The following is a 144179-nucleotide window of genomic DNA, read 5'->3' on the forward strand; positions in this document are numbered from 1 at the left end:
CAGCTAAATTAAGATTGTGTATCTAGGAAGTAGTGAAGCCAGATTGTAAACCAGGGATCCTGACTGCAGAGGGGCGCTCTGACCCATTCTGTCCTCCAGCAAGAGTGGTGGTACATGAATCACTAGTTGAATTTTTCCCAAGCGGTGATTTCATAAAGCAACCACAACCCCACAGAGCAGTGAGGATGGCAGTGTGATCAGGGAGAGGCATCCCACTGGCTTTCCCCATGTGTTGAGCGAGGACAATACTTTTCAAACTCTAGTGCATAAAAATCATGCAAGGTGTTTGCTAAAAATGCAGGTGTCTAGGCCTCACCACTAGAGTTTTGGATTTACTCTCGTTCAGGTGAGTGGAAATGACTTGTGACAATTCTATGAAACTCATATTTCATTCTCAGGCCACCCTATCCCTTTTTGGGGACAAGTGGCATTGAAAAATTTCATGGTGGAGCCTTTTTCAGTTGAGTCCATTCATTTTAATAAATTGCCCCCAAATTATTCTGGTGTACTTGTTCTTTTGACCTCACTTAGAGACTGACATCCCAAATTTGATGATGTCTAAATTTCCCTCCAGCTTGCCCTCTTTGAATTTATTCTGATATAGAATGTCTTAGCCTTATTCTCTGTAATTATCATAATAATGGGTTTGACTATATCCTGTAAGTATAGTGCTTCTGTACAAACTGACAAGAATAAGAAGATATAACTAGCTCTCATCTCTCTCATTCATTTATTCATTCCTCATTCATCCTATGTATTACTCACCACTGCTATGTGCCAACTAGTGAGCTAGATGCTGAGGATTTAATAGTGAACAAAACAGATGTCATTTTTACCCTCATGGTCTAAAAGGAAAGACTGCATTTAAGAGTCACGAAACATCTCACAAGGGTTACAAAGATGAAATAAAGTCTGCAATGGGAGCACTTAACAGGAGGCTATGTCTGAATTAGTCAGGTTAAGTTAGGATAAGCTGCAGTAACAAAGTAACCACCAAGTTAGGATAAGCTGCAGTAACAAAGTAACCACCAAAATTCAAATGAACAAAAATGTCTTTCTCTTCTGTGCTACACATTCAGCATAAGCTCCTGTACACACCTGGGCAGACAGTGGCTCAGACCAGCGCCAACCATCTACAAATGCCACTTACCCCCACAGGGCAGGAGAATCAAACATACGCTTTCACTGATCATGGAATCACCTTGTGCCATTTCCACTATCCATTTATTGTCCTTAAAAAGTCATATGGCATGGCATAACTGCAAGAAGACTAGGAAAGGATTGATTAGCAAGTATTATTGTGAGTCTTTACCAATAATCTAGCCTGAGGCAGAGAAGTCTCCCCTGAAGAAGTGAAGTTTAAAATAGGACTTAAAGGTCAGTTGATGGGGAAGAGCAAGGAGGTGTTAAGAGAAATAAACTCTCCAGACAGAGAAGTATACATATAAAGACCCTGAAGCAAGAGGATTACAGGTTTAATGAATTGGAAACACATAATATAGGTAGAAGATAAAGATTAAAGCAAAGGCTAAGGAGAATGATGGAGGGGGTGAATTCAACTATGACATATTGTAAGAACTTTTATAAATGTCACAATGTACCCCCAGCACAACAATCATTAAAAAAATTATGCATTAAAAAAAAAAAAGCAAAGGCTAAAGATGGTGTGTGATTTTCTGCCTTATCCCTAGAAGGAAAGGAAGTTATTGGAAAGGTTTTTAAATTGAAATTCACCTGTTTTAATAATAATTTGGGATAATTGAGTCATATATTATTTTCTGACCATCTCTTAGTTAATCTAACTATAAATGGTATACATTTTAAAAATCAGATTAGAGGCAAGTCACTATGAGATGTTCCTGAAAGTAAATACGACTCCTTATTCATAATTTCCAAATAGGATCAACCAAGTACTAATCTGTTAATTATAAAATATGAATCCCGAAAAGAGTGAATTTCCCATTTCAGCTGCCCACTAGAACTTCATGGCAAACTTTATGTAATCCCAATGCCCCATAAAGAAAAATTGCTGAGCCTGGGACCTAGTTAGCCGTCAGTAGTTTTTAAAGCCACCAGGAGCTGTCATTGGCAGGCACTCAGGAACAGCGATTCCCAAGGGAGCCTCTGGTGGGAGAATGCATAGGAGAGCACTCCTGGGAGGTTTGGGTACTATCACTCGCTCGGCTCTGTGAAGTCTCTCACCTTTGAGGAGAAGAAAGACCTCCCCGTGAGCAAAGCACAGCAGGGGCACTGCTTTTAGTGGGATATCATTATATGCCTCAGATGTGCTGGAAGTATGGACAAAGTTGAGAACAACTGCTCTAGAGTAGTAAGAGAACTTTCTTTCACTAGTCGCCATCCTTACGTTTTATTTTTAGTGGTCAAGTGAAGCAGTGGGAATGAAGGAACCAACCCTGCTGGACAGAACTTTCTGTGATGATGGGAGTTCCTTATACTCATCTGCCCAACATGGCTACTCTTAGCCATATGTGGTAGCTGAGTGCTTGACATGTGACTGATGTAATTGAGGAGCTGAATTTTAAATTCTTAGTTTATTTTAACTAATTTCAATTAACCTGGATCTAGACAATGTGTCTAGAAGTCAGTGTATTGGATAGCAGATACCTTGAGCTCTGAGCTGAAATGGGTGTCCTAGTTCCACCTCACAGCTGCCACAAATGAATGCATAAATAGGTATTTTGAATAGTGTGTTCCTAATATTAGGCAGAAATTCCTGCCCAAGTGATAGCCAAAGGTTACTGAGGTATCCAGAAGTTTCAAGGTTATCTAGTCTAGGATTCCAAACTCAAAAGCTTAGTGAAGCCAAGCAGGTAAAATAGATGAGTGAAACATGTTATTTGTATATGAGATTCATAGAAATAGTATTCCCTTCTACAAAGGCTTGCCCAATAGTTTTCTTGAAACATGGTGTTGCAGGAATCTCAAGCTGAGATGTAGGACACTGAGGCAGTTTAGCAGGAAGCAACGTTTTATTGTGCCAGCACAGACTCAGGAGACTTATGTCCAAAGGCTGAGCCCCAAGAACAAAAAGGTCTTCCCTTATATCCCTTGTAAGCAGGTTACACAAGCAAAAAGCAAAGCTCAACCCACATATGGCTGCATGTGACTTAATTGGCTATTTCATTCCCCCAGTGCTATGTGACCTTTTTTATGTTTTAATTTTTTAAGTTTTGTCTCCCTGTTTTGTCATCCTTTCTCCCTGCCTCATTATCAGAACACAGCCTGTCTCTCTTTTGGTGCTCCTCTCTGCTATAATGGGACCTCTTTTCTCATCTCTTCTTCTAAGATAATTATCTCCTTGTGCTACAGCCTTACGGCTTCCTCTCTAGAATCTCAGAGGAAAATTTGATGATATCTGAGAACAACAAAATAGGAATGGCAGGTATGAGGCTGAGGTCCAAAACATAGTAGTATGGTAGTGTTTTAAGTTTGGTAGAGACTTTTGGACTCAAAATATCTAAGGGCCTTCATCATGCTCCAGTTTTCTCCTCTACAAAATGGGAATATTTACCACAGTCAGCTGAGGCCAAAAGACTATCCAGTGCCAGTCCCAAAGCTAGAAGCCATATGCGGCGTTCTATGAATTTCCTGTCCATGAAGCCCTTACTAAAACTCATTGCAATGATCTAATAAAATCAGATCTGTGGATGTGCTCTGCAAACTATAAATCTCCACACTAATATTCATTGTTAGTATTACTACTTATCTAAAATACCACACTCACATGTTCCTAAGAAAACTTTTTTTAAAATTATTTCAGAATATTTATAACTTGGATGTCCCAAACTCTGCCAGCTTGTAAGTACCATATAAATATCCTACATCCGTTAGGAATTATTTTTAGCTACTAATAACAGAAACTGGATCTAAGATGGCTTCAATAAGAGAGAGGATTATTTTTTGCTCACAGAAATGAAATCTAGAGGTATAGGGTCCAGGATTGTCGTGGAGGCCACCAACATATTGTTAATTCAATCAAAAACTGAATAATCCCCCAAAGCAAATTTGGATTTTCTATTTTAAAATGCAAAAACTGCTTGGGATTTTTAGACATCGATTTTTCTAATTTCTAAAAAACCATAAGCTCCTGTCTCTGCCCGGAATGCTATTATGGGAACATTTGCTTTCTGGACACAGCTCTGCAAAATGGTGCATAAGAGTGACAAAGAAGGACTCTACCATATCCCATAAACAGTCCAACCATCATCCAACTATTTCTATACAATCCAACACCATGGCATAGAATTTCTGGTTACTAATGATAGATTACTAGAAATGGAGATATAGGATCTTGACAAGTATTGAAAAATGTCCCTCTGAAAGGTTGAAACAATTTTCATTCTCAACAGTAAGGAATGAGAGCTTCTCTCATCACGAAGTCACCAGAGATGAGAATATTCTACTTTATTTTTCCCTCATAAGGAGGGGGTAAGGAGGAATGTCATTGAAATGTTCCATTTTGCACCCTTCCAATTACGACTGGGCAGTCATGAGATGCAGTCAGTGAGTGTGATCACATTATTTTGGAGGTTGCTGGAGGAATGAATAGTTCCATCTGGGAAGCCATAAAAACAAACCCCATAAAATGGTCATTGTCGATAACACAAGAAAATCACTAAAATAAAAAAGATTTATCAAAGGACAATCTAAAAGGTAAAAAGGGGGCTGAAATATGTGCTTTCTTAATCATCTTGCCTAGATCTTTTCCTGTCCCCAACCTCTTCCAACACACACAGACACACACACACAGAGTTGTTGGATAAACATTAAGTTGTTCCTATCCAGTTATTTTTAGTAGTTTCAGATTTGCTACAAAAAGCAACAATTTACTAACCAAGTTATTACAAGTCATTAGAGTTCATCTGTTTTTTGAAACCAAATGGCAGGTGAGCTGACTGCAGTAGATAAAATTGCTCCACATTCCCAGTTGCTTTGGTACTTTGGGGATCAATACACATAGCTCAAATGAATACAAATATTTCCAACGTGGAGGTATGATTTTCAACAAATATTTGCATTTTAACATTATTCCATGAATATATTTGAGAGAAGCATAGGCTCGACACTATCATTTGTGATTGGGCAAAGTTGCTTAAGTAAAAATTTTAGGAGACTTTTATCAGTAATTTAAAGATACAGAGAAATGAGATTTGAAGGATGCTGGCAAAATGTTAAAAATACATTTGAGATTACTGAAGGTAGGGATAAATAAGTGAAGGGCCAAATCTAGCAGGTAAAACATATGATCACTTCAAACAGGAAGTCCAGTTCAAGTTGCTGGAGGCCCTCAAATACAACATAGAAGGATTTATTTGATTAGAGCCACGAAAAGTCCCCTGAGGTTTAAGACACTGAGTATCTCAATCCTACCGCCAACAAATTATTTTGGCACTCACATGCAGATTAACAGAGTAGACAGAGATAGTGTATTGAAGGTAGTAAAGAATGTTCTGGTAATACAAGAAACAAATCAGAAACTGGGTACAGTAAAGACATAAGAAAGAACTGAAAAAAATCAAGGAGGGTCAAAAAAGGGCACAGGAAATATAGCAGCAGTTTACAAAACAGGTCCCCTGGGAGCAGTGTTCATTTCTGCCAATGGTGCCAACATGGTGGAGGCCTTCTTTGACCATGGCTATTGCTTCCTTGAGTCCAAAAAAACTAGCAATTTCTGCCCCTTTGTGATTTCCTGAGGGTTCTCTCATGTCTGAATGTCTACAAATACTTTTGCAGTCTTTATATCTTGAGCAGGCACGATTTCTCAGTGTAAGCAGTTCCCTTTTGCAAGGTGACTATTTGTGACTAAGGACTGATAGTAAGGAGCTGAAGATAGCCCTGGAGTTTAGGGTTTAATGATCTTTTAGATAATAAAGAAGGTGTGAGGAGAAAAAGCAATAGAAGAAAATTCCAGCACTGAAGAATGGGAAATGGAACTGTAGATCCAGAGCCAAAGAACCCAGGTCAACAATTAACTGCATTATAATGGAGGGGCTGGAGGGGAGTCTCCATTTGGAATGCAGAGAGCAGTCCTATAAGACGGATCGCATTAATATGAAAAGAATATTATTGAAATCAAGAAGGTACAGCAGAGGGCAACCAGAATGATACAAAGACTCGGGATCTTAATTATTTACAAAGGTTGGAAACACAGTTGCTCTCCTTCCTTTAAAGAAAGAAAATGTAAAGGGAATTCACTAAGAATGTCCTCATTAACAAGGTAGCAGAATAGGGAGATTTGCAAAGACCAAATGTCAAACGAAGAGAGAAAGGGGGGGAGGGGCAGAAAGTCCAGAAAAAACATGGTATTAAGTAAGTTTTAGTGAGATTTCTTTACAAAGATGGGAAAATTTACAGTGCAAACTACTTATGATGCAGGTTCAGCTTGCTAATATAAGAGTAGTGCGCATATGTGTATGTGTATTTATACAAATGCTATATATTGTAAGGAGCATTACAAAGGAAAATAATTATGGGGCAGAACAAGTGCAGACTCAACTAGATTTACAGAGATTTCCTGTTTTAAAATATCCTGTATTCCTTCATCCTTCCATATAATTTTCCATGTTTTGAGTGAGCGCCCATTGGCAATAGAGATTAAACATTAAAACACCCTAAAATGATATTCAAGTGAAACTCACAGCAAAGTAAACATAATATCAGTCAAAATACCATCTTAAAAAACAGGATATTGACAGTTCAGATAAATTATGGGACCTCTGAAGAATACCTTCTGAGAAAGAAACCAGAGACACTGAAAACCCATTTTTACCTTGGCCACCAGATACCAAACTCACAATGGACTCTGATATTTTTAATCTACATTTTGACCGTATTGTTACCCAAACAACAAGTGTCTATAAAATGTTTACCACTAACTTTGAGATCTGTTTTGTTACCTAAAACAAAGCAGAAATACAAGATACGGTCCTGTTCCTTGTACACCCAGGACTGAGCTCTGTACCAGGCATTAAATAGGTGCTCAATAATCCAGGATGAATATCAGCTATCATTTATAGAGCACCTACAATAAATTAGGCTTTGGGGATGCATCCTTTCATCTAATCTTCATGCAAAACTATAAAATACATACCATGAGCCTGATTTTATAGAGGCACAGAGAGGTTAAGTATGTCACCTAAAGGCACCAAAGTTGTAAGCAGCAGGGACAAGACATAAGCCCAGGTGCAAGTATTCACCTCTTAGTCACAATAGTCATATAACGTAGTGGTGAGGACTAGAGGTATGGCTCAAGCACTAAAGCGCCTGCCTAGCAAGCATGAAGTACAAACCCTAGTACCAGCAAAAAAAACCCAAAAAAACCAAAAAAGAACAATCTAGTTGTGAAAATAACTATAAGTGCATAAGAAATAACGGTGGTATAAAATGCAAAATAGATAAAAGCTAGGTTATAAACCAGACTCTACATATTAGAGAGGTTCAAAACAGATGAAGATTGGAGTGCTCAGAACTTCTTAGGAATGGAACCTTGAATGTGCCTTGAATGATGACAGAACCAGAGGAAAAGTTTACCAAAAACCAACCATGTGACTATGATACAGGGTAGGCATGTGAAAAGGGAATAATAAAACACAAAGAAGTCAGAATGAGTATATCTGGGTACATTTTGCCAAACATCCTTCTCCACTTTGTCTTCGTTTAATATTGACTACAGGAGGCTACTTCTTGGTACAGCAGCCAACAACCCAGATAGGGACTTTCCTAACTAAAAATTAGCCAGAGGCCTCATTTACATCTCATTATAGCTGTAGTTTCATGTGCACACCTCCCTTCAAATCATCTTGGCTCTGAGGACACCTCATTATGTAAACCATTCCCCATTCCCCAGTTTTGGGAAATGCCCTCCCATTTCTTGGGAAAATCCACAATTATGCACTTATCCTGGCATTATCATCAAACTCTACCTATAAAAGTAGGTAAGACAGGGGGCTTGAGACACTTGACTGCTTAGTCAAGCTGCCCACCCTCAGTTTCTTTTGGGGTTTATTATTGTTTTATAATCATGTCTGCTTTAATAAAATCTAGCTTCTATTTAAATAAATCTGCCCTTTAAAAACTCTTCTGTGTGTCCCCCCCTGAATTCTTTCTTTGGCAAACCCAAGGAATTTCCATTCATCTCTCCTGACAGTCACTGGGAAAAGGTAGTGGTCCTAAACATAGCTGGGAAAGTCCTACTGAGAACCATTAATATAGAAAACTGTATGCATATGTTCCTAATGATAACATCTTGTGATGGATGTTCCCTTTTAGATTTGGGAGGGAAAAATTGGTATAACTCACAGTAAGCAAAAGGCAAAGTTTTATATTACTCCTTCCTACTTCTACTAAGATTTCAACTGCCCAATACTAAAGAAGGAGTGGTAATATCAAAATTTATAGCAGTGCTTTATGGGGCTTACCTACCCCATCCAAGGTGGTAGCCACTGGCCACATACAGCTATGGAGCATTTGAAGTACAGCTGTCCTTAATTGAGATGGGCCATAAATGTAAGTTATACACCAATTTTTAAAGACTTAATATGAGAAAAAATGTAAAACATTCCATTATTTTTATATTGATTATCTATTGACAACACTTTGGATGTACTGAGTTAACTACAATATATTAGCATTAATTTCACTATTTTCTTACTTTTTTAATGGGGCTACTAGAAAATTTTAAATTGTTAGATGTGGCTTATGTTTTATTTCTTTTGGTCATATATTAATTTTCTAGATCAGCCAAATAAAGTACCACATACTCAGTGGCTTAAACAGATGAAATTTATTTTCTCACAATCCTAGAAGTTAGAAGTCCCAGATTAAGATGTCAGGAGAGTTAGTTTTTCTGAGGCCATCTTCTCCCTGTGTCGTCATGCCTTTCTTGTGTATATGTTTGCATGTGTTTAATTTTTTCTTCTTATAAGGAACCAGTCATATTGGATTTGGGCCAACCCTAATGACTCTTTAAAGATCTTCTCTTCAGATGGGACCTAGGGGTTCACATCTATAACCCCAGCTACACAGGAGGCATAGATAGGAGGGTCTTGCTCTGAGGCTAGTCAGGCAAAAAGCATAAAACCTTACCTGAAAAATAACTAAAAGCAAAGGGGCTGAGAATGTGTTTCAAGTGGTAGAGTGCCTGCCTACAAGCATGAGGCCCTGATTTCAAACTCCAGTGCCCTTATCTACAAATATAGTCACATATTGGGGTTAGGACTTCAACATATGAATTTGAATGGGAACAAGAATCACAATTAAACCCATCATATCCAATACTGTACTAAAAAGGAAGGGCAGAGGTGTTATTTGCTTCAGTGTGATATCTCCTAAAATGTTTTTAATGTAAACCTGAGACAAGAGCTAAGAGGGAGCCAACTTCCTCACTGGGCTTAGTAAAATAAGACCAACACACACACACACACTCACACACACAGAGAGAGAGAGAGAGAGAGAGAGAGAGAGAGAGAGAGAGAGAGAGAGAGAGAGGGAGAGAGGAGAAAAGACAGACTGAGAAATATGAGTAAGAGCAGAACAGAGAAGGAGAAAAAGACCAGTTAACTTGATTGGGAAAGTTGCCAGTGATAAATTCTACATGGCAACAACTCCAAGAATTGCAAGAACAGTCAGACACCCAACATTTAACCTGAGGTGTCTGCTTTGCTGGAAACCATGGGGACACATTTTTACAACCAGCAAAACCACAGGAAATGCACAACTGCTTGGTGTACGCAGTTATCTTGAAAACCAAAGCAAAAGGAAGCCTGTGGGACACGTTTAAAGATGCACCCCAGAAAACAAAACAGAAAGGAAATCAGGACCCCAGCAGGCAAAAAGAATAGAAGAAAGAAGTGGGCAGAAAAATGAGAGTTCCCAGACTCCTCAGCTGTTGGCCTGAAGCACGTGAGGAGAGAGCTCAGTCTCCATGCTGTGTGGGTTGAGAACTCAGAGAGTTTTTTTCTTTTTTTTAAATTGTTTATTCATTTATTCATATGTGCATACATCGTTTGGGTCATCTCTCCCCACTGTCTTCCCGCCACCCACTCCACCTCCCCTACTCCCCTCACTTCCAGGCAGAACCTGTTCTGTCCTCTTCTCCAATTTTGTTGAAGGGAAAAGATAAGAGATAATAAGAAAGACATAGCATTTTTGCTAGCTTGGGATGTAGATAGCTATACAGAGAGATTCCTAGCATTGCTTCCATGCACATGTGTATTACAACCTGAATTGTTCATCACTATCAGACCTCTTCACTACTTCCTGGTCACCTTCCCATATTGGCCTCTGTCAGTTTAAGATTATTCACTCCTTTACAGTGGGCACATCAGACACTTTCAAGTTTTGAGTTTCCTTCCCTTTCCCTATTCCTCCTGTATACATTCTCCCCTTGTTGTGTGACCCATGTCCAATAACATTACTGCATTTGTTTTAGGTCTAAAGTCCGCATATGAGGGAGAACACACAATTTTTGGCCTTCTGAGCCTGGCTAACTTTGCTTAAGACAATGTTCTCCAGTTCCATCCATTTACTTGTGAATGACACAATTTATTTCTACTTTGTGGCTGAGTAAAATTCCATTGTCTATAAATACCACATTTTCTTAATCCATTTGTCAATAGTGGGGCATCTTGGCTGTTTCCATAATTTAGCTATTGTGAATAGTACTGCAATAAATATGGGTGTGCAGGTGCCTTTGGAATAACCTGTGTTGCATTCCTTTGGGTATATCCCTAGGAGTGGGATTGCAGGATCATAAGGCAGATCTATGTTTAGTTTTTTAAGAAGCCGCCATATTGTTTTCCAAAGTGGCTGTACTAGTAGCTTACATTCCCACCAGTGTATGAGGGTTCCTTTGCCCCACATCCTCACCAACATTTGGTGGTGGTGGTGTTTTTGATGATGGCTATTCTAACAGGAGTGAGGTGGAATCTTAGCGTGGTTTTGACTTGCATTTATTTTATAGCCTGGTGAGCATTTTTTCATGTGTTGTTTAGCTATTTGGATTTCTTCCTTTGAAAAAGTTTTGTTCAGTTCAGTTGCCCACTTCTTTATCGGTTCATTGATTTTAGAGGAGTTTAGTTTTTTGAGCTCCCTGAATATTCTGGTTATCAATCCTTTGTCTGATGTATAGCCAGCGAATATTTTCTCCCACTCTGTGGGTGATCTCTTCAGTTTAGAGAACATTTCTTTTGTTGTGCAGAAGCTTTTTTATTTAATGTAGTCTCATGTGTCCATCCTTTCTCTTAGTTGCTGGGCTGCTGGAGTTCTACTGAAGAAGTCCATGCCTATATCTATTGCTTCCAAAGAATTCCCTGCTTTATCCTGTACTAACTTCAGAGTTTGGGGTCTGATATTAAGGTCCTTAATCCACTTTGAGTTGATACTAGTACAGGGTGATAGACATGGATCTAGTTTCAATTTTCTGCAGGCAGATAACCACTTTTCCCAGCAACAGTTTGTTGAAGAGGCTGTCTATTTTCCATTGTATATTTTTGGCACCTTTGTCAAAAAAATGGTGGACATAGCTGTGTGGATTCATCTCTGGGTCCTCTATTCTGTTCCACTGGTCTTCATGACTGTTTTTGTGCCAGTACCATGCTGTTTTTATTGCTATTGCTCTGTAATATAGTTTGAAGTCGAGTATTGTGATACTTCCAGCATTTCTCTTTTTGCTGAGTATTGCCTTGGCTATTCTTGGTCTGTTGTGTTTCCAAAAGAACTTTAGGGTAAATTTTTCAACCTCTGTGATGAATGTCATTGGGATTTTGATGGGAATTGCATTGAATATGTAGATTGCTTTTGGTAGTATAGCCATTTTTACTATGTTGATTCTACCAGTCCTTGAGGACGGAAGCTCATTCCACCTTCTGTAGTCTTCCTCAATCTCTTTCTTAGAGGTTTGTAGTTCTCCTGGTAGAGGTCATTCATGTCCTTTGTTAAGTTTACTCTTATGTATTTGGGGTTTTTTTTGAGGCTATTGTAAATGGAATTGTTTCCATATATTATTTCTCAATTTGTTCATTGTTGGTATATTGAAAAGCTAATGATTTTTGTAAGCTGATTTTGTATCCTGCCACCTTGCTGAAGCTGTATATAGTATCTAGGAGTTTTGGGGTAGAGTTATTTTGGGTCTTTGAGGTATAGGATCATGTTGTCTGCAAGTAGCAATATTTGACAGTTTCTTTACCTATTTGTAATCCTTTTATTTCTTCTTCTTGCCTAATTGCTCTGGCTAGGAATTCCAGGACTATTTTGAATAGGAGTGGGGAAAGTGGGCACCCTGTCTCATTCTTGATTTTAGGGGAAATGGTTTCAGTTTTTCTCCATTAAATATGATGTTGGCTATAGGTTTGTCATACACAGCTTTTATGATGTTGAGGTACATTCCTTCTATTCCTAGTTTTCTTAGAGCTTTTATCATGAAGTGGTGTTGGATCTTGTTGAAGGCTTTTTCTGCATCTATTGAGATGATCAAGTGGTTTTTGTCTTAGATTTTACTGATGTGCTGTATTATGTTTATTGATTTGCACATGTTGAACCACCCCTGCATCCCTGGGATGAAGCTGACTTGGTCATGGTGAATGAGCCTCCTGATGTGTTGTTGGATTCAGTTTGTCATTAATTTATTGAGGATTTTTGCATCGATGTTCATTAAGGAGATTGGCCTATAGTTCTCCTCTTTGGAGGTGTCTTTGTCTGGTTTTGGGATGAGTGTAATACTGGCTTCATAGAATGAGTTTAGTGGAAAAGTTTAAGGAGAGTTGGTATTAGTTCTTCTTTAAAGGTCTGATAGAATTCAGCAGAGAATCCATCAGGTCCTGGACTTTTCTTTTTTGGGAGAGTCTTTATTGCTGCTTCAATTTCATTTCATGTTATAGATCTATTTAGGTGGTTAATATCCTCCTTGTTCAGTTTTGGATGATCATAAGTATCTAGAAATTTGTCCATTTCTTCAAGATTTTCATATTTATTGGAATATAGGTTTTCAAAGTAGTCTCTGATGATTCTCTGGATTTCTTTGGTGTTTGTTGTTATCTCCCCTTTTGCATTTCTGATTTTACTGATTTGGGTCTTTTTCCTCCTCATTTTAGTCAGATTTACCAGGGGTCTGTCAATCTTGTTTAGTTTTTCAAAGAACCAGCTTTTTGTTTCATTGATTCTTCCTATTTTTTTAATTTGTTTGTTTCTATTTCATTGATTTGGGCCCTTATTTTTATTATTTCTCTCCTTCTGCTTGTTTTGGGATTTGCTTGTTCTTGTTTTTCTAGGAGTTTGAGATGTAGTATTAGGTCATTGATTTGAGATCTTTCTGTCCTTTTAATATATGCACTCATGGCTATAAACTTTCCTCTTAGGATTGCCTTTGCTGTCCCATAGGTTCCGGTAGGTCATGTTTTCATTTTCATTAACTTCCAGGAAACTTTTAGTTTCCTCTTTTATTTCACCAATGGCTCATTGATCATTGAGCAATGTGTTGTTCACCTTCCAATTGTTTGCATGTTTTTTACTATTGTTTTTGGTGTGGAGTTCTAGTTTTAGTGCATTGTGATCAGATAGAATGCATGGGATTATTTCTATTTTCTTATATTTGCTGAGGCTTGCTTTGTTCCCTAAGATATGATCAAACTTAGAGAATGTTCCATGGGCTGCTGAAAAGAATGTATATTGTGCGGATGTTGTATGAAATATTCTGTAGATATCAACTAGGTCTATTTGCTCTATGGTGTGATTTAGTTCTAGAATTTCTTTATAGGTTTTTTTGTTTGGATGACCTACCTATTGGTGATGAGGGGGGGTGTATTAAACACCACCACTGTGTTGGAGTCTATATTGACTTTTAAGACCTTTAATGTATGTTTGATGAAATTGGGTGCACTGACATTGGGTGCATATAGGTTGATAATTGTTATTTCCTTTTGGTGCATTTCCCCTTTTATTAGTATGAAGTGTCCTTTATCTTGTTTGATCAATGTAAGCTTGAAGTCTACTTTGAGATAAGTGTTGCTACTACTGCTTGTTTTCAGGGGCTATTGGCTTGATAAATCTTCTTCCAGCCTTTCATCCTAAACCAGTGCTTGTTTCTGTTGATGAGATGGGTCTCCTGTAAACAACTGATTGTTTGATCTTCCTTTTTAATCCAGTTTGCTAAATGGTGTCTTTTGATGGGGAAGTTGAGTCCATTGACATTCAGAGTTAATATTGATAGGTATGCAGTGATTCCTGTCATATAGTTGTTTTTGTTGTTTAAAGATTTGATTGTGTGCAGCTGAATCAATGCTACTCTCTGATTCCTTGTCTTTTCTTCTCCTGTGGTTTGATACTGCCCATCCACTCATGGTTTTGTTTGCTTTCATTTTCTGTGTGCAGAATCCCTTGGAAAATCTTTTATAGTGGTGGCTTGGTGGTCATATATTGTTTTAGTTTCTGCTTATTGTGGAAGGTTTTTATTGCTCAGAGCATTTTTGGACTGCATGGTATAAGAACACAATGCTGGAGGATTTGGGGATGCCCAGATGCTTGAATTTTGAGTCCTACTTTAATAAAGTGTAGACCTTGCCCCTAGGTTGGTAGACTATTTTCCATGTCATCTCATTTCTACACATTAACCTCATATTATTTTCAAAATGAGCATATCTCATTTGATTTTCAGAAAAAGAAAAGAAAAAAACCAGACAATTTCAGAGGACCATTTACCATTCCCATTTAATGGGTGAGAAAACTGAGGCAGAGGACTTACATGACTTGGGAACTAAAACACCAAGCATACTCTGTCTCTTTCAGGCTCCCCACAGACTTCTACCTCCACCCTAGAAAACAAGAACAACAACAATACACATACACACATCTTTACCTGTGGGGAATGGACTCACAAATGTTCAGTTTTGTACTGGAACCTCTCACTAGCCATTGTTTTCCTTTCTAAATTACTATATTAGCCAATACTAAACATCACGTAGAGTAAGAAAATGACATGGCAGGAAACTCATGTTAAACTGAAAAATGTTTTAAGGATACCAGCTACACTTTCCTTAACAGTGTTTGAGTAGCGGTGTGGACTAAATCGGATGAATTATCTCAGCACTCCAGATCTATTCTTTCTTGTGGTGATCATTGCCCAGAGTAAAGATTTGAAGGTGGAAATCTGGTTGGTTTAAAGTATGTCAAAAGGAAAGAGGACATCTTCAACTTTTCCTGCCTTTATCAGCATGAAAATGAAAACATACAAAAGAGAGGAAGAACATTTCATTCAGCAATAGAAAAAAAAATTGTAGTAAATACAACTCTCATTTTAAAATTACCATACACCATTCTTCTCTCAATATGAATTATTCACAAATCCCTTCCCTGATCCAAGGGAGAATGCTGCAAATTGTGTGGAAGCAACATAGGAAACTACCTTATTTGATATCTTGTTATGTGCTGTTATTTGATTTTACTGGGTTTTTAAAACTTATAATTTACATATGGACACAGGGTGGTATGCTAACACTATTTTCAGAGCAATCATAACTAAGAAAACACATAAAGCATTATCTATACATCACCTTCCACTGGCTAGTTAGCTGAATCTTAAGGGATTTGAAAAAACACGTTTTAGGAAAATTTTAGAAAAAAGAATCATGTGTTTCATTATAGATCAATGGTGCAGCTCCAGAAGGAAAAAAATGGGGCATTTCTGAAAATTCCCCAAATCACCTTACTCTCTAGTTCATGCTTCTCAAAGCGGGGTCTGCAGAGTAGCAGCAGGCTCACACTAGAGCTTGTTAGTGCAGGTTGTCAGCCTACTGACCCGGAACTGGCACCTTGTAACATCCACAGCTCATTCTGACTCTCAGAACGGAATAGAGAAGCGATGGTCTAGATAACTCTCACTTTGAGGACACTTCGACTAAAGACCACAGAGTCCTCTGTAAGAACTTCGGCACCCAGACAGCCCACCTTTGTGCCCCAGACCAGCTGGAGGAACTCATGGCTGTCTGAAATCCAGCCCATATTCTTACTTTGAGAGAGGCTGGAATTCCACAGCAGGCTCCCAAAGTGCTCTTCAGAGACACAACCCAACAAAAACCACTTGATCATCTCAATAGATGCAGAAAAAGCCTTTGATAAGATCCAACAGCATTTCATGATAAAAGCTCTAAGAAAACTAGGAATAGAAGGAAAGTACCTCAACATTATAAAAGCTATATATGACAAACCTACAGCCAGCATTATACTTAATGGAGAAAAACTGAAACCATTCCCTCTAAAATCAGGAACCAGACAAGGATGCCCACTATCTCCACTCCTATTCAACATAGTACTGGAATTCCTAGCCAGAGCAATTAGGCAAGAAGAAGGAATAAAAGCAAATAGGTAAAGAAACTGTCAAAATATCCCTATTTGCAGACGACATGATCCTATACCTTAAAGACCCAAAAAACTCTACTCAGAAGCTTCTAGACATCATCAATAGCTATAGCAAGGTAGCAGGATATAAAATCAACATAGAAAAATCATTAGCATTTCTATACACTAACAATGAGCAAACGGAAAAAGAATGTATGAAAACAATTCCATTTACAATAGCCTCAAAAAAAATCAAATACCTAGGTGTAAACCTAACAAAAGATGTGAAAGACCTCTACAAGGAAAACTATACACTTCTGAAGAAAGATTGAGGAAGACTATACAAAGTAGAGAGATCGCCCATGCTCATGGATTGGTAGAATCAACATAGTAAAAATGTCGATACTCCCCAAAGTAATCTACATGTTTAATGCAATTCCCATCAAAATTCCAATGACATTCATTAAAGAGATTGAAAAATCTACCATGAAATTTATATGGAAACACAAGAGGCCATGAATAGCCAAGGCAATATTCAGTCAAAAGAACAATGCAGGAGGTATCACAATACCTGACTTCAAACTATATTACAAAGCAATAACAATAAAAACAGCATGGTACTGGCACAAAAACAGACATGAAGACCAGTGGAACAGAATAGAGGACCCAGATATGAAGCCACACAACTATAAGCAACTTATCTTTGACAAAGGAGCTAAAAATATACAATGGAGAAATAGCAGCCTCTTCAACAAAAACTGCTGGGAAAACTGGTTAGTAGTCTGCAAAAAACTGAAACTAGATCCATGTATATCTCCCTATACCAAGATTAACTCAAAATGGATCAAGGATCTTAATATCAGACCCCAAACTCTTAAATTGATACAGGAAAGAGTAGGAACTACTCTGGAGTTAGTAGGTATAGGTAAGAACTTTCTCAATGAAACCCCAGCAGCACAGCAACTAAGAGATAGCATAGATAAATGGGACCTCATAAAGCTAAAAAGCTTCTGTTCATCAAAAGAAATGGTCTCTAAACTGAAGAGAACACCCACAGAGTGGGAGAAAATATTTGCCAACTATACCTCAGATAAAGGACTGATAACCAGAATATATAGGGAACTTAAAAAACTAAATTCTCCCAAAACTAATGAACCAATAAAGAAATGGGCAAGTGAACTAAACAGAACTTTCTCAAAGAAGAAATTCAAATGGCCAAAAAACACATGAAAAAATGCTCACCATCTCTAGCAATAAAGGAAATGCAAATTAAAACCACACTAAGATTCCACCTCACCCCTGTTAGAATAGCCATCATCAGCAACACCACCAACAACAGGTGTTGGCGAGGATGCGGGGAAAAAGGAACCCTCTTACACTGTTGGTGGGAATGTAGACTAGTACAACCACTCTGGAAAAAAATTTGGAGGCTACTTAAAAAACTAGACATCGGTCTACCATTTGATCCAGCAATACCACTCTTGGGGATATACCCAAAAGACTGTGACACAGGTTACTCCAGAGGCACCTGCACACCCATGTTTATTGCGGCACTATTCACAATAGCCAAGTTATGGAAACAGCCAAGATGCCCCACCACTGATGAATGGATTAAGAAAATGTGGTATCTATACACAATGGAATTTTATGCAGCCATGAAGAAGAACGAAATGTTATCATTCGCTGGTAAATGGATGGGATTGGAGAACATCATTCTGAGTGAGGTTAGCCTGGCCCAAAAGACCAAAAATCCTATGTTCTCCCTCATATGCGGACATTAGATCAAGGGCAAACACAACAAGGGGATTGGACTATGAGCACATGATAAAAGCGAGAGCACACAAGGGAGGGGTGAGGATAGGTAAGACACCTAAAAAACTAGCTAGCATTTGTTGCCCTTAACGCAGAGAAACTAAAGCAGATACCTTAAAAGCAACTGAGGTCAATAGGAAAAGGGGACCAGGTACTAGAGAAAAGGTTAGATCAAAAAGAATTAACCTAGAAGGTAACACCCACGCACAGGAAATCAATGTGAGTCAATGCCCTGTATAGCCATTCTTATCTCAACCAGCAAAAACCCTTGTCCCTTCCTGTTATTGCTTATACTCTCTCTACAACAAAATTAGAAATAAGGGGAAAATAGTTTCTGCTGGGTATTGGGGGGGGAGAGGGAGGGGGCGGAGTGGGTGGTAAGGGAGGGGGTGGGGGCAGGGGGGAGAAATGAACCAAGCCTTGTATGCACATATGAATAATAAAAGAAAAAAAAAAAGAGACACATCCCACATAACCAATGAGATTGCCTGCATTACGCTGGAGAAGAATCTGATTGGCCATTTTTGCTTTGAGTATGAGAAAGGGAATGAAAGGGTATCAAAAGACAGGAGTGAGAGGGGAAGAAAAGTGGGGACCAGAAAGAAGGCAGCTTAGGTATCTTGAACAATGAAGGAGGGTCAGAATCCTTTAGAAAGAGGAGAGGGACTTAGAAGAATGGAGTAAAGAAATCATTATGAGGCTAATTGGACCACATGGGACCTTGCCAGTCTGGCTGACATCACTTTCTTGACTCTCCTAAAGATGTCACAGCAGGTCATGAGTCACCAGCCCACTCAGGAAACTTGTATGGATTCCTGACAGCTTCTGGGGCAGAAGACTTGCCTGAGTCCCATCAGCATTTACATACTAATTCCAAGGTAGCAATTGTGGAGAAAAAGAGCCAACTGCCTAGTGTATTTAAAAGAATAATCTAAAGGTCTTTCACCTGTTAACGATGTGCTGACAAACAGTGAGTTTGCCATTATTGGAAGATATGATGCTGGGGCCAGACACAACTGAGATTGCAGATTGATTGATTTTTTTAATTTAATATTTGTTCATGGGGAGGCCGGCTTCTTTATTGTGGCAGCACCTGCTAGTGCTGTTATGGTTACAAGGCCTGCTGGAGAGACTATGTGGTGAAGGCTTGTTTCTATTATAAATATGGGTTGGGGTGGGTAGTTAATACCCCTATAGTTCCCTGTTTTACAGGGCGCAGTCACTTCTGCCCCACATTGTTAAATCACACACATCATTTTTACACACACACACACAAAATTAAAAATGAAATGTTATGCCAAAATTAACATCATTAATTAAGTTGTAGAGAAAATATTATCCAAATCAATCCTTAAATTAATCAGTAACTTCAGATCAAGAATGTGAACAAAAAAGTTGCTTAAAGTTCCTGTGTGGAACCCCACATAGTTATTAAAGTTCAACGGACAAATTATTAAATTGAGCCTTAATAACTGAAAATAATATAATATGAATATGTTATAAAATATATGCACTTGACTACTAAAAAATGCTTATCTCAGACAACTCACTGTGCACATAGATTTTCATTTATTTAGTCAATAAAAGAATATCATACAGTTCATTGTTCTCAATCAAGAAATAATTTGCAATAAAGAAATGGTAAAAAAAAAAAAAGCATATTACTCTACCTGGGCTTAGATATTTGTCCAGGTTAAGATATTTGCAAATATCTTACCCTATAAGATATGTATATATACTACTTAGTAGTAACTATACATTCCCCACACCAATATTTCACAATGGGTTTCACCTTGGGACAGTGCAGTTTCATCCTGAGTATCTATCAGTTAAGAGTGCAGGTGTTAGGTCCCCTTCCTGTCCTTAGCCCCATTCTAACTCTGTGACCACGGGCTGCTAATTAATTTCTCCAGGTTTCATAATGCTATGTCATTCTCATTCTCTTTCTAGAGATGACTCACTTTGAGTCTATTGAAAGTGTATTCCTTTCCTAAAATCCTTTACTATCACTTTCACGAAAAAAAAAAGTTATAATAGGATCCACCATTGTTTTGAAGATTAAATGAGGTAGAAGGCTAATGCCAAGATAGGGAAAGTCCAAAAAAAAAAACTGCAATAGTCTGTTTTTCTAGAAAATATGCAAGTGCTTAAAGAATGATGGATGGATGTAGAAAAAGCAGAATGATCCCTGTCCTAATCCCTAAATTTGTGAATATATTACTTTACATGAAAAGGATGAATTAAGATTGCCAATTAGCTAACTTTAAAATAAAGAGTTTATCCTGGCCAATACAGGGAGGGAGAGGGTCCAATATAAAGATGGTGTCCCTATACATGGAAAGGGAGGACAGAATAGAGATCAGAGTAGGACTGAGATTTGAGAGTTCCGGCCTATTGGCTTTGAAGACAGAGGATGCAGCCACAAGCCACGGAATATGGACAGACTCTAGAGTCTGTAAAAAGGCAAGGAAATAGATTCTCCCTAAAACTTCCAGAAGGAATGAAGCCCTGCCAATACTTTCATTTTAATCCAGTGAAGCCAGATTCAGAATTCTGCTTTCTAGAATAATATAAATCTTGGGTAAGACACTAAATTTGTGGTAACACAGCTAGGAAACTGATACACCTGCCAGCTCACATATCTAACGAGATGATAAAGCAACAGGAAGATTTGAGGAATCTGGGTGAAGGGCATAAAGAAATTCTTTGTACCAAATGCAATTTTCACAATATGTCTGAAAGTATATTAAGTTTTGAAATATCTGAATAGAGCACAGCCAGATCCTTAGTATCCCTCTCCTACTCACAGAGCCACTCAACTAACTGTCCCCAGTGACCTCAGAAAGAGGTGAGAGTCTCTTGAGAGGCTCTGACTCTGGACCACCATGCAAGCACAGGAAAAGGAGAGGCTCAGAACTGGGAACTAGGGTTAGGATGAACTCTACCTGCCAAGTACCAGAACTCTCCTCCTTCCACTAAGCTTCAAAACACAGGCAACCAGCTTCTCCTCCCTGGGAAACTAACCAGTCCTAGAAAGACCTGTAGATACAGAGAAGGCTGTTGCCATAACTTAAGACAATTCACATACACCCACTCTGATAGGCAAAATAATGGTCCCTCCACAATGTCCATGGCCTAATTCTCAGAACCTATGCGTGTTAGTTTACTTCACATGGAACTGAACTTGCTAAATTAGTCAACTTTGAAATAGAGAAACTATTCTGGATTATCCAGGTGCACCCAATGTGCTCACAGGACCCTTAAAATTAGAAGAAGATGGTATAAAAGGAAGTCAGAGGGAGATATGACTGTGGAATAAGGTAGGTGATGTCAGTGAGAAGGACTCAACCTGCCATCACTAGCTTTGAAATTGGAGGAAGATGGCCTTGACAGATGGAATACAGCCAGCCTCAAGAATCTGGACCAGACAAGGAAGCAGATTCCCACATAGCCTCCAGAAGGAAAGCAGCCTACCACCTGTGTTTTAGGCTAGTGGAATCTGTATCAAACTTCTAACTCAAAGAACTATAAGAAAATCTGTGTTGTTCTAAACCATATATTTGTGGTAATTTGTTAGAGCAGCAAAAGAAAATGAACACACACACAGCTTCCAATTGGCTGTATATCGTCTTCATCCTAAATGTGAATGTACAACCAAGAATCAACAGACATTTGAGAAGTGCTCTAGCATGAAAGACAGAAACAAAACAAGAGAAGAAGAGGAGAGGGAAGTAGCAGAAACAATACAGAAAGCAATATTGTTCCCAGAAAAATAAGTGGAGATGCATGCATGAAACAATGACAGAACATTTTCTATTTACTTCCTTTATAAAATACTTACCTAGAACTTACTATGCTTCATGCAATAAGACAAGTGTTTACAAATACTAAACCATTTAATCACTATAATTCTGAGAGTTGTGTAATGTCATCTTTATTTTACAAATGAAGAAAGAGGCACAGAGTTTAAATAACTTATCCAAGATCACAAAGCAAAGCTGATTTCTGAACATAGGTAGTCTGGTTTGAAAGTCCCTGCAAAAATATAACAGCAAAAACTAAAAATAAAAATGGTTTGAAACATGGAATTGAGACAATATTTTAGGAAGAATGAGAAATACATAAAGAAATCAGAACAAGAAAGAGAGATAAAAGAAACTCAGGAAATTTAACAACCAACTAGTAACAATTTCAAAAAATAAGACTGGAGAAAATTGAAGCCAAGTATATATTTGTGTGTTTGTATTAGTTTTCTATTGTTCTAATGAATAATCACAAGTAATTATTAAAACCAAGAAAATTTTCAGAACAGGACATGAATTTCTATATTAAAATTCCCTATAGTCAGCCTAAGAAATGAAATATAATTATTATTATCAAGCCATACTGAATTCTCAACAGTACATATAATGAGCCTTAAAAGCTTTCTGAGGGACTATAGAATGGATGCTATTCAAAAAGTTGCAAAAATAATACTAGTTTTTTGTATTTTGGTGATACTGGGGTTTGAACTCAGGGTTTTACACTTACTAAGCAAGTACTCTATCATTTGAGCCACACTTCCACCCTTTTTGCTTTTTTAGGTTAATTTTCAGATAGGCTCTCATATTTTTTCCCAGCCCAGCCTCAGACTATGATGCTTCCAATCTCTACCTCTCAAGGAGCTGGGGATACAAGCAAGAGCCACCACACCCAGCCCACCAAATTAATTTCTTTCCTTCCTTCCTTCCTTCCTTCCTTCCTTCCTTCCTTCCTTCCTTCCTTCCTTTCTTTTTCTTTCTTTCTTTTCTTTCTTTCTTTCTTTCTTTCTTTCTTTCTTTCTTTCTTTCTTTCTTTCTTTCTTTCTTCCTTTCTTCCTTCCTTCCTTCCTTCCTTCCTTTCTTCCTTCCTTCCTTCCTTCCTTCTGTCCTTTCTTTTTCTTTTCTTGTTTTGTTTTAGTGGTACTGGGTTTAAACTCAGGTCTAGGTGTGCACTTGCAAGGCAAGTGCTCTACTGCTTGAGCCATGCTTCTAGCCCTTTATGCTGTGGTTGTTGTGGAAATAGGCCCTCACTTTTTGCCCTTTTGCTGTGGCTGTTTTAGAGATAGGTCTCACTTTTTGCCCAGGCTGGGCTGGACCATGGTCCTATTTTACACTTCCCACTGCAGCTGGGATGACAAGTGCGTGTCATCATACCCAGCTTCTTTCTCCAATGAGATAGGGGTCTCAAGATTTTTTGCCCAAGCTAGTCTGGAGCTGCAGTCTTCCCAATCTCATCTTCCTGCATAGCTAGGATGACAGGTACACACCACTCAGCCCAGTTATTGATTGAGATGGGGTCCCAAGAACTTATTGCCTGGGTTGGCCTTGAATTGCAATCCTCATGATCTCAGCCTCCCAAGTAGACAGGATTATAGGCAGGAGCTGCTGGCACATAGATCCAGATTTCTTAATGGAGCACTAGAAGTTGGGAGACAATAAAGTCATACTGGCAAAATCTCAGGATAAAATGATGTCTGTAGAGAAGAGTATACCCAGCCAAACTATCCATCAAGTGTGAGATAGAATAAAGACATTTTTTAAATAATCAAAACTTCACTTCCCATGTGCTCTTTGTCAAGAGGCTTTTTGTCATATCACCCAAAAAACAAAGAAATAAAACCAAAAGAGGAAAACATGGGAAGCAAGAAGTAGTCAGTACCAAAGATAATGGTAAATAGAGGTCTCAAATGAGAGCTGTAAGTGGCTTACAGAAAAACCTATCGATACACAAAGAGAAGAACAAAAACTAAAAATAACAGGTAGAACACTTAAAGTGTTTAAGCTGAGAGAAGTACTACTGCTATTAAAGAATATGAAGAAAATACAGTTATAATTACATAGAAAACCAAGTTTTGAAAACGTGAACCCACTATGAACCCCAAGAAAAACAAAAAGTTCCATAAAAAAGTTTTCCCTCCATAGCTTATATTTATAAGTCATCATAAGACAAATGCTGAAATTGAAGTTTTCAAAAGCTTTGAAATAGCTATAATGAAAGGATGGAGAGATAGGAGAGGTGTTATGAGAAAGCTGAGTACTAGTCTCCCAAGGGAGAAACCTAGTTAATAATGCTTAAAACAGAAAAGTCAGGACATTGAAATACAAATCAGTCATTTTAAAATGTGAAGATAAATAACAAGAGAACCAGTCAAAGTAGTTAAAGTCATTGTCTTTGGGGAAGGAGATTTCAAAATGGAAGAGAGGGTAGAGATGGAAAATAATATCTCATTATAAATCTTGTAGTACAATTTGATTTTTTCTTTTTTCTCTTCATTTCCCCCTTCTTTTAATTCATTTATACTATGTACAAGCATAATTTTGGTAATAAAAATTAAACAAATGTTTTGGGCAGAATTTGGCACATAGTGTGTGCTCTGAATGAATAATTGATGCTGGTGTCTTTGCTGCTGTAATCTTTGTGAAAGCTGCAACACTAAATTGAAACCCAGTCCACATTTTACATGGCAGACCTAAGATAAGTTATTTTATGACTCTCTGTTTCACCATTTAGAGAAAAAATGCTTAGCAAATCAAACTCCACACACGATAGGTGAAAAAAATCTGAAAATTTTACTAAAGTACTCAAACCCAATTCTCTAAACACATATCTGAATGTTTTAAGCTATGCTATGATACAAATATTTGGGTTCTTCCAAAATTCATTCATTGACACCTAATCCCATCTGTGATAGTATTAGAAGGTGGGGCCTTTGGGGAAGCAATTAGGTCATGAGAGTTCTGACCTAGAGTGGTAGTCAGCCCTCCCACACTGCAACAGGAAGATACCATCCATGACCCTACCAGACACCAGCTCTGATGGCACCTTGATCTTGAAGTTCTTACCCATCAGAACTTTAAGTATTCAATTTCTATTGTTTATATTCTAGCCACTTTGTGGCATTTCTGTTATAGAGTCCAAACAAAGTAAGATGAGTGAAAAAAAATGGTTAAAGATATTTTTTATCCTGTTGTAACCAGAATGCTTTACATCTTATTTATCTCTTCATTTATTCATTTGTTCAAAAGATATTGAGCACCTGGCAAAGGATCAACAAAGACAAAGTCCTTACCTTCAAGGAACTGACATATTATTTGGGGAGACAGAATAAGATTTTGAAGACAGAGACAACAGGATTTATCTTAATATAAAGTGTATGAAAAGCAGGGATTAAAATAATTTCAAGAATTTTGGCCTAAAAAACAAAAAGTTTAAGTAGTCATCCACTAACACAGGGAAACCTGTGGAAGAAGCAGACTTTGGTGTTAATATCAATGTAGTTTTAGATTAAAAATCGAAACTTCAGGGAACACCACTGGAGCTTTTATTCTGAATTTCCTCCATTATAACTGCAATCCAAGAAACCAAGAAACCATCACCACTATCTCCACTATAGGCCTCATATCTAAAAAGGTGGAAAAGACATGAAATGTGGCTCCCAGCTGCTGGAGAGTCCTGTCTGCTGAAAGTCATGTCAGATAGACCTCCTGAAGGACAATAGCATCAGCATCCTTTCTGTCTTTACATCTCACTTGAGTACTCAGTGGTAGGACCCAAATTACATTCAGAATGCAAGCTGCAAAATTGTCTAGGAAATACAGTTTTTAGCATATAAGCTCCTGAAATACAGAGGGGAACAGAAAGGGAGTCAGATGGATGCCAAAATACAACATAGCATCTAGCATAACTGGAATTTAAAGCCATAAGGATAGATGAGGTCACCCAGGAAATAGAAGAGAACCAAAGATTGAGCTCCAGATCATTCTAGAGGAGATGAAAGGAAATTGACAATGGCCTTTGTGGTGGGTGGGACACCAGGATAGTATCTTATCCTGGGATCCAAATGAAGACAGTGCTTCAAAGATGAGAGTGATGATCAGCCCAATACCTGCAGTTGCTTAATTTTAAAATAAAAATAATGCCTAGTTATTATTAATATAAATATATATTAATAAACATCAGCCAGGCCTGGTGGTACATGGCTATAATCCCAGCAATTGCAAGGCTAAGACCAGAGCATTATTACAAGTTTGACCCAGTCTCAAGAAAACAAACAACAACAAAAAACAAAGAGTAAATTTCACTTGAAATTTTAGTATTCAGATAGAAAATGATCACAATTAACATTTGCTAAGCTGTTCTATTTTGTGTAAGAATATATCATACTTCTCTATACTTACAAACTTGCTATTACCTAGATCTATCTAGATTATATATAAAGGAATTATAATATTGCTAAATAGTATAATTTTATAATCTCTTTTTAGCAGCCAATAATATGACACAGTCATGTTTTCATGGTCAATAGATGTGCATTTATGCCATTATTTAGCCAAGGATGCATGTGTATATTACAGTTATGTAACTGTTCTCCTGTTGCTGAACAGTAAGGTTATACCAATATTTCAATATTATGCACGATATTGCAAAAAGCATCCTTGTTAATATATACAAAATTCTTGTTGTCTAAAACTTCCTTTCACTAAATTAAATATTTGAAGGTAGAATGAATTCATTTTACTCATAAATGGTCAGAAAACTTCAAAGCCTAAGGAGGGGAAAAAAGAATTTGGAATGAGTGGATGTAATTATAAAAACCCAGGTACTGGTCTTGGTGTTTTCAAGTTCCATAAATAAAATATCATCTTATAGAATTCATGTCAAGTCATATGAGTATAAAATTTGGTGAATATACCAGCATAGATGCCCTTTTGAACTTATTATACGATTACCAACCTACAGTACTATATTTTTAGCACACTTAGAAAATAATTTTTCCATAAATTTCTTTAACATTATAATTTGATAGCTTAATCAGTCATCAATGCTCTGTAGATACAAAATTGAAATACTTGGAGTATAACTCCTGCTACTTGAGTTTGAATGTCTACCAACTTTGGCTTGAGTCTGATAGAAAGCAAGAGATTAATAAAAACTTATATTGTGGCTTACTCAGTCATTTGCGGAGGCAAACTCAGAAAACATGTGCACATTCTTGCACCATGTTTACCATCCTCCATCACACTGCTTTGGTAACAAAGAATGTGCTGGAGACAGGGTAATTTGATGTCTCTCCCTCTCTGTGTAGAATGTTAGCCACACTGTGTATGTAAATGTGAGTGTGAGTGCCTGTGTGCCTCTACACAGTCTCTGGACGAAATATGCTATTTATAGAAAGTGTACAGTGTTACTGGTATGTAAAATAGGTCCTAAAATTGTGAAGCAAATTACATCATAAGAACACCATACACCAAATGGTAAGCAAACATAAATGAGTTTTAAATCATTCGTCTCTATTTCCAAGAATATTAAATCTAAGTCTCAAAGCCTTTTTATTTCCTTCTCCTTTTGTAGGCTGTCCTTCCTCGTCAACATTTCTTGATATATGTTGGTTTCTTCAAACATTCTACAGCCATAAAAATCTCAGGGAAACATTTCACCACCTGACAGACCATTCTGAACTTGGCTAGTTCCAGGAGCTATGGGATGCCATCTGGTTACTATGAGTCCTTGGGCATCCCAAGGGCTCTTTTCCACTACAGAGATGATATCAAGGGTTCTACAACAAAAGTTGCCACTCTCGGGTCGCCCCCAGATAGCTGATACTCTGAAGGACCTTTCAGATCCCAGGGATATCAATGGGACTTTTTCAGAATCTTTCAGCTGTTAATGGGGAAGGAGGTGAGGATCAAATAAGAAAGAATAAACAATTGCCTCTTCATTTGACCCTTCAGTCAAGTGCTTCAGGAAACAAAGACTTGGGCACAGGAAACTTGTGGAAGTGCATTCTGAAATCGACACCTGTGGGGAAATGGAGGAAGCAGAATTGTGAAAAGAATGAAGGTGGATTTGGTGCAATTGTAGCAGAGGCCTTAGCCTATTTCACAGGGAGCCCTGGAACTCGGTTGGCTCTTCAGAGTATCCTTGCCAGCTAGTCATGGGCTAGAGGATGCTCCCTGGGCAAGTGACAATCTCTTTTTGGCTGATGTTAATTTCTAAACAAAGGCCTTAAGTTGAGCCCAGCAGCAGCCATGACCTCCTGCAGTAGAAAAATGAGTCCCTGTGTCTTGAAAGAAGATAAGCAGTGCATTAAGACATCACTACACTCTGCCACTCTTGGGAGATATTGTAGAGGGTCTATGAAAGTTCCGTTACCCTCTAACACAGAACTTTCAGCAACCACACCCACAGTTACTATGAAAACTGTTGTAGCAGGTATTAAAAGCCATAATAGATTAAGAAGCATGATAAATGGTGCTCTAAATGAGGATTTTCCTTGGGGACATGAAATTAGAATTTATATCAGAATGTCACCTATATCATCCATGCCTGAATTTCCCTTAAATGTCTCAATCTTTGAGCTCAACTCTGTATCATAAGCAGCACCCATATTTGTTAACAGCTTCCTGCATCTTTCTGCCTGAAAGAGCTCTGCCTGGAATGGCAGGCCAGCTGGACAAACCAGGGAGTTAATATTCCAGAATAGACTCTCCACCAATGACAGGAAGAAGTGGGTCACCTTGCCCTTATGAAAAATTCCAAAGCATGTCCTGCACAGAGATCCTCTGTTCACGAAAATGGCAGTTTTTCCATTAATGCACTATTTGCTGTCTCTCCTTTCTTCCCAAACCCCCCACCCTACTCCTTGTCCAGTTCCTAGGATAACCTCAAAATGAATGACCTGCAAATCTTTGTCTCCACATCTTCCTTGGTGGGAACCCAATCTAAGGGGATAAATGAAGATACTCTTCTTCAACACTGATCTTCATCTTTATGATGAAGCCCCTAGAAGGAGGATGTAAATATTATGTAAATCCCCGCTGGGAAAAAGCATCTTCTGTAAAACTTCTAAAGAATAATAGGAAAAGATGGATGAATGGATGGATGGATGGTAAGGTGTTAGATGGATGATGGAAAGATGGATAGATAAATGATAATGTGTTCTGATATTTTCATGACTGTTCTTATCAGCATACCAAGGCCTATAAAATCTTCTCTTCAGAGAAAATTCTAGCAGTGCCACAACTTTGATTTTGGCTGCGTGCCCTATATCCCCCTCCTTCTGGGCATAGCATCTTGGGTTGCCTGTAAGGAGGCCACCCTTCCCACACTCAGCTGACAATCATGAACCATGGCTCTACGGATCCTCAGGAAGTACAGGCTCTGCAATATCTTCACCTGTTGAACCTCTTCCCCCACCTATGACTACCTGTTGCACTTAAAATAAAACTCCAACTATTTTCCTGATCTAAAAGTTTCCATGTGATCTGGACCCTACCTACTTCTCTAACCTCCCCTCATCCTCATCTATTCCCAGCTTAGTCTGGCTTATTTTTCTCAGACTTGCAAAGCATACCCGGCCTTAGCCCTTTGTAGTGGCACTTTACCTGGAAAACTCTTTTTCAGAATCCTTGTTTACCTTCTGGTTCCTTCTTGTCATTCTGTTCTCAGACCAGATATCATCTGTTCAGATATCCCAATCTAAGGTAGTCGAGCATCCCAGTCACTGTCACATAACACTGTCTTGCTTGATCAAAACCCATGACAGTACGAAATTATCCTTGCGTTGATTTACTCATTTACTATCTGATGCCCCCGTGAAAACACAGGCTGCATGAAGCACGAATGTTACCATGCCTATTCACTCTGTACCCTGGAACACGCAGCTATCCAATAGAGACAGTTGAAAGAATAAATGAATGAACAAACTGTGCGCTGCTTACTTACATAGAAAAACACAATCGTTGCGGAAAAATGCAAAATCTCTACTCCAAAATCATTGGTCATTGTTTTAAAACACCCTAAAATCTTTAAAGTTAAAAGCAAAAGTATTAAAGAGGCATAGTATACAACAATCATCAGATGACTTTAGGTTATCAAGGTTCAATTGTCATTCCAGATTGTCAAGGAATAGAGGATCTAAGTGTCCTTCTAATTCAAAACCTCCTTCATACTATGAATTTCATTATTTCAGAATGATTTATTTATTGCTTCACAGCATTACAGGCTAGTTAATAAAAATAATGTAATAACAATATTGAGAAGTCGATGTCAGCCTTTCCTTTGATTTACAGTGATTCTCTAGGTTGAGGATTGAAAGGAAGCTGATTTCTGATTTAGGCAGAGAAGTCCTTCACAGTTATGGATACTCCAAATCAAATTGGCAAAATGTGCCATCCATGGTAACCTGTGAAATATATGCTGATAGATACTACCAGGCAAGGAGGAGGGAGAAACAGGGGTCCCAGGCAGGATATGTGACTGCATTGTTTTGCCAGGACAAAAAGGAGTGAAGGCTGAAAGATTTAGCTCTTCAGAACAGCAACTTCAAGAGCCAGTGGTGATTTATTTGACAGGGAAAAGGAGGGTGGGCTCCCCTCCTCTACAGAATCAGTTCCTTGATTATAAACACTCAATAACTTCATGGTTGAAAATGCATTTTCCCTGTTGCCTATATGTATCTAATGCTGGTTTATTATTTCCTATTAGGAAATGCTATTTAATCCATCCACAGCTTGGCGACCTTTGTGTGGCTTCCCCATTTAGGAAATTTACAAGTAAATCACCAAGAAGTATGTATACATACACTTATAAAATATACATGCACTTGTAAATGAAAATGCACCAAACAGGAGGAAAAAAAGAATCCTACATGCACAGCGAAAACCCAGCATATGTGCAGAAGAGGTGGGAGGCAGGTGTTTGGGAAATCTTCACACCATCCCAATATTTTTCTAATGGTTTCCATTTCTAATGCAAGGGAGAATTTGAAAAACATTAGCCACTGTGGTGTGCTCTGAGCTCTGTGGTATGACATGTAGCTGGCAACGTGGTGGGTGGGATTGCTCCCCCCTTTTTCCCTCTAACAAAGAAATAGGGTGAGTTTATTAAAGCATAAATGCCATTTTCATCCTGCAATGTTAACTGTGTGCCTGGGATCCCTGAGGTACAGAGGCAGTCAAAGCAAACAGCTGTGCCACCTACTTGCAACAGTTGTACGCCCACCACACAGCACTGAGGGGAGGAGCAGGTCAAAGAGAGCCATAAAGAGGATGGGGAACCTGGCTTAGCTTGCTCCCTGTCAGCCCGAGGGAAAATCCAGCCCTTGGAGGGTAGGTATTGTGTGTGTGCTGCTCAGAGCACTGAGCTTTCTCTTGCAACTTGTTTCCTATAAACCACCTATTGCATTTTTATATTCTACAGTCATATAGACCAAAACAGTGTTTAGCAAATTAACAGAACACTAAATAAAAGGCGTATCAACCAACCTAGCAGGCAGCTTGAAGATGATCGTGAGTGGGGGTGGCGGTAACTGCCGTTTGGGTAATAAATGCTTGCTTCACCATCCAAGTCTCTTCGTAGTCTTTGAGGAAGATGGGGTACTTTGGCCAAACTGTCATTAGGTTATCTTTGTGGAGCCTAAGTTTTGCCTCACACCATGTGCATCAACAGAGGATGCAGGGGGACAGCTCAAGCAGAAGGAAACTAAACCCAAGGTTGTTTTGCAAAATTGTAACTCAGCTGCCCTGCAAGCCTGGAGAGGCAGATTGGAGAGACACCCCCACCACCATCACCACACACACACATACCTTTCTCTAGAAGTCTGATCTTTCTGCCTTCCATGAAACTCTCTCCTATTTTATTCCTGGGCACCATGCTCTCCTCTCCTTTAATAGTGACTCTTTCTCAACATGGTTCTGAGTATTAGTGCTGTCCAGGTGTCTATACTAGCTCCTCTTCTTCCCTGATACACTTTTGGGGGGCAATTGCCTTTACACCCATTAATTCCATTGCCATCTCTATGCTAACAATCCCAAAGCTTTCTTTTTCTTCCCCAGTGTTCCTGACCTGTGGACTCATGTATACAACCACATAGTAGACACCTCTACTTGACAGGAAAGGTCCCAGATATCTATGGAGAAGAGGTTTTTAAAACAGCCCTCCAGGTGCTTCCTCTGGGCAAGGGTCCTAATGTACCTGTGCCTGAGTGGGCACCCCCACCACCTTGCTTCCCACTTCCCCCCTTTCTCTACCGCACATTGTGGCTCAGTGAACTACCGATGCTTATTGTTGAAAGCCACAGGGAAAATGGTGGGAAATTCACCAAAGCCCTTGCCAGAAAGATTAATTTGTGGCTTTGAGTTTTTTTGTTTTGATTTGGTTTTTGGCAGTTTTGGGGTTTGAACTCAGGGCCTCACACTTGTGAGGCAGGCACTCTACTACTTGAGCTACTCTTCCAGTCCTTTTTGGCTTAGTTATTTTTCAGATAGGGTCTTGTGCTTTCTTGCCTAGACCTTCTTTGCTGCAATCCTTCTGTCTCTGCATCCACATAGCTGGGATTACAAAGCCTGGGCCACCACACCCAGCCAACTTTGTTCTTTTTTTAAAGCTCCCAATAAGCTTCATACTTTATTGCATGCAGACCTTTATTCCTGAATCTTGGCTAAACTCCTTTGATTCAACTTATTGACCTCAAAAAATTCATCAGTTGCAGTACTGGTCTACCTCATTTACTATGGTAACAGGGTATATACTGTTTAACTTAACGTAATGAATATCTCTCCACTCAACTCCATTCATAAAATCACAGATAACTGTTAAAAATCAACAGCAGAAGAAGAGGCCATCCATCATTAAGAGATATTCTTATTGGTAAAATAAACCAAATGTTCTTCCTTGAAGCCAATGAATTTTACACCAAAGTGAGAGATGTGTAAACATACCAACACCAAGCATTTATTTATAAGTTTGTTGTATTTTGTTTGAGTTGGTCTTGTTGGAAACCCAGGCTGACCTCAAATTCATGATCCTCCAGCCTCAGATTCCCAAGTGCTGGCATTATATGCATGCATCCACCACACCAGGCTTGTTTATATAAGATTTTGACGTAATAATTTTGAATGAATTTTATTAATTATCTATCTTTTTAAGACCCAGTATTGAGATGTTAAAAAATGAAAGTTGATCTTCTCTTAGATTAAGTTAACTAATATTATGTGTCTAAATGTTAGTTGTTAGTGGACAGAATAAATAAAATACTGCATTGTACCCACCCCCCAAAAAAATAGCACTCTTGTAGGAGAGGAGAGTTTGTCTTAAGACCTTTGCTTAGTACATATACCATTTTATAACACAATTGTGCATATAACTGGAGGAGCTAACTGGGAGGCTAACTGGCATAACGAGGAGGCTATGACCTATTCCAAGCTGCCTTTCGACATGACCACTGACACTGGATGTCCCATACATACCCAAAACTTTATGCAGGCATATCTGAACACATCATCCCATGCCCCCTATTCCAGGGAATGGTAGTCCCATCTACTTGGTCATCCAGACTCTAAACTAAGCATCACCCTTAGTTTCTGAGTATCTCCTGCTTCTGCCTCCCTCTTTCTTCTGGGTCATGAGCTCTCCTTTTTGGGACACTGCCAATTTAGCTCAGCTTTCAGTCTCCATGGACTTGGCCCTGGGTTTACCATACCAGTACCTAGCCCTGATCCTTTTTCAAATCAGAAAGTGATCTTAAATCACAATGCTTTCTTCCATTCATCTTAAGTGTCATCACTACCCAGAGAATTCTGCTGCTGTGCCCTGCCCACTAGATTAAATGACCTTAGGATAGAACAAGCCTTGGACTGGACACTGTCAACAGGTTGCGGCTTCAATCTCAAGGCCCAGCTCTACAGACGTGAAAGTTCCTTTCTAATCCCTTCCTCTGAAGTCCCAGCGTGCTGGGAAGCCAAGTTGGCTGTTCAGAGTTATGCCAGTTTGCTTATCAAGTCTATCAATGGCTGGATTCTTGTTCATGTCAAAGCTTTCAGTGGGTCAATAGCTATCCTGCATGGAATTCTTTCAGTTGGCAAATCAAGGACCAAGTGGCTCTACTTTGTAATTCTATCATCAAAAAAATGTTAATCAAAATCACCAAAGGAGGAAAGGTGAAAGCATGGAAGAGATACACCTCTGTTACCTGTCTCAGACCAAAGTGACACAGTATTCTACTTGCATTCCATTGTTAAGAATTAGCCACACAACCCCACTTACCTGCTTCAGGGCTGGGAAATACAGAAGGCTTAAATAGGCAAAGAGTGCTAATTAATATTATTTCATAATTATTTCAAGAAGCTAAAACATTATCTCTAGGGTCTGAAAGATCTGAAAAAGAATTTTAGGCTGGTCTAAGAGTCATGGACATCTGCACCTAATAAGAATAGCAGTTGGATAAGTAAAACTTTGATTTGAGAGTACCTCCATGTGGGCTCATCCTTGGGAATTACTTAGAAGGCTAACCCACATACAAAGTCTGCTCTGCTAGATGTTCCCTGATAATGAAATGATGTCTTGCTTATACTTAGGGTGACACTGAGTAATTGATGGCTGTCTGACAACTGGCAGAAAACATATAGACATTCTGAAAAGTTCATTAAAACACACACACTTAAATACACCAAAATTACTTGCGACTCTCTTCCCGCCTGCAATATAATTAAATAAAGCTTTATCTAACCATTTTACTTGTATGCATTAGGGACTCCAACCAGGGCTCTCTTCCTCCCAAGACATTAATATGGCCTTATCTGTTTGTACTAATCGAGTTTCCTCATATTGCCACATGGGCAGCAGCTACTATAAGATGGGAAGTCAGATTTGATATGCCTATGGGATGATGCTAGGGTTCCTAAAGATCTCTGCATGACCTCAGATCTTTGGGGCCTGAGATTTATAATTGGAGATATGAAAATCTTCAAACTATTTGATCCTATCCATATACAAACAGATGCTCATAAGGTCCAGCTGAATGAGTGGGCAGCCTGGGTGGAGCTCAACCTGGGTGTAGTCTCAGCACTGGTTCTCAAATGTAGGCAGGCATCAGAAAAGCCTTTGGGGGTGGATTGTTGGGCTCCCAACAATCCCCAAAGTGTCCAACATGCAATGTTGAAACTGCCACTCTAGGGACCACACTGGGAACAACTGATTCAGAGGAAGGTAGACTCAAGGCATTGTCAGATAATCTCACTTTTTCAATTGATAATCTGAATTTATATATGAAGTTTCTCAATTTCAAAAATCCTGACAACAAATTTTAAATTATTTTTTAAACACTTGAGAGATAAAGTGAGTCTTTGGCCTAGGGTTTATCCTTAATATGCTTGTTTACAACTCTACCATAAGTTTTTGACCAAGGAATGCCGCACAGATACACATAGACACTGACACACAGACACACATGTGTGCATGCGCACACACACACAGTGTGTGGGAACGTGACACTTTCAATTTAGCTCACAGCATTAGGAGGACACATCAGTCAGGCTGATGAGCCAAAATGACTCTGGTCGATACTAAAGTCTGCTCATATTTCCTCCTTGATCCTGCTTTGTTCCTTGTCATCCTAAAAGTCACATTTGCCTAGAAGCTAATCAAACCTTTTATTAGCCTGATGCTGCCCAAAAAAAGCCACACAAATTTTTTAAATGCTGTCAAGCATCCAAATACACTTGAAAGATATAAATTTTATTTGGCTCAATTATTTAAAACATGAACTCTAAACATCATATTTCTTAAGCACCAGATTTCATATAGTTTTACAAACACTGGTAGAGTACCTCTGATTTGCTAGACACTATGACAATACTGGTGATGCAAAGATGCCCAGCTCCTGCCATCTCTGTCCAGCTCTGGATTCCATGACACACATTTGGAAAGAGGGCCTAGAGCAGGTAAGAGAAATGCAAGCAGACAAAACACCTGGCTTTGTCTGCGTTACATATATTGGGGTTCCGTTAGAGAGTTTACTTGAAAAGAGTTCCCTCTGGATAAACAGTGTGATCATTCATTTAGAAATGATTAAGCAAATAAAAATTTTGTTTTGTTTCCTCATTTAGATAGATTCAAATTCTTTAGATCATTCAGTCTCATTCAGTGTGATATAAGTTGTGGGGGCCAACCAATGCAACATAATTATTTCTAACATGGAGCAATCTGGACTATACCAATTCTAACCAGACTACATCAAAATATAATAGAATTATTTTTATTCCATTTGGAAGATGGAGAAGACAAAATTGTGATAGTCACTTCTAGCTTGACACTATCTTTTTAAAATTTTTTATTCATTTATTCACATGTGCATACATTGTTTGAGCCCCTGCCCCCCTCCCTCTCCCTCTCCCCCTCACCCTTCTCGCTTCCAGGAGAACCTGTTCTGCCCTTATCACTAATGTTGTTAAAGAGAAGACATAAGCAATAATGAGAAAGACAAAGCGTTTTTGCTAGTTGAGATAAGAATAGCTATACAGAGAAATTCCTAGCATTGCTTCCACGTACAAATGTGTTACAACCCAAGTTGATTCATTTCTACCTGACCTTTTCACTAGTTCCTGATTCCCTTCCCATATTGACTTCATTGTCGCTTTAAGGTTTCTGTATTAGTTCTTCTGCAGTGGGGACATTAGACACTTTCATGTTTTGGGTTTTCTACCTATCCCTATACCTCCCGTATGTGCTCTCCCCTTAGCATGTGACCCAAGTCCAACCACATTGTTGCATTTGCCCTAGATCTACAGTCTGCATATGAGGGAAAACATATGATTTTTGGTCTTCTGAGCCTGGCCAACCTCGCTCAGGATGCTGTGCTGTTCTCCAGTTCCATCCATTTACCGGAGAACAATAAGATTTCCTTCTTCTTTGTGGCTGAGTAAAACTCTGTTGTGTATAAATACCACATTTTCTTAATCCATTTGTCAGTAGTGGGGTATCTTGGCTGTTTCCATAGCTTGGTTATTGTGAATAGCGCTGCAATAAACATGGGTGTGCAGGTGCCTCTGGAGTAACCTGTGTCATATTCCTTTTATTCCTAGGAGAGGGATTGCTGGATCATATGACAGATAGATGTTTAGATTTTTAAGAAGCCTCCATATTGTTTTCCAGAGTGGTTGTACTAATTTGCATTCCCACCAGAAGTGTAAAAGGGTTCCTTTTTCCCCACATCCTTGCCAACACCTGTTGTCAGTGGTGTTGCTAATGATGGCTATTCTAACAGGAGTGGGGTGGAATCTTAGTGTGGTTTTGATTTGCATTTCCTTTATGGCTAGAGATGGTGAGCATTTTTTCATGTGTATTTTGGACATTTGAATTTCTTCTGAGACAGTTCTGTTTGGTTCAGTTGCCCATTTCTTTATTGGTTCATTGATTTGGGGGGAGTTTAGTTTTTTAAGTTCCCTGTATATTCTGGTTATCAGACCTTTGTGTGATGTATAGCTGGCAAATATTTTCTCCCACTCTGTGGGTGATCTCTTCAGTTTAGAGACCATTTCTTTTGTTGTGCAGAAGCTTTTTAATTTTATGAGGTACCATTTGTCCATCCTTTCTCTTAGTTGCTAGGCTGCTGGGGTTCTATTGAGGAAGTCCTTGCCTATACCTATTACTTCCCTAGTGTTTCCTGCTCTTTCCTGTACTAACTTCAGAGTTTCAGGTCTGATATTAAGGTCCTTGATCCATTTTGAGTTGATACTAGTACAGGGTGATAAACATGGATCTAATTTCAGGTTTTTGTGGACAAGATAACCACTTTTCCCAGCAACATTTCTTGAAGAGGCTGTCTTTTCTCCATCGTATATTCTTGGCACCTTTGTCAAAAATAAGGTGAGCATAGCTGTGTGGATTCATAGTTGGGTCCACTATTCTGTTCCACTGGTCTTCATGTCTGTTTTTATGCTAGTACCATGCATTTTTATTGCTATTGCTTTGCAATATGGTTTGAAGTTGGGTATTGTGATACCTCCAGCATTGCTCTTTTTGCTGAGTATTGCCTTGGCTATTTGCAGTCTCTTGTATTTCCAAATGAACTTTAGGGTAGATTTTTCAATCTCTGTGATGAATGTCATTGGGATTTTGATGGGAATTGCATTAAACACATAGATTGCTTTTGGTAGTATAGCCATTTTTACTATGTTGGTTCTACCAATCCATGAACATGGGAGATCTCTCCACTTTCTGTTGTCTTCTTCAATCTCTTTCTTCAGGGGTTTGTAGTTCTCCTTGTAGAGGTCATTCACATCCTTTATTAAGTTTACTCCTAGATTTTGATTTTTTTGAGGCTATTATTTCTCAGTTTGTTCATTATTGGTGTATAGAAAAGCTAATGATTTTTGTAAGTTGATTTTTGTATCCTGCCACTTGATATAGCTATTCATGGTATCTAGGAGTTTTTGGGTAGAGTTTTTTGGGTCTTTGAGGTAGAGGATGATATAATCTGCAAATAGGGATGTTTTGATAGTTTCTTTACCTGTTTGTATTCCTTTTATTTCTTCTTCTTGCCTAATTGCTCTGGATAGGAATTCCAGGACTGTTGAATAAGAGTGGGGATAGTGGGCATCCTTGTCTCATTCCTGATTTTAGGGGAAATGGTTTCAGTTTTTCTAGTTTTCTCAGAGTTTTTATCATGAAGTGGTGTTGGATCTTGTCGAAGGCTTTTTCTGCATCTATTGAGATGATCAAGTGGTTTTTGTCCTTGATTTTACTGATGTGCTGTATTACATTTATTGATTTGCGCATGTTGAACCACCCCTGCATCCCTGGGATAAAGCCAACTTGGTCATGGTGAATGAGCCTCCTGATGTGTTGTTGGATTCAGTTTGTCATTAATTTATTGAGGATTTTTGCATCGATGTTCATTAAGGAGATTGGCCTATAATTCTCCTTTTTGGAGGTGTCTTTGTCTGGTTTTGGGATGAGTGTAATACTGGCTTCGTAGAATGAGTTTAGTGGAAAAGTTTAAGGAGAGTTGGTATTAGTTCTTCTTTAAAGGTCTGATAGAATTCAGCAGAGAATCCATCAGGTCCTGGACTTTTCTTTTTTGGGAGACTCTTTATTGCTGCTTCAATTTCATTTCATGTTATAGATCTATTTAGGTGGTTAATATCCTCCTTGTTCAGTTTTGGATGATCATAAGTATCTAGAAATTTGTCCATTTCTTCAAGATTTTCAAATTCATTGGAATATAGGTTTTCAAAATAGTCTCTGATGATTCTCCAGATTTCCTTGGTGTTTGCTGTTATCTCCCCTTTTGCATTTCTGATTTTACTGATTTGGGTCTTTTCCCTCCTCATTTTAGTCAGATATACCAGGGGTCTGTCAATCTTGTTTAGTTTTTCAAAGAGCCAGCTTTTTTGTTTCATTGATTCTTCCTATTTTTTTAATTTGTTTGTTTCTATTTCATTGATTTTGGCCCTTATTTTTATTATTTCTCTCCTTCTGCTTGTTTTGGGATTTGCTTGTTCTTGTTTTTCTAGGAGTTTGAGATGTAGTATTAGGTCATTGATTTGAGATCTTTCTGTCCTTTTAATATATGCACTCATGGCTATAAACTTTCCTCTTAGGATTGCCTTTGCTGTGTCCCGTAGGTTCCAGTAGATCATGTTTTCATTTTCATTAACTTCCAGGAAACTTTTAATTTCCTCTTATTTCACCAATGGCCCACTGATCATTAAGCAATGTGTTGTTCAGCTTCTAATTGCATGTTTTTTACTGTTGTTTTTGGTGTGGAGTTCTAGTTTTAGTGCATTGTGATCAGATAGAATGCATGGGATTATTTCTATTTTCTTATATTTGCTGAGGCTTGCTTTGTGCCCTAAGATATGATTGATTTTGGAGAATGTTCCACGGGCTGCTGAGAAGAATGTATATTGTGCAGATGTTGTATGAAATATTCTGTAGACATCAGCTAGATCCATTTGATCTATGGTGTGATTTAGATCTAGAATTTCTTTATTGATTTTTTTGTTTGATGACCTATATATTGGTTATGGAGGGTATTAATGTCTCCTACTAACACTGTGTTGGAGTCTATATATCTTTTTAGGTCCTTTTGACTATGTTTGATGAAATTGGGTGCACTGACACTGGGTGCATACAGGTTGATAACTGTTATTTCCTTTTGGTGTATTTCCCCTTTTATTAGTACAGAGTGTCCTTCTTTATCTCATTTGATCAATGTAAATTTGAAGTCTACCTTGTCCAAGATAAGTATTGCTACTCCTGTCTGTTTTCGGGGGCCGTTGGTTTGGTAAATCTTCTTCCAGTCTTTCACTTAAGACAGTGCTTATTTCTGTCAATGAGATGGGTCTCCTGTAAGCAACAGATTGTTGGATCTTTCTTTTTAATCCAGTTTGCCAAACAGTGTCTTTTGATGGGGGAATTAAGTCCATTAACATTCAGTGTTAGTATTGATAGGTATGTGGTGAATCCTGTCATTAAGTTGTTTTTGTTGTTTAAGGGTTTGATTGTGTGCAGCTGAATCAGTGTTACTCTCTACTTTCTTGCCTTTTCTTCCTCTTTGGTTTGGTACTGCCTGTCCTTTCATGGTTTTGTTTGCTTTCATTTTCTGTGAGCAGAATTCCTTGAATGATCTTTTGTAGTGGTGGCTTGGTGGTCATATATTGTTTTAGTTTCTGCTTATCATAGAAGACTTTTATTGCTCCATCTCTTTTGAATGATAGTTTTGCTGGGTAGAGTATCCTAGGATTGAAGTTATTTTCATTCAGTGCTCAGAAGACTCACTCAATGCTCTTCTTGCTTTTAAGACTTCTGCTGAAAAATCTGCTGTGATTTTGATGGGTTTACCTTTGTATATTATTTGTTTTTTCTCTCCTACAGCCTTCAATATTTTTTCTCTATTCTCTGTGCTTGTTGTTTTAATGATAATATGTCATGGGGTAGTTCTGTTTTGTTGACACTATCTTGATATGCCTGAATACACTTGCTCTAGGCAGAAAATTCAGACAGATGGTGGGAGTAATATATGTTCATGTGTGGTCCAGGATTACCCCATCCTATGATTCCTGCCACCTAGGAATCTAAAGCTGATTTGGGATGATCTCCTAAGAGTCTACTCCTAGATTCCTGCATCTATCTACCTTAGGGAACAAATTGCCATGATAAATATCTAAGGTCATATTGTGGCAAAATGTGTGTTTTAAAAGTGGAAATTCTGCCTTGTCTTTTAAAAGAGGTATTTCATCAACTTCTTCTGAACTACAGAGTACTAGATTGTGTTACTATTTTTATCCATTAAAATATGTATGTTAGTTTTCATCTCTTTTTTTTCCTCTCAGTAAAACAACAGGTAGCATGGTGGAGTTTACATTCAGACCAGATGTTCTTATTACCTCTGCCACAACATTTCTGCACCCTCTTTTTAAGCAAAGACATCTTCCCTCCATTAAAGAAATACTTTGGCTTAAATGACAGAAGCTCTGAGAGCCAGATCTTTAAAGCCTAGTCAGGTGAGTGAGTGGAGCAGAGGTAGACCTGGGTCAGCCAAGGTGGTGGGCCAAGAACACCTGAGGATGAAGGAGCTGCTGTTCCTCTACTCCTTACTATCCTGCTTGCAGAGAACAACAGCTTTGTGGAGAAGGAATGGCCTTCCCTGCAGCCCTTCCTTCTGCCCTCCAGAGGACAGAGGCAGAGACTCCCCCAGCATGTATATGGGAGGTATATCCCAACTGAAAGAAGAACCCAAAGAATGGAAAGGAGCCACCTGGGCAATGCCACACTTAGAGGAAGGAAGTTCCCTTAGGCTCGGAAGAGATACATGCACCAGTATAGCTGTGCCCATTGCATACAACATGGAAGGGAAGAAAAAAAAAAGAGTATCTATTGTTATCAGAAGTTGTCCCGGGAGAAAACTCATAATTTGTAATGAATCTTTAACCTGTTTAAAGTAATTAAAGGTCTATTCCATATGTGAGAGCTGAGCCTTTGTCTCTTTACTCTCCTAATTAGTCGCTTCACTGCCTGGGACTGGCTTTACCTAGGGCAGATTTTATTCTTCTCCTCTGCCTTTTTGATCACTGCAGTGCTCATGATGCCTCCTAGAATTTGCTTCCCCCAAATGATGAAAGGGTGCTGTTTTTGGCAAGCCTCCAATTGTCTCCTTGCTCCAAATCAATTCCTCCCTGCTTTCCCCCAACCCCTATCTCCAGCTCCAGTTGATGAGTCAGCTACATCACCCTACAGGCTGCCACTAAACTCCACCTTCTTAGATGCAGAATACAATTAAAAAGATAAGATACTGAGAACATTTCAAGTCAAGAACTTAAACACACTAAGGGGAAAAATATGTCAATTTGTTAATTTGAAAATATATTAAACTATTAAAGGCACACACTCCCCTTCAACTCATCAATTCTGCTTCTAAGAATTTATCCTCCTATGTAATCATAGATATGCTCAGGACTGTATGTATAATATATTGTACCATCTTGGTGATGTCATAACTGGAAAAAAGCAAAGTGTTCATTAATAAGGAAGACTTCAAATAAACTGTACAGGGGAAAACTGAGCAGTCATTAAAAAGAGCAGGGTAGTACCCTATGCAGTGATTTCTAGGGATCTCCAGGATATATGAGAAAAGCAAAAACTTGGATAACAATAAATATTCTTAAATAAAAGAAGATAAGCCAAGCACTGGTGGCTCATGCCTATAATCCTAGCTACTTGGGAGGTAGAAATCAGGAGGATCCCAGTTCCAAGCCAGCCTGGGCAAATAGTTCTCAAAAAGACCCAACATAAAAAGGGGCTGGCAGAGTGGCTCAAGTAGCAGAGTGCCTGCCTAATAAGTATAAGGCCCTGAGTTCAAACTGCAGTACAACCAAAAACAATAAGTAAATAAAAAAGATATATTTAACACATGGATATGCAGAACACCTCAGTAAGGATGTAAAAGGCAATTGGTAAAAGGGACAGAGGGATTGGGGTGGGGGGGAAATAGAAGGGAGGAGGCTCCTACTTTGTGTGTGTGTGTGTGTGTGTGCAGTACTGGGGTTTGAACTCAGGGCTTCATGCTTCCTAGGCAGGTGTTTAACCACATGAGCCACTAAGACAGCCCTTTTGTGCATTGGTTATTTTTTTGAGATAGGTTCTCGCTTTATGCTCTGGTTTCCCTGCACTCAGATCTTCCTATTTGTGCCTCCCCTCATACTGGGATGACAGGTGTGCACCACTGCGCCCAGCCATTGGTTGAGATGGGGTCTGTCATATTTTTGCCCCCACTGGTCTTGAACCATCATCTTCCTAATCTCCACTTATCCAGGATGACTTGAGCCATCATACCCGGCTTCCACTTGACCTTCTTATTTGAATTTTTGAACTATGCATGTGAATCACTCCCACAAAAATAAATCAACTAATTGATGATTAATTAATCACTATGCATGGTCCTCAGGGAGCAACATCATAACTAAGTCTCTTGCCCACTATGGTGGAGCCAAGATTTGAGCTTTGTAAATCTAATTCTCTGCATTACACTTCGCAGAGAATTAGATTCTGATAAAATCTTTCACGTGATGGCAACCACTGATACTGACCTAGGTATCTTAAATGCCACCAAATGTTTGTCATGCTAAAAATGCAAAATGAAGACTTCAGTCTGAGTCCTGAAAAATCCAGTGCTGATTCTTTATTTGGAAAGTATAGCCCCAAGATAGGGAGAGTGAGGGAAAAGGGAAATGGGCAGAGAAAGTTGGAGGGAATCCCAGGTATTACTTCCAGCTGTGGACATAATCTATCACTATGTAGACTACAGCTTCAAGAGAATCCCCAGCAGATGAAAGCCATAACCAGACAGTCTTTGCAGGAAAACCGGTCTCAGGAACCCCATCAGAGAGAGGAAAGAAAGGGAATCTACCTGCTCACCTCCCTCTGCCTCCATCTGCACTGTTCGAAGTTTGCTCCACAGGGAGTTAAGGTACCTGCACCTCATGTTGAGTCATCTGCTCTTTCTGCACCACATTCAAGTCCAGGAACAGTGGCAGGAGGCAGAGTCTGAGCCAGCAGTCTTTAGCCTCAGGCAACAGGACCATACGGGTCCTTAGGGACTCCAGTGGCTATGGCAGCAGCTGAGACAGAGCAAGTGAGCTGGAGAGTTAGAGAGCAAGCAAGTTAGTCCAAAAGAATCTGATGAGATCAGTAAGATGTCTGCTACAATGAGCAAGAAACTCTTTTGGCCTTCGAGTAGTTTTTCCTAAGGGGAGAATCTGACCTCTACCTCAAACAGTGAAAGTACTGGGTGATTTTAAAGAGATTTGCTCTGTATTAGTTTACTTTCCCTGTATTAAATGCCACTCTGAAATTCAGGATTTAGGGGTCTAAAACAGGAACCTTTTCATTATTGTGCATAACTCTGTGTGTTGATTGGAGGAATAAATGGAGTAACATAGCCTTGCTTCCATGTTTGGAGGTTGGGAAGGCTGTTAGCCAGTCAGCTATCAGTTAAGGTGTCTCTCATCCTCCACTAGGCTGGACCAAATGCTTCACATTTCAGCAGTTACAAAGTCCCCAAGGGTAGTCAGAAGGGCAAGACCCAATGCACTAGCATATTTTGAATCTTTCTTGTATCAGGTTTGCTAATGTCTCATTGGTGAAAAGAAATAACACAGCCAAGACCCAACTTGAGAGTTGGAAAGGTAGAATCTACCTCTTCATAAAAGTGGCAAAGTTATATTGCAAAAGGTTACATATACAGGAATGGGTGTAGCCATTCTGCAGCCTACTACAATCTACCAAGTGTCCTGACTACTAGGACAGTTCTCGTCTTCATTACCATCCCTAAGTGGGGGTGAGGAAAATAGTTTTAGCACTGGCAGGTCAATTTTCTATTGTCCTTCCAAACTGAGTACTTGGTGTGTTTTCACAAAAAGGCAGGAATCCAAAAGAGGGAAGGCAGCTCTCACCCTTCTTCACAAGACCTTGAAAATTCACAATTCAGTCATTCAACCAGATGTTCAGAACGCATGACCTCGCGTTGAACTCCTTAGCAATAAAGAGTTTACAGGATGATTATTTACATCAGTATTATTACTTATGCTCATTCTTATTGATGGAATAAGTAACATTCTGGCAATTTGCACAGAATTTTATGAGGAATCTATTGTAGTCAGCTGAAAAATTACCAAAATATCATCGCTACTAAGAACACTGCACCTCTTCGCTGAATTAAGAGAAAAGTGAGGATTTTTGTGTGTGTGTGTGTACAATAGCTAGGCAGAGATCTTAAGGTTTACCATCACCTTGAGCAGATTTGGTAGGAAAGCACTGTTAAAAAAAAAAAAAATCTTTGCTTCCAGGCACTAATTTCTTTTCAATCGAGGTAAACTGCTCCCAGGTGTTCAAATCACAGATATTGCCATGGTCTGAGCACTCAGGCATCCCATAATATGGTCTACAGATGCTACATCTCACTCTTAAATGCCCTATTGCTCTTAACTTTTTAAAAAATTGCATGATTTATTAAATAATTATTTTAAATCACTTGTCATTACTGCTATAAGTAAAATCATACAAAACTTGCAACACTCTTTAAAAGACCAGCCCTATACATAGTTATCAAAATAACTGATGTTATTTCTCACATCTTTAGGTCTTTGACCAAAAGAATAATTTTGCCCACATCTCCAGTTTTGATATCTCTCCCAGGGAGGTTCTTCACAAGCTGTTGCTTAGGTCAGCTGTATTAGAATCTCTATATAAATTCAGATTCCCGGGCCCTTGCTACAAGCATTCTGATTCAGAAGATGTGGGGTGAGAATATGCTACTTTAGCAAGTTTCTTGGGTGAGTCTAAGGTTCACTAAAATTTGTCAAAGGCTGTAATGAAGTGGCAAGTTTTTAGGAAAGGGTTGTGTCAAAAGTCCTTGCATTGTGTATATAGATTTTTTTTGCAAGATTCCTTTTTAATTGACTGCTAAAAAGTTATCAAGTTATTGAGAAAAGGAGACTATGTATTTTTAAGTCTTTCTTTTTTTCTCCCCTGATCTAAGAGTGCAAAATAAAAGGAGGGAAAAAATACCCTTTTATTGGGCTACCAATACATTTGAAATGGTCTTTCTGATGAAACCTCAGCTCATAATTCTTCTGATGTAGTAGGAATTTCTTATGCAGTAGATATTGTCCTCCTCCCTATAGACCTTGTTTGTGAACAATCATTTGATATTTGTTCACTAGATCTTTGAGTAACTTCATGCAGCTCTCCTTTGTATAGATAGTCACAAACTTAGATCTGAGGCTGTCAGATTCAATTGTACATCATAACTTCCTGGGAAGCTCAACCCAATCTAACTATTCTGAAGCCCAAGAGTTTATATTTTTATAATCTTTCAGGTGATTCAGAAACTGTCAGATTTGATAATGTATTTCAATCCTATTCAAAAATTTAGTGCTAAAACTTACATGTGATGAGCTCATAAAAAGATAATTTATAATGACTTCTCCAATAAGAAGTTATGGCTTGACAGGCACAGTGGCTCAAGCCTGTAGTCCTAGCTTCTTGGGAGGTTTTGAACCCCAATGGCTGGGGTAGTATACCTGCCAGCCCAGCTATTCAGAGAAGCACAAATAGGAGGATCACAGTCTAACCCAACCCAGGCATTAAAAAAAGTGAGACCCTATCAAAAAATAACCAACACAAAAAGGTCTGGAGGCATGGCTCAAGTGGTAGAACACCACCTAGTAAGCACACAGCCTGAGTTCAACCCGGGTACAGAAAATCTTCAAAGTTCCATCTCCTTTATTTTCTTCATCAACTACTTTGCTGTTAGTTTTACCAAGAGCTGACTCCAATCAGCTTCCCCATTCATGTCCACCATTATCTCTCCAAGTATTTCTACAGAAGACCCAGAATCCCCCAGAAAGATTTCCCTAAGATCTAATTGGTCCTGACTGGGTCACATGATCATCACTGTTGTTAGAATGGGATTTCCTGATTGGTTTATATCTATCAGACCTGTCCTAGAGACAGGGGTGAGAACCATTTCGCCCACAGCACAGCAGCTATCCATGGGGAGAAAAGGAAAATCTGGATACTAGTGTTAACAGTAAGAGAAAGAAAATCTGCATGACCTAAAACAAACAGTGCTCACTACCCTCCTACATAGGGATTTGTGAGGGTTTGCATAAAGTAATCCATATAAAATATTAATGCCTGGCACATGGTAAACACTCAATAAAAGTTCACTGTGATTATTACTGTTATTAGTACTACTGTCAGTATCAATTAATTGACCCAATACATGGCAACATTATTAAGGGCTAAATATTACCCAGAGAATATTGGCATCTGCTTCTCATTTATGGAGATGAAGGAAGAGATGTCATGCTTAAATCCCACTGAAACATGCTTTTCTCAGCCACATGTGGTTAAGACTAAATTGTTCAGCATGACAAGGTATGAGAATTCTAGGAAAACCTATGGCTTCGCTTTGCTCATAAAGCTACATTTCACCTCCAGAAAGGGCACCCTTATACCACCTCTATACATACTATTATAGAGTTTCATCTGTCATGATTATATTCTTAACCACCATGAAAATAGAACCCACACAATGGAGACCTGTTTTGATTTTGACATCCTGTTCTTACAGGCAAAGAATGTGAAAAACTGATCCAATTTAGTTAAAACTTTAACCTCAGAAAATATACTGCATTGGTATCCATTCCTTTCTGTTGTTTTTATACTACAGTGAAGAAGCTAAAGGAGTGAGCAAGTTGAGGGAAGAGATGATGAGGAGATTTGGGCAAATTGTAACCATTCATGTCCAAACATTCTGTTTAGGAAGGCTGGCCCATTGAAACCAAAAACAAATCTAAAATTATACCGAATTAGGAAAAAGCAAAGTTTCCTACTGGGTTGCTGAAGGTATCACCACACACGTTCTCTGGTTCAACCAATTTGGACCTTTTTCTTAAAGAGGCAGAACTGAGTGATAAAGTGTAAGTTAACATTTTTCTGCAACTCAGTTAACCACAACTAGGGCCCTAGCCTAGTTGTGACACTCCATCAGTCATTTACTAGAGTTGAAAAGACTTGCCTAAAGGGAAATAATCCTTGTGTCTATCACTGGCACCCTCCCAAGGGCTTTCCTTGTGGTTTTCACAAAAGTCCTTTCATCTCTCTATGCCTTTGTCCTGTCAGCCATGGAATGAGGCAGCCTCCTCAACACAAGAAATTGTTTCCAAACAGAACATTCTAAACCAGTACTCCTCAGCTGGGTGTACAATAGGAAAATCCATGGGAGGCTTTAAAAAATTCAGAATCTGGGGGTCCACCCCAGAACTACTACTAAATTAAAATCTCTAAGGTGAAATGTGTATGTGTGTTCTAAAGGCATTTCTGATAAGCATGTCCCATAGTGGTTATAAATCACTATAAATGTAATATAAAGGCCCAAGTATTATAAAAATGTGCATTCCATAAAAGGAAAAATTCTATACATTTCTTATTTGACTCTCCTTAAAAATGATTTGATCTTTAAAAAAAATTATTATACTTTATTGCCTCACTAAAATAGCCAATAACAAATTGATACCATAATGGTATCTATTTAATTTTAGAATTCTAGAATTAAATCCTATATAATAAGATAAAAGCAAATCATGGGAGGGGTAAACTTTATTTACATGTTGCCAATGAGGTTTTGTATCTGTCATAGAGGTAATATCACTTTACAAATGAAGACAAAGAAAATAATAAGTTGGTTATATTTGCTCTTATTGCACTAAATAAAATTAAGGTGAGCAGACTTTCAAAAAATCTTATTCTTTTCATTAGGAAGAGAAAGCTGCAAAGACCAATGAAAGGAAAAAGAATAAAAGGGGCATTAATTCTGACCTCCTAATTTAATTCAGATATATAGTAATCCAAAGGGGACTATGTTATAAAAATTAGCTATAAGGTATGAAGTAAGATAATTCCATTTAATAAAAGCCTTACCTGGATTATAATGAAAGGAGGTACCCCAAACAAAGAAGTAGGATAGAAATTCTTACTAACATTACTTAATTAACAATGTGCTATACTTTAGAAAGAGGCAAGGCAAAAATGATTAAGTGATGAATTCTTGAATCAGTGTATTGGTGATTGTGTTTGTACACAAAAATTCTATCTTTTGTTCTGCTCTAAATTTTCTGTACCAGTTTTTTTCCAAGCAAATTAGAAACAGATAAACCATATAAATCAAATGACTATAGACATGTTGATATGTGCTCTAATAATGAAAACTTGAACTATTTCCCAAAAAGATGTTCTTTAAAGACCTCACTTAGCCCTTCTTATTCCAATAAGAAAGAAAGTCCTAGAGAAGAATGGAAACATTATCTTCATCCATTCTCTTGATCCTTTTTTTTCTTTAAAGCAGCAAAGGCAAATTCAACATATTGCAAACATTTATCACCACACACTGGTGTGACTATTCATGTTAAGCCTTAGTCAAATAGCTAGTTGCTTTACCATTAAGCCAATGACTATATTTACTCAAAAGGAACTAAACAAAGATGGAGGAACACTTTTTCCTCTTCTGGTCAATGAGTGAAGGTCATTTTCTTATGGCCATAAGATAAGCACATGAGAGAAATTGAATATTCTTAAGACCTTCTTGGGCCTAGGCTCAGAACCAATACATTGTCATTTCTGTCCTCATGCCATTTGCCAAAGCAAAGTCGCATGACCCATTCTGCAATCAAGAGGTTAGGAAATGCATTTACCCATGACAAAGCCATTGCGAGTGGCATGAATGTAGGGGAGGTAAGAATTTGAGACCGATAATTCCATATTCCCCTAAGGTATTTCAGGTCATGGAAACTCATAAATGCCTCAGAAGATATTTGTGGCCCATATTAAGATTCTTCCATATAATGAAGTCAAAGATAAATAACTCTAACTTTCAGAATTTTCTTCATTTAGGGAGCTAGAAAACCGTAAGTGTTTCTTTCAACCTCTCCAGGTTTCTTTGTCTACCAGCATACCTTTTCAACATTATGGACACAAGGAGTAATTCAGTCCCTACACCCCAACCCCCCAGATCAGGTGCCTGTGTCTTTATTTACCTTGATGACAAGCAAGTAGGTGTAAATAGGCCGTAAGGAAAGCTGTTTTTTCATTTGCACTGCTTCATTCGTTTTGTATTTATAAGACATACAGCCTTTGAAAGCTATAAATAAGAGGCTAGAAACAGCTTGAGGGGCTGGTGATGGAATCACAAATCACTAGAGCTACATCTTCATCAGTACCATGATGTAGAACCTTTATAATTGCCAAAATGTATTTATCTCCACTCAAGCTACACAACTGTATATCAGAAGCTAAAACTAAGTGACCTCAACTTTCCTAAAATTTCTACAAAGTTCGTATTGATCAGCTCAAATCTGGCCAAAGTGGATGCTACTGTTTATTGTTTTGCCCAAGGCAAAATTGGCCATGCTCTTTGTGTGTTTCCTTTACTAGGTTCATCTTTACGTAAGACCCCCACCAACTGAACCAGAATGCAATAAGAGAATTTAGCCTCACTAATCTACTTGCCCTGATATAAATTCTTCCTAATTGAGTCTCTTCATGATTTATAGTATAAAGCGGGAAGACATGGGGAAGTAGAGCATATCACCTTCAAAATACCTCACTTACTATGCACCTAAGCTGACCTTGAACTAATTTATTTACCCTCTTCATTAAAAAAAGTGTACCTTAAAATTATTGAGCTGATGCTATGGATTTGAGAGGAAGAACACACATATTGTTGAAAAAAGAAGTCTGTATGCTGGAAGCTTTGATTTGAAGGAAGCAAAGAGGCAGAGAGCTCTCACTGGGCAAAACTTGGATTTGGATCTCTAGTGGGCAAAAATAGAAGAAAGGATAGACTTATGACAGGAAAGAACTATAAGTTAAAATTCTGCTCAGGACAGAGATAAGTTTATTTTTCTTTACAATGTTTCTCAGGCCTCATACTAAAACTCTCATTCACACCAGTAGCCAACATTTACTGAGTAGCTGTTTTAAGCCAGGTACTCTTCTAAGTATGTTACATGTCCCATCTCATTTCTTCATAGTACTATATTTGTGCTATTTTTAGCACTGAGGCTTGAGAGAGAGTGACTTGTCCAAAGTCACATAGCTAGTAAGTAGCAAGAGGGCTGGAGGTGAGCAATGGTAACAAGATTTAACAGAAGCAATCAACTATTTCCTCAAGAATGTGACTACTGTATTATATTTCATTAATTATCTTTAAATAAATGAATTGGCCTGGTCAGTGGGGTGCTAAGATAAAGGACAAAAGAGAAAAAGCAAACAATAACAATGACAATAAAAGAAATGCCCAGCAATGAGAGAAAAACATACTGAACATGGAGTCAGGAAAGTAGTGGTTTATTCCTGGCTCTGCTACTCAATTATTTGAAAGGCAAGACATAGACTCTCTGGACTCCAAAGTTTACAAGCAGTACAATGGGATGTTAAGTGAGACTTTCTCCCTATTGTCCAGAATTAGTGAAAGGACATAAGTTACAAGACAAGGAGGAGTCAAGGAACCTACATTCTAAAGACAGTCATTAATGACTGGGACTAGATATCCATGCCAGGAATTAACTAAAAGACAGGGAAACAGGCTTTTTTTACCTCTCACTATCACCTCATAAAATGCTGTCAACATTCTACCCGTATCTCTTTGGCATTCACCATTTCCATATACTCCTTCAGCATTCTACAAAAAGGACCTGGGAGCTTTGTCCATCTACAGGAACATTTTCAGCCTGTGCATGAAATATTCTAGAAGTTCAGAGAGTCATTTTGTCCAGGAGCAGCCCTTAGCCAAGGATGGAAAGGAATTGGTAGTAAAATAAACCAATTTCCTTGCCTTCAAGAAACACTTCCATGAATTTATCTGCTTTTATTCCTCATTGAAATGTCACTTTATATTCTTGGGAAATTCCTTAAATTCGTCATAACAGGATTGACTAACTTATAATAACAACCCCAAAACTCAATGTCTTACCCCAACAGAGATTTCTCACCCATGCAAACATCACTGTGATTTGGGTGTCTTCACTGGACGACTCTCTTCCATGCAGTGACCCAAGCATTCAATCTTGAGTTTCCATAATGTCAACACACAGCTTCCACAGACTCTGTCAAAGGGCAAACAAGAAACAGGTGAAGCATGTGAGCTCTTAACTACCTTTGCCTGGAAGCTTGTCACTTCCATTTAAAATGCATCAGCAAAAAACTTGTCACATAAGTGTAAGGAAACTGGGAACTATCTGGGGAGCATGGACATATTTTATTAATCCCAATTGCTTTTGACACAACTACTGTTCCTTCAAGCCCAGATCAACAGCATTTCCTTCATAAAGACTATCACAGCTCTCCTTGCCCCTTTCAAGGAGAACAAATTGTTTTAACTCCTCCCCTTGTGCTTCTACAGTGCTTTGACATTCATCTCTAATTGAGACTTCTCCAACTGACTTGTCATTTTACTCTCCCATTATTTTGTGAGCACCATAAAGAAAAAAAAAGTTAATTTTTTTTTCTAACTCCCATAACATTACCAGTTAAAGTAGAGGTGGGATTCAATAAATGTTTGTTGAAAAATGAATGAATGGATGGATAGAAGAATGAATGAATGATGTTTCACAAACTGCTCTGACCTTGTGAGTTTCCTGCCCTACCTAATCACTGGGATGTGCTATGGACATCTCTAAGACGCCATTCTTGACTCTTTAATGTGGAAATGCTCCTTGACTACATTTCTCCTTCTGGGAATGGCAATGAACCAAAGTCAGGGAAACAGCAGATAACAGTAAAACCCAGGATCAGGAGACTTGAATTAGTATAGCAGGACTCAGATGCCAAACATAGGTCAGGAACAAAAACTGGACCTCCAGGCATTAACACACTTTCAAGGCTGGCTGCACTGCCCCCATCACCACCAAGCACACAGTGTGCCCAGCTCAAAACCCCTGGGGCAGCTGGCATTTCCAAGCCCACAGACCAAAACTTCATAAGAAGAGATGAGCTGAACTGATCCCCAATTGGCAAGAATAAATGAAGGAAAAGGAGATTTCTCAGCTGAGGCGCCTCTGAGAAAAGAAAAATTTTAAGCTTCCTAAAATTCATCACTCTTGCCATATGCTGTGACTTTTCCATTCATACCCGCAATTGTGGGAATCTCAGCTTCTGAACATAACATCAGGAAATTAACAAAGAGTTTATTAAAAAAAAAAAGTTCTACCTCAGAGCAGAGCTCTTGTTAATGTTCTTCAACTTTTGTGGAATGTAATGCTCTCCCCAAGGTTCTCACACTTTTGGACAATTCCTGACAAGGAGGCCCTCATCACCCTCTGTGACCTTGTTACTACAAACCTTGTTACTACACCTCTCTGATATCAGACGTGGTACTAACTAAGACTCCCAATCTGTACCAAAAATCAAAACAGATGTCCCAGGACAAGAGTTGGGAGAAAGATGTAGAAGCTGGGAGTGTGGGAAGTATAGAAAATTAAAGCTAGGTTGTGCTTTGGCCTCTGATCAAAAGAGGTCCACTCCCTGGGTGTGTGTGCCTCTGACTAAATAAGCAATTTCAGTTGCCCAGAATTCATGTGTCAGCACCATTCCAGCAACCTGGCCCAACCTGATCCTGCAAAAGATGTGCCACACTCTCCAGTTGAGCAATCTTCTTGCTGGGATACTTTCTGGGAATGGAGCCCCTAGATGACTCCACAAGCACAAGTGCTAGAGCTTCTCAGGACATCTGAACAACCTCACATAGGGGTTAGATGGTCAGAGACAGCCCTGAGGAGATATATAGGGGTCAGGTTTTCTCCAGATCCATAGCATTAAGCCCTCAAAACTAGTTGTATAATCTATGGGGCCCAGTAGAAAATGAAAACGCAGGATTTGTTTTAAAATTATTTCAAGTTCCAAAGCAGTAGCAGCAGAAGGACCTCTTGGCACCTGGTTCAGTGTGACTCTACCTGTTGTCACCCATGAAGCAAGTCCTGGCTGCTGGCCTCAGCTGATCCTAGGCACTAGAGAAATACTTGGAAAATTTCAAAGATGGCACTCCAAAGTAGAGGGTCCTTCAAATATGGGGATTTAAACAACAGTCTTGCTTACCTGGAATTAAGTGAAGTACTGGACCAAGATTATAGAGATGTGGAGCAAAACTCAAAATGAATTATCACTAGGCATCCCGACTCTCCAAATGTCAAGGAACCCATGACAGAGCATCCGCAAGTACTTTACAATGAGCTTACCCAGTAGAATATTACACAGCCACCAGAAATAATGTTTATAAGAGACTTCTAGTAATACACGGTAAGATTCTTGCAATATAAATTCAAGTGACTCAAATAGAATCACAATTGTGCAAATGTGCAAGCACAGAAAAATATTTGTTTTAAATAGAAGTATAATTTCAATTGGGTAGCAATATTATAAGTGAAATTTTTTATCTTTTTATAGTTTTCTATGCTTCAAATTTTTTCCAGCGAACAAATGTGATTTTATAAGCAAAACAAAATTTTCAGAATTTTAGTGAAATGCAACAATAAATTACAACTATGTAGCATGCCTTAAGACTTCTTATTTCTGATGAATTCTACAAAAAAATGTATTATTAAGCTTGATTAAAAAAAGTGGACTCTATGCTATTCAGTGTTCCCTAATTTCTAAATAGTAAGAAAAGAATGTTACTTTACACAATACTATTTTTTATAACTCACTTTGACATAATAATGTTAAGCACTAAAAGATGAACAATATTTGGAGTCTGTGCCAAGCCAATGTGCCTGATGTCATCCCATCCCCTTCTGTCTCTTGAATGGGGTTGTGTCATTTTTGTGGATATGAGAGCTTATGCCTCTGGGTAGTTGAGAACCTAGAAGACAGATGTTTCCATACAGATGCAACAGAGCAAAAAATGACACACCCCCAGGTTTACCAAAATTATCACTTTCTTTGTTTCTCTCTATCTGAATTTTATCTCCTCAGGAACTCCTTTATCCCATTCCCACAAAATTATTGGAATACAGGAAGTTGATTTTGCCAGTTGGAGATCATTGAGTCTCTACTAATGTAACACAACCTCTTTCAGATTTGCTCACTGTAAATTCAAATTTTCTGATCTCCTCATGTACAAAAACTCAGTTGAGAGACATAAGAGACTAGGGGAATTTCTCTAAAGATAATCAAAACATTGATTAGTCTAGATGCTACAAACCTGATCCTTAGATTAAACAGAGTTGTAAATTAAGCAGGAGACATTATTGTCTATGAAATGCTACCACATGCTTTTTCTGCTCTTTGTTTTGCTATTACTCCATTGGCCTATTTGAAGGAACATGTAAGAAACAGCCCTAATGAGACTAAGTTTGCTTATGCAGAGACATAAATGTAGGTGTCAACTAGGAAACCCCTGAGATGCACTTCCCTCAGATATCCATTGGAAACCTTTCCTTTGGTTTTCTCTTATGGATACTTTGCCCATGGAAAGGATCCCATGTTCCTCTCCTTTGCACTGGCAGCTGGGATACCCAGGGACAAATTTATGGCTCATCTCTAATAAATGCATAATTTATACCATTTCTGGGTGGCACTGGGGTTTGAACTCAGGGCCTTACATTTGCTAGGCAGATTCTCTACCACTTGAACCTCTCCATTTATTTTGCTTACTGGCCTTGCATTTAGTTCCAACTGACGTTTCTTTCCCTCCTTTTTTGTTTGCCCCAGTGTCTTCACTACTTAGTTTTTATCTTATGTACTCTATAAACCTCTTCAAAATGGTTTAGAAGCAACAAAGTTCTCATTGCTCATGTAGTGCCCCATACAGTTACAGGAGCACTCTATCTTGCGGATACTGCTGTTGAAGACTGTTCTGTAACACAAATGTCTCTCCCACTGGACTGTACTCCGTAAGAGCATAAACCATGTCTTACTGAGGCATCTGGCCCACAATAAGCAGTTTAAAAATGTTTGCTTGAATGAATGAATACAAAGATGAGGAAGGCTTTGAAAATGATTGAAAAATGTGTGAAAGTGACTTACATTGTACTATTTGCCGCACGTGACAGTTTGCTTTAAAATATTGTGATAATCTGTTATCATAAAATGGCTGTATAAAAATGGGAAGGAAACTTAACATCAGGTTTCCCGGTGCTACCCACAAAGTCTGTCTGTAAACACGTCTGATGTTCTTTATTCACTGTGAACACAACATGCAGCTCCCATTGAATCTGCTGTCAACTTGAAGAGCTTTTTCTTCTTCAAGTCACAAAATCTTTAAGCAAAATGCCTTCGTGTTTCAGTTCATACAGAACAAGCAAAACTTTCCTACAGGAAAACCAGCACAGTTTACAAGGGGAAATTATACTCAGAAATCCCTGAGTGACCATGAAAGCCACAACTTTGGTAAATCCTAAACCTAAGGCTTCGGAGCCCATTAGACTTTCTAGAAGTTTCTATCATTTCAACACAGCAAGAACAGAGAATGTCTTAGATTTTTAGTGGTATTTTACAGCCTACCAAATCCTTTAGCAGGTACCTGGTAATATAGAAATGATTGCTATTTTGTAAATATTCCCTATGTACCAAGCACATCACAAGTATTTAGCAAGGATTATATGGAAATTACCACTCGCTTCTTCTCCTTACCTGCAAAGGAGAGTGGATCCCAGGACTCTCTTTGGGTCCTGGGAGAGGTTGATGGTTAGGCATACCCTTGAGGAAGGAAAGGGACAGAAAGAGCCAGGGAGAAGGTTTATAGAGGTGGCATGCTCAGTGGCAGACCAGAGACTTCAGAAAGAAAGGTCTGCCTTTCTAAGAAGAGTGACAGCTGCTTGGGGAAATAGCAGAAATTTTGAAATGTGACATTTAGAGGGTTTCACAAAGCGATGTGCAATGTAATCCCTTCCGTGAAATCTGCGGTAAAAACGTGTAAGGCGTCACCACACAGAAACACAAATGAGGTGTGCGTGAGGAGTGTGATTATTAAAACAGCCTGAGTTATGCCCTCGACTTCTCTCATTTCTGCTTTGTAAGATTCATGGCTGTAGGCTGTGTCAGCAAACCACAGCTCCTGGACCAGATCTGACCAGTCTGGTTTTGCAAACAAAATTTCACTGCAACAGAGCCACGCCCATTCATTTTCAGTATTGGCCACACTGCTTTCACACGACGACAGCAGCCGTGGGTGATTGTGATATGGTCTGCCTGGCCCACAAAGCCTGCATCATTTACTATGGCCCTTTCCAGAAAGTGTGTCAACCCTGCTCTCAATTCCTAAATAAGAAAAAGGAGAGAAATGAAAGGGAATTTTATTGATTTATTTTTGGCAGTACTGAGGTTTGAACTCAGGGCCTTGTGATTGTTAGGCAAGCACTTCTACCCCTTGAGCCATGCCTCCAACCTGGAAGGTTATTCAGTCAGAATAACGGTATAGGAGAAAACTGGAGTCAGCAAACCCAAGTTTAAGATATATTCACTGTTTCCTTGGCTAAGTTTTCCCATCTCACAATGGGATTAGAAATATACACATTTCACAGGGTTATTTTGAGGCTCAAATGAGAAAAATCACTTTTTAAAACATGCTTTGTAATTCACAACACTGGGGAAATGTCAGGTATTGCTGATAAGGACTCAAAAATGGTAACTGTGTAAAGAACAGATGCTATAAATTATATATATATATACACACACACTTTTGTATGTATATATATATATATATACACCTTTGTCCTTTTGTCCCTCAGTATCTATGGGGATTGGTTCTAGGACTCAGGGCAGATACTAGGTATAATGTTGTTTTATGGCATTGTTTAGGAACTGCATTCCTGTTCAGTAGGGATGCAGTTGTTTTCCAAATGTTTTTGATCCACAGTTGGTTGAATCCAAGGATGTGAGACCCACGGATACTTAGGATCAACTATATATCAATATCAATATCAATATCAATATGGGTTCAAATTAATAGCATCTCCCACCCCAATGTCCCCAGACAAGACAGGACTGAATAGTGTCTGCAAAGACTCTATTTTGTCTTCCTACTAGACTTATCAGTACAGCATATGTTATCTGAAAAGTTCCTATCAAGACTTTAGATCAAAATTTCCCTCTACAGACATTTTTCCATTTCCAGGAATTCCATCAACTATGACTTTCTGTTCACACACAGGAATTTCACTGGGTGAAGGGATAAATGTGAGGTAGTAATACAACCTCTGTAAAGAAAGGTCATGTGTAAGCAATGAAAACGAAGACATCACAGTGACTTAACCACAAGAGCAAAAGCAGCCAGGTATGGTGGTCCATGTCTGTAATCCTAGCTACTCAGGCAGTAGAGATCTGGAGGACTATGGTTCAAGTTCATAAGATTCCCCATCTCAACAAATGCAAGCTAGGCAAGGTGGTCCATTCCTCTTACCTCAGAGGTTCATGGTCCAGTCTGGCCCAGGCATAAACATGAGACCCTATCTCAAAATAACCAAAGCAAGAAAAGGCTGGAGGTGTGGTTCAAGTGGTAGAGCCCCTGCTTATCAAGTGCAAGGTCCTAAGTGTCAACTCCAATACCACATACACACACACACACACACACACACACACGAAAAGCATTTTAGTTTCACAATGAACAAAGAGTGCTATAACAAACATCCTTATTTATTTTTTAACTTTTGGAGTTTCAGCTGTGGGGGTTTGAGACAAACAACCTGCCAGTGACATTTGAAGGCAAACTCTGAAATGTTTTAGGACAACAAGAATCTATCTCAACGTAGTCACCATCCATCATGATATGAGGCTCAGAAACTCAGTTCATTGTTTCAGTCCTCAGAAGACTAAGCACCTTAAATTCCATCATGAAATACAATTTTGTTGCAGCAACAAAATCCTTAATATGTCCCTGTAAATATGATAGATCAGGTGAACGAGTGGACAAGCAATTGATCCACCTTTCTCCAAATGACATTTAAGGGCTTCTTTATTAAAGTTTCAGGATAGCTAAAGCAGATAATTCTACACTTCCACATAACCATCCATCTTCCCTGTTGCCCATTTGCTCCTGAAAGATGCACTAGCCTCCTTGTTGATTTGCCACTGATGAAGTCCAATTTCAGTACACTTCATCCAGTGCAGGTTAGTATGGTACGGATTTCACTACTCTGCTTCAGAGCAGACAATTTTCGTCTCATAGCTGATATAGACTTCACTTTGCTAGCCATCCACCAGTCTTCTTTCAAAGTATAGTTGCCATGTTTTGCTTATTGGGCTTGGAAAAAAATGAATTGGGTGTTATGGAGTTGTCTTGAACACTTAAATAAATTGGCTTCTAAATGATATTCAGAGAGTACCTGGAATACCTTTGATCCGAGGCATTAATAATAAAAATGTACAATAAATCTGTACTGACCCTATATTTGTGATCACCATTGTTGATTCACGGTTTCTTCTTGTTTCGGAATTTTCTTCTCTTGAAGCGTTCTTTCAAATGGAGAGAGAGGAAAGAATCCTTTTTTTTAAACCCTCAAAATTATCTTACAGTGCAATGAACAGTGGTTCCTAAACATGGTTTCCCATCAGAATATCTGAGAACTATAAAGATGAAGACTTCTAAATCCACTAGAACCAACCAAGTCAAAATCTCTACAGGGATTGGACTCCAATCACTTTTTAATTAATTAATTTATTGATTGGTGATTCTGGGGTCTGAACTCAGCTTCTCCCTTGGGAGGCAGGTGCTGTACTGCTCTAGCCACACCTCCAGTCTTTTTTGCTCTGATTATTTTGGAGATAGACTCTCAGCTTTTGCCCAAACTGGCCTGATTCAGCTCCTCCTATAAGCTTCCCATTTTAGCAGGGATGACAAGCGTGTGCCATCACACTCAGTTTTGTTTCCCTTGAGATGGGGTCTCCTAACCACTCCTCATCCCCCGAGAGCCTGGAACTGAGATCCTCCCTTCTAAGTAGCTAGGGTTACAGGTGTGAGCCCCCAGTGCCAGCTTCATTTTTAATGGAATTTCCAGAGGATTCCCAAGAGTTTGTGTTGACATCGCTGATGTTCAGCATCAGTCTGGGAACTTTCAAGCAACACTAAATCATATACCATCCTTCCAAATAATGGAGTTTGAGTTCATACTATTGAAAAAAGTATCAATGAGTCACAGAAACTACAACACTCAGAAGTAAAGTGAAGAACCCATACACAAGACCACTATGGATGACAATATATAACTAAAGTATATAAAAGATAAAATTTTTAAAAAGAGGTAATTTATGCTCTCAGGATGACTTATTAAGTAAAGATATCATTCTATCCCCAAATGCAATTCTAATTATTATCCCCGAATTTACACTTCAAAATATTCACAAATTTAAGTCTACTTTTAAAATGAAAACAAAGTATGGGGGTATTGGTTCTACCAAATATTAAGACATATAATACTAGCAAGTGTGAAAGTCCTGAGTTCAAATCCCAATGCTGCCAAAAAAAAAAAAAACTTGGGAGAAGAAAAGACATATAACAGAAACACAGTATTGTAGTTGAAAGTCGTATGCAATTGTCACAAGAATAAGCCAATGGAAGAGACAGGAGAGTTGAGAGACAGAAATATGTATCTGTAGAACACCCATCCATGAGGGAAAGACAGCTAATGTAATATATGGTGTTGGGAAATTAACCAAAAATTAAATCAGATCCCTACCTAGCACCATGTGCAAAGTAAACACCAGATGACCTGAAGCTGCAGCTGTGAATGGAGATGAACAGACTTAATGTCAGAGAGTGTCATTAGGATCTAATAGAGAGGGAAGGACTTCTTGTACAAAACTCCCACAGCCCAAACTACCGACCAAAATTGATTAGTTTAATTCCATCAAAATTAAGGATATCAGTTCAATGAGGAAAATTATGGGCAAAGTTAATAGACACGTGACACTGAGAGAACATGACTGAATGCCTGAAGTTGTTAAAGAACTTGTATGTGAATCGTAGTTTAGAAATAAGAAGAAAGGATAAAGCTCTCACAAATCCACAGGAAAATTTCCTGGACCTTAATAGAAAAAATGGGCAATTAATTTCCAGAGTCTTATAAACACGTAAAAGGAAATTTAAACAAATTAATAATTAGAGAAAGGCAAGTTATAGGTATGAGCTGTCTCTTTATACAATGAAATTGGTGAGAGTTAGACAGCAGGATAATGATAAGGGTTGGTGAGGTGCAGCTGTAGGAATTCCCCAGCAGGGTTTAAATAGAATGAATATTCAGCATTGTTGGGAAATTACATAGGTGCATACATGACCAAATTAAATTTAGTTGTACTCATGACCCAGTATGCCAGTCTCTGGAATTGTTCTAGAGAAATTTCCACTCAGGTCAGTAACAGTGTTTACATGAAAATATTTGGGACAGCATTACTTTGTGGTAATAGGAAACTGGACATAATGTAGCTGTCCAACCCAGGATGATTAAATTCCATGTCAAATATTACACAGCAGTCAGAATCAACAGGTAGATATAGACAAAGAAACATGGAAAATTACTAAACTCATAGTGTTGCCTGGTGTGGTAGCACACACCTATAATCCCAGCACTCAGGAGACTGAGACAGAAGGATGGAGATTTTGAGGCCAGCCTGGGCTATCCTGGCTCAAAAAAAAATTTTTTAATTTATACAGTAGTGAACACAAAAGGAAAAAGAGAGTGTGATCTATGCTGTATGTGAATTTAAAATCCATGTTCAAAAACCATGATACTTATTTTATAACATACAAAGGAAAAGATATGCATCAATCATTAAAAAATGGTTGACTACCCTTTGAGTGAAGGAAATAAGAAGGGGAAATGGGGGTAGAAGGAAGGAAGGAGGAAGTGAGGGGGTAGCTTAGTGGTAGAGCAAGTGTTTAGCATGCCTGAAGCCCAGGGTTTGATCCTGATCAGGGGGCTAGAGGTTAAAGTAAGGTAGGGTAAAAATCATAAAGAAAGGAAAGAGAAGTGCAAAGGCTTTGTTCTAATAGTGATAATAGTGTGCTATGAAATTCAAAAGAGTATTCAATGAATTCTGAGTCCGGGGAAGAGAGACACACAGAGAGGGAGGGGAAGGTGGGGAGAGGGAGATCCTAAGCATCTGAGTTCCTTTGCATGTGAACTGCTGTTAAGTCTAAGCACCTGGAAATACAGGTAAACGGTCACGTGGTGAGTGAGCCCACCCAGGTCACTTCTTCCTGGACTGCTGGGTTCACTGGGAGGACCCAGGGAGTTGTGTCAAATTTCTTACCCAGAGGCTTCAGGACTCCATCCTTATATTTCATCCCTCTGTTTGTCTGTGAATAAATATATACATTATTCTTGTTCTTTTAATTCTGTAACCTCTTCAGAGCAGTTAAAAATTATGTTAAAAACTCATTAACTTTGACGAGATATTGATGATGCCAGCGGTTAATTACGAGCCAGCTGGTGTTATGGCAAGAATTAAAAAGTTAGACATTGGAAGTTTGTTTAAAAAAAAAAAAAAGCCATACTGCATTCACAGTGGAATTGTTGAAATGCGTCACTTGCTCCTTGGTGACCTTACACCCAGGTCACTGAGAGATCTGTGGACCAACGGATCAAATCGCACCCCTTACTCTCTTCCAGCACTGGCATCTTCCAGGTTCTCCCTCGCTGAGGAAATAAAAAGTAAGGGTTATAAATTCCCATGCTTCATGGTGTTAATTGATTGCAAGCTGGGTCAGAAAGACATTTCTCCCCAAGGAGTACTCCTCACAATTTAGAGGCACTACAGGGGGTCCTAAAAGGCCTACAAAGCATTAAGCAATGGTCACTGTCAAGTACCAAACAGCAAAATTTAGTACGTCTTCAGTTGGTGCAGGTGTCCCCTCCTTCTCAGGAGCGAGGGTTTATGTGGTTGTTGCCGTTGTTTTGACATTTTACGTATTGACATATTATTGTTGCACTGGGGTTGCACTGTTATATTTATAAAAGTTCTTACAGTGTATGGGGAGGAGGGGTACTTGTGAGGGGGAGGTGAAGGAAGGAGATTAGGTGAGGGTATGTGGTGGATGGACTTCATGTACTCATATGAAATGGAACAATAAATTTCTTGCAATTGCTTTAAGTGGGGCGGGGAGGGGGATGATGGGGAGAGACTGTGGGAGTGATCTAACCAATGTACAAGATAAGCCTGCTTGGAATTGTCACAGCGAATTCCCCCTGTACCATGAATATATCCAAATAAAAATTTTTTTTAAGTATTTTTAAATTAAAAAATAAATAAATAAAAGTTCTTTCAACATATCATTCTCCTTTATCTCCACTCCCCCTATTCCTGGAGTAGTTTCAACAGGTCTCATTTTTCTATTTTCATATATAAGTATACAATATTTCTACCACATTCACCCTCCTACACCCTTCCTTTATATCCTCCCCCTCCCACTGGTACCAACCCCAGACAGGACCTGTTTTAACTTTCTGTTCTCCATTTTTGAAAAAAAAAATGTTTTGTTTGTTTAAGCTAGCTATACAGAGAGTCTCATTGTGACATTTCCATGTATTATAATCCAAATTGGTTCATGCCCTCTATTTTTTAACTTTTTCTACCTTAGTCCTTGTTGCTCAATGAAATCTTTCCTTTTGTAGCCAAAAGTGGTACTTTTTTTGAAAGAGAAAATAGATAAGTCATAGTCATGGTTTTTGGAAGAAAGAAGAAGAAAAACAAACTAAAAGCAAAAAAAAATTACCTTTTTTGAAGGATATTTCAACATTTACCTAAGAAGAAAAGATGGGCAATGTAGAACAAGGATCTGGCGTGGCCTGACTCGCTCACCTGGCGTGGGTGGGTTACTGAAGTGATATAAGTCTCAGTCTCTTGTCTGTAAAATGGGCGTCCTCCTTGGCTTTGAAATAATCAAATACATAGTACCACCCAGGGAGCGCAGGAAGCACACAAGAAATGCTGAGCACTGCCACCTCTTTCCAACCACACTGGGCAAGTTAAGGGACCCCTTCAAGCTGCAGTCTGTCAATAAAATGAGAATAGTAATAGTACATCCCTCAGAACGTTATGTTGATATTAAATGAAATAATCCATGGAAAGTACTAGAACGTTCTGCACAATGACCCCACCCTAATGATAACTACTACTTATTGCAATTATTACTGTTACTCTTAGCACTGTTGCTACGTGAATAAACTCTGCCTTGATACTAATGGCAGCCAGCAAGAACCAAAGTACTTTCTGGAACTTTATAGCACACATAAAAAGATGCATTTGGGCAGAAATATGAAATCACCATCTCCCACACCCTGAATGGGACCAGATCAGAAAGTGAACACTTTTAGCACCTGCTCTCCTCTAAGCTCGGATCACCCCACAATGTGGGGTTGATAGAAGCCTCTGTGCTGGGCTGCATGGTTTTCCCACTAATTATCACTGCATCCCCCTCCCCCCATCCCTGGCATGCACTTCCCCAGGCCACGGGTGGCACCCTGGTGCAGCTGTCTAGCTGCTCACCTAATGGGGCACTGTGCCGTTATCACCTCTCACCATCAGTGAAAAGTTATTATTGTTTATTCACTTCTCTTCTTATGAGGAGCACAGTTACCAAGATGGTTTCCTTTTCTAGTTTCCCATGAGGCTCTTTATTTTATAGACCTGCTCTCAACTCACACAGGTTTATTCAATTCCAGAAAGAAATTCATCATTTAATGATGTAAGACATTAAAAACAAGTGCTCTTTTCTCTTGCATGTCAAAATGTCCTACCCAAGACTTACCAATCTCAACCCACATCATTTCAGTGAAAGCAAACATTCCAAACTCTCTCAGAACCTTTGCTTTTTCTCCACTATTTCATATGGCTTCTCTCTTCAGTGTTGCCTCATTTTAAGAAACTGAGGGAAGGCAGGTTTGAAAAATAAACCTTGGTATATTGTACATGCTAATTAGTTTGGAACAGAAAGGATAAATATCTAGACAGAAAAAAACCCTTTGTTACCTTGGAGGTCATAGAAATCATCTGATTCTCCATTGGTGGCCTTTATAATCCCTGAATAATTAAATACGTTGAACTACAGTCAATCTGCACTTAGACCAGGAATAAAAACAACCAACTAGTTGGTTAGAATATCATTCTAAATTTTTTCCAATTCTATTCTCACAACTAGCATGTACTACTTTTATAATTAAAAAAAATCTCTTTTGGTAAAATTGAAAGAAGTAGACAATCTCACCAAACTAATTCTTCTCTCTTCCCTTATTTTCCGGACATATCAGGGAGACTTTGCTAACAGCAGGCATGCCTGATTGCTTGTGTCATGGGTCAGATTTTGGAAGGCTTACAATATAATCTTTCTTCTGAGAATCCTCTATCATATCTTTAGGTTACTGTTTGGGGGGTCTCATGTTTTCGCATTCCAACTCTTGACTCATTGTAAGTGTATACGCACACTTTGTTCCAGATGGTCAGAAGAACACATCTTTCTAAGTGAACTAAAGTGTTTCTGGTGAATGCCAAGATAATATGTGGAACCATAGTCTCAGGTTACTATTTCTTTGTTACTGCTGGTTAATTGCTTTAAGGACAAAAATCAAGGGCAAGAAAACCTTTTGTAGAGTACACACCACTTATATCTTTCGAATTATCACAAGCTGCCTTTTGCCAACTTTTGATCAAGGTGACAAATCTTGGCTCAGAAAATTTAGTGAGGTGTCAGCCCCATCAATAAGCTCTAAGGAAAAGTAATTCATTTTTAATGGAAATTCTGTTTACAAAATAGACTAGGTATATAACCAAACTCTAAGAGGAGATAACTCACTGTGGCAAATAGGCTGCATACCTAATAGAGTAAAATAAAAGTGCAGCAGGCCACATTGTACTTACAGAAATGAAGTGCATGCAACATTTTATAGTTACTACAACAGCAATTGTACATCACACAGCTTTCATGTTCAACCTTGATTTAGATAGAAGAAGCTGAAGGAAAAAATTAGGAAAGATGGGAAAGGAATGGAGCTATAATAGTTGTTTGGCCGGTGGGCAGCCACCCCATGGTGATCAGGGACTCTCTGCTCACTTTCCACTCCATCCCCTCCTTCCCTTCATGATTACCATGGCAACTCCTGCTGGCAGGCAATGGGTCCTGACCCATATTACCCCGAGCTCCTCCCCACCAAACCTCGACCTATCCCGATGCCCCATAATACCTTAAGCTCTTGACTTCACCCAGGATATAAAAACTGGGCTGCCATTTCTCTGGCGCGACTTCTCCGGCCCTGCTCTTTGGGGACGGTGAACCTCGCCCGAGAGCGCGCTCTCAATAAAGCCTGCTTAAAGCCTGCTTGCTTTGTTATTTGGCTTCAATTTGTCCTTCCCACCAGCTTCGACCTAACATTTGGTGCTGAAACCCGGGAGGAAGCGAGCCTCACCCGACTCCAGGCAGTCGGGGCCCTGGGCCAGGCCCTGGCTTGAGGCCCTTCCTCCTCTCCGGGTGGATGCTCTGGCTCCGGCTTGGGTGAGTCTCCTCCCCCGTTTTGTTCCTCCTTGGGCCCCTGTCCTAGTCGTGGCCACACCAGGATCAGCCCCTCCGCTTCTCCTCGCACCTGGGCATTCGGAGAGACGTCTCCCCTGTCCAGGCTGCCTCCTCCAAACCAGGTCTCCTCTTTTGGTGAGGGACGCTTCTCTAAAGGTTGAGACTCTCCGACAATTTGGGGATGGGGGTCCTCCCAATCCAAGCCGGCTTCAGGGACTCCCTTGTCCTGTCTCCTCTCAAACTTCAAAATTTGGGACTCTCTCCAGACCTCCACAGCAAGCAGCTCATTTTCTACTGCACCATGGCATGGCCACAATACACCTTAAACAACAACTCATAATGGCCTCCACAGGGCACTTTTGATTTTAATATCCTCACTGATCTTAACAATTTTTTGCCATCAAACCCATAGATGGTCTGAGGTCCCATATACACAGGCCTTCTGGGAACTGCGCTCTCGCCCCTCTCTGTACCTCCAATGTTCCCCTTTCCAGATCCTTCTAACACCCAATTCTTCTGGGTCCCCTCCCCCATACCCCAACCCTTCTCCTTTATCTGAATCTACTGAGTTCCTCGCCCCTCCCCCACCACCAACCACAGCCACCCTCATTGTCACATCCAGCTTTCCCTTGCCCTCCCCCTCCCCCACCGAAGTAGCCATCTCCTTTGGCCTTGCCTCCCACACCCTCTGCTCCACCTACTCCCTGCCCTCCTACATCCCCAATAGCCTCCTACACTTGCTCACACCGCCCTTCCCCACCCCCCTCTCCTTTGTCCTCTCCAAGAGGTGAGGACATGTCCATGTCCAAGTCCATGTTCCTTTCTCTTCTCCTCAATGACCTTCTGGAAGCTGTCATTACTGTACTCCATTACCAGGCAGAGGAACAGAGAGGAGATCTGGCAGGACATAAGGCCCCTAAGCCAGCTACCTGAAGCCCAGGTCTGGGTACTGTGCAGGGTCACTGGCTCCAGGGCCCCTCCACATGGCTGTCATCCTCAGTGATTATGGGAACAGAATACTACAGGCTAGGGGCTCCTGTCTCTCCTCCACACCCAGGCTCCTCCAACTCATTGGACTTGCCAAAAGCTGCAGTTGCCCTGGCCACTGCACATGTGGACCCCTGTGCTGGGGTAACAGCTCCTCCTACAGGGCTCAGTGGAGTGCACTTCCTTCAGAAGCCTGCACAGCCAGGTCCCAGCACACCACCAGGGCCCAGCTCCACTCCTGCCATGGGGAGACATCCTCTTTTCTGCCCCCTCCCTGAAAACATCAGGGGGTGCTTGGGAAATATTTGGGATGCACGCAGGAAGGGCCACTCTCCGAGGCTTCCTCAAAACCCAGCACTCAGGGAGAGAACATGTATAAGGGGAACCCTCTGCCCTATGCAGCCCTGGGTTGTCAGCCCAGGTGGGGACACTGACATAGAGATGTGCCAAAGACCTACACAGTGGAGGCCTCACAGCCTCCTGACCCTTTTTCTTAACCGCCTCCAGGAGGCCCTCACCCAATATACCCAATTAGACCCTACCTCCCCTGCTGGGGCACCAATCCTGGCTGGACACTTTATATCTCAGTCCACACCAGATATTAAAGCTAAACTAAAAAAGGCCAAAAATGGCCCTCAAACCCCTGTATAGAATCTGATGAAAATGGCACTTAAAGTTTTAATGCCCGAAAAGAGGCAGCAGAATCAACCCACCAAAAAACACCTCCAACAAAAGGTGGCCCTCCAAACCCAAGCCTTGGTGGCAGCCCTGCGGCCGGCTGGATTACGGCCCCGAGTCAAAGGAGGAACCTGAAACCTCCCATCAGCCCCTCTGGGGGCCTGCTTCAAATGTGGCAAGAAAAGCCACTGGGCTCGCCAGTGCCCCAACCCGAGACCTCCAACTAAACCCTGCCCAAAATACAAACAGGTGGGTCACTGGGGATCAGATTGTCCTGGACAGGGCTTACCCCCTACGGCTCCTCGTGGAGGGTCAGCCCCACCAGCTATCCAGATCCCTGACTTTCTCGGATTGGCAGAAGATTGACAATGCCTTGACTCGGGGACCCCAATCACCCTCGCCGAGCCCAGGGTCATACTCCAGGTAGTGGGTAAGTCCATCTCCTTCCTCTTGGACATGGGGACTACCTATTCTCTGCAGCCTGCCCACTCAGGTTTAACAGTTCCTTCATCAGTCTCTGTTATGGGAATTGATGGCTTTCCCTTCTGCCCATACAAAACTCTACCCCTTCCTTGCTCTGCTAGAGGTATATTTCCACACTCTTTCCTTATCATCCCATCCTGCCATGCCCCACTTCTAGGTCGAGATATTGTAACAAAGATTGGGGCCTCCATAACCATCCCTCCCCACCTACCAAAACCTCTAGCTTCCCACTCACTCCTTCTGGCCTCTGCCAGCCACCTAACCCCTTCACCTCCTGGGCCTGCTCTGCCCACCTTTCCTCTTCCAGTCAACCCCATTGTCTGGGACATCTCAGTCCCGGTTGTGGCTACACACCACTCGCCCATCCACATTTCTCTTATGGACCCTAACCAATATCCCTGTAGGCCCCAATTTCCTATTTCAGAAACCTAGTACACTTTTACAATATGTCGATGACCTCCTTCTGTGCTCCCCCTTCCAGCAGGACTCTAAAATGAGAACAGCCAACCTCCTTAACTTTCTAGCCTCTAAGGGATACTGGGTCTCCCCAGCCAAGGCCCTTCTCTCCTTCCTGGAACCCTTGTTTCACCCAAGGGGCCTCCAATCCACCATCCATCGGGTCCAGGAGGCCTGCTCTGTTTGCTGTCAAGCAAACCCCCATGGCGGATTCCATCTCCGCCAATCCCTCCACAACTCCATGGTAGCCAGCCCGGTAAAGATTGGCAGATCGATTTCACTCATATGCCAATTAACTCAGGTAATGTTCAACCAGATGATGCTCCAGGATTCATGACTACCAGCTCCTCCCCATGGGGTCTGGCTGTACCAGTCAAGTGGCCCAAAACATCCCTAGCCCCTAACTTCGCCTCCTTTCAGCAGGAAGTAGCCAGAACCAATTCTGTGCCCCTATACCAAAGAGTCTGGGATGTTTGGCCGGTGGGCAGCCACCCCATGGTGATCAGGGACTCTCTGCTCACTTTCCACTCCATCCCCTCCTTCCCTTCATGATTACCATGGCAACTCCTGCTGGCAGGCAATGGGTCCTGATCCATATTACCCCGAGCTCCTCCCTACCAAACCTCAACCTATCCTGATGCCCCATAATACCTTAAGCTCTTGACTTCACCCAGGATATAAAAACTGGGCTGCCATTTCTCTGGCGCGACTTCTTCGGCCCTGCTCTTTGGGGACGGTGAACCTCGCCCAAGAGCACGCTCTCAATAAAGCCTGCTTAAAGGCTGCTTGCTTTGTTATTTGGCTTCAATTTGGCCTTCCCATCAGCGTCGACCTAACAATAGTAAGAAAAATTTTATGCTTGTTTTCAACAACCTTTGGACTATTCCAGTATCTGTTAAGTCCCTAGAATTTATTGGATGTTTGCCAGTTTCACCTCCACTGGACCAGCTTTGCTTACTCCTTAATAAATGGTGACATATTTCTCATTACACATATTTTAAGACATATTCTAACTTTCTTTACTTCTAGTTTTTCATTTGCTTTTCACTGTGTTCTGAAGGTAAGTCGTTAGTAATGTAGTTGGCCTTATCCCCAACTGGCAAATGAAAAATCAAGGCACCTAGGAGCTCTGTTTTCTGCCTACAATGACTGCATAGTCCTCCTAGTAACTCAGTGTACTCACCACCACCATGTGCCAGAGAAGGACACTGATGATACCATCATATGACTAAATAAATGTAAGGTCCCCCTAAATGCATTCAGTTTCTACCACAAACTCTGAAACAAAGGAAATCAACAGACTCCTTGGAAAATACAGAAATCAAAGCCTAAAATTTGCAAGGCTTGAAGAATAAAGAGGGGCACACATCGGATAACCGTTGGACATAGCTGAGTTTCATCAAAAATGTTTGAAAATACTCCAATGAGCCACAAAAACAGAAAGAAATTTTTAAAAGAGGGAGCCAAGGTAGAAGTTTGAGGAAGATAGGCACTGAAATGAAAAATACACACTGCTGAGAATAACACAGGTGTGAGTTTATGCCTCCACTAGGATCATTTATGCTACTGCTCCTAGATCCTGGAATATAATTGATGCTCAATAATTTTTGGTGAAAGATTAAATACATGAAAGCCCCTCCCTCAATGAGTCTAGACCTAGCAGAAAAACAAATACGAAGGTAAATAATTGCTATAAGGCAACATAATCTTAATAGTAGCCAATAATATTTTAGCACGGCCTGACCTAAGATCTTTATGTATATTGATTCATTAAGTATTCACAATGACATGGGCTAGGGCCTATTACTAGCCTCACTGTACAGATAAGTAAACTGAGGCACAGAATCTAGCCTTGGTAGTACAATATTGATAATCATTGATATGACCTCATGTAGCAACATTCTGTGTTGGGGTAGAAGGTAACTCCATGGCAAATTATGTCCACTGTAAGATTTCAAAAATAGTCACAATTATTTATTTCCTGTATCGCCATACTCTTTGCAATTGATTTTGAATTTCTTCTTAGCAAGAGATAGAATCTTCCTTCCCCCACTCGTCACCCCAAATCAAGGCTGGCCTTGTGACCTGCTTTGGCCAATGGAATGTGGTGAGAGTGGCAGGTGTTTCAGTTCTATGCCTAGGACTCAAGAGGCCTTGCTTCTGTTCTTGGGACCTTGCCATTGCCATGTGGACAAGCCTGGGATAGCCTGCTGGATCGTCACATGGAACACAATTGAGTCGGCTGATTAATCCCAGCTGAGGCCTAGAGTGTGAGAGAGTTTATCCAAGATCAGCAAAGCCTGCTAGCTGACCAACCCGCAGCTGATGGCAGATGGAGAAAGGAATGCAGCTGAGATCAGAATGACCCAGCTGAGCCCAGCCTAAACTGCCAACCCACAGAATCGAGAGCTAAATAAACAGTTACTGTTTTAAACCACTGTTTTAAGGCGGTCTATTACCCAGAAATAACCTAGTGATACAACCACCATATCAAAATCTGTTAGGATGACATTTAACTTTTTAAAAATGATCTGACAGGGAGAATGCACCTTAGAATTCCAAGGATGAAAGCATTTTTGCAGAACCAATATGGCAAACCGCTGGAGTCTAACAGCAGGACCATGTCAAAGACATTATCAAAATGAATTGAGACAAGGACCTTCACATATTCTGTTATGGGGTAGGCTGTTTCTAAAATAGTCCCCAGTGATCCCCAATGTCCCTTCAGGGTCTCCTACAAGGCTGAAATCCTGTTATCAGCTGGGTCTGTTGCCTCATCTGAAGGCTCAGTGGGGTAGGATCAGCTTCCAAGCTCAACATGACCACAGAAGTCAGTCTTTTGTAGGCTTACCTTGTATTTGATAGTTCATCACTTTTACCATATCCTATTCATTAGAAGCAAGTCACTAGACATAGACCAGGCACAATGGGAGGAAATTACACAAAGGCTTATAAATTTCAGGATTTGGAAAACACTGGGAACCACTTTAAAGGCAGGCAATGATATAACTAAATGCTAGAAAATTAGAACGATACAAGTTTTGTAAATGGACATATTCATCAAATCTCAAAATACTAGGCCTTAGAAAACCACTCTTGAAACTTAAAGAGGCAATTTTTAACACACATAATACAGTGATCTTATTGTCCCAAAAGTGTTACAAAAGGTGAAACTACAGATAACTTTTAAAAGGTTCAGGAAAATCCTCAGATGCAGGTTCCGTAATGGAATATTAAGGACTGTGTGCAGTGTGGATTCCCTAATGTTTTCAGAGTAACGTCAAGAAAGACAACTTAGCCTCCCTACAAAACATCCCTCAGTGGCAGGCAAGATGGACCATTGGTCTAATTCGTTATGGCATTTCCTATATACTTATGCATAACACTATGTGGGAATGCAATAAAAATTTAAACAAGGTACTAAAGTTCAACAAAATAAGAAGTCGCAGCTTTTGAAAAATGGAGACATGACATTCCTACATTGTCTCTCCTACACTGGCACATTGATGCACCCATGCTTTAATGTCAGGTCCATACACAGAAGCTCATCTAAACTATAGATTCAAAAAAACCAACAACATGTCTTTGTTCCTCACAGAATTAAGGAGAAGAAAAAAGGGTTTTGTAGGTATTACTTTTAGAGAGAAGGAAAATATCCAACTCCATATGACAGGACTCTCTTTTACACCTACATTATGTTCAAGTGTTTAAAACAGCAAACCCATCTATTTTGCCCTCAGGCAATGTCTAAGTAGATATTTTAGGCATACACTTGGGGCTTGGGGGATTTGTTTTCCCAAGTTTATAAAGAGAAGAATGAAGATGGGTATATTAAGGGTTTATGCTTTACAATGCACATAGTAGGGCAAATAGATGTTCATTGCTAATGCAATAGCACTTAATTAGAAGATAAAAATCCCACAGTGAAGAGAATGAATTGAAAGTTTCCATATAAGCAAAGTCATGCATTCTGACATGGCAAGAGCAGTAGTTGCTGTCAATCAACCTGAATTCTCTTTAAGCCTTAAACATATAAGTCACATTGAGAGGGTTATGCATTTCACAAGTGGATTTATATATAAATACTTTTGCTGGCTCCAGTTCAACACAACAAAAGAAGTCAAACATTAGTCTGTATTTGTATTTCTTTGCTGAAGTGTTTTGACATAAACTACACACAATCCTAGCTGAAAAGCAGCAGGCAGTTTGGAACTAACGGCTCCTCACACTTGCATTCTTTGTGATATGAATTTTTTCTACTTGGAAAATTAGACAGTGTATGAGTGAAAAGTTTTCTGAAACCCAAGAGAAGAAATTTTAAAAGCAGCATAGCATTTCTGAAAACTTGTAGTTCCACACATAATTCACTTTCTACCTCTCAGAATCCTACAAGTATCAAATTCCCAAATTCCAACTGCACAATTTATGGTCAGCATTTGTATCTTTTGAAGACAGAAAGTAATATATATCACAGCTAAAAGTCACTCAAAAAATTTTCACCAAATCAATTGTTCCAACACAGGCAAAAGACAATCTTAGTTAACTTCTATATATTCAAATTACATAGCAAATACAATTGGAGATATTCATGGAAATAAATATTTGGAGGAATTTTTATACTTATGTATGAAGTTAGGAAAAAAATCTCTGGAAATGAGCTGCATCAATCAGTTCTTGCTATGATGATGCTGAATAATAAGACACCATAAACCTCATGGACTTGAAGGCAGTTGTTCATCCTCACACTCACTAGTGGCAGCTTTGCTGCTGAGCCAGGTTGGGCTGTGGGCTCCAGGCTGCAGGTTAAGTTCAAGTCTGTTCCATCTGTCTCTCAGCCTCCTTGGATCAACGGTTGCCAGAGCTACATGGCAGGGACCCTGCTGAACCAGCAGTGGCTATATGAAACACGTTGTCCTCCTTGGGGGTGACCCAAGCAGAAAAACACAAACCTAACCATGCAAGCACATTCAGTCTCTACTGAGGTGATGTGTACAGTTGTGCCTTGGTATCCTCAAGGGATTAGACCCAGGACATCACCAAAATCCATACTTGCTTTACAAAAGCCCTTTATATAAAATGTCATAGTGTTTGCATATAACCTGTGCACATCCTCCTATATGCGTTGTCATCCCTAGATTACTTATAAAAACAAACCAATGTAGTGTGGATGTGATATAAATAGTTGACATACTGTGTTGATTAGGTTAATAATAAGAAAACACTGTACATGTTAGATATGGATGCATTTTTCTGAATATATTCTATCCACAGTCATTTGAATCCACAGATATGGAACCCACATATACAGAGCACTGACTAAAATAGCATTCTTTTGGCTAGAACATGATTAAGTCCCAATTCCAAGGGTAGGAAAATATACTTTGCCATATGAGGCCATAATGTCTTCTATACATAATTAGTCTTCTATACAATCACTACCAACCTTAAATAGTCAGTGGAAGAGATCTGCTTTTTTCCCAACTGAGTTTTATGTTGTATTTATTTAAAAACTAAAGGCTCTGAATGCATGATAAATCAAAAAAAACCAAAATAAATAAAAATTTAGAGGTCATATTTTGTCAAAAATTTTTGTACTTTACTGGAAATCTACATAAGAAGGGCAATTTTTATGGTATGAAAATATCCATAATTATGAGTCTCATACCAAGTATAAAATTATAAATAAACAAAGAAGTTCATACAGGTAGAGATTTAGAATTGTCTTAACATAGACTAAGTTTAGAATTTCATTTAGCTTTAGATATATAATTCTACTATTTTCTTTCTTTTCTAAATAATTTAATTGGAAGTCAATAGGGATGTGGCCTATTAAGAATCTCATTAAGTTCTTAAAAAATAGCATATTGTTCTGAAGAAGGTAAAATTTTCAATAAGACAAGATGACAATGTTAAACCAAAGAATAATTACTAAAATTCAAATTATAATTTGTCAAAACAATAATAAAGTTGGTATTTCAGTTCCCAAGAGACAGGGCAGCAGCTTCAACTTCTTCTGTCAGTTTGAGACTTTATATGACAACCCTAAGTTAAAATGACCAAACACATAGACACTTCCTTCAGAATCCTGGCTTGGCCAAACTCCAGTGACCCTATTAGCTAGAAAATTCTTTAGTCCAGATTATATTAGTTTCCAAAGCAAATGGATATGAGAGGTTGGCACAGCAGCTTTGCTTTCTCTAGAGAAAGTTGTAAAAATGTTATGAAAAATGCTATTAAAAAATTCTTAAGTTAGAATCTACTTCATCGATGAAGGTTCACCTTCTCTGTCTTATATGGGCACTGAGAAACAGTCACTTTTGAATTTCTGGAGGAATTGAAAGAAAGGTTGATTATCAGCTACCTATGATGAAAAATAGCATAGCATGTATCTTTGGTTATTAAAATATCCTAAATCTCAATGAGTACACTTGTTGATAAATAACTCTGCAAGACAGATGCAGCCAGCCTTGCCTCTTCCAGCTGCCTGTGACATAACTCAAGTCTGCAGGAGGCCCAATCACGACCTGTGACAGGTTAGTATTAGAACAGTCCCTGACATTGATTGCAAAGTAGCAGTTGACATGTGTTTGAATTCTTAGCTGCCTTTGACAATTCAGAATTTCAGGCCATGGCTACCAGACAGTGTTCTGGTGTCTCAGGATTCATTGGGCTGTGATTGTTCACTGTTTTAAGCTCAGTCTGGTAGCAGACCCCTCCAGCCAGCCAGCCATTCCTGGAGCTGGTACTCTCCACCAGCTGTAGGCTTAGTGCTCTGTTTCTGCATCCTCAGGCACTGGGACTTTCACTAGCCAGGGAGGGAAAGACCATTGACGCCCAGGTCCTTCACTTTTCCATGGATCCATGCCAGACATGCTCCCAATCCAGGGCCACCTCTCATGGAAACTTGCTCTCACCTGGGCTGCCAACCACTGTGTCCTTTGCTTCCTGGGCTCCTAGTGACTGCTTAAATCTTCACAGCTTGCCCCATCACAACTGCCTCTTCTGGTGTCTCCCATCCAGACGTTGTGACCACATGTCCCAAAACTTCTTGGGTGGTGATTGTTCCTTATTTTCAAGCCCCCTGAGTACTTCAGTCTCCAACAGTAGGACGGAGTCTCACCACAAGTTCATGGGGAACAAAAGATTGTCTTGTCCAAAGCCAACCTGTCATTCGCGGGAGTCACTATGCCACCAAATTCCCACACTGGATTTAAGGCTTTCCAGGATGTGTGGGCTTGTCCCACAGCCAGGTCTGCCAGTTTGTCACATAGGCCACATAGCTTACCTTGCAATGGAGGCTTCCATTTCCCCTCCACCCTATTTCAGGGCTGGAACTGCAAACTGTTTCTTAATTCACTCTGTCACTCTTCTATTTTGCCCTACTTTTCAGCTGTCTTGTTCTTTTTTTGTTCTTCATGTTCTTCCTCTCTTTCTCTCTTCTGAATATGGTCTCTCCTTCGTTACTCTGACTCTTTTCACTCACCGAGTCCTATGGAGAAAACTGCTCTGCCGTCTTGTCACTGTCTCCTCCCTATCTTTAATATGGAAGAAACTGTATGTATATATATATATATATATATATATATATAGATATATATATATATATATATGTTGAAATTGATTGAATATTTGATGTTTGTACACCTCCTTAAAAAACATTTTAAAGGAGTTGCTCACATTAGGGTTTTTTGGTTTTTGGGGGTTTTTTGAGACAGGCTCTTGCTCCTGTAGCTGAGACTGACCTTGAACTTGTGATTCTCCTGCCTCAGCCTCCTGAGCACTGGGGTTACAGGTGCTCACCCATGGCTCATGTCAGCTCTCTGTTTCCAAATAGGCAGTTGGCAGTTCAGTCATTGACTCTAAGTTACTCCTTAAGTGATGGCAATAACAGACCTTGTTTTCCTGTCTTGCAAGGAAATGGAAGTGGAAAGTGGCTTCTTCCCATGTACAGATTCCTCATTCTTTCTCCATTCCCCAGCTCCACTCCCTACCCTCATGGCCTGTCTGGTATGGAATTCACCTGAGCTATGTGACTGTGACCATTGAAGGGGTCAAACCCAGAGCTAATTCTTCACTCAGAATCAATCTTCCAGCAGAATGCTGCCTTTAAATGTCAGTTCAGTTCTGCAATTGAACTCTGAGGTTTCTGCTTTGCAGGGCACTAAAACTTGTGTACATTTTTGTCTGTTCTCTGATAGAGCATAAAGAGTAGTAACAAAAAAAAACCCAGTTATTCTGTATAAATGCTCTTAACAGTTGGTTTTCAGTGCAATCACACGTTCTTTCCACAGAAGTTAACTATCCTGGCTTTGTCTCTTATAGACAATATTTGTTCAGTCTTCTGTAGACTACATCCACACAAATAACTCCATTTGTGTACATTTTTCCTATTTGTCTAGAAATTGACTACAAGTCTCCTCAGGTCAAGGACTGTTTTCTTTGCAGCCCTGCTAACACTTTACATCATGCCCTGCATTGAGAAATTATTTGGTGAATCTACAAAATAAAATGAATCATTGGATTCAACCTTTCACAAATCCATTGGTTTAAAAGGGTAAAGTTTCTTGAGGAAGACAGTGATTGTTCTTGACAGCAGTAAGCAAATTATGAAAAATGAGGTAAATCACCAGAATGAGAGACCAAACTATGAATCAAATATACTTGGGCTCCAACCCAAGTGGCCAAGAGAAACTGTATTGGCTTCCCAAGAAACTACTGGAGCTGGATTCTATCTCCTGTCTTAAGAGAGAATCCTTTTATTTCCACAAACATGTATTGGCTAAAACAATGAGGAGTCTGAGTGCCCTGGTGCCACGATGGACTCAATAAAACTGTTCTGGTTGCAAATAATGTTGTCCATGTAGTAAAAGAAAAATCATAAAAGCTAGAAAAGAAAAGATGTCTAGAATATAAGCCTGTAGACTTATGTATGAAGTTGGGTAATTTGTTTAAGTAATGACATGTTCCAATGCCAAAATCACTCCTACTCTTACCAGCTAAAATCTATTAAGACATTCATTCTACTTTCAGGAAATAGCTTCAGGAATTTCGTAGGAGAACAGACTATGATGTGATTTTTATGTAGCAATAATCCACATAATGTTTGTGGTGTATTTTCAGAAGTTCAACAACTCAGTAATTTTTTTAAAAATCCTCATATGGTTAAAGATACTTATCAACATATACTAATTTTGTTTTAATTTTGTTAAAATACACAGAGAGATCACTAAAAACAATCATATGATGGATTTGTATTCCATTTCTTAACAGCAAAAGATGGCAATTTAATGTTACATCCTTCCTCTCAATTTACATTTCTTGATCATCAAGCACTCAGTACACCACCATCCATAGAAAGTCATTCAATTAAGGTTTTCTTTATCCATGCCCGTGATCATTAATACCTATTAGCCAATACGTAAGCATTTACCCTTGGCCAAATGATTTTCACTCTAGTTTTCTGGGATTATAGGCAAAGGAGTAATTTTTTTAATGTTATATTATGGGAAAATATTAAATATATATAAAATAAATGTGAATCATTAATTCAGGGTAAAGAGTTTCTAACAAGGAGATCCCATTAATTTCAAAGTCTCACTTAATAGAACATCAAGTCAATCCTTAACTCAGTATCTTATCTTTGTATATGTTCTTAACCCTGTTCTTTATTTGAATTCTAAAGGAAAGAAGAACAACTAATGCACTGCTTCCTCCCCATCTCTATTCTTATACATTTTTGACCGTAACATTGCTCACTCATCCTCAACCTAACTCCATGTCTCTTAATCCCATGAGGATTTTGAAGGAGTGAAAAAGAGTTTGTTCATTCTTTCACCAGTTATTTATGTTATGTACCTGGAACCACAATAGATGGTGGGGACACAGAATGTGAACAGAATTTCCAGCCCATATGGAGAAAACAGGCAGATGAGGGTAACAAAAGATAAATAATTACAAAAAGGCATGGAAAATTCTATAATGTGGACATACGTTAGAGTAGAGAGGAGGATTCTACCACATAGGTAGAGAGGAAGGGTGACCAGGGAGGGCTGTTTGGAAATGATATCTAAGGAAAGACCAAAGAATGAGTAGAAGTTAACCAGGTGAAGTAGAAGGGGATAGTATTCAAGGCAGAGTGAATAGCATAGAAATGTATGAGAGCTTAGTACATTTGGAAAAACATCAAAGCTTGGCATGGCTAGAGCAGGTTGGGAATGAATAAAGGAATAAGCAATGCTAATCAGAGCCTGGTTTCTACAGTACCTTTTGGTTCAGGTGAAGGGATCTGAGATTTTATCTTGAAGGACCATTGATGGAGATCATGATCATGATATGACCAGATTTTAGAGTGATCACTTTCACTACTTTCCCTTTCAAGGGAGGACAAAATGGAGATGTAGAGAGGCTAAAGGATTCAAGGAGTGCTACTGACCAGTTGGACAACAGGATTTAGCAAATGGTTGAATGGATGGTGGCACCATTTGCTGAGGTAAAGAGCCCAAGTAGGGTCTATGGTCCCTGGAATAGGCCTAGATAACTATATTGGGTCTAGGTTGAATGAACCTACATTGGATAAATGCATAGTAGGAACCATCATGGAAATTTGATAGTTATTTGTTTTACTAATTAGACATGTCACTCAATTTAGACATTTACCACAGGACACCCACCTGATGAAGGAGAAAAAGGATCTGGGTTAGAAATCGGAAGATGGGTTTCTGTTCAAACTCTGCCACCCAGCAACAATGTGATCCTGAGGAAATCCCTTTGGTCTCTGGGTTCCATTATCTGCAGAATAACAAGATTACAATTATCCCCAGGGTCCTATTGTTATGGTTTCTGTTCATCTATTCCCTGTTCATTAAAGTTTACTCTTTAAAAATAAGTAATTAGCAAGACGAACAAGAAATGCCACAGGCAGTAAAATTCTTTTTTTCCTTTGATATTAGAAATAGTTTAAAAGAAAACTTTTGATAGTGAAAAAAGATCCTAGGTATTATGAGGGCTATTTTTTTTTTTTTGGTTGTTCTACAAGGTATCTTGAGCCTTTATTTTTCCTGCTATCCAGTATAGCTACCCATTCATCTTGAAGATCCTGTGTAACATAGGACCTGAAATTTAAATGCCTAAAATTTTTATAAGCAGAAAGCACCAATAAGTACTTGACTTTGAAATAAACCTATCATTTATTTTCTAGTATTTTTTGAATTACAAAATAAAAAAAAGAAAAGCAATTTCCAACTTGTTCCATTATTCCTGCTGGAAGAGCTATACTGCAGATTTCATTTCTTGATAATAATTTCCTTTGTTATCATGGGTCCCTTGCAGAAAATATATCTGAAATAGCTTTAAAGACTGCTTCTTCCCACTGCTACATGTCTAGTAGCAGTAACCCAAGTCCACAGGGAAAGAAATCAGAGCAAATTTGCTCTCACATCTCATTTAAACACCAGACCTGCCTGTCTTTTCAACAGGCTTAAATACTTCATCTTACAACCAAATCCTTCCATCATCTTGTCTTATCCTACAGATCCCCAAATATCTTTCTTCCTTCATCTACCTTGTTTCCAGAACATTCACCATGTTTTCCAGGATACATTCCTCAACATAAGACACACAGTCATTTTTGCCAAGTTTCTTGTGTCCTGATGCTCTACTTGCCTGGATACCAGAATGGCCTCATCTGTCCACCAATCAAAACATCCTTGTCATTTAGGGTCCAATTCAAGGCCCAGTTTGAAACTAAGTATTCTCTATGCCATTCCACCATAACATCCTTTAAAAAGTTTCACATTAGAGGTTGGGTATGGTGGCCCACACTTGTTAACCAGCTATGCAGAAGGCAAAGGTAGGAGGATCATGGTCCAAGGCCAGCCTGGGCGAAAAGCAAGACCTTATCTGAAAAATAACTAAAGCAAAAAAAGGCTGGGGTGTGGCTTAAGTGGTAGAGCACCTGCCTAGCAAAAACAAGGCCCTGAATTCAAACCCTAGCAACACTAAAAAATAGTTTCACATTAGTTTTAATAGCTTTCTACTCAAGCACATCACTCTAAAGGTAATGCTACCTAATGGTTATATGAAGGTGTGTACCACAGAAACATTTGTGACTGAGGCTTACTTCTATAAAGACAACCAAGTCTTATAGGTCACTCTTATTCTTAGAGTCAATGATCATGATAGCAGCCAAAATTTATTTATGCAAAGCACTATGGAAAGTCTTCTAAAAACTATCATTTATTACCCCTTCCTACACCTTTATGAAGTGGTCACCATTAGTATCCTTATTTAGCAGACAGGAAACTAAAGGTTCAAGAGGTGAAGCAACTTGCTTAGGACCAGTGTTACCAAATAGCAGACCTGGAATTAAACGCAGTGCATGTGGTTCCCAAGACTGCAGTCTGGCCTTTAAGTCAAGCTGCCTGAATGTGTTCTGGGCACTGTTATGTACTCTGAAGACTTGGCTACTTCTTCTGGGGTTGTCACCCTGAGGACCTCTTGGGGAGAAGCCATGGCTACTGCATCTGGCCAAAAGATCCTTAACTGAGGAGTTGGTAGGTAAGAAGGGAGAATACCTTAAAGTCTTTGAACAGGACAGCACTGAGTCACTCACATGTCAAAAAACTTAAAGAACCATATTATCAATAGCAAGGCATTCCAGGAGCTCAGATTTCTCCTTGAAGGTCAGAGAATTTCTGACAGCTGTGCTCCAGAGGAACTGGGAGTGGGGAGACATGTTAGATGTTTATCAGGGACAGAGAGCCATTTAACAATTTGGACATTCTTTTACTTTTTCTATTTTAAAAACAGTACTATTATAATGTAGTGTTTGATGCTGATTGAAGCTGACTCTGTTCTCTGGAGTTCCATTTTCAAATGTTTGGAATTCTGAATCTCAGTGTCCATTCTTCATTTTCATTGGCTTTTCCTCTGGCTGAATTCTTGTGATCCAATTCCAGTCACCTTCACATTTACCTTTCCTTGCTATAAAGCTCATGTGAACACTGCAGGAAAGGCTACCTTCTCCAGGAGCGGGCATTTTCAGCCTTTTTTGGGACAAGACTTATGGACAGGAGTGGACCCAGTGACTTCTCGGGGGCTATGAAGGTGCAGCCAACAATTGATTCCACACAGAAACTTGTGTGGAAGGTTTTGGAGGAGTAAATGGGGGAAGAAAAGATATTTCCTTAATTGAACCTACCTTTATAATCTGCTGACCTGAGCCAAAAGAAGAAAAACCAGGATAGGTCATGGGTAGCAATTAAAAGTAATCAGTTCCAAAGGTACCTTCAACTGAAGAGACAGTGCATTTTAAGAGTTTTAAAATCTTTCCAGAAGATACCAGATAGTAAAGACAGTCCACATGAAAGTCCTACAACAGAACAATGATATCTTTTGATTTTGTTTGTAATATTTGGCTTGTGACATGGTTTTAAATGGTCTAGTACAATAACCATTGTCTGTATTTTGTACCTGTAAAGTCTGTTAAAATTTTAAAAAGCACTATAAAATAAGAATGTGAATAGAAATTAAAAGCTAAAAGTCATATACTGGAAAGATATCAACCCATATATAAGTATATCAGGTTTAGTGTAAACCTCTAAGAAACTATATGTATGTATATGTATATTAAAGTTATTAATTTTTAAAATTTAAAATTTTTATTTTTAACTGATAAAAACATAAAAGTCTTAATGGGGTATTATGCAATGCTCAATGCATGTATATTTTGTGTAATGTTTTTACCTCCTCAAAAACTTATCATTTCTCTATTGTGAAAATTTTCAAAATTCTTTCTTCTGTTTTTTTTTAAACATGCAGACATTACTGTTGTCCACGCTCACCAGGCTGTGCAGTAGTACTCTAGAGATTCTTGCTCCAATTTAACTGTAACTTAGTACCCAGTCCCTCTCTACCTCTGCCACCCCACTTCAGACCTCAGCCTCTGGAAACCCGTTCTACTCTCAACTTCTATGAGATCAAGTTTTTTAGATTCCACAAGTCAGTGAGCTCACGTGGTGCTTGTCTTTCTGTGTCTAGCTAATTTCACTTAACGTAATGATCTGCAGTTCCATCCATGTTGCTGAAAATGTGAGGATTTCATTCTTTCTTGGCTGAATAATATTCCGCTGTGTGTATGCATCATGTTTTCTTTATCCATTTGTCAGTTGATGGGCATCCATGTTTTTTCCACTTCTTGACTATTGTGACTTGTGCAGCCATGAACATGTGAGTGCAGATGTCTCTTCAACATACTGATTTCGTTTCTTTGAATGTGTACCCAGGAGTGGGATTTCTGGATCAACAGGCATTCTATTTTGAATTTTTGGAGGAGCTGCCATACTGCTCTCCACAATGGCTGTACTAACTACTTTCCCTCGAACTGTGTGCAAGTGGTCCTTTTCTCTACATCCTTGAAGCACTTGGTAGCTTTAGTTTTTCTTTTTACTGATTAAATAGGATAGGGTGTGTACACTGCTGGTGGGAATGCAAGCTAGTGCCACCACTCTGGAAAAAAATTTGGAGGCTTCTTAAAAATCTAAACATAAATCTGCCATATGATCCAGCAATCCCACTCCTGGGGTATACCCAAAGGAAAGTGACACAGGTTACTCCAGAGGCACCTGCACACCCATGTTTATTGCAGCACTATTCACAATAGCCAAGTTATGGAAACAGCCAAGATGCTCCACTATTGACAAATGGATTAAGAAAATGTGTATTTATAGACAATGGAATATTACTCAGCCACAAAGAAGAAATAAATTATGTCATTCACAAGTAAATGGATGGAACTGGAGAATATCATTCTGAGCGATGTTAGCCAGGTTCAGAAGACCAAAAATCGTATGTTCTCCTTCATATGCAGACTTTAGATCAAGGGCAAATACAGCAAGGTGATTGGACTTTGGTCACATGATGAGGCGAGAGCACACATGGGAGGTGTGAGGATAGGTAAGACACCCAAAAAACATGATAGTATTTAATGTCCTCAATGCAAACAAACTAATGCAGAAACTTTAAAGGACAGAGGCCAATAGGAGAAGAGGATCAGGAACTAGAGAAAAGGTCAGTTCAAGAAGGATCAACTTAGAATGTAACACATTTGTACATGGAAGCAATGCTAGGAATCTCCCTGTATAGCTATCCTTACCTCAACTAGCAAAAATGCTTTGTCCTTATTATTGTTTATACTCTCTTCAACAAAATTAGAGATAAGGGCAGGACAGTTTCTGCCTGGAAGCGAGGGGGTGGAGGGGAGAGGGGTGGAAGAGAGGGAGGTGGTGGGGGATAGGGGAGAGAAATGACCCAAACATTGTATGCACATATGAATAAGTGAAAAATAAATAAATAACACAAAATAAGGTAGGGTGATATTTCACTGTGGGTTCGATTTACATTTCCCTAATGATTAGTGGAGCTGAGCATCTTTTTATACACTTGTTGGCCACTTGAATTTCTTCTTTTAAGAAATGTCTCTTTAATGCTATTGTCCATCTTAAACTGTGTTATTTGATTTTTTTTGCACTTGAGTTTTTGAAGTTCTTTATATATTCTGGATATCAACCCCTTGGCATATATATACATTGCAAATATTTTTCCTATTTTGTAGGCTGACTCTTTACTCGCTTGACCATTTCCTTTGTTAAGCAGAGCTTTTCAATTTGATTTTTGCTTTCTTTCCTGGGCTTCTAGTCTTGTCCAAAAAAATCCTTGCTCATTCTTATGTCCTGAAGCATTTCCTCTATTTTCTTCTCATAGTTTCATTTAAGTCTTTGATCTATTTTGATTCAATGTTTTTACTTTTAAGAGTTAGAGGATTGTTTCCTTCTCCTGCATATGGACATCCAATTTTTCCAGCACCACTTATTAAGAAGACTGTCCTTTTTCTAATGCATGTTATTAGCACTTGTGTCGAAAATCAGTTGACTATAGATGTGTGAGTTCCTCGGCTCCCTTTTCCATTTTAATGGTCTATGTGTGTTTTATGCCAGTACTCTGCTGTTTTGATTACTACAGCTTTTTTGTATATTTTGAAGCAGGTAGTATAATGCTTCCTGCTTTGTATCTCCCAAGAAAAAAGAACTTGATGGCTTTGGTGACTCAGAGTGTATGTGTGTGCTCCCATGTAAATATTTAGATTGCTTTTTCTTGTTCTGAAAAGAACATTCTTGGTATTTTGATAAGGATTGCATTGAATTGTAACTAGCTTTAGGGCGTACAGACATTTTAACAATGTTAATTCTTACAATCCATGATCATGGGACATCTTTCCATTTTTCGTGTCCTCTTTCTTTCATCAATTTTATCATCTTGAAGGTAGAGCTCTTTCATTTCTTTGGTTAAATTTATTCCTAGGTATTTTTTTTGCAGCTATTATAAATGGGATTGCTTTCTCAATTTCTGTTTTAAATAATTCATTTCAATATTCTAATGCTACTTATTTTTGCGTGCTGATTATGTATTCTTCAACCTTGCTGAATTACTTATTAGTTCTAATAGTTTTTTGGCAGAGTCTTTGGGGTTTTCTATGTATAAGATCATGTACTCTGTAAACAGTGACAATTTGACTGCCTCTTTTCCAATCTGAATGCCCTTTTCTATTCCTTTCTCTTGTCTGAAACTCTCACTAGGACTTATAGTACTATGTTGAATAAAAGGGACATCCTTGTCTGGTTCCAGAGCTTAGGGAGCAATCTTAGAGTTTTTCTCCATTTAGTATGATGTTAGTTGATGACTTATTTTAAATGGTCTCTTTTTAACATTAACTAATGTTCTATAACTAATTTGTTCATCATTTTTAACACAAGGGATTTTGAATTTTATCAAAGCTTTTTTGTCTACTGAGATGATCATATAGTTTTTCTCCTTCATTCTGTTAATGGGGTGTATCACATTTATCGGTTTGCATGTATTGAACCATCCTTGCATCCCTGGGATAAATCCTATTTAATCATCCTTTTAATGTGTTTTCAGATTCAGTATGCCCAGATGCCTCATCCACAATTACTGGACTTTAGTCAGATAATGCAGGATTACGTTTGGCTCTGGGCAGTGACAGTGGTAGGACATCCCCAGGCTTCTGTGTTACATCTGTGGCCATCAAAATCACCACTGTGTGATACTCTGACCCCACAGCCCAATGACCAGCCCAACACTGGGTAGAACAAGTCTACACTGCTATCATTTGCCTGTTGCTAAGGTGGACTCATGGCCCAAGACTACTACAACTAGCCACAGGAGATGCTAGCTGGAATAGAAGTCTCAGCACATCTCCTGACACTGGAGCTGTTGCAAAGGCTCTGTTCACAGGTAGGCCTGAGGATGGAGGCTGTTAGGATTTGCCCATTGTTAGGTTTTGCTGGTCCAGCCCTAAATTCCAAGGCAAAGTCTTACCTTCCTTTCCTATCCTCAGTGAATGGGGTCTTTCCCTCTGCTACACTGCCTGAGGTTGGGGTAATGTTGGTGAAGCTACTCCCATAGTCACTTTGACTGATGCTAAGCTGGGATGACCCTGAGTCTCACAGCTACAGTCTGAGTGGTACATGGAAGCCCATCCTACAGCTGACTGTGATGAAGTCCAAAACATGAGTCAGTCCCACTGGGATGCAGTCCTTGCCTAGTGCAGGGCAGTTCTAGAGCCCCATCTGCTAGCACTGGCCTGATGATAGCTATGCTGCCTAGGTTGGGAAATGGGTGATAGAGAAAGTCCCTTGGCCACCAGGTTGCTCTAAAGCTGAGTGGCACCTCAGTCTTACAGTTGCAGGGACCCTGCAAAGGAAGATGGGTGTACCCAAGCCCACTCCACGGCTGGAACTGCTGCAGCTGAAACTCAGGTGTATCCAGTCAACGCAGAGGCCTCCACACCTAATGCCAGGGCTGGTCTAGAGGCCGGGTCTATGGGGTCTGGCCTGTGTGCTGGGCATTCATTTCCTACCTGGAGCTTTGTCTCACCCCATGGGCCCCACACTAGGCTTTGAGACAAAGTCCAGCACTAGCTTTCGTGCCCAGTTCTCCAATGGGTGGCATCCTTTTCCCCTCTCCGCTCTCTGAGGGTGGGGAAGGGGAGGTAGAGGTGGTCTCTTTGTCACCTGGCCTAACACAGTTCCTGGGGCTCACTCTGTGAGTATTGACCTGGCAGGAGGGTCATCGGGGCTTTTACCTTGGGAAATCTGGTACTGGGATTTAAACCTAGGGCCTGGATTTAATTCTCTCTCCCTCCCTCAAGTGAGTACTGCTTTCTACACCGGACTGCTTGGAGTTGGGGGAGAAGGACACAGCAATCCTTTCCCTCCTATCTTCTTTAATGAGTCTTTTTGTTCTGGTGTGCTAAAAGCAGGCACTATGGTCTCTCACCTGATTTTCTTAGCCTCTATGGAGGTAGTCTGTGGGAGAAGAGCTATTCAGCTTGGTGTCTGTGGGCAGACATCATCCTAGGATCTTCCAGTCGCCATTTTGCTCTACCCTCCCTATCCCCTAAAGTTCAGAATGTGATGACATAATCTGCCATGGAAAGAGAACAATTTCTGCTTTATTTTACATGAAAATTTCCTTATTGCCCTGTGTTCCTCCCAGCACATACATAATACAAACTGTTTTTGAGCTATTAGGGGTTTTCTCCATTATTTCTTAACATGCAAACATAAACTTCATCCTGAATATTGCCCAGTACACAGTAGAGTTCAATATGTTTGGACTTTCTGATTTTGATTTAAACAACATTCCTGAGAAATTCATGAATGTTTCTTCAATCAAGTCATTCCTAAATGCCTCCTCACTCGGCCATTACCAACACAAGCAGTTATTTAATTATATCCTAAGGAGATGAGGCATGCAGGGTGTAAGGCGATAGCCTTGAAGAATAAGTGTTCAAAGGTGACTCTAGCCCAGAGTCATGTTCTAACACAGATGCCGAATCCCAAAAGACACCCATTTAGCAATCTGAGGATCGACCTTCTCTATGTATATACACTTCAATAACATGCCTTGAGAGGGGACAAAACCACTGTTTGTCTCTTTCCTGCACTATCAGCTTTCATGAGTGATATGATTTTGGTCTTTCCTTAGTTGTTTTTAATAGGCTTAAAGTCCTGAGGCTGCTCATAGGTAATTATATAAACATTTTTTCCAAGATATACATTTTGTCAAGTCTGAATAAACAGCATATAGTCAGTCTGCCATTGACTTCTGTCTGGAGAAATTCCTCCTCTCACTAAAAAGGTGGTGGGCCTTGTGGTTCTAATTAAAAGTCCTTTTCAAAGAAGAAGAATATATGTATTAAAGGTATAGTAAGCATTACAGCCTTACATTGATTGTGCTCTGTCAATAATCTCATTTTAGATGTCTTATTTCCCCAAAAATTTGTGTAAGAAAACAAAGAGGACCTTATCCTCTAAATGTAAGTTTGAACAGCTCACTGAGTGTGGCCATTAGAAGTAGTGCATCACAATTCTAAATAGGATTAAGCTTATAACTATCTGCAAAAGTCTGCAGAAAAGCACAATGCACAAATAGACCTAGATGAAGGAAATGCATTTGTATGGAGCGTGTGTCCCAAGACTCCTTTCTCTGGTGAGCCTACATTATGAATCAGTGTGTGTAAAATAGTAACCTTCACGTGTTCTCACTTGATCTGTATTATTTATGTTCCCTATTCTATTATGTAACTGGCAAACATTTTCAAATAGGGAGACTCATGTGCCACCAACAGTGATGTACAATCAGGCTGAATTACTTTCTCCTGCATTAGTAAATTAGGGCAATCCCACCCAGTCATACTCATTTGTACACCTTTTGTACTGCACAATTTATCTTCAAACTAATGGATTTTATGCAGGTGATCAAAAGTTGTGGGGTTACTTCTCAATTCAATTAGCTAAATTATTTCTTACCATTTCAAATCATAGCCTAAGGCTCCAAAGGCAGCAATTTAAAAAAAAATAAAATTTAAAAGTAGAGCCATTCATGCTCAGACATCAGACCTGTAGTAAAAAAAGAAAAGAAAAGGAAAAAACCAAACTCTGGTAAGATCTAGAGAAGACAAGGACAACCAGCAGGTCAATTGAAACTGTGGCCAGTCTTCAGTTTTATAAGTCCTTTACTTGCAACTACTTACTTGTACTGGTTGTTGAGTTTTTAAAAAGGCAAACATTTTGGAGCAATGTTTCTCAACAAACCTTTGTCAGAGCACTATTTCTGCCAGCTGCTCTCAAAAGGGGGTCTGTTCTCTGGCCTTATTAGATTAAGAAATGTTATATTTTATAAGGCTTATCGGTATACTATGAGCTCCTACAAGTTCTGCATAAACTTTTACCTCAGCTACGTTAATTTACCTAAGTTCCCTTTTGCCCCCAAATCAAGAGGTCACAGAATCTCAAACTGGACGATATGTCATAGAAGAATCCGCTATGCCTTTGAAGAGCGTGAGCTGTAAAGTTTTGTGGATGGTATGAGCTTCACGTAAATTAACATTTCTTCAAGCGCTTAAGCCACTTGCTGATTTCAAGTTTGAATCAGTCATTCTCTGTTACCTTCTGCCCTTGTGCACAGTGAAAGGTTTGTGGTGTGTGCCTAGTTGACCTATTGCTGCAACTTCTACAGACACTTGGTTTTTGCCAAACATCGAGGCTTAGTCTTCATCGACTAACAGTAAGGTACCCACCTGCTATTGAATTCCCTCCACAGCAAAGACGAACACTTCGTTAATTACACTTAGCCTCACAGATCTGATTTCCCTCTCTATAGTCGAGTAACATCCGTAGGGCTGTTACTAACCAAGCTAACTCAATGTCATAGACCCTCAGTCCCCAACTTTAGAAATCTGCAAAAGATGTCCTCATCATCAATATGATTCAGTGAGGACCTCGCATATAATAAAGGCTTAGCTCCAAAATGCTAAGTTTCACCAGAGCATATGGGATTATAAAAGCAAATGTGTATATTGTGCCTAATATTATGTGACATTATCAGGCACATTTTTTAAAAAGGCAACACCCACAGGTCTGAACAACTTCAGTTTTATGCAAATTCTGCCGGCACTAAGACGTGCTTACTTGTCACTTTTTTGTTGTATCAGCACAGCGCCCCAGGGAGAAATTGTGTCTCACTTTGCTTTGCCATTATTAGTGTCTACCTTTGCAAACATTCTCACCACTTCCTAAAGGTTTTCTGGCTCTACATTAGAGTTCTCATTTCCCAGTCTTCTTTTATGACTGGCAGAGAGGAGTTTCTATGAGTAGGACAATGCAACTCAATCCTCCTTGGGAATTCAATATGCTGTACCATCAATGCCCAACCCCACACGCTTTTTATAATCATAGCCATCATCTTTTTATTATGTCTTGGACTTGAGGAGGCCTGAAAGCAGATGTAACTCATGATGACCTGACTTCAATGGGAGAATGAACCAGGTGGCTAATTGTCTCTAAAACAAATACACTGATAATTAGCAGGAGAGCACAATGCAACAGAAGCCTAACCACCAACCTTTATTTAAGTTAAGCAAATGGGTGAGCAAATGATGCAGCTGCACCGCACTTTGACAAGTTAATAAGGGAGCCATACTTCATCTCGTCAGCCACACTAGCCAAAGCATGCCCCCAGGACTTGCTATCCGTGATGCTAAAACTGTGAACTTGGGAAATTTTCAATGCTCGCAGTGAAAATCCCTAGACTGAGTACTTTGTGAATCAGGGTTTAAGGTGCTAAGATTTTCTCACCTAAGGAATGCTAGGGTCAAGGTGAAGACAACAGAAAGTTGGCAAGCTCTCCCCCATAACCGTGGAAATGCTAAGAATTGCAGCTCTCCAAACTACTCAGATTGGATTGACTACTATCTAGCTCGGCAAACTTTTTTTGGAAAAGGCCAAATAGGAAACATTTTATGCTTTGCAGGCCTTATGGTCTCTGTCACAACCATTCACCCTGTCATTTTAAAGCAAAAGCAGCCATTGACAAGATGTAATGTAAATAATTGGCAGCTGTACTTCCATAAAACTTTATTTATGGGCATCGAAATTAAATTTTATGTAATTTTCACATGTCAAAAATATTATTCATCTTCTGGTTTCTTTTCAACCATTTACAAATATAGGAAAAATTCATGGTTTATATACCGTTCAAAGACAGGCTGGATTTGACCTGTAGGCTGTAGTTTATTACCTATGGCCTAGGTTAATTAACTGAGCTTGAGTTTAGAATTCAGAGGCAACACAGGGTTATTCTCCCTCTCATTTCTTGATTATCCATTTCTTACTTGGACAATGCAGTTCAGTTCATAAGGGAGCAAGAATCAAGACCATAAGCCAAATTACTTGATTCAATAAATATATATCGATAATCTTCTACTCAAGTCAGAAGTCCTGGAAGACCAAGACTCTGAAGGAGTTGTAGTGTGAAGCAGATCAACCTCAGGGCTCAGGCAGAGAGAGACCACCCTGGGCAATTCATTAATAGGTATTATGATCCACATATTCTTTGCCCCAGACACTTTATTTCCAGGAATTTATTTTAAGAAATAATTAGAATTACACAGAAAACCTGAAGAACAACATGAAGGATGTTTATTGCAGTATTATTTATAATAGCAAAAAAATATATCAAATAATAGCAATGTCAAGCAATGATAATGTCAATAGGAAACAACAGGACCTTAATTAAACACTTCGTGGTCATATTTTACAAATCATGCAGCCAACAAAAGTATGACACATAAGACAATGCATTGTCATGGGAGGCTATCCAGCTGGGGAGTAGAGAGGCAAGCATGTAAAATAATAAAGATAATGACTTAGTTTTGATTTTACAGAAAACATCTAGGAGAATGACTAAGGTGTTATTGATTATTTTTGCAGGTTGGATTTATGAGTGGTTCTTAATTTCTTCTTTTGTAGTATATTTCCTAATTCATTCATTTAATATGTACTTATTAAGCAATTAATATATCCCAGCACATATTTTTTACAGTGACAATGTTATATTTTTGTCATTTTTAAAGAAACTAAACATTTAAAAGAAGAAGCAGGATTTCTCAAAAATTAGTGTAAAAATGTGTAGCAGTTGGGGTGAGCTGCCTGAAGCCTGCATCATAGAAGAGCCACCGAGGAAGATAAGGACCAGAGAAAATAAGCCAAGGCAGGCTAAGAACTGGGTTCCAAGATCTTTGAAACTACTCCAGTAGCAATTGTTAGCAAATACTGAATGTAAACGCTGTCATTCTTCTTACCCTTTTTCAAAGTCAGTCATCATAACTATCTCCCAGTCCTGCCAAGGGGCCAATGGATAAGACACTAAATTATGGCAAAGATCTAGCTTAGTATCCCAGGCCTGTAATGCCATCTTCCGAAAAAGGAGAGAAAATGAAAGTCAGAAAGACATGGGGAGTCCTTACTCAAAGCGAGATTAAACAAAATAATTAGAAACTTAAAATCCTTAACCAGTGTCCTCGTCATAGTAAAGTCTAGGCTGCACTGGATTGTTTGGGATAATTTTTACCTCTGTTGTCAAGCAGAGCATATTTTAAAGCAATATAAAATGGTATTGGTGAAGAACTAGAAAAGCAAGCATTTCCACATTTTTCCTAGACTTTTTTGATTTGCTGAATTCACTGTAACCTTTTCAGGAGCCCAGACTAAGTATTGTTCCTCTAATATTCAATATCAGTTATTTTCAACTTCTTTCACGGTTATATCGACTGTGTCATTCAGACAACCAATGAAAGAAGAATTTACAGGTTATTTGGAGATACGGACCTATAATCCAGTAGTGCTGGGATTCCAGCACTACTCTGTCACATATTGTTTTGGCTTCAAGATTTTTATTAAAACAATCAAATGATTACAATAGAATTTGTCATTATAATAATTAAACCTGAGTACTACAATGCATTGCTTTTGGTGTGTTCTTGTGTGAATGCAGACAGTTTGATGTGGCTCTTACCACACAGATGCCCTATGAGAAAGCACTTTTACAAAGGGAGAAATGATGGTCTTTCTAAGTGGAGAAAAGCGGGGCCCAAGGGAACTTGGGAGCCTCTTGAGTAGAACTGATACCGAACCTCTCACTTTGTCTCCTTCACTCCCTCCCATACACATTGAGTGTCTGTTGCATTTCCTGCTTCTCTCTCTTCTCATTGATATGGGATTCTCTTCCAGCCTCATAAAATAATAGTTCTAATGTGTAGCTGGCTGACAACCCAACATACAATCAAAAACATGCTGGCCAGATATGTGTAACTGCTTCTCAGCCATTGCTGATCCATCTGTCACTTCCTGAACATTGGGTTGGAAAAGCAGTCAGTGAGCAGAGAACGTCTACCATGCTTGCAGGCATGTACACATTGCATGCACAGAGACACACAGAAACACATACACACTCACTTGTCCTGTATGGGATTATATGGGTATATGTATTTATCTAGAACAGAAGCCAATATTTTTCAACAACAATTTTACCTCTGTTTATAAAACAGTTTGAGGTTGCTGTTTTTAATTTCAAAATAAGCTATTCCTTCCCTCCCCCACCACACACACACACACACACACACACACACACACACACACGACAAACCCTGAAATGTTGTTATCATTATTTTCATCTTCTAGAAGACCCTCATGTGTACCCCAGAGAGAACCAAGGCAGGGGGAAAAATATTTGCATCAGCCTCTACAAGTACTCAAAGGAGCAGCAATAGTTGGAATGAAAGAGAAACCTAGAAACAGTTGTTTTACTCCTTAACGTAACACTTAATTTTCCCATTAATATATGAAAATTCTCCAGAGACTGGTTATGGGTTTGCATTGCTATTTTTATTTTTATCAATAATAATTGTGGGTTTTATTGGGCACTTCTTTTCCAGGAAGCTCTAAGCGTATGCAAATCACTTTTTTTTTTATCCTTACACCATCTTTGAGGCATAGCCAAGGGGTAGAACATTTTATCACAGTAGAAATGCTGGAGATAGCAGAATAGGGGAAGATAACTGGCCCTGATTTGGTTCAAGATTTTAGTCTTGTCCTCTAATTAATTATTTCTCCAGCCATTGGCAGACACCGCATTCTTTTTCAAAAGAAAGTTAGGTTATGGCTTTCTACCATTTGTACTACGGTCTCCAGTACCTTACCTGGTTTGTCTGTGTCTGCAACCTTATCTCATGTCTCCTTCACTCAGTATGCACCACTGTTATTGTCTGCATAGGATCATTTCCAGAGACAAGAGCTCAGGTAAGGGCCACATATTAGGAAGTATTCCAGGGAAGAGCAATAGCAGAATGAGGAAGCAGAACCAGAGGGAAAGAAAACCAAGCAAAGGAAGGTGGAAAAAGCAAGCAAAGTCCCAATTAGGTCATCTTCAGCCCAATTCCCATAGGTGAGCTCTGGGGAGAGGCCCTCACCTGGGCAAGGTAGCTGGGGTATTTAGTCATTGATGAAAGGCTGTGATGCGCATTCCCAGAACTTCCAGCTCTCAGGAGCTGCAGGGATAGTGAATTCTGGTAGCCTGACAGTAGTACACCAACATAGTGATACAGATGCTGCTGCAGGGAGGAAAACACATCAGGAGATGATGCACATATGGGATGGGACCAGCAGTGACACTGCCTGTGACACTGTGCTTTTCTGTTTCTAAAACATACCATGGAGGAGTCTTGAGACCTCATCAAGGTCTGCTCTCCTCTGAAACTCTCTCCCCATGGCTCTTGCAAGGAAGGGTGCCTTCTTTTCCCTAAAACAGTATCTGTCTCATTTTCACCTTCTCCACTCTCCTATAAATGGAGGTAGAACTGACTATATATAAAGGAAGCTCTCCTTCAAGCTTCTCCAATGTCTTACTTTTTTTTCACAGCCAGTCATTGCTTGCTTGCCTCCTCTCCACTCTCCAACAGAACACAAACTTCAAGGGAATCTGCCTTGCTGTCCCTGAGAGCAAGCCTAGCCCAGCTTCCACACCCAGGAGTCACACTTCAACCAGTATTTCTTGAAGAAGTGAATAACTGAATCATGGTCTTCCTTTTCACAAAGTAATTTCAAGTACCCTCCTATGGGTAGCAATTAATTTAAAGATAGCTAAAAACACCCTTAAGGAAAGCAAATACTCACAGTACGAAAAGTCTAAACTCTACAGTAATATATTTACAAAATTATTCAAGTATAATCAAAACAAAAAATAAGTTAAATAAGAAAGTTTCTCTCTATATTGAGTGAAAAAGTCAACAAATGGTAGAAATGAGAAAACTAAAATCGGAAATTGGGGGGAGTTGCTTCTATTTTAATAAACCAGATTGTTTCTAAATTGGGTGTGGGAACTTCTTTCACAATAATGTTTATTTTTATATCACTCTCCCCCGCTAAAAATAAGGTGTTTATCATGTGAGCTGAGCTTACTTAAGTTTCCTGACAGTTGGATACAAAAAGGGTCCAATTCTTTTCCTCTTGTATCCAAAGGGAGTTCGCAGTGCTCCATCCCTTCCCCACCACCACCAAAAGGCATTATCTATTTTTCCACCTCTTGAGTCTGGATTATTTTTGCCAATAGAATGGATTAAGAGTGAATATTCTACTTCAGATCCTGGGTCTCTAGACATCTTCAATGTTTCTACTCTCTGTTGAATGGAACCTTATCACTGCTTAGTGAACAACTCTGAACTGGGCTGCTGGAAAGAAAAAGAGACACGTGGAGCCAAGCTGATTCTTGGCATGGCTAACTTAGATCAGCCAGTTCCAGTCAACCTTCCAGCAGACCACAGGGTCATGAATAAGCCCAGCTCAGTGGATCTACCCAACAGATGTATAGTTTGCAAGGAATAACAAACTGTGATTGTTTTTAGCTGCTACATTGTGAGGTGCTTGTTCCCATGATAGCTGGCTAAAACATTTCCTCCAATCATGCTAGAGAACCAAGTGGGACCTCAGTCCCACAAAAATTTTGGAAGATCTCTGTTTTCTACATTTCATTGTTTCTGCTATGGTTGTTTCCAAGTCAATTTAAGAAAAGAAGATAACTCAGAATTGTTTGGTGTAGTGGATTAACATAAAAAAAACAACCTAAACAGGCAAGTTCTGTCAGAACAATAGCTCCTTCAAAGGCCCAACAGTCTACTGAGGCTTAAAAAGTGAAGAGTTTACTTTGACAAAAAGAGACACATAGAAAAAGAACATGCCAAAATAAAATAGATTAAAATAGAATTCTGTCTAGTAGCTCTTATTATACCAATCAACCATATTCACTAAGACTTACATACTTTCTTCTTAACTTATAAATAATTAGCTATGATTTAATAGCAAGAATAGGATTAAGTGAATCACAGTTGACTTCATTTGTTTTAAGCTACAGTTGTACACGGGATTTTGTTCTCATTGTTGCTTCTACCGGATCATCTGCTGTTTCATTGTCCTGTGTAAAGATAAAAATCTAGACACCTGCCAAACCAAAAGAAAAAAAAGAGAGAGAAATATGAAGGGGAGGGAGGGAGGCTTTGTTCACTATAACTGCTCATTGGCCTATATGAAAAAGAATAACAAATAAACAACCTGCCACAAATTGAGGTGTGTACAGAGGTATAGACCTTTAAAGCATATTTCAGTTGCCACAGTTACCATTTTGCAAAATGAAGTGATGAAATTATCAAATGAAATTTTGGCTGCATTTCTCCTGGGGGTTCAAGGCATTCTTTTAAAAATTGAGAGCCTTTACCTCCAAATTTGGGTATGATAGTTTCAGTTCTAATTGTGCATTGTTACAGGGACCAGCTCATTTTCTCATGTACTTTTTCTATGTCAAAAACTGGAATGTTTAAATCATCCTTTCTTTTAGTTTCCCTTTGTTTTCTCCTTCTAAACATAGATGTATGTGTAATACCTATTGATTTACAATTAAAAAGAGAATAGTTTTACTGCTTCACAAGAACTTTTGGAACTGCAGAGTTTTTCTCTTTTTATATAGAGTCTGTCATTTTATTTGACATATTTTGGAGTTGTAATTTGTTAATGTGCCCAGTCCCAATTCAATCCAGCCATATATTTGCTAAAGCCAATCAGTATATCCCATCTACTGTGCATATTCTTAGGCCTACCAATGTATCCTACTCACTTAGCCACAGCAATTGGTTCAGGGATGAGAGCATGACCCAAGGCAGGCCAATCAGGGATGAAAACATGACCAAAGCAAACCAATGAGTCAAAGGGCCAAGGAGACTCCATTCTAGGATTTGTTTGAGCTGTTCTTAAAAGGGATTCTCTCTTCACCATTAGTAAAAAAGAAAAGAACACAGACTTGGAGGCTGCTCAGCACCACCTCTAGACCTCAAAAGGAGCCTACCTTATGAAAAATCCTGAGGAAGTCATGCTAAGAAATGGACACAAAGAAGAAAGAGCAAAACTAGATGAAAGATATACTATTTGAGTACAGGACTGAATTGCTCCCTCTGGATTGGCCACTTAAAGAGCCTATTTCTCTCAGCCCATTTGAGTTGGGTTTTATAATAAAAAGAAATATCATTTTTTAAAAATGAAACTAAAGTATTTACAGGCACAATGGCAAGATTTGGAAATGATTGAGACTACCCAAGCAAGGAGGGGCAAACAAAGAAGACATTCAAATATCAAAGGAGTGATGTCTTTTAAGGTTACTATCAACTCTTTTGGCCCTTAATAGTGAATCAAATGCATGAATTTCAGATTACTATTAGACCCCTGATTAGGCAAGAGGAAGGGGATTGGGGGAAGGGAGGATAAAAAAGAGAAATGAGATATGACATATCATATCAATGTGATCATATCACATTTGATCAAATGATTTTATGCATACATGAAAATGTCACAGTGAAACCTATTATTTTGCACAATTAATACACACTAATAAAAATATTAGACACTCCTTAGCCCATCTCCCTCAGATGGACAATAAAACCACAGATAAGGCAAGTATTCAGACCAAGTCCAGTTAAACACTTAGATTTCCTTGAAATAAGTGATACACCAAATAATTATCTCAGATTCCATCTTTGTTTAGATACAGGAGTCTAAATCTGTGAGCACCAATAAGGGAAATGAAAGTCACTCTAGACATTAAACTGAGAGCCAAACAGGGACAGGATGGCCATCCAGAAATTAGCAAGTACATGAAGCTGGGGATTGAAAAGGAGAAGGTGGTATTACTGGAGGCAAAAAGTGAGGAGGGAGACCAGAATCACAAAGGGCCTGTCCAGTGGGACATGGAACCTCAAAAGACATTCATGCACAGCTAGTGCTGTGTGAGGCAGAGACAGAGGAGGAGAAATGACCTGGCTTCTCCCCTTCTCCCACACTCTAGCCTCTCACAAGGACCTCCCAGTAGCCAACACAGCCAAAAACACCTGATCAGAGAGCCTAGAAAATGCAGCCTGCAATTATTAGTTCTTTTGTGAGTAAATGCAGCCAAGGGCAAGCATAGAATCCACAGTAGACAATGATCTCCTACAAATGTTAGCATGTCTACCTCAGTCAGCACATACTTATGAAGGATAAAATCATAGGATATTCTTTGTCTCCATTCACACCCACATCGAAACCAACATTTGAAATAGTTTGTAAAGTTCCCAAGGTGTTCGTTAAGCTGAAAGCTATTTGTTCAGACTCTGCTTGTGATATGTAATAGAAGTATTCCATACTTCCTGATTCCCCTGCTCAGAGCCTTCTACTTCCCTTCCCATTTGAACAAGTGGCATTCGCATCCTTCCAGTGGTACAGGTCAAAACCCTTGACTTCTTCCTATCATACATCTATCAGCAAAGCCTCACAGCTGTACCTTCAAAATATAACCAGAAGTGATGTGGTATATCCATCCTGATCCCAGACACCATCATCTCTACCTAGATCACTGCAATATCCAACAGGTATCTTTACTCTCACTCAGTCCCTCCTCGCTCTACTCCACAGACCAACCAGGATGATACTTGTAAAATGTAAATTTGTCCCTGTGATGCCTCTGTTCAAATCTCCAATGGCTCCCTTCTTCTATGGGCCAAACGTTCAAGGAGAACTTTCAGAACCAAGACCACTTCAAAAGATGACTAGCAAAGTCATCTTAGATAATTACTCACTGTCATTATCTCCCTGAGATTAAACTACAATTGTTAGTTTCAAAACAAATCAACAGAACACTTTTGACCATTTGTACCCAACATGGTCTATACTACTACTCTGTGTCCAAAGCACAGTTCCTGACACATAGTATTTATTGCAAGGTGTAAATGGGTGGGTGGATGGAAGATGGATGGATGAAAAATACAAACATAATAGCTGACTAAATGGTTGGACTGAACAATCACATATATGTTCTTCAGTTGGATTGTTTAGATAAGACTTTGAAAGCAATTCATCTAAACGATGCGTTAAGCATTTTACGAAGTGAACTATGTTATACAGCATATCGGTATAAATCAGCAACTTGGTGAGCTTGGATTAAATGGTTGTAAAGGATGGGAATTAACTCATACAGTACAGACCTTTGCAAACCAGAATTTTTACTCAGAGATTAACTTTACAGCTTAACCAGCTTACTTTGATCAAAGTTGACCATTGACTGAGTAACCAATCATCTTTTCCTGAATAAATGGAGGTCCACTGGTTCATTTAATCTATTTCTTTAAGAAATAATCATTGCACATCCACTACAGGTCAGGCAGCAGACAGGTCAGGAATGATTCCAACATAAACAAAGCAAACATAGATGCTGGCATATGATACAATATGGATTTATAAATGTCAGGCTCATCAGTTGCTAGGAGAAAACAATTTTGATTTAATAACTACAGGCTATGGAAGATATAACAAAGGAAGTCAACAAAGTCTAAGAGTTTAAGTTGGGTCTTCCATGGTTGCCTCAGATTCACATGGAGGACTTGTTACAACACAGAGAGGTAGGCCCAACCTCAGAATTTCTGATTCAGTAGGTCTGGTATAGAGCCTGAGAGTCTGCATTTCTGCTGGTAGAATTAGGTTTGCTGTGATTGTAACCCTGAGGCTTTCCACTCCCAAAGACTGCCTGCATTTTCTTAACATGTGGCTCTTTCCATAGATGGTTCATAGAAGAGCTGCTTGTTTCCGCAAGCTGGCAGGAGAGTGCAATTACATCTCCATTTCAAGGCTCACTCTAGTTTTCATATAGAAGATTAACAGAAAATGCAAGAGGTCTACTTAAGGTCACAGAGTTGGTTAGTGGGTGAGCCAGGGCTAGAGATCTTTGAAAACCACTATGCTCCACAATATTACAAGGTCTCCTTCCTTTCCACAATGCCGTATTTCTCTGATTATACAAGACGATTAACTGTCAAATTTAATAGCTCAACGTCAATGTGAAGGATAGAGATATAACAGAAAGACTATTTTGGTTAGCAAATATTTGGACTTGGTCTTACATAAAATCTAAAACAAATTCTGAGTTTAATTTTTCCTCTTTGACAACATTTATGTGTGTGGAATTGTTCTTTAGAAAAAATTATTTCTCCAACACATTATCTAGAATGAACCGGATCCCTTTTGCAGGTAGAAGAACTTGGAGTTTGCTTACCTATTACTTTGGCTCTGCCTGGAATTCAGTGGCCCATCTATTAAATCATTGGTAGCTTGAGATCAGGAATGGTGGAAGTATTTATACCACATAAATTGGCAACTGCTACAAGACAGTACTTTTTATTCCCTGCAAGCTTGTTATTAAATATTTGGCAATACACCATCACTATAAGATCTTCAAACCTTCAAGCCTCACAACTACTCTACGAAATATTTAGAGAATCATACCAATATTTACATTTAAGAAAGTTCTTTGTAGAAGATTGAAAATAACCTAAGTATCCAAAAAGAAGTAAATTACCTGATATCCTAGGTAGCCACTAAAATCATAATTTTAGATTTATTGACATGAAAAAGTATTTGGGTTATAATAAGGGGATATCAGAACATAAAACTCCACATACAGTACAAGAAGAATTTTTGTTGGGAAATAATATGTACAGAGAGAGAAAAAAATAAAACCTAAGTAGTATCAATGAAGTTAAAGGTGACTTTTATTTTCCTCTTTATGTCTTTGTGTATTTTCCAAATATATATAATATATCAAATATATATATATAAAATCAAGAATGAAATAAATCAGAAGAAACTATAAAACTGTGCTGCTTACCATAACATTTGCTATGCCAAATTGATACCTCCCAATCAGAAACAGACTGAATCCCAGGCATATTAGGATAGTGACTCCAGATTGTGTTGGCTCTGTGCATTTTTAATTCTCTGAACTCAAGAATGTGGCAGATTTTCAGAACAGTACATAGAATTGCACTCCAGACTTCAAACCCATGATAGCATTGAATGAAGTACTCAGTCTTCCTTTAACGTCCCCTTTCTATACCTCTCCCTTCAGAAGGAGCCTCATCTTTCCATGTAGAGGGGACTTTAACTGGGATGACAGTCACTTCCCAGCACTCCTCTCTAGAGCAGGAATGCCTTCCAAAGGTCATATGCATTATAGTTTACTTTCTGACCTGGGGAACTATTGCCAACACCTGTGTCATGGAGGATGCCTGCCTTTGACCAGCTATGCCAGTACCTGGATGTGAGTACTAATTTCACTCTCTTGGCCACAGATCCAACCCACATTCTCCAATCAACTTTATTAGTAATCAAGGCAATCCGATTCCCCCTTCTCCAGTGGCTATTCACCCCAAATTTGGAAGGACAAGAAAGTGGTGTTGGTTATTATTAGCCTTCTTTAAATCCCACATTATCCATCAGTGTATTTTTTTTTAATTTAGAATGGACACTTCTGAAGCCAAGGGTCATGTCTTCTACTTTCATTTTTGTGTCTATAGCACTTGTGTAGATATTTATGCATATAGAAGTGCTCAGAAGACTGGAAGTGGAGTGGAGGAGGAAGTGGGTCACAAAAAAGGTACCAAATGGAATCTCTTCGCCTGTTACCTCTTCCTCTTATTTTCCACTGAATTCAGTGAGAGTGGGACCCTTATCTCAGGCAGGTTTGGCCCGTTATCCTCATCCTTGGTTTAATGGTTCAAACAGCATTTGTGGCCTAAATAATTCATAGTGATCAATGGGAACTAACGCAAGGTGCAGCGGGGTCTCAGCTGAGCAAAATCCTTAGTAATGACAGACAGGGGAGAATTCTGGCCGTCAACTCTTAATTACATTCTGTCTTCTTTTGGCTGTCTCCTGCTTTCTCGTTCTCTCCTTTAACACATTTTAAATAAAGTGAAATTTTTAAATTGGGAGAGGTTTCTTAGTACTCAGTGTAACTTTCTGCTGCCTTGGCTAGAACTCCCTAACTCACTGCTGAAAGTCAGAACACCATCTCTTCCTTCTCATCAATTGGCACCAATTAGACACCTTTTAGGTAGAGAAATAATTTGCTTAACTGCATAAGAAAATGGCCACTTCAAGCCTTTTAAGAATTTTGGTTCTCAATTACCCAGCCTTACTTCTCCTGTGAAGTGATAATTAGAATCTAGATGATAACTGGATTACCAAGGGCATCTCTCCTGACAGTCGTTTAACACCTAATCAAGTGTTAAGGTCGTAAATTATGCATTCCTCAACAGCATTCAGACCCATTTGAAAACAATTTGAAACAGTTCAAGAGTTCCTAGATGATCTTCAGTTTTACAGAGCTGTGAAGGGTCCTGCGTAAAGGAATTACTCGCGTAGAAGAATTACCAGGTTAAAGGAATCACCCACTTAATGGACTCAAAGGCAAGGCTTTTTGCACTCTTTAAGTGGCTACAGATCATTATTTTTAAGCTGTCAATTGAGTACCCTCCCACCAAGTAAGAGAAAGGTAGAGTTTCCCACAGTGTCAATGCGTCTCCCCAGGGAGCTCAGATAAAAAGATTTTAGAGAGAACTTAGAAATGGGAAAATGATAAAAAGGTAAAGTCTTACAACTTTGTTTTTCTGATGACATTTTCAAAAATTGATACAAAAATTAGAAGTTCAATATTGGGAACTACGGACCTTCTCATTTCTGGTTCTAAAGCGGAAGAGTATGTCTGACTGGATAGAATGAAGGCTGCAGGATTGAGCAGGGCACATGCCTTGCTCCGCCTACCTTGGGAAAAAAGGAGCTTCCAAAAGCGTGGGACTCTTCTGATGACCCAGTCTCTCTTACAATGGTTAGACTTCCTCTCTGACCACCATCGACCCAATGTCTGTAGCTCCACCTGGGACCTGAGCAAAAGTTCATGTCTCCTAAAGCAGCAGTCACCACAGTCTTATAGTTTGCAATAAAATCTCCCCCATCAGTTGGTCCCTCAATCCTTCCGCCTTCCCTTCTGCTCCTCATAGGCAGGAATGTGTATGTCTTTAAGGACATTGGGCAATATATGCGTTTATGACAGCATGTGTCTTACGCCTCTTTAATAACAGCAACTGCACTTCTTTTGAGTCTATCTGAGAATCTGTTTACAAGCTCAGTCTTCCTCTTGGAGGAAGAAATGGTATAATTGGAAGCATAGATTACACCATGTAATTGTACCAAGATAAGGATCCATCTTCAGTCCAGCCCAGCTCAATTAGAATATTTTTACTGCTTAATTTGATCTGAAGAGCCTTGCAGGAAAAAAAAAAAATCTGTCTTCTTGGAGGAACAGGCGAAGTCTGATACATATGATTTCTTCTATTTCTCCCTAGTTATAGCTCAGTAATGTCCCTCACATTGAAAAGATAAGAATCAGAAATCCATTCCTCCTGCTGGACTTCATTCATTGGAACATCTGAGTTGTTCATATGGCAAATAAAGCGAGTCCCTCCAAATCCTTATTTCAGGAGAGAGATTGAGAGAGAGAGATAGAATAGGAGAGGAAAAGAGAGGAGATGGGGTGGGGGAGGAGAGAGGAGGAGGAAAAGGGGAGGGGAATGGAGGCGAGGGCAGAGAAGGGAAGGGAAGGGAAGGAAAGTATCTGTACATTAGTATATCTACCTGTCCTGGAACAAATGTGTATTTTCTAGAAAGATATTCTAAAATAAATCAAGTTTTCTGTGTTTTATTTTAAATAAAGTTTTAAGGCATTTCTATTTTGTTCAGACTCAAATTTTTAACATTGGTCTGCAGGGAAAGTCATTTAATGCTAAAATTCAGAGAAACTCAAGATTTGGTTTTATTAATTTTCTTCTTCCTTTAGTCTTTTATACAGAGTTGTGTGTGAGGGGGTATGTATTCACTTGCAGTTGTGTTTGACAGGGGGCCTTTGGCTCTCTGGAATCCCCAGTGTATGTTACATAAACAAAAGGTTTCTTTCTCCCCTAGAATATTGGCAGAAATAAATCACTTGCAAAACAGGCTCAGCTGATAATCTCCTGAATTTTGAAAGGATTTCTTTTTTACAGAATACTAAAAAGTATATGATAAATCATGATCATTAAAGTAGGCTAGTTAACATAAAATCATTTATCTCAAATAACAGCAGGGTCCCAGCTGATGTACAAATAGGTACATACAGAGTTGGTCAACAGGTAAATCGTTTAAATGTTGACATTCCTATGGCAAGTCGTCACTTCTGTGTATCCTCAGATTAGGGAGAATGTTCAGGACAGAGGCTCACTCTCAAAAGCCTGAGACTTCCCCCCAAAACAAGTGATATCTAAATGCAGTGTGGTACCCTCCCCAGTCCCTGCTTATTTGGGGGTGGGGTTGGCTCCCAGGCTTTTCACTGCCTCTCCATCCTACCTCAGGACTGCTCTATTGGTGTACATTGGATATTCCCAAAAATGACCAGTGACCCAGTTTACAGATATCCCTGTGGACAGGCAATAAACCAAAACCACCTCCACTGCAGTCTCAGTCCCAGGCTCAATAATCCTGAGGCATCTCAGAAGTCTATTCTTTCTCTTTACATCCTAAACGTTATCATGTTGGGTAATAATGTAAAAATAACATGAAACACTATGAACAAAGTGAAGGAGACTTCATGAATGCCAAGAGATAGAAACATGAAGCAGAAGTGGCATCAGTCTCAGGAAAGGAGAGAAAAAAGACCTGATGTGAGGACAAAACAGTGTCTAACCTTTCCCAGTTACCACGAAAGGGTTGTCATTGGATATCACAGTCCTATTTCCTCAAGATCGACATGCCAGTGGCCACCTCAGCACCCTACGATCCTGTTCTGAAGGTTCACTCTTCTCTGCCCGCCTAGAAAGTGGCAACCTCGTGGAATAGGAGAGAGCAATTGCCTTGCCAAAAGGAAGAAGGGAGAAGAAGATACCTATAGTGTCTTCCCCATGGATGATGTGTGATATTTGAGGTGGTAGATAGATATAATTAAATGAGACTAAATGTCATAGTGAGAAAATTATTCCCATTCTTTGGAGCCTTGAGATGAGTCAAAACTAAGTGTCAGACCAGTGCCACAGGTCTTTAATACCTCTTAACACTTGCAAGTTTCCCTTTTGACCAGAGAACAGAGCCTAAGTCAGGCCTTCAAGAGGCTGAGGCAGAAGGATCAAAAGTTTCTGAGTCCAGCTCAGGCTATATAGGGAGATTCTGTCTCAAAACAAAGAAACAAAAAGAATATGGGATGACGAGGCTAGAAGACCTAGAGTAAAAATCCGATCTCTTCTTCTTTACCAGATCTGTGATCCAGAGCAAATAACACAACCTCTCTGGCCTCAGTTGTCTCATCCATGAAATGGAAATAATACTGCTAGCCAAGTAGAAAGATGAGGCTGAATAAAAGTAAACAGTGCCCTGGTGCTCATTGCAATAAGAGAATTTGGCCACTGAGGACCAATTAATTTACCTGTTCACTACAGTCTTTGTAGTCTAACAATATGTGGTAGGTGCACCCCATCTGAAGCTTATTAGTGAAGCCAGCAGGAAAGAGAGGTGATATTCCAGGCCCATGTGTGCCTACACACTGCATGGAGCATGGGCTAGATGGGACTGCCCAGGTGTAGCCTTGAATGTGCTCAGATGAGAAAGCAAGAAAAGCCTGGTAGGAGAGGCTGGCTAGGTGAGATCTAACAGGGATACTAGAGATAAACAGCAGCTAGACAATATTTCATCTCTTCTAGTTTCCCTCCCCCACTGCTCCTTTCTCTCCACCACGCACCCATCCTTTCTCCCTTCCTGCCTTCCTTCTTTCCATCCCTTCTTTGCACTTTTTTTTTGTTTGGCAGTATGGGAGTTTGAACTCAGGGCTTTGTGTTTGCTAGGTAGTCTACCACTTGAGCTATGCCTCCAACCCTCTTTGCTTTTTAGCTTGAGAATATGCCCTGGCAGGTCTGAACCACAATCTTCCTACTTACACTTCCCACATAGATGTGCACCACCACACTCAGCTTCTTTATTGGTCAAAATGAGGTCTCACTTTTGCATGGGCTGGCCTCAAACCATGGTTCTCCCAATCTCTTGCTCCCAAGGAGTTAGAATTATATTTGACTCCTACAACATGTCGGGAACCTAGGCTATGGGAACACAGCCTATCCATAAAATTATATTTCTGACTTTTTTTTCCACGTGAAAGCTTTCTTCAGGTAAAAAACAGGTTTAGGGAGTTTTATCAAATTTGGAGGCAAGTTTTGCAAGCCCAGCTCTCTCTCATCCAATTCTATGTGTATAATGAGGCTAAAAATTGAAGATAACTGAAGAGTTACTTTAAAAGAGAAATCCCAACCTGATAAGCCATAGGCAACAATGTTTGGAAATGTTCAAAGCAGTTATTAATATTTCAAATTCTAGAGATTTTTACACACACACACACACACGTTGGATTTCTGGCTTCTTTCTCAAATTGGAAGACCTGGCATAGGGTCCAGCAATAGTTGGATCTGAGTAGAGCACAGTCCTCCCTCCAGTGTGCACAGTCCCCAGCTCTCCTTATCATGCCCCAATACTGAAAGCAAGAATGGATTGTCACATATCGTATTCACCTTATTTTACTTGAACTTTGTTTGCCTTTTAGTTGACCATGTTCGTTCATTACCGCTAGCCACCAGAGGCCCTTAAGCACATCCTTTGCAGAACACATCCTCGCCACCCGCACAGAGCAAATAACCTCCCATTAGGGCTCATCTCTGTACCTTAAAACATGAGCCTGTGTTCTGTTTGCTTGCTGCTGATAATTCATGCCCAAAGAGAAGTAGGAAAGTTCTTAAACTAACCCTGGTTCTCCAAACATGGCTTTTGTTTGTCCTTTGTCCTGGCTACAAGCATTAACATTTTCTATCATTAATATTACCTGCATTCACTACCTCTTAGGTACTTTCCCTGCCAACATAGCATTTGCCCACAAAGGAAACCGGTGCCCTCCCAAGAGATAATAATACTTATCAGGACCTTTTGTAGAGCTCCTGGACCTTTTGGTATTGAACCACGCTTCACACACACAAAGCCCTCCATTATCACTGCTATTGTTGCCGTTATTATTATTTGGGATTAGGTAGCCCTCTCAGAAGTCTTGCCAAGCTCAGGCAGGTGCCACCTCAGAGCCTCACCTGGCCCGGCATGGTGGCTCAGGCCGGACGCACCTGGCTGTAGGACTCTAGTTCAACCTCCTGCATCCTGGGATTCTGCCAGTGCAGATTTCTGCACTGCGATATTTATTCCTCCCTCATGCAGAAGACAGACCTGGGGTCCCAGGGAGCAGGAAGCCTTTCCTGGGGGCCTAGTCTCTAGACCATGGTATATGGTGGGGTGCACCCTCCTCATGCCAAGCAAATGAATACTTAGGGTGTCTTCATGTGTTTTAGTAGTAATAAAAATAGCAAAAGAAAGTACTTCAAAAATACTATAAGACCTACTTTGACACAATTTTATGTAACTTCTTCCTTCCTAATAAAAAAAAAAAATCCTGAGCATGCCTCACAAATTTCATTCCTGAAACAAAGTGTTGTTTGGGGAAAGCCAGGTTGAAGGCATATGTCCATAGCCTTGATTGAACGATGTTTATAAGAGAATTAACACTGAACCTGTACTGGCTCCCCAGTGATAGGGTCAGTGAGGAGTTCCTGGTAGTTCTTCATAGCTGTGCAGATAGGACCCAGGATCCAGTAGAGGTCCCAGTCAGATCCTTTCTCATCCTCAACAAAACTGCACAATCCAAGAAACCTTGAACCCCATTTGATAAACAAGCAGCAGAGCCAGAAGAGGCATGTTGAAACTGTATTGGAGAATTTTTCTACTCTTTAGATATATATGGTGATAGGAGGTCTTTGGGGGACTGAGAAAATGGGGTACTCCTTTATCTCAGGATGGTACTTGAGATTTCTTTCCACTCACAGCATTCAGCCAATTCCCTTGGACTAAAGAAGCCTTGGACTAAAGTCCTCTGGGTGGCTTTGGGAACATGTAGCTACAAATCTGAGGTAGCAGTTTAGTGGCCTAAGTGGTCATCCAATCTCAACCCAAGCCTGGGCAAGACATAGCTTGGAACTTGTGAATGAATCAGCAGAAAGATCAAATAGGGTAGGAGCAGAATATAATTCAGAGCAAAATACCATTACATGCATAAGGAATGTCTCAGAATGCCTACCATGTTCAAGGCACTCAGTCGGAGAGAGCTGTTGTTGGGCAATAGTTGGAGTTGGGATTGGGGCTGTGTTGGAGTTGAGGTTAGAATTGTAAGCAGTGTTGATGTTGGTAGAGGTGAAGTATTCGGAATGCTGTCTGTGTCTCTCAAGTCACAATCACGTGTTAGATGCCAAGCCACTGGTCTAAGATAGAACTGGCACTAACTAACTGGACTATTTATTTCTCTAGGGGTAAGTCCTATTCCTAAAAGTCCTTTATCTTCACCACTCACTCTGTTAGTTGCTACACAAAGAAAGCGCTTGGTAAATACTCCTCCAATTTGTTAAGAATGCAACCTATATTCAAAGTCCTCTCTGGTGATTTTGTGAATCAGAGAAACCACAAGCACCTTGGGAGCTCATAGTCAACGAGCTCCTGACTCCTTCACCTGTTTGTTTGCTCTTAGTCTACAACAGGAACTGCCATTTTTGCAGCTCTCAAGTGAAATTTGAAACAACTAATAGGACTACTGTCTTGAAACCCCTCATTGTTCTGATACTTTGGCATCAAACTGTCACTGGTTGTAACTGCTAAAGAGAATGCATGGTAAAGATATTTCCCAAAAACTGGTGGAAACACTGTATGGAGTTTCCCTTAGTTGTTGGATTAAATAATAAACACATACTCTGAAAATATTAGTCCTCCACAGTCCAGTCTCAATCTCCACAACATGTTCCCAAATGTGAGCACTTGATGTTGCCTTAACTTTTCTAGGGCACAAATACCCAAGCAATGTTGGTTCTTCCTCCTTTTTGCTGATAGTCACCCCAGCACAAGTGAAAATTTCAGCAAATGTCGTTTAAAACAACCACAACTCTTCATGTTACCAGTAAGCAAGGGAATATGAGAGTAGGGATAGGGAGATTCTGAAAGATGAAATGCTTAATGGTTATTTCCCGGTTATGAGGTGTTGCTTATGCTGTCCAATTGAGCCAGGCGGAGGTGCCACAAGGTGTGTACTGACTTGGTGATAATTGCAGGGTGGCTGGAGGCCAGAACCTCAACCTCAGTTAAGAGCCAAGATCATAAAGCCAAGCACCTATTAATCAGGATTAACCTCCAAGGATGCCAACTTTGGAAACCTCTTCACAAATGAGCATCTTCATGTGTACTTTCAAAAGAAAACAAAACACTCATTTTCTCAGATGGAGTCTACTGGCCTGGTAGCACCGGAAAAGATGTTTTAGCACAAAAAATAAACTAGTCAACACCCTAAAAGATGAGGGTCAGATGAGACTCCTAAGCCTGCCTTGTGGGCCTGTTCCTGCAGCCTGACTTTCAGGAGTTTTAATTTCCTGGGAAATCTCTGCTTGTGGCCAAATTGAGTGCTGTTTCTGTAGGTAAATAGAGAATTGAGGTCATTTGACATGTATGTAGGGCCAAGGAGACACTCTTACTTCAATTACCTGCTTATTTCCAGAAAAGAAAAAATATATAGACTCTACTAGACCTAGGAATAAATTTTGTTTTATATACCTCAAACTGCACTTTTGTCCACATCATTTTCCTCCTTTCCCTATTTGAAGAGGGACCAAGGGCTGGCTGAGGCCAGGGAATGAGGACAAACCCTCCTTTGAGGCAAAGCTTAAGAGAGTGTAGCAACCCTGAAATCTGAAATGTCAACAAATATGGAGGAACACAAGATACAGGGGATGGATCCTTGTGATGGGAAACTCTTGGAGTATTTTCTTTGGATTATAGCTTGTACATCTGGCCTGCTGGGGTCGGTGGAGCATATGGGAGTACAGACAGCAAAGGGTTTTCAGAGCTTTGAAAGTCCTGAGCATCTTGGGATTTTAATTTATTTCCTGTGCCTTGGCAACTAAATCATTAAAAAGAAAATGAACGCTTAGATAGATAGATCCTTTGGATGCAAAAATCACCCCAAAAGGAAAATAACTGACCTTTGGATAGCCTGTAGGTCAATACATTGGGGGAAATTCTCTGAGCTCTAGGCTGCTCATATATAAAGGAACTGCTTTGAGTTTATTACCATGTAAAGGAAGCACAATAAATCAAATATTCACAAATACAGAGATTGTATAGTTCAGGAAAATCTACTCTTTGTTTCATGTACTTAAGTCATTGCATTTTGGGGGGAAAATTCAGAGGTGATCATAAAGACAAAAATCTTACTCATCGAAGGTACCAATAGCATATATATAAAATATTCTTCTCATCACAAAGAGATGTGTGTAAATCCAAAAAATATACAAGAATTTGCTGGATCAAAGTTACTCTACCAAGATATTTTCAGGTCTAACTTATATAAAACACAGTTTTACAAACATCTGACTTTTAGTTTAATCTTCCATCCAAAGTGGAGATGGATTTTTACAGAGCTCCATGTTTTAAAATTACAACTCTTCATTTTGATCAGACTTTGTAGTGTACATAAATTAAGAAACATACATAGCATCTCACTGTTAAAAACAAGTTGTTTTAATGAAAACATAACCTGAAAATCAAGCAGTATTTTCTGGAGGGAAAAGACATTGGTGGAAGCAGCACTGTCTTACTGACATTAAAAATAGTTGACATAAATGCAAGGATGCTGAAATTTAACTTTTGTATGTTTTTATTATACCCAGAGAATCAAAGATAACAGAATTTATTCATAGAATGGCAGTCATTGAATTCAGTTTTCTGGTACAATTTTCTTCCCATATAAACTCATAAAAAAATGTGATGGGTGAACCATTAGGAATACTTAACACAGCTCTTGATGTATGCCCACACAGAAAGATCAGATAGATTGCAAAATGTTTATACCTTTTACATTTTTTACAATATTAATAAGGAAACACTGTGATTACCAATCAGAAAAGACTCCAGAGTGCTGCTTGTAAAGTGCACCATTATAAAGATTTATATCTATGTCTAGGGAGTAATATGGAACATTGATATTGTAAGGAGCTTGGTTCAAAAATTTCTTTATTCAATGAAAGCCTGGGAGAGTAAAATATATTTTTTCCTGTGGCAGAAGTATATATATTGTGGTTAGTTGATGACCTATATGGTAGGAAGAAATATACCTGGTCATCCAAATAGTCACCAAACATTTGAAAATGCATTGCAAGATAGCTATGCAAAATTTCAACAAAATTATCTATCACAATTGGAAGTGAAGTGGGTATGGGTTATCTGTTCAGTGCCAAGTCTTGGCCCCATTCAAGTGTCCAGAGTGTATAGTGTGTTAGCCCTTCACAGGTCCCCAACCCTATCTGTACAAATCTATCTTTCACACTCTGAGAGAGTTTTCAGTCATCTAAAGACATCGAATAAATCCTTAGGAGGAAAGGGCTTTATATTATTCCAAGGCACTTCTACTATCAATGAATAGTTGGTATTTTGAGAGCTAATGACTAGAGAAGACACATTTTCTAGTTTGTAGCTATAGCACATATTCATTTTCCAAGTTTCCCAAGCAATTCCTATATAGAGTTTTATAATCAGTTCCACTACCTCTCAATCCAATAGGAGAGCTTAGCATGGCAGTGTTAACCTACCTTCAACCAGAACATGTCTGACATGATCTATGCCTGCCATGATATATTCTTTTGCAAGTATTAATGGTTAGAGTTTTACTTATCTATTTTATCACTAAGTGTAGAACTAGGGAAGCCAAAGCTGGTACAGCAAAATGAGGAAAAAGTTAGGACTCTGACTTTTTTCATCAAATTCTTCTCCTACCAGTCTTAACATACATTCTTATTGATGCTAACATGACTTTTGTACCTCCAAGCATGATATGATCAAACAGGAAGAAGTGGACATGGAAGAACAAAGAGCAAGATGGCTTCTCTTCCCCAGGTGTTCTTTTATACAGGCTGGAGAGCTCCCAGGACCACCCATAGCTTCAAGTTAAGTCTGAGAAATCAGATTTTACTTGTGCTTTTCAGCTGGACATAGTAAGACATCAAATAACATCAGAGTCTGCTAGAAAGAAGGGTAGAACTAGTAGTGTGAGTCATAATTTTCTTAAACTTTCAGGAGATTTTTTTCTAATGTCAAGAGCTCTACTGTCCACTGCAGTGGGCATTAGTCATACACAGCTATTCCAGTTAATTAAAATTAAATTATCTTAAAATTTCAGCTCCTCATCACAGTAGTCACATTCAGGTGCCTAGTAGCCATATATGGCAAGTAGCTACCATATTGGGTAATGCTAGGTCAGAGCCTTCTTTCCAGGAAATAAATGCCTATGTCTTCTAAGTCCTACATGTTTCAGTTCAAGGTCATTTTCTTTTCCCTTGTCTTCAATAGGGAAAAAATAGCAAGTCATCATTCTGTACGTAAAAGTACTTTAAAATCATTGCATCATCCCCACACGTATCCTTCTGTTGGTTGAGGGTTGCCCTTGGCAAGTTAGCTCACTTCCCCTTCCTCCATATATGTGTAGTGGCTGAATTAGCTCCCACAGCCTTAAGAAATCTGTCAGGCACAAAGGTGAGTGAATGCATGCATGCAGATTACAAGAGTACCTCAGGATGCATCACACTATTCACCAAAGCTATGTCTGATATGAGGGGTGTACCTAGGGGATGGCATATAGCAAACCACCACCCTCTTTGTTGATGACAAACTTTTAAGCTTATTTCTCTTTGTAAATTGTGACTTTGGTCATACTCAATCACAATTAGTTGAGGCCATGAGTTCACCAATAGACATGTGGCCACTGTTAGGTGTTATTACTCTTTATAATCTTCTCTTTCTCTACCATAAGTAGGATTAAGAGCCTAAATCATTAGACAGTTAAAGGAGAATCCACTGAGTTGGCATTCTTTACAAAATACACTTTTTATCAGTATGTTTGGGGAATTAGGTAAGTTCTCCTACAGGAACAACCATTAAAGAGCTATACTCTTATGTTTAAGGCCTTGCATTCACAGAGGATTCTGTATATCCCTAGGGAAGAAGATAGACACTAAGCCCGTGTTCATCACCACTGAGTGGAAATGGTTTTACATATGGCTTTATAATATAACAGTTGGGATGGGGGGACTGAAGAGCTAAGTTAACTTGATCATGAAACATGACAGAAGACATAGAACTTCATGAGAAATGCCTCCACTGGTTCACCTTCCCTACCTCTACCAAAAGTCAGGAACACTGAGAAGGAACAGTTTCCTTATTTTCACTCTGAGGTATGAATGGCTTTGGGTAAAAGCAGTTTCTTCATTCATTAAATATATCTTGAGTATCTGCTAAGTACCTGCTCAGCACTAACTCCAGACACATGGTGATCATCAAAATAGATGAGGTCCAGATCTCAGGGAACCTACAGTTCCACAAGGGAAGACATTCAAAAATCAAAGAAATAAACAAGTCCAAAGTCTAATAAATGCCACAAGAGAAAAAAACAGGGTCCTGCATGACTTACTCTCTGAGTGATTGACACTTAAACTGAGGCCCGAAAGGTGGAATGAGGGAAAGAAAGAACACTAGAGGGAAAGGGGGCTTTATTTGATGATCATATGGACCTGGGGGAGACCAGGTGTCAATGCAAAATAGGCAGCATAAGTTTGGAAAGAAACACTGTGGCTAGGGCTTAAAGGCCTAACAAGACATCCATCCCAAGGGGAAGAGACGATAAGGGTCATAGAACTAATGTACAATATAAGTCTAATCTTAGACTTATATTGTCTAGACTTGTCACTAATCTGAATTGTCACTAATCTGAATTGTCACTATGAGTCCCCTCATACAATAGCTATATCCTAACAAAAAAATTATAAAAATAAAATAAAATGTCAAAAAGAAGATAGCCATCCCTCTTATTTTAAAATTCTAGAACAAAATGCCACATTCCCAGTTCTTCATTTGAACTCAGATAATTCCCATGTGCCCTCCTTCTAAACAAAATAACAAGATTATGTGAGTCACATCCTGTGTGACTCATAAAAGTTTTTCGCACTAGCATTTACTATTTATTATTAAAAGTATTAAAAATCAAGATAATATCATTTAAAGGAAATGCCAGGATCTTTGGGTGGATTACCTCAGTTAATTCTGAGCGCATTTTATAGCAAGAATTATTGAGCAGGGTGCACTTTACAGACGAGAAAAATAAAGCTGAACTAGGTTAAGGGTCAGCCTTAACAACCTAGATATATCTGGTCCTAAAATCCATGCTCTAGACCATGTAGTTGCAAAACTGTCATCTATGGGCCAAATATTGCCCTGCACCTGTTTCTGTAGATAAAAATTTGGAACATAACCACACCCATTCCTTTATGTATCAACTATGGCTGCTTTCCCATTACTATGGCAGAGCTGTGTATTTGCAGCAGTGACTTGATGATCCACAAAGTCCAAACATGTAATATCTGGAAATTTATAGGATAAGGTTGTTGATCCCTACTCTAGACAAGACAGGGGCTTTTATCAGAAATTCTTGGGATTGCTTAGGAATGACCACCTTCCATCCCTGCCATCACAAGAATCTATGTTTACCTGCGTATTTTTTCTTAGGAATGGGTCTATAGTTTTCATCAGATTCCCAAAAGAATTTATGACTTTAAAAAAAGTGTTAAGAACTCCAGTGAACCAGATGTTTTGGAAAAGTGATCTTTAAAATGCATGTGGGTCCCCACAGAGGTAGCAGGAACATCACCTGGGAACGCATTAGAAATGCAAATTTCTACTACATTACACTTGTCCAGTGGGAACTGTAGCCTGGGATTTAACAAGGTTCCCAGGTGGTTCTGAGGTATGCTCCAGTTTCAGAACCTCTAGACTAACCTTACAAAGTCAAAACTCCCAAAGCCAAAGTCAAAATATTGAATGCCAATGCATCAGAACTCTTCAGTTTAATCATTATTTATTTCAGTTTATAAAGAGAGAGGAACACACTGGCTTATTTAAACAGATACTTGAAGTTATCATCTTATCCATTGTCTATGACTGTCAACTGCAGCTTTTAAAACTGAACATGTAAGTGCATTCGAGATTTGAAATTAAAGTGCATTTCACATTTGGCTTTCTTGCTTTTCAACATTGGACTCTCATTTAAGCTGTTCAGACTGATTGTTAATGGCCAACCAGGGTAAACCCCTCTGCAGACGCCACACTGTGAAAAACATTCTAGAGACCACCATCTGGCCCATTCGTTTTTAGTGACACAAGTGACAAAATGGTCAAACATAAAAATTCACTGCCTCAGAACTAGAATTTTCCTCCAACAAACTAGCTATCGTGCGTCTGCCTATCCCTGCCTTTCTACAAACACATTTCTGGTCCAGACCTGAGATGGCTCCTCTCACAGATGCTGAAACCCTTCCCCATTCTCTTCTCTCTCTCCACCTTTATTCACTGCAGAGCCATTCTGGCTCTGGAATCATTACTGCTACCTGACAGGTGAAAGTTGCGATTGTGCTTGTTGCTTTTAAAATCGTTGTTTTTAATGAAAACACAATTACTTGGGAGATTCACCACGTTTTCCATTTCTATTGCTTTCCTTTACTTCTTAGAACTACCTGGAAAGAGTGACTTTCTCTTCTATGCACTCAGGCCATGTAGGGGGAAGTCTGGCCCTTGGCATGGAGGATCTCATCCAGGGAGAGATGAATGCAAAGCTAACCAGCTGCCCAGCTCAACCATAACTTCACAGCATTGTCTTCCAGCTCAGCGCCCCATGCAGGGTTTTTCATTGTCTACACCACTCCTGCAGTGATTCCAGAAGTTTCACATAAACCTATCCTACACCTGCATAATTTAATAATTATTATATCAATATTTAATTACCCTCCACCTGCATAATTTAAATCAATTTTTTTGCTTGTTTTCTCCATTTGGAGCTCAGGGTGTATGAAGCAGGTGTGCTGATGTTGAATATGGCATTTTCTGGAAGATTCCCTCTATAGCATTAATGAGACCTCACTGCCTGGTAGCAGAAAGCAAGCATTATGTTTGGGTAATTAGTGAAGGTAACCCTGGTCTGGTAAGGACTCTTTTGGTAGTTAAGCAGGATTTGCTCTGTACTTGCCCACAACCAACTGAAGAAAGTAGACCACTTTGACTACTTTTTGTTTCCTCACTCCTTCAACATAATTTTCTTCCAGAAATCCACTAAAATCAGTTATTTCTTATGAAACTTCACTGTAACCAAATTCATTCTTATTGAAAAAATATGATAAATCAAACTGTTCCAAGCACTATTCTGAGTGTTTCCACAGTTTGGGTCATGTGATTCTCAGAACAACCCTACAAGCAAACCAGCATCCTCCCCATTTTGCACAGGAGGAAGCTAAGTGTTAGGAAACTTGTTCAAGGTGACTCAGCTAGTAAGCTGTGGGATTTGAATCTGAACAGTCTAGGTACAGATTTCATTCTCTGAACCACTAGGCTCTGCTACCTCCAAAAGACTCTGCTGTTACCTTTTTAAAAAATCCATTCTTTGGATTAGGTGAAGTTGGTCAAAGTACACTGTACACATGTATGGAATTTCCATAGTGAAAACCCCACTATATTAATAATGTATGCTAATTCAAAAATATAATAAAACTATTGTTAAAAATTCCTTCTTTCATTATAAGCATTATCTCCCTTGGTCAACCCTCCAGGTTTACTGAGACTCTCCATTGTGGAGCCCAAGGAATCTGACTGATTGATAGGCTTCCAAGCCATGGGTGCCCATTAGAGCTAGAACAATCCCCATTGATCTCAGTTCAGAACTGAGATGAAAACTCAAAACTTTCTGAGTTTTGCTGGTCATCACCCAGACCACCCACCACTTCTATGTGTCTTCAGTGTTTACAATATTTTATCTTTTGGCTTGAAGACTTTCTTTCTAGACAAGCTTCCATCCACAGTTTGAAGCCCCAATTGTAATATGATTTGAAGTATACCCCCAAATGCTACAGCTTCCTTATCGAGCCACAGTACCCAGAATGTCATGGCCCAAGTGTGAATGTCAAGGTTCAGGATCTCAGAAGCTTTTCTCACTCCAAGGGGTCTTTCAGGAATGAGTGTTGGGCCACTCTAAGCTGATGTCAGCAGTTTAGAGTCACAGGCTATAGAAATGGGAAAAAACAGAAGGCACCTGGAGAAAGAAAGCAGGAGCCAAACCCAGAGAGGAGGGGAAAGACAAAAATACACATGATCCACTCTGTTCATGTCTGTCTCATTGGCCAAGATCCCTGTGCTCCTCATCACAAGTGTAAGTAGCTCTATACTCTGGGAGTCAACAATTCCAGGAAGTAATATCTAGGGTTATAATAAGGTGGGAAGGAAAAAAAGGAGTCCCCTGTTTTTATTCAAATTAGAATGAAATATGGCTTATTCTTATCTGCAGGCCCACTTCTGACATTTGAAGTGTCTGAAACAAGAGTTCAAAAAGAAGCCCACATGCCAAATGCCTAATTATTTAAGTTATAAATCAAGCAAGATAACCCATTAAATCAAATTAGCTTTATTTTCTTGCCTTGACAAAGACATCTGCATAATAACCCAGAAGACCACCTTTGAATTCTATAGATCCTCTGATCACTATGTTAGAACACAGAGATGGACAAAACATGGCCCTTGGATTCTGACCCATGGTTTGCCCTCATCTCTTCCTACCCTGAGAAGTCAAGAAACAGCATGCATAGGTATGGGCTGGCATGTAAGTCCACAGGTACAAGTTCTGTCCACACCTCAAGCAAATAGCCATCCCATGGTTACCCCACTGGACTAAAGCTGCACGTGTCAATGAGACAGTCCATCTCTGAGAAGAAAAACCCAGGAAGAAGGCCCATCAGGTCCTAGAATAATGGACTATTCAGGGGTATATGGGAAGAAAAGGCCAAGACCTCAGATTATTCCAAAAGGTAGTCACAAAGGTAAGTAGTGGATGGTGTATGGACACCAGGCTCTGGGCCCTGAAGAAAGTAGCTTTGAGTCTACAGACCAGAAGCATCCACTCACCTGGGAGACTGTTAGGGGTGCAGATTCTCAGGCCTCACAACAGACCTATTGAGTTAGAAACTCATGGAGGGGAGCCCCTGAGAGTTTTAACAAGCCCTCCTTACATCTCACACATGCTAACATTTGAGACTCTATGTTCTGACAAGCACATGGTGTAGTGGCAAAGACAAGCTCCCCCATATCCTCTTGCCTAGGTACAAGGGCAATAATGGCTATGTATACTTTTCTGTCTTTCCTTTAGGTTCATGTCACAAATTCCCCACACATCTTCCCCAATTACCTTCATCCTGCTGAAATATCCAAATCTATATTATAGCACCTCTACCTCCAGCTGACTCCCACCCATTGCCCAGTGTATCTCTCTATTGTCTGATGTTCTCATGATTTGTGTGGTTATTTCAGTCCCTCTTTTAAAATACAAGCACTATCTTCATCTCTGAGTGCCTAACCAAGGCCTTGAAGAAACTTCATACGCATACTATTAATTAGAAAAACAGAAAGACGGTTTGTAGAAAGGAAAAAGGATGGTAAGTTGAGCAAGAAGGAGAGAAATTTTTTACTTCAGAATCCTGCTTTCCCTTTCCTGCCCCAGCTTATTCAAAAAGGATGGGTTCCCATGTGGGTTAGGCAGCTTTCAAGCCACATGATCTTTTACCAAGTTATCCGGCTTCCCTGAACTTGTTCCCCGACCTTGTACAAAGTAAGATGTGGTAAGTCTGAGCTCAGTTAGTGTTTACCAAAGCACTGGTTACATAATAAGTGCTCAAAGAAGGTAAACTTTCATCCTTATGGCCAAGAACCACAAGTGCATGGAAAGGACACAGAGTAAGCCCACAGTTTGGCAGTTTAAAGCAGCACAGACTGTGTAGGAAAAGGAGTGACTTGTTAGGGCACAAAAGCAGTAGATATTCTTTCTCAGTGAGGGATAGATTCAGATTTTGTGAGACCTAATGCTTATCCAATTTGAAGGAGTCTCCTAAAGAAAAAAATTATCTAAATTTTACAGGAAGATATAACCAGGTGAACCCATGGCCAGGGCCCTCCCAGGACTGGGCAGGGGCCTAGAAACTTAAGGTTCATTAGCTTCATGATAAATCTATCTCTGGCCAGCTCTCAAGGCAAAGTTGGAAGATCTGAAGCAGATAAATACAGCTTGGAGGTTAGGATTGGACACCACTAAATGGAGCTCAAGGGGGCCCATATTCCTTTTCATCTCCTCTTTGGTCTTGCCTAAATGAGAGTTTTCCCTTTTCTTTGTTCTAGAAAAGTCTCTGAGAGGATAAGTCCTCTTTCCTTCACCTGTCTTTAGTCAGATCACATCACCACCCTCATTCATCACCTTCCTAATTCCCAGGGCAGCACCCTTTTTTTTGGCTGCATAAGGATCAATTTGCCTCTTAAGATTCTGCTCAAACTTGTCCCCATGCCTGTGGTTAGAGAAAGGGCCAGAAACCAAGAATCCTATGTTTTGGTGTCCTACTGGCCAAGGACTCACTGAACCCCTGAGGCAAATTGCTGGGGCTCGAGGGTCTTGGTTTCTCACTCTCTAAAATGAGGTAGATTAAGGGTATTCCCTTACCTCTCTCCTACCCTGTCCCCTCCAAAGTCCTATGAGCCCGCAGGAGATGAGAGATGAATGAGGCCATGCTATTGAAAGACTTGGCACCCTTGAGTGGAAATGCACTGTTTAATTACAAGAAAAATGTATTCTCAGTGCTAAGAGTTTTCTTCTTCTTCTTCTTCTTCTTCTTCTTCTTCTTCTTCTTCTTCTTCTTCTTCTTCTTCTTCTTCTTTCTTCTTCTCCTTCTCCTTCTCCTTCTCCTTCTCCTTCTCCTTCTTCCTTCTTCTTCTTCTTCTTCTTCTTCTTCTTCTTCTTCCTTCTTCTTCTTCCTTCTTCTTTCTTCTTCTTCTTCTTCTTCTTCTTCTTCTTCTTCTTCTTCTTCTTCTTCTTCTTCTTCTTCTTCTTCTTCTTCTTCTTCTTTTCTTCTTCTTCTTTTTTAAATGTAAGTTGAGGTGTGCCTCACCCGTACAGCACTCAGCACTCATGGCATGAGAAATGTTTATCTAAGGAGAACATGCAGACATGTGGTTAGAACAAGGGAAGGAATAAAAGAAAGCAAGATCACTATCAGGTTTACTGACACTTGAAAGGGAAAGAGAGAGAGAGGAAGGAAGGAGGCAATGTCACTGTGCAAAGGTTCAAAAGTAGACAATGTTTTCAGAAAGATGCCACCTTCTCCAGCCTTGCTCCTTTTTTCTATTCATTCCAACTCTGATTGTGAGATCCTGGGAAATCCACAGCTAAAAGACCTGAGCCCCAGGGACATAGGTTCATTCATGAATGATACTAAAGTGCGGTTTCAGTAGAGATGAGAATGTGTCCAGTCCTTCCACTACACTATCCTGACTGTAGGACAAATCAGCCTGAGAGAAAAGTCTTCTGAGATGCTAGTGTATTAATTTCAAGTTTATATAACGCTGGCATTATTATACTTTTCAAGTGTGAGACCTTCAAGGTAGCTTTTAATAAAATTTGTAATTAACAGCATTCCTCATACATAACAGTATTCATTATAATAAATGCTAATAATTCATTGTGCTATAGAGTTTTGTGATGTAGATAAAATATCCCTGCCCTCTAGGAGTTTATAGACTTATTTGAGGAAACAGTATCTAAACACATCAAACCCTTGACAAACAACACAGAAAAGGTTAAAGGGCAATAATGAAGGGTCCAGGAAGAAGCTGGAAGAGTTTGGGAGGGAATCCATCCTGGAAGCTGGAGGAGGCGGGGCTCACACTGGTCTTGACCTAGTGAATTCAGAGAGGAGAAATGAGAATGCATGGCCAGCATAAGGAATTGTTCTGGCAAACACCTGGAGACAGGAATTGTAGGATATGGTGACAGCAAGTTCACATTTTCTGTGTGCAGGAAATAGGATGCAAGGATGGCAAGAGTTCAGAACCAGATTGGGGAAAGCAAAGTTAAATTTGAGCAAAAGAAGGGACTTTATTCTAGAGCTAAAGAAAGTCATTGAGATTTTGGTAACGGCATGAGGAAAATGTCAGAATGCATCTGGCTGTTGTGTACAGTTAGGAAAGGGATTAGTGAGAAAGCTTTTCAGATCTTACAGGTTGGAAAACATGGCTTCCTAGCTCTTATTTCTATCACCCACTGAAGCTTATTCAAAACTTTTCTTGCCGGGCCTGGTAGCTCATGACTGTAATCCTAGCTATTCAGAAGGCAGAGATCAGAAGGAGCACAGTTTGAAGCGAGCCCCAGGCAAATAGTTCACGAGACCCTACCTTGAAAAAAAAACCATCACAGAAAAGGGCTGCTGGAATGGCTCAAGGCGTAGGCCCTGAATTCAAAACCCAGCACTGCCCAAAAAAAAAAAAAGTAAAGCTTTTCTCAATATAGCTAGGGAGAAGAAACTTCAGATACTTTCCAATGAAATAACAGAATGCTCATCAATCAGGAGTCACAGTTATTGAAAAGTTAGATGGTGTCTAGTATCCTCTAAAATTCCCCTGGACAGTATTTGTATCCAAGAGAAAAGCTAAAACTGTCAGACAGTGATGAAAAATAGGGTGGGGGGAGAACTGGAGTCAGATTTAGCACCATTCAAAATCTAGCCCCAGCCTGGAGCCCCCCAACTCCCCCAACACCAACTGTTGCCTCCAGGCAGAGCCAAGAGGAAATCCACGGCCACAAGTGGCTGTTTGTTTGAACCTGGTTGGCAGCTCACCAGGGCCAGCCGTAGTCCTTGCACAACCATAACTGTCAGTTGAAATGAGGAGGAAGGACACCTGGGGGCTCAAACCTTAAAATAAGATCTGTGAGCCCTTGCAAAAAAAAACCACTCCCTGTGCAAATTGCCTCTTAGTAAGTTTTTATTACTCTTGGCTTTGAACCTCACCTCTGCAGCTTGTGATGCAAATACATGAGTTTTAATGTAATGTTTCATCTTTGTTATGTGCTGAAGGTTTATGAGTATGCGTGTGTATGCAGGTGAGTGTAAAGTGGCCACGATTTACATAGAAAGACTAAAGAAAATGCTGATTTGTACCTGAAGCAGGGGAAAATATTGATCAATTTAATCTACTTTTTGAATAAGCAAAGATATTGTTTGCTTCTTTCCTTAAAATGTTGACCTTTTCACTCCATCAAATTTTTGCTTCCTTCAGTGCCCTCTCTGTGGGCATTCTTTTCTCCATCTATTGACATCTTTATCTTTAAAATTCCTTGTCTGTCTGTTAGCCTTCTTCTCCAAACCTTCTCCAAGGCACAACAGCCCACATGACATACTTCCATAAAATTGCTAAATAAACCTCCCTAATATTTCTAACTTCCTATTGTATGCTCAACCCTTTGCCAGTCATCAGGAAAAACAGGTTCCTGCCCTTCAAGAACTCTTAATCCAGTAGAAGAAATAAATGCACAAACAGCACAGAAAAAGGGAACAGAACCTAACAGGACATATATAGTAGCTTTAGTCTTGCCTTTATCAAGGGGCAGCATTAAACAACTATGTTCATATCACGTGACCCCACTGACCTCCAGTTGTTGACTGACCAATGAAGGGCAGCCAAGCCAAGAACAGCCAATAAGCAGGCTGATCAGCAGACTATGAAATGGCTAGACCTAAAATACTATCCCCAGCCCATGGTGGTTGGGGTGGGAGGTGGGGATGGCACAAGCCAATTGAGTTAATCAGATTCCTATTCTTGGGAATTTAAAATAGAAAAATATATTGACAACATGGCAGCAATCAGCAATGGTAAAAATGAAATGTTATGATGTAGGAGGAGGCAGGATAACCAGGATGGGTCTGAGTGAGCCAGCACCATAGCCTTCCTCTCCCACCACCCAATCCTCTTAGTTCACTCTATTTGTAACCTTTATAAGCTCACTACTACCAATGTCAGCATCACCCGGAAGCTCCTTAGAAATTCAGACTCTCAGATCTCACCCAGACCCGCTGATTCAGAACCTGAATCTCAGTAAGATTCCCCAATGATCTATTTCCACATTAAAGCTTAAGAAATATTTTATACTATTTTATATTACATATAACAGTCTATGATTTCACCATTATTTTTTAATTTGTTATCTGTCTCCCTCAACAAGACTATGGTTTCCTCAGGGCAGGATCTTTGTCTGAACTTGATCACCTCGTTTCCACAGGGTAGGATTTCTGTATCCCCAGAACTGAAAACATATGGTAGGCTTTTCAGCAACACTAGTTGACTGAAAGAATGAATTTTGCCCAAGTTCTCACAACAAGTAAGTAGTGGAATCAAAATCACTTCCTAGAGCTGGGCGTGACGGTACATGCCTACAACCCCAATATTTGGGAGGCAGAGGCAGGGCGAGGATGAGTTTGAGGCCAGCCTGGGCTACTTAATAAAACTCTGCCTCAAAAAGCAAAACACAACTAAACGAAAAATCACTACCAAGAATCCCAAAACCCAGTAGCTGGCTTCCTGTTTGAGGTGCTCATTCCCCAGCTTCTAGGAGCGCTGGAGGCTGACAGTCCTCAGCTGAGCCCCTCTTGAGAAATGGCCCTCAGCAGCTTCACCCATGGCACATCTTCTTCCCAGGGATAGCCTAACTCCAAGAGCATGTAGGATATACAAAGACTCACAACTCTCCCCCTCCATCTGGGACAATTTGGAAGGGCCATCCCAGCTTCAGAGCTGCCTGGGCAATCAGCTTAAGCCCTCCTGCCACTCCATCACAACCCCACCTCTCACTCTGCCCAGTCTTCTTTCCTTTCTTTCCCACATAGGAATTGATCCCGGAGACATCTTCCTTACAATTTTCTGTGCCCAAGTTTCCATCTCGGAATATGTTTCAGAGGAACTCCAGCTTAAGACCAAGAGACATGTGACATGGGGAGAAGTGGAGTCACATTGATGGCAGGCCCCTCAGAAAAGATCCAGGGATCCTCGTGTCAGGGAGCTGCCTTGTGCCATTTCCAGATTACATGAGAGCTGTTTTTCCTCTGGAGCTTCATGATGCTCGGTAAACCCTCAATTAAAGCAACCAAATCAGAGGCATATGCAGAGTACCTATAATTCCAGCACTGAGGAGGCTGAGGTAAAAGGATCACGAGTTTCAGGCTAATTTGAACTACTTAAAGAGACCCACTGTCCTCCCTTTCCCCCACCAAAAAAAAATGCGAGGCACCAGGCAAATAGTTCTAGAGACCCTATCTCAAAAATACTCAACCCAAAAAATGGACTGGCAGGATGGTTCAAGGGGTAAGGCAGCAGCCTAGCAAGGATGAGGCCCTGAGTTCAAACCCCAGTACCACCAAAAACAAAAAAGTTCGGGCTGGGTTCGAGCTCAAGTGGTAGAGTGCCTGCCTAGCAAGCATCAGGCCCTGAGTTCAAACACCAGTACTGCCAAAAAAAGTTCAAAGAAAGCACAACTGATTTCAATATAAGGCCTAAGAGAGACTTCTAAGTAAGTAAGTACAGCCTCCAATATAAGATTTTAAGTTGGGCTGCAGTGTAACTTAAAAAGCACTAGGCGCATGCTATACATGTAATAAATACTTCACAGAGCATAAGGCACCAGAAACAAATGTCTAAATATCAAAATTAAAGTATAAATAAAGAAAACCGAATGTTTTTCTCCTACTGAGATATGAATTAGCATTTGCATTTTAGCCATAAAGTGTACAACATGCTTTATATATGCTGTGATCTCAGCATTGGGAAGTGGGCAGATTGTCCTCAAATAATATCCAAGAGGGGCTTTGGAGACTGAAGTATTTAAATCACCTACAAATTGATCCCATTCAATAATCTCCAACACAGAGCTCCAGAGAAAAAGAAGACAGTTAAGAACACAACTGAATCTCTAAATAGTGGTCCAGTTTCAACCATCTGTCAATGAATGTGTTATCCCATGACTCTTTGGGATACATAGGGCTTCTGGTTACTTTCCTCCCTCAAACAGCTAAACCTGGAAAAAAATACATGAATGTCTTAAGACACCAGACAACAAAGGACAATGGTTCCTAAGAGACAGAGCCCAAAAGAGGTGAGCCCTATAATTGCCCCAGTTTACAACCTGGAAAAAGTGTCCAGGCCATGGTACAGAGAGAAGAAGGAACTCCAAGCAGAGGACAATAATCCCCCTGAGTTGAGGAGGCAAAACTGGGTGACTAGAAAAGTCAGTGCAGCCAATATTCACAGCAGGCCTCCAGAGAGGAGAGTGAGAACTCTAGAAATCTGTAGAGGACCCCCCTCAAGAAGTACTAACTAGTGCACGAGTGTCCAGCAATTGGAGGAAAAGGTGCCCAGAGATTCCTTAGCAGAAAAAATTGTATGAAATCTACAAGCAACACAGCTCTAGGCCCACCTCACAAAGCTTCAAAGATGACCCAGGAGAGAACAGACTCTCAGTAACTTCACCACATCTCAGAACAAACCTCAAAAATACAGAAGTAAAAAAGGATCCAACACTCAACAAGGTAATATTCACCATGGCTGGCATCTAATTCAAAATTACCCAGCACACAAAAAAGCAGAAAATGCAACCCATCTGGGTCCATTGATACTGACCCAGAATGGCACAGATGATGGAGTGAGCAGACACGGATGTTAAAACACATAGTGTTAACTGCATTCCATATGTGTGAGAAGCTACAGGAAGGATTGAATATGTCTAAGCAGAGTCGTGGAGATCATTTTTTAAAGATGAAACTTGTAGAACGGACTGAGCTATCTCTGTGTGCTCTTTGCAGGGGAAACAAAATGGCGGCCAGTATACCTCCTTTCCACTCTGAGGATGGACCCAGAACTGGTATGTGGGCACTGTTCAGCAATGTGATGCTTCTGGTTTCCTGGGAAGGATGGAGCTCTGGACGGTATGAAGCAGGACCAGATGCCACAAAAAGGCAGCAGTCCTCTTCCTGTAAGGCAACAGGGGCCAGCCCCCCTTGGCCCTTGCACAGCAGCTGTGTGACTTTGGGCAATATAACCAATCTCTCTGAACATCAGTTTCTTAAGCTGTCAAATAAGGATAATAATGAACATAATACTCACTTTGCAAGACTATTGTGACAACTCGGTTTCATTAAAGAAATACATCACAAAGTCCTTTGTAAAGTCCAAATATCTGCAATTATTTTGCAAATCACAAAAGCCAGGAGATACAGAGCGGCATCCCTGAGCACCTCACATGTTCTTCCTCAACCTTCTTCTTCTTCCACCCTCAGAAATTTCTTAATCACCTTTATCTTTTTATTGACATGCCTCTGACCTCCCGCTGGGCTTCTCCATGAAGAGCAAATAAGATAAAAGAAAGTAAGACCTTATTTGACAAAAAGCTTAAAGAAAAATTCTAAAGCTTAGTATTCTAGTTCTCTATGTGCATAACAAGCAGTCCAAACTTAATGTGTGAGATAACAACCATTCATTATGCTCACCTGTTCTATGGGTTGACATTGGAATGTGCTCTATGGGCTGGCTTGTCATTGCTCTACTATGTCTGGAGGCCCAACTGGGAAGATTTGAACTACTGTGGGCTGGCACTCTCTGAAAGCTGCTTCTCTCCCATGTCTGCCCTGAATGGAGATGACTTGAGATCTGTACCCCATTGGGTGTCATTCAGAGCCCTTATACAGAGTGCTATTGTGTGCTTGGACTTCCAACACCATGGCAAGTGTTCCAAGACAGATCATCCAGGGAGTGTCCAAAGAGGGAAGGTTATAAAACCACCAGGTGCAAGCCGTGGCCTTTATTCTGCAGCACTGACTGGCTTACCATTGGTTAAAGCAGTTACAAAACCACCCAGATTTATAGGGAGGGGACATAGACACCCCCCTTCCAATGGGAGAAATAACAAGTATTTGAGGCCATGTTTTAAAAGTGTCTAGAAAGTGGGAAAAAGTAACACTAAGGCTATTCAAATTTCCAGAATAGGCAATGGTTAATGGTGCCATCCCCTTTAATTGTTTAGGCCAAGAAAACTGTATCTTCAATACTCCATAGTCAGTGTAAGTCATGATCCACATCCCTCCATCTGCATTCTCACCAAATTCTACAAATGCAGAGCACTGGCAACCACGGAAAGCAGGCCTGGCTTGTAAGAAGCATAACATTCAACGCCTCCCCTCAAAATTATTAACAGGACAGAATCAATTACAGAGTTGCCCTTTGAGTTTTATTCAGATGTTGCGAAGACACCAAAAAGAAATACTTTTCCTGAAGCAAAATGAAAATCTCAGAAAAAATTCAACTGACAGTGTTTGTACCAGAGTCCTAGTCTTCAGGGCCTACTCCAAAGAAATCCAAAGTTAATAAAAGCGAGTATATAATAAGTGATGTAAATAGAAACAGGTCCGTTTCTGCAGGTATTAGGTTTGCTGCTTTTCAAGTTTTATGAAAAGAATGACAAGCCTGGTCTGAATTAGGGCTCTGGCTTAGTGTTTAATGTGGGATAGAGTGGGATATCCAAAAAAGTGAGCAGGAGAGCTTGGCCAGAACTCTGCCTTCATGAACACAATACCCCAAAAGTTGACCTCAGGCAGATGGATAGAGCTGTGATAAAATGGGGAGGTAGTGTTAAGAAACCCTACTTATTTGGGTTTGTTTGAGCCAAAATAGAGCCCTTGATATGGGCAGAAAAGCTAAATCACCAACAGTGGTAGCCCTGGTGGAAATGGCTTCCACATGAGGCGAATAGTGGCCATGCAACTATCTCTAATGACAAAGAAGGATTCAAGACACCCACTGGGTTTTATTTATTTATTTATTTAAATTAATTTTCTTTATTATGGGCCATTTGAGCCACTGTACCAGCCCTTTTTGGAGTTGGGTATTTTTCAAGACACAGTCTCATGAACTATTTGCCCAGGGCTGGCTTCAAAGTGCAATCCTTCTGATCTCTGCCTCCTGCATAGCTATGATTACAGACATCACAACCAGTGCCCAGCTACGTGTCTTTTTTTTTTTCAATCTAGATTCTGCATATGAGATAAAACATGGTATTTGTCTTCCTGGACATGCCTAATTTCACTTAACATGATAACCTCCAGTTCCAACCACTTTCCTGCAAATGACATGATTTTGTTCTTTTTTATGGGTGAATAACACCCATAGTGTATATGCACCACGTTTTCTTTAGTCACCCATTCATCCCCTCCAATGTTTTTAAACATAAATCATACAGGAAGACCAGGGGCAAAGAAAGGCAACACAATGTAGAGGTTGGAAACACAGATGCTGAAACAAATCCTATCTGAATTTGAATTCTAACTGCTACTTACTGTGTGAACTTAGGCAATTGCTTTGTCCTCTCTGATTTAATATCCCATCTGTAAAATGGGAAGAAATTATATTAACTCTGTCTCTGTGTTATTAAGTAAAAATTTAATATGATTCATTAAAAGTACATCTTAAAGTCTGATTTTTATCATTTTATCTATTTTCCTATAATTTCTCTTCATTTCATTCTCTAAAGATAATTTATGCATATTACAGAATATTTGAAGATGAGAAAAACATGCATAGGAAAACACAAGTCACCCATAATCCTGACACCAAGAAGCAATTCTTATTAACATTTTTGTATATTCCATTTAGTCTTTCTATAATGCACTTTCTCTAACATCTCACTGGGGATATAATTTTGCATGCTGCATTTTTCCCTTCCCAGACTAGGATAAGTAATTTTCATACAATTAAATATCATCCTGAATATCCTTTTGAATGGTTGCATAGTCTTCCATTTATACTCACGTGACTGTCTTAACGGTAACACAAAGATTTCTCAAGGGCAAAAAAAGATTCCATTCTTTTCAGAGGTTTATTATACGGTCCACATGTTGCCAACAAAGATAGGTGCACAAGATTTGAGGTATAAAAGCATTATTACAATATCACCCTAGATCTATCGTGTAAGGAATACGGCCTTAGCCACTCTTCAAGAATATCACAATCCTATGACTTTCACAAATGAATTATTTCAATCTTCTGATTTTCTTGTACTTCTCCCAAGCTTTTTTTAAGGAACTATAAAAAAGTATGGCACCGTGGTTAAAAATGGCCTCATGACCATCACAACTGAAGTAATTTCTTCTCTTTCTTGTTCTAAGAAATCCACAGGTAATTGAGAGAAAATATTTATTAATTAATGGATGGCTGCTCTGACATTGTGGGCCTACATGACTGGAGCTGGAGAGCAGCACAGATAGAGTTCTGCTCACACAGTGCCGTCATGGGTTGGACTGACTCTGCACTTTAACCATCCTCAAATGTAAATTTGTTCATGTTTGTCTTAGTCATCCTTGCCTAAACATTTAGTGCTCTACACAAGTGCTTCCTGTGTTTGTTACTAAAGCTTCTTCTGCTGCTCTGATTTGGACTCTGTCTCCTTCCACAGTTCACAAAGACCAAACAGAAAATGCCCTGAAATGCAAACAGTACCTGAATTATTACACCTATTACTTTTTATTAGTAGCAAAAAGAAAAAGAAGCAAGGAACAGTTCAATTTATGCAGAGCAGCTAAAGCACAAATAATAATAAAATGCGAAAACTATAAAACTGCTTACGATATTAATTTAATTCTAATAAAAAGTAGGTTTAGACATTGCATCTATGATGGCAAATATGGTACTCTTTGTTTTCATCCAATATTTATATCCAAAAAACATTTTGGTTTAGGAAATAAAGTAGTGATAAAAAAATTACAGTCTTTGAATATTGGGCTTCCACTAGTCCCCTGCCGCCCTTTATTGTATGTGTTAGTAAAATACAGTACATCTTGCTGTTTTATTTCATTGTTTGTGGCCCGTGCAAAATCCTATTGTCCAGCTGCCCAGCATAAATGAACAACAAATCAGAAGAACCAGAGAGACACTTTAACTGATTAAACTGGATCTGAAATTTTCCTTTTACTGCTAAATTATCATCTTATTGCAATTATTTTTACACGTTGTGATTATTTTTACACATTATAGTTATTTCTGCAAAATTCTAGAGGAGATGCTAGTGAGAGGGCTAAAGCAACAGCATCTCTTCCCAGATCACAGGCACAAAAAGGAATTTAGCTTTTATATCCTAAGCTGATGCCTTTTCTTCCTAAAGTTATTTAAATCCACTGATGAGTAGAGCTTAGATAATCAGGTTTGTTTTTTTTTTTCTTCAAGGTTCATCACTTTACTTTGTTTTCGTAAAAGTTCTTTGGCCTAAGGGACTTTGTCACAATTTGAAGGAAAGTATGTTATTTTGCAAAATGAAAAACAAACCAGAACGTGGACACAAGTCACATTTCACCCGTGGTGTGATTTAGAGATAGATAAATATGTTCTGGTGTATGTGATGGATTATATAAAATATTAGAGCAATCGGGTTTGCAATATTAAAAGTCCCTTTAAAGTGACCTGATAAAGCAGAATAAATACCATCTGACAATGGGAGAAATAGACATTCCTTCTTTAACTGGATATTGTATGTACCTTTTTTTGTCCTGTAATAACTTGCAGATAGTTTTTTTGGGGGTTTTTGTTTGCTTGTGTTTTGTGGGAGTTTTTGTTTGTTAGGTTTGTATTGGGGATTGAATTCAGGGCCTCTTGCTTGCTAGGCAAGCACTCTACCACTTGAGCCATGCCTCCAGTTCATTTCTTTTTATTTGTTTGCTTGTTTTTTAAAATTACAGACACTTTTTATCAAGCCCAAGTACATATAGACACAACAGAAAGCCAGAGCCACCATGTATGGGTGCATGAGTTGTGCACTGCACAACTCCAGGGGAAGCCATTCCCATTGATCACAAAGTGAGTGGTGCCTTAATTAAATCTCATTAATTTTGTGCCTTCTATTCATGAATGTGTGAGGAGGACAAAGAAAAGTGAGAAAGAAACTTACTTTTTTAGAAAGTAATATAAGAAACATCGTTGCTGAGTCAAGGTAAATGAACAGGTATGTATTATGTCTACTGTGGTGAATTTTATTGGCTACAGGGGAAAAAAGTAATTTCTGCACTAGAGGAGCCTACCTGTGGTGGAACTGCAGGGAGAATTTTTAAAATGTGTAAAAGAATAATTTTCAAATGCTTCAGGAACATTCATTAACCAGACATTAATGCTACTATCACATGTACTCATTTACCAGACATAAGTATGCAGCTAACCAGAGCTCCTGTGCCTGGTTACAGGAGAAGCCAGTCCTTACCTGAAAATAACAAAATGACATTTCTCTTCAAAAACTCTGCTATTCACCTCTGCCACTTCTGTAGGCTCACTAATTTTTACCTTACATCTGAATTCTTAAGGAAGAGACTCACATAATTACAGCTTCATTTTACCTAAGTTTTTACTTACAAGTGTCCTGTATCCTGAGTTTGTCTGGGTCTCTTATTTAAAAAAAAAAAAGAAATGTGATCTTGTCACCTGCTAGATAGAGGCAACTATTAAATACATCAGAATGATTAAACAGCAGGTGATCTACATAGGTGACTAGATGCTGGGGGAGGACTTTTGATACTACCCTCTCAGTACTCTCTTTTCCTTCAACTGAACAAGCTTGCTTTGACAGGGCTGGCGCCAATTGTTCAATGAACAGTAGGATCAACTCAAGATGTGTTTCATAAGAGCACAGCGGCTCTGTTCACCATAATTGGGCAGGTCAGCATCTTCCTCCCAAATGTCCATCTAGGCTAACTGGGGGGCACACCTTGCACACACACAGCAAGGAAAATCCCATCCCCAACTTGTGCACACACAAACAGGCATGCAGGTATTTAATCTCTCAGCCTGCATTGAAAGACTTCCTGCACAGCAAAAGGATCCCCTCCATTGGCATATTTGCGACATGGGGAAATTGCTGGAATTCTCAGAGTGCTAAGGTACAGACAAATGATTAATATGTCTCCATAAATCACCGTAGATTTAAGATTTAAATATGTACTAAAAATGGCTGGGATACTTGGGTCTTCTATTTATAAATGCAGTCCTGCTTTTTTCTTTTGCTTCTTGTCCACCCCCCTTCACCCCCGCCTTGGATCAAAGAGAGAATTGCAAGCAGACTGAAAAACAATGGTAAATGTTTGCATTGCTGAAATTCACGCTGGTGCCATAAGTGGATTTAAGAGGACTGGGCTCTATAAACAAAATAAAAAGATGGCATTCAAATGAAAATATGTAAAAAAGATACTAGGGGAAAAATGTTTCAGAGAAGCAGTCTGGTTAGTTGTAAAATGACTTTAAATTAGGCTTTAAAAAGGATTGCTAAATCTTGACACATATATGAGCAGCTTATTATCATGCAATTGTGCAGTAGTTGCTTGATCTTGTTACTGATTCGTCACATATGAATAAATGATTAATTACCAGAAAGGCTAAAACAGAGTAGAGAGCAGTGAGAGTGAAGAGCCGAGGCTCACCCTGCAAGAGGGGTTTAAACACGTTTATCGCCCTTTAAGTGCATTTCATTAAGGCCAATTAAGGACTTTCATGTCTTATTAGAAAAATGAAGTAGATTTATGAGGTTTTCGGAGGTTGTAAATGCTGGGGCTAACAGATACAAAACCGAGCAGAAACGTGGTAGTTAAGAGCTAAGAAAATATATACAAATGCTCCCAGAAAGCAAATATTTAATGGCAGTAAAAAAAAATTAAAATAGCTGGTTCCACACGAAGGCGAACTTTAAATAAAAGAAAGGGCATCATTTTTATTTCCTCTCGTCTACTCACTATAAACTTAAGGATTTGTGCACAAGGAAGATTTCTCTCTGTAGTTCAGGAACCTACTTCAGGGTAGGGGAAAGAATAAAAAAAAACAAGTAGGCCTCAAAAAAAAGTCACTGAGTCCTCTGTGCAAAACCAAAGTACATTCCTATAAAAATGCTCTTTTGACTCCAGGGTGAGAAACACATTCTTGAGAGAGAGGAAGCTGGAAAGTTAATCCAACACTGACATAGCTGTTAATAAACAAACAGCACGCACAATTCACTGCCTGGGGTGACAGCCACTTGCCTCACTTCCCACTCCCCGTCAGACGTTGACAGAGCATTGCCCACCAAATGGTGATCACACACCCTGGATTTCCTGGATTCCTTTTCCAGGGGAATCGTTAGGACAGGTTAGCAAGCACTTCCTGTTGCCATTTGGGAATGATTGTCACCCCTCCATTCTAACGATGGGTTTATCTGTTTACACAACATTGGAGCCGGTCCTTTACTCTTTCAACACACACACACACACACACACACACACACACACGCTTATACAATATTTTCTCTGGAGACTTGTGAAGCTTTATCAAGTGCAGGAACAACAAGCACTGACAAACTTTTGGTAAAACACCCATTTTTACTTTGCACACCACCATAAGAAGAAGGCACAACTGTTTATCATATGTCCTCTTGGATAAATAATTTCAAACCATATGAAACTTCCTATCAGCTGAAGATGTACAGTCACAACTTTTTAAGCTCAAGTCTCTCCTTCTTTTTCAAAAAATGAATATTGGAAGTCAGATTATGTCTTCGCAGTATTTTTTTTAATTCAGGAGAAGTGCTATACAGCACAGGAAAGATGTCCAAAACTCACCAACAGTTTTGCAACACACACACACACACATCACTCTAAAATGAACGCCTCAGTTTTGCTTGTTGAAAACCTATTTATTGCCACAAAAAGACTGAAAATGGAATTTTAGTACTTCTTCAAGAGCACTGGCAAATCTTTCTGCTGAGAACCTTTAAAATGGCATTACTGGAAGATCTAACAGCAGGAAATCAAATTAACTGTGCTGTTTCAGATGAAAAGGTGGTCAATGAAACTTATGAAGGTGGACGTTTCAATTCTAAAGTCCTACAGGTGCATCTCTGTCAAAAAAAATAGCAACGAGCACACAAAACAGCAAACAAAATATTAATTTCAATGTCCTCAGTGTAAATCTATTTTGTTCTGTGAATTTGATTTTGCAAATAACGGCTTGGACAGAGACCTAAAGCAACTAGCCACGGATCTGTTCAGACTCTGCAAAGAATTTTATGGAGCCGGAATGTGATGAGCATCTGTCCATGGTGATTTATTCCAAACAGTGGAGATGTTACAAAATGAACACAATACATCTCCTACTAGAAAAGAGAAACAAAACGATCTTTTAGTTAATATCCAATCAAACTTCAAGACACCTTATGGAGCACAGGGATTGCATAGGATCATTTCATTCCCTTGCACCTTTCACAAAAATGGGAGATTACCTTAACAATCTCTGAAATGCGGAGTTCAACATCTATAATTGGATTTGGTTTTTTCCAGATCAACAGATGTCCCTTGATTTTTATTTTTATTTTTATTTTGACAACCCAAAATGTAGGACCAGGCTAGGGTGCTAATTACCAATAAGTTCTTATTAAAGAACCAAGAGTGCTTTTTCAGAAAGTTCAGTGCCAATTTGGGCCTCAGAGTCGCCAAGGCCCAAATAGGAGTGGAAGCTTTTTCAAATTCAGCTTTGGATATATTTTGTCTGGCACAATAGACTCTTTCTGAGAGAACTGCTGCTAAAAAAGAAAGAGAAAAAAGAAGCTGGGTTTAAAAGCCTCCACAGACCTTTTGCATGCAAGTTTTATTCCATAAAAGAATTTTCAGATGGTTTTGGTACAGATAAATCCCAAATAGATTACTGGCCATGGGATAAGCAGAGAAACATTAAAATTACAACTCACACCCCAAATATTTCCACAACAATGCAGTTTGAGATTGTCAAATACAAATAATGCAAGTCCTATCTAATCTAGCCAATTTATTGTAAGGAGTTCATTAGAACTAGGGAATTAAACTTGCAAGTGATGAAATGATACTTTCTGTTACACCCAATTCAGAAAAAAAATCTCAAATTATTAGAGTACAGAGCAAAATGAGGTTTTAATGTTAGAAAAAGAATAGTTTCTATTGAATCACAGAACTAAATCTGCCAACACGAAGGTAGGAATGAGGTAAGAAAGGATTTAACATATTTAAGTATAACCAAACAATTTCAAACTCAACATAGACTTACTTCCCTCTGAATTGTCTAGTTTGGTCATCCATAAATCTTCATTGTAATGAACAAGCTGTCAAGTTTTGTTCTTGCCTTCAGGCTGTTCAAATTCCAATGAAATTTTGTAGATGGAACTTCACTGGCACGCATGGCACATCTTGAGCCCATGTGAGGTAGAGCTGTGTGGGACCACCTTAGGGTAGACATTTTTTAACTAGAGGGGTGACTTTAAGGAAACATGCATAGATTTGATCCATCCTTGTAAAACTCAGACTAGTTTTGGAAAAAACCTCCAGCTCCATTTCAAAGCACCTTTCAGAGGTGAATAGATGTGGACAGAAAGTAAAGGTCACAAACGACCAGCTTACAAGCTGCCACAACAATCAGATATTTATTTTAGTGGTACAGCATTTCTAAAACTGGTAAGACAAAATGGAAAGTCCAGGAGAGACATTTGCCAAGTTTCTGGACTCTTTTGAAAAATGAGAATATTCTGGAACAGTGGGCCCAAGTTCCCTGTGGCAATGGTTGGCTAGAATGAAGTACCTTGCTCTTTCTCTAATGCCCAACCCACCCCTCCAGTCCCTATTACCTTATCACTGCTTCTCTCACAGATGTCTGACCCTTGAGTTGGGACCCCCAGTTTACGTAGTCTTTTAGACATTTCTTCAAATCTCTTAAACTCCTCATGTATCCCAGTTCAATGACCTGTTAACTAGAAAGAAATAACAAATGAGAGATGCCTTATTTAGGGACTATGTGAGTTACCTAGAAGTTTATTACACAACAATATTCTGAATGTTGACCCATCACACTTGAATACCAGAAATCAGCAAACATGGATCATGGATGAACCAAATCCTGCCACTGTCCGGTTTTGTAAATAAAACTTTTTTGGAACATAGCCACATCCATTTGTTTACATATTGTTTGTGGCTGCTTCCTTACAATCCTAAGTGACTATAGTATTTATTATCTGGCCCTTTACAGAAAAAGTGTACCAGCTCCTGTCTTATACGACAGACTTAGAGTTAGGCTCCCATTTCTGAGCCCATGAGCGATGTTAAAGCTCTACTTAATGACTGGTGCTCCTTCCCCTAGCACGTTTTGCATCTGCTAAGACCACCTGTTTGGCTGTGTGGGGGTGGCCACAATTCTAAATTTGGAAAGCATGCATTTAATGGAATTATTTCCCCACAATCTATCCTCTTGAAGTTTCTTTTATTGGCCTCTTCAGGAGACGCCTATTTTGGCAGTAATTTATGAACAGGTTCTATCTCAGCTTAATTTTCTAAAATAATACATTCAAGAAGATAAACTTGAAGTCTATTCTGACTACTGCTCTGAGCAATAAAGCAATAAAGCCAATATACTTGAGGGTCAAAAAATGAGAAAATGACACAAGTCTGTACATTGGTGGATGCTCTTCTTCTTGCACCAGCTTATAGCAAATCTTAACACTAATAGACATGTACATAGGTCTTATTCTGGGTGATGTATTATACCTTGAATTTGACATCTAACACTTGCCATAACCCCATGAAATAGGTACTGACATCCTCCCATTTTATAGAGAAGCAAACTGAGGTGAAAAGAAATGCACGAATTTTCTTAAAGTCATGAGGCTAACTAATAAACATACTAGACTAGACTTCAGGTCTGCCTGACTTCAAAGACTTAACTTCATTGAGATTCACAAAGCTGGAGGGATTGCCATTAAGACAAATTCCTTTTCCAACTTCAGAATTTGAGCAATAAATAATTGTGCATTTTGATGGGATGGCAGATTTGGGATTTTGGTCTGAGATTGCTCAAATTCCAAATAGGTCATTAGACACTGTGTTGTGTAGAACAAAGCACCTTCTATTTACCTGAAATTTGCCCTTCCCTTTGAACTGTATCTATACTTCTGACAAACAATAGCCAGTCACAGGGGCAAATACCTACAAAGATTCTAGCATATAAACAAATGTCAGAAGCTCCACAGATGTACAAAGACATTCCAAGTGTATTTCTGAATTGCACGTTTATATTTAGTTTCCCATATAGTTGGTGACCTTCTTAAGTTGATGTTCATTCCCTAGGTAAATAGGTGGCTTCCTGTTACCATTAGAATGATTCCCGAGCTCCGTGGGAGACAGTCAAACTTATTGGCTGATCTACTGCTCCCTACACCTGCAGAATGTCATCCAATATTCCTCACCCAGTCAGAATTCAACTCACCATCAGATGTGTTGACAAAGACCATAAATACATTACTACCCTTTGTGACCTGGGCAACCGACTCTCTTTTTTGTAAGTCAAAAGTCTCTGGTTATGGATATGGGCAGAAAATCTGAGGACCTGAAAAAATAAAGAGTCTTCTCAAATTTCTCATGCTGTTGGGGGCTTTTGTTTTTGTTTGTTTTGGTTTCATCTGTTTGACTTAATTCACAACATTTCTTCTCACTAAGAAAAAAAAAACAAACTGTGTTTGAAACACAGTCTTTTGTATTTCATTTTACATCTTCCTACCTAAAGAAGAATGCTCCCATTCTACAAGCTTTCTTGCTAACAGTGCTGGTAATTTGAGAGCGCCTCCCCCTCCCCCTTTTCACAGGAAAGGCACAAGGTTTGAGCAGACACCAGGGAGGAATGTGTCATAAAGGGACATTCCTCATAATCAAGGATAATTCAAAAGGGAAACAGTGACCGAACATCCATGAGAGCCAACAGTAAGCCTAATCCCGAGTCCAGTTCTGCAGACGGGGCACAGCCTGCTGCAAAGCCAGGGCAGATGCCAGGGAAGGGACCAACCACAAACCGAACAGAAGTCCAGTCCAGAGCTTGGCATCTGGGTTCTTCAGCTGCCAGCCTTGCCTCGCGAGTAGCCACAATGTTTGGCTCCTGTGCAGAAAACAACAGAGGATGAGGCTGAAGAGGTCCATGCTCCGTCCTGCCAGCAACAGGATGAGGCAGTGCCAAGAGAAGGCTGCAGTGCCATTCGGTGCCAGTGTGCCTTGGAACGGTTTTGATATTTCCTAAGGGGACAACAGAATTCCTGTGAAAAGAAAAGGCCAGATCCAACACTCAGAACCATTTCTCCCATTTTCTTTAAAAAGAAAAGAAAAGAATGCTATTCCTGTCCACAATCCATTTTTTCACAAGGCTAATGTGGCCAGGTCCCTTTCTACTGCAGTCTTACATCCCATAGCCTGACATCAAAACCAAGCTGACACATTGCACACGTTACTAAACTTCTGCTTTTTACTTCCATGTTTTTATTTGCCTTTATCCAGTTTCCAGAAGAAATTACCAATAGAATATGTGGTGTGGGCTGGGGCATGCAGAGGGTGATAGGATGGCTGGAGACGCCATCTTCATTATGAGGTGAGTAAGCTGCTCCAGTCTTGGACTGGGGATTTGCAGTTGGTCTCCAAAGATCCAGTGTTGTATTTGTAAGGAAATCTTTTTGTGGCTGTTCAACTGGAAAAACTGGAGTGGAAGAAACTGAGAATAAGTAAACTATACTATCTAAATACTGTGATTCCTTGAAACAGCAAAAAATCAGCAGTAAAGGAGTAGAATCCTTTGACTACTAACATTAGATGAAGAGATAAGGAAACTGTCAGTGGGGGATTTAGAGACCCTTCATTATCAGGGATTTTCTTATCTTCCCTAAATGAATGCACAGACTTATCACCTAGAAAGACTCAAGCATAGCATATTTTCAATAAGAAAATACATGGAGAAGATCTTGGTTTTGTCACTTCATTCCAGGTCTCATAGAAGATGAGTGAGTTTGAGAACATCATATGCAAGTCTTTCAATATAAAAATGAAAGTCATTTACTAATGTAACTAGGCCCTCATTTTCCCATTCAAAACCTAAACAGTAGACACTAAGGTCAAGGATTAAAATTTTCTTAATTATTCTTACATGACTTCTTGTGTGTGAATGCAATTCTTAGGCCATTCCAGGAGAATAAACTAAAGTTCTCAAGGTAACTATGACTATCTCACTACTGCTTACCATGGACCAAACACCACACTCCACTCGTGATTCTTGTTTTACCATTTCCCTTATCATAAAACATTTGCTTGAGTTATCCCACCTTCTGAGGCTAACTTTCTCCACCACCTTTCTTTTTAAGTCTCAGCTTAAGTAATATAAACTTTTCAGGGACCTTTCTTTTTCTCCATTTCTTCCATCGTGCATGGTCTCCACCACAGAGCTCAGCATTTGATTATATTACTGTGTAATTTAGTACTTCCCACGTAAGTATTATTTATACAGTACTGGTCCCCTTGGAGGAAGGAGTCATGACTTCCAGTTTTCTTTTATCTTTCACAGCATCTGGCCCAGGCTAGGCCCTTGATAACAGCTTAAAATTTTAGAAAAGATTTCTTTCTTTTCAAATTAAAATTTATTTCAATATGTATTTATTTCTAGATGGATAAAAAATAAAGCTTTCGACATACCTTTGTCAAAAAAATTTTTGCAGTGTTTTAATATCATTTATGGGATGCCAACTATGTGTGAAAAGGCTAGGGTTCAAAAATGAATAATCCAGAGTTCAAAGAAAGTTATGTCAGAGCAATGTGCACAATAACAAACGCTTGTAACTTGGTCTCATATACTTAAAATGAAGAAAAGAAACAACACCTCATTAGGTTGGATATCAACACAGTCTCTAGACCATCCCCCCAATATTATTTCATAGTTTATTTAAAGGATTTTTAATATTTTGGGGGAGTACTAGGGTTTGAACTCAGGGCCTTTCGCTTGTTAGGCAGGTGCTCTCTGACTCGAGCCACATTCCTCCTCCTTTTTCCTTTACTTTTTTGAATGAGGCCTAACACCTATCCTAGTTAGCATAGCTGGGATAACAGGCATGTATCACCTCGTTTAGCTTTTATTGGTCAAGATGAGGTCTCACAAACTTTTTGCTAGATCCTCCCAATCTCTGCCTCCCAAATAGCTAGGATTACAGGTGTAAGCCACCACACCTGGTGGATTTTTAATTCTATAATGGTACACTAATTCTATTTAAACAGTGTATTTGATGAAAGATGCCTATGCTATAGTTCAGATGAAAATATCAGGAAAAAGGACATCAAGAATTCAACACAAAATGTTAATTTAATACCTGTCTTGCCTGGGGTCTGTGCCTCTTAAATAAGGAGATTTGATTGTGTTTTATTTTATTCTATTCTAATAACAATATCATATTAAAAGCCAAAGCCAGTCTGAAAGCTTAAGGGCTACCAACTGGAACAAAAAGAATGAAAGGAATACAAGTTGAATTTGTGTAAGGACTTTCAGCAACACAACAGAAAGAAGATTTTATTCAGAGGAGATGTGAGAATCAATGTCATTTTATGTCAGGTGTCAACATGTCAAAAATCATTGTTTTTTGTTGCAATAATAAAATAGAATCCCTTATTTTCCTTTTTTCTTCTAAATACAAATACCGCATAAAGGAAGTCACTTCCAAAATGGGTCATTCTGCCTAGAAACAATATTTGCTCTCTTGGTATAGTTTGAGTACCTGACATTCCTGCCTGTTGGTCAGGAGAGCATAGCCAGTTGCTAGACTGTGAAGAGACTTTTAACTGGGGATTTCTCTCTCTTCTTTTTTATCCCAATTATTTCCTAATCCCAATCCTAACCCTATTCCTAATCCACAATATAACCTTAATCCTAACCTTCGACTTAATAGTAGAAGCATCTGTTTTATAAAAAAAAGAAGAGATGACTCTTTTTAAAGAGTGCAGTCTATTCACACAATAAGTGCTAAAGGCATTGCACTGAAATTTTATGCATCCTTTTGTTCTTTGACAAGACATTTGTTTGAGGTTGAGGAGGCACAGCCAAAATGGCAACTGAAAGGACCAATTCTGGAAACCTCTTCAATGCAGCCAAACCAGAATGATTGTATCCCATTCATATGACACTTCTATTCCTCACTCATCATTCCAGACCTTTGCAAAGGCCTTCCTAGTAAGTGAAAATGAAATTTGTATATGTACTTTTACCAAGAAACAAGATGGGGCTTTAATAAAGAAAAGTTTACTTGCTTTTCAAATTGGCCCAATGTGGATTTTAGCTTTCTATGTGTCATGGAAAATAAAGCTTTAGGCAAAACAAGAATATTCACACCTCTGCCAAAAATTAATATATTTTTAATGGTAAATTAACATCCAAAGTTTTAGACATAGTAGTGATGGTCTGACCTCCAACTGTTCACAGTCATGTCCAATACACACACACAGAAGGAGAAAATCTGTCTACTGTGAATGTTTGATTTGTTCAATTCCCTGCCATGTCTTTTCAGCTGCTAATGTAGCTCTGCAGACAGATGATGACTTTCATGGGAAAGGAAAACCAACAGGGATGAACTGAATTAGATTTTTGAGGTGATAATTTGTAATTTAGGTATGCTTTACCATGTTTACTGGAGTACATATTTATGTGTAATCTGAAAGCAACAGCCCTCTTCCAGAAATTGATAGAGTTTGATAATAAAATCTTCTTTTGTTTTGAAAGCACTGTGCCTGCCATATTACAGACAGATTCTTCCAACTTAACTGAACAAACATTAACTGAATACCTACTATGTGCCAGGAAGTTTTGGAAGTGTAGATAGCAGAAGGAAATTGCAAAGATGACATGAAGTCTGATAAAAAAAAAATCAACTGAGAGTCTACATGCCTCCCAACTTAGTCCATACATAAAATATAGGGCAATTAAAAACTACCCTGAACCCTAGGACCAGGCCTAGTGGCACACATCTGTAATTCCAGCCATGTGGAAGGTAGAGACAGGAGGATCTTAGTCCCTGGCAAAACCGAAAGACCCTAGCTGAAAAAATAACTAAAGCAGAAGGGCTTGGGCATGGCTCAAGTGATAGCACACTTGCCGAGCAAGCGCAAGTCCCTGAGTTCAAATCCCAGTACCACCAAAAGTAAACAAACAGAAAAGAAAGAAAGAAAGAAAGAAACCACCCTGAAATTAAAGTGCAAGCCCAAGCTAAGTAGCCAATGAGAATCTGGGGACTCCCTTCAACTTCCTTCATGTTCTTTCCATGAAAAATCCTTTTTATTGCAACAGAAACAGTAAAATGACCTCAGGTAGAGTCACAGTCAGTCCCCTGGCAAAGGTAACCCCAGTAAGACAAGAAGCAGAGACAATTAATCAAGGGACCCCCTCTCATGGAGAATTAAAACAACACAGAGGAGGTAAGGGCCTATGGTCAGAATATGTACATGTAAGTCCTATAAAATTTCAACGCACACATTTTGTTATAAAATATATGCATCTTATGAATTCAATTCACTAATCATTATTTTCAATTTATATTTATGAAAATTTCAAAAAATATGCATTTAGAGAATGTATTAAAAATGTCACAAGGGCCAGGCAGGGTAGCTCACAACTATAATTCAGCTACTCTGGTGGCAAAAATGGGGAGGACTGCAGGTTGTGGCCAGCCTGGCAAAAAGTCAATGAGACCCCATCTAAACCAACTAGTCAGGCATGGTGGCAGATGCCTGTGATGTCAGCTACATGGAAGACAGAAGTAGGAGGATCACAGTCTGAGACTGGCCCTTGGCAAAAACACAAGATCTTACTGAAAAATCACTAAAACAAAAAAAGGGTGGGGAAATGACTCAAGTGGTAGAGTGTCTGCCTAACAAGTTCAAACCTCACTACAGCTTAAAAAAAAAGTCATTTCATATGTGGCTCCAGATCACAGATCATCTGGCTCTTTCCCTCACTTACTGGAGGTGCCTCAGTGGTCCATCCCTCTTCTGGCTCCATCTCCTCTTCCTAGTTGCCCAATGTTGAACTGGCCCAGTCCTCTCCTCTTCTGTACCTACATCCCCTCCCTGGTTTTAAATACTACTTCTATGCTAACTATTTCAAAATTAATATCTCCTCCCAGTCTCCACCAGAGCCCAGTTCTGAACTCCAAGTGCCCGCTCAATATCATCACTTGTATAAATTCAGCATGTCTAAAGCTCCCAATCTTTGCCCCCAAACCACCTCACCTGCAGTCTTTCTGCCAGCTGTTGCTCTTCTAGCTGCTGTTGTCATCATTGATACCTATCTTTCTTCATAACCCATGTCTATACTGCTGGTGACCCGTGTTGGCTCAACCTTTAAAGTATCTTAGAATCCAACCACTTCTTACTGCTCACGCCATCATGCAATCTAACTCACCATCCTCCCTTGACTCACTGTAACGCTCATCACAGGTATTTCTGTTTCTATCCTTGTCCCATGCATGTTCTTGACACAATGGCTAAACAATCCTTTAAGAAGTTAAGTCAGACTGTCTTGTCTCTCAGCCCATACTGCCCCAGTGGCTCCCATTTCATGCAGAGGAAAGACCAAAATCCTTTGAAGAGCCTAAAGTCCCTGCACGGTGGCCTTCAGTTACCTCCCTCACTCTTCCCCTCTCCTCCCACTCCTCACTCGAATTCCCACCATTCTGACTTAGGATCTCAGCATGTGCTGTGCCCTCCAGAAAGTTCTCTTCCCACTCATCCAGGTAAGCCTCTCACTTAACTTTCTGCAATCACATCACTTCCTCAATAAGACCTAGCTTATCCTAT

Source organism: Castor canadensis, chromosome 10, assembly GCF_047511655.1.
Source record: "Castor canadensis chromosome 10, mCasCan1.hap1v2, whole genome shotgun sequence".
Lineage (NCBI taxonomy): Eukaryota > Metazoa > Chordata > Mammalia > Rodentia > Castoridae > Castor > Castor canadensis.